This window comes from Jaculus jaculus, chromosome 4 (assembly GCF_020740685.1).
Source record: "Jaculus jaculus isolate mJacJac1 chromosome 4, mJacJac1.mat.Y.cur, whole genome shotgun sequence".
Classification (NCBI taxonomy): domain Eukaryota; kingdom Metazoa; phylum Chordata; class Mammalia; order Rodentia; family Dipodidae; genus Jaculus; species Jaculus jaculus.
The window spans coordinates 148,444,840-148,561,998 of NC_059105.1; the positions used below are offsets into that span (position 1 = coordinate 148,444,840).

General features: G+C 38.5%; 3 protein-coding genes and 1 non-coding gene across 6 annotated transcripts in view; 2 read left to right on the forward strand and 2 right to left on the reverse strand.

Annotated features, from left to right (window-relative positions):
- Pros1 (protein S) overlaps positions 1-29,969 on the reverse strand; it is an 81,746-nt gene extending 51,777 nt beyond the window's left edge. Inside the window, exons 1-3 of one of the 2 annotated variants that reach the window (XM_045148137.1) lie at positions 29,874-29,969; positions 13,477-13,634; positions 8,343-8,367 (exon numbers count right to left, since the gene is read on the reverse strand). In XM_045148137.1, the coding sequence (XP_045004072.1) occupies positions 8,343-8,367; positions 13,477-13,634; positions 29,874-29,949 (259 nt within the window). In that variant the 5' untranslated portion in view covers positions 29,950-29,969. Of the gene's footprint in view, positions 1-8,342; positions 8,368-13,476; positions 13,635-29,208; positions 29,304-29,873 lie in introns of those variants that run through there. The other variant, XM_045148138.1, reaches the window with a different exon arrangement.
- Positions 29,970-40,334: 10,365 nt separating this feature from the next.
- On the forward strand, positions 40,335-110,839 carry Arl13b (ADP ribosylation factor like GTPase 13B). Of its 2 annotated transcripts, XM_004663306.3 has the most exons (10): positions 40,335-40,485; positions 56,267-56,337; positions 62,777-63,026; positions 86,850-86,955; positions 89,180-89,382; positions 95,813-95,927; positions 97,574-97,799; positions 101,448-101,561; positions 102,647-102,715; positions 110,013-110,839. In XM_004663306.3, the coding sequence occupies exons 1-10, from the start codon at positions 40,427-40,429 to the stop codon at positions 110,087-110,089; spliced, it is 1,290 nt and encodes a 429-aa protein (XP_004663363.2). In that variant the 5' UTR covers positions 40,335-40,426; the 3' UTR covers positions 110,090-110,839. The 2 variants fall into 2 exon arrangements, with proteins under 2 accessions (XP_004663363.2, XP_045003759.1); XM_045147824.1 differs by lacking the exon at positions 102,647-102,715.
- Stx19 (syntaxin 19) lies at positions 69,542-82,314 on the reverse strand. Its single transcript, XM_004663304.2, has 2 exons — positions 82,215-82,314; positions 69,542-70,439 (listed from the first exon to the last, which is right to left on the reverse strand). Exon 2 carries the CDS (start codon positions 70,424-70,426, stop codon positions 69,542-69,544), a length of 885 nt encoding a protein of 294 aa, XP_004663361.2. The 5' UTR covers positions 70,427-70,439; positions 82,215-82,314.
- LOC123460381 lies at positions 86,293-86,399 on the forward strand. The gene has a single exon (XR_006636946.1). It is a non-coding gene; the product is annotated as a U6 spliceosomal RNA (small nuclear RNA).
- Positions 110,840-117,159: the final 6,320 nt, after the last annotated feature.

Genomic DNA, 117,159 nt, shown 5'->3' on the forward strand with positions numbered 1-117,159 from the left:
TTGTTTTCAGGCTCATCCTCAGCAGTAGCTCTTCCAACTAGCTTTTTATTTGGTGTGGTGGCCTATCTTTCTGAAAAGTAAAAACCTACAAGTAAGCCGGGCATGGTGGCACACACCTTTAATCCCAGAACTCAGGAGGCTGAAGTAGGAGAATCACTGTGAGTTCAAGGCCAGCCTGACACTACATAGTGAATTCCAGGACAGCCTGCAATAGAGTGAGATCCTACCTCAAAAAAATAAAAAATAAAAATCTACAACTAAGATTGCAATAAACAACAGAAACATGAAAATAAGCTTATATGGGCTGGAGAGATGGTTTAGTTCTTAAACACTTGCCTGTGAAGCCTAAGGACCCCGGTTTGAGGCTCGATTCCCCAAGACCCACGTTAGCCAGATGCACAAGGGGCGCACGCATCTGGAGTTCATTTGCAGTGGCTGGAGGCCCTGGCTTGTCCATTCTCTCTCTGTCTCTCTGCCTCTTGCTCTCTCTCTGTCGGTCTCAAATAAATAAAAATAAACAAAAAAATAAGCTTATAGCAGTTGCTTCTTTCTGGATAAGAATCTTGTTTTTTTCTTTATTTTTATTTTTTGAAGTAAGGTCTCACTCTAGCCCAAGCTGACCTGGAATTCACTACATAGTCTCAGGGTGGCCTTGAACTCATGGCAATCCTCCTACCTCTGCCTCCCAAGTGCTGGGATTAAAGGCATGTGTCACCATGCCGGGCCTGGCCAAGAAGTGAAACAGCTGGGGTTAGCAGGAAAATCTGCTGTCACATGTTTGTGTTCACATATATAATAGAGAAACCTCCAACCCTTCAAACCCAAGCCTGAGTGTGTATTGAATGTTGGAAAGTAGTGTTATTTCTGGTTGCTGTAGGCAACTTCCACTTCTTCTAAAGTTGCATAGAGACTAATACAACAATATTTGTATAAATCTTTAATGTCATAAAGATGGCTTATTTCACTCTTTTGTTTCTGACTACAACTCTGTGAAAGTAAATATAGTGACCTGCCAAATGTTGGGAGTCAACTAAGTAATAGCTGGTATAGCAGATAAAAACTACTAAAGACTTTGATGTCAATAGGGGACATTTAATGACCCATATTTCCCAACACATGCTGACATTATGTGTACTCCTTCATTGCTCAGATACTAACAATTTGCTAAAAAGGTGGTATTTTGGTTATCTTTTGCTGAATAACAAACCATCCCTATAATCAGTAGTTGAAATAATAACTGTGTTTGAGTCATGACTTGTGAATCCAATATGTGAGAAGGCATTGGCTCAGCTGAACTATAGGTCTGTGAGGCATACGGAGTCACCCAGAGTGTCTGGCTAGGGTGATAAGTCACCTCTAGTTGTCCTTTCACTCACATACAAGAACACTCATGCATTCTGGCACCTTGCCTCCCACATCATATGAACTACCATGCTTCCAGATCTCTTCAGGTGGCTTGGTTTCTATTTCTATGCTGCCTATGAAGGCATACCACATCCCTTCCACCATACTCCATTGATCAAAGCACTGCCAGGGTCCTCCAAAGGGCACAGAGGTGGGGACACAGAATCTACTTCCCAAGAAAGGGGTGACAAATAACATTTAAGAAGAGGTAGAACAGTAGGCATTTTAGACCATCTCTGAAAAACAATATCTATAACAAGTAGATCCAAAAGGCTCACTTTACATCAATGTGTTTTTAAGTTTTCCACTGCTGCTGTGACAAAGTGCCACAAAGGTAATACTCCAAACAACGCAAATTTTCTTACAATTATGGGAATTGGAAATGGCCATTCCTTCTGGAGAGTTCAAAGAAGAAACCATTTTCTTGCTTTTTTCAGCCTGTACAGGAAACCTATACTCCTTCATGCATGGCCTCATCCCAGAATCACTCTCAATTCTTGTTCCATAATCACATATCCTTTGTATTGACTACTTTCTTGCCTCCTTTTTGTTTCAATTCTTCATTGAAAACTTTCACAAGAACATACACTATACTATGATCATAATTCCCACCCACGTACCCATTGCCCCATCCCAAATAACCCCTTCCACTGAACCCCTTCTTTCCAATTAGACTCTTCTATTTTGATGCCATTGTTATGCATGTCTCATGTAGGTAGCATCAGCCACTGTGAGATCATGCATATTAAGGCCACTTTATGTCTAGAAGATATTATTGTAAGCACTCTTCCCCTTCCTTGGCTCTTACATTCTTTCATCTACCTCTTCCACAATGGCCCCTTAGCCTTAAAGGGTGTGATAGAGATGTCTCACTTAGTGCTAACCACTCCATTGTCACTTCCTCTCTCAGCATTATGGTGAGTTTTGAGTCACTCCAGAGGTCACTGACATCTGAAAAGAGAAGCTTCTTTAAACAAAAGTGAGACTAGTGTTAATATATGGAGATACACATAAGTATTTAGGGTTGCCCCCCATCTTATAAGGGCTCTTACGATTATGTGAGCTCTTCATATAAACCATGATAGTATTGTCACTTAATCACATCGGAAAATCCCTTTAGCCATGTGAAGGAACATTCACAGCTACTAATGATGAGGCCATAATTATCTTTGGGGGTTCATTATTCAACCTAATATGACAGGTTGGAATATGTTACGATAGAATGGTACCTACCCTATATTTAAGCGGTTTGCTGGAGCCCCTAGAAACCTAAGCAGATGACCTTGACTATTCCTACTTTGGGTTTATTTGTTCCGTTCTTTGAATCACTCGCTTCTAGATAGCTTCTTCTTCATCCACATCATGGTTTTTGAGAAAGCCTCATTTTGTGTCTGGACAAATATGACGGCAGACAATGCACAAAATTTCAAAGCCCCTCAAACTAGAGGTCTATATGAAATATAGTGATTAGAACCATAAACCAGACTACCCAGGAGGCTTAATCCATAAAGCACTTTGCAGACCTGTGCCAGCACATGTGGTCTCCTTATGGAAACTTTAAAATGGCAGTGTGTGAAGCACGCAGCACAGACCTCTCATCTGTCTACTTCGTCTGACAGAACCCAAGAGCAGGGGGTTGGGGAGAGTAACTGGATGACCTCATGTGGTCTGCATCTAAAGTCCCCATGAGAGATGAGATACGAAAAAGAAATTCAAGCCACCAGGAAGAAAGGATAAAAGGTTTTTTCTAACGTTCCTGTGGTCAAGACAGACATCTTAGCAATCTTGACTTTGGCTTATTTTGATCATTACATGTACTTTTTTTTTTTTTTTTTGGTAGGGTCACACTCTAGCCCAGTCTGACTTGGAATTTATTATGTAGTCTAGGCTGGCCTTGAACTCACAATGATCTTCCTATCTCTGCCTCCCAAGTGCTAGGATTAAATGTGTATGCCACCACACCTGGCTTTAGATGTACTTTGTAATTACATTTTCCCTAATGACCTTATTAGAGATGAAATTATTTTGTTCCCTTTTGTTACCAGGTTAAGGCACTACCATCCTAGCTATTTTAACTGGACAATTCTAAAAACTAATTCAAGCAACCACCCCTACCTAATGAAAAGTTGCATGGAGATTACGGTAGCTGGACTCAACCATTCTTTTTCTTTTCTCCAAGAAACTCTATAACAACATAAATAACTGCACAACATAAATAACCACATAGCCACATAAATTTCCAAGTGTTTGCTTGCTTTGATGACTGATAGCAAAGCTTAATCCATGCATACTTCTTTGTCAGTACACTATATTTGGCATTTGAAAAGCCTACACACACACACACACACACACGTGTGTGTGTGTGTGTGTGTGTGTGTGTGTGTGCATCTGTCCCTGTTACCACTCACATTCATGCCTTAGCAACAATTCTAATAGGTTAATTAATAGGTTAATGTGTACTTTGAATTTTATGTATGCTTAAAAGTACATATTTAGGGGCTAGAAGGGTGGCTTAGGGGTTACAGTGTTTGCCTACCAAGCCAACAAACCCAGGTTCGATTCCCCAGGCCCCACACTGGCCTGATGCACAAGGGGGCACACATGTCTGGAGTTTGTTTGCAGTGGTTGGAAGCCCTGGTGCTCCCATTCTCCCTCTTTGTCTCTCTCTCTCCCTCTTTCTCTGTCAAATAGATAAATAAATAAACATATTTTTAAAAATATATATTTGGGCTGGAGAGATGGTTTAACAGTTAAGGCACTTGCCTTGGAAGTCTAAGAACCCAAGTTTGATTCTCTAGTACCCATGTACACCAGATGTACAAGGTGGCACATGAATCTTGAATTCATTTGCAATGGCCAGAGGCCATGGCATGCCCATTCTCTCCCTCTCTCTCCCTCTCTCTCTCATAAATAAATTAAAATAAATAAATAAATAAATAAATGATGCACAGTTATAAATTTATATCCATGCTTTTTTCATTTCTATGAATTATTTGGTTACATATTCTACTTCCAGTATTTTTATTGTGCTTTCATGATCAATAATTCAAGGCATTTGCTGCTATTATGAATGGCATCATCTTTTTGCTGTTCATGTGCAAAAGAATGGCTGCACATTTTCCTGGGGTAGACTCAGAACTACCTAAATCTGTTCTGTGTTTGATTATTTTGCCTTTGTATTTTATTTTCTTCTGATCCTATTGTATCATGTCAATTACAAATGATAGTAGGTATATCTTTTGCATTATTATTTATATAGCCCTTTGTGGTAGTTTGAATGGATGTCTCCCAATAGATTCAGGAGTTTATTAAAGCTATACCTTAGATTTCCAGCTGCCTGGCTAGAAGGAGGTACCAATGTGGATAGATCCTAGGGTCCATCCCTGAGGTATGTTTGGGGGTGGATCTGGAATTCCAGTCTAAAGATATACAGAATGCTTGAGCTCTGCCTGGGGTTCCTGGTGTGTGCTTGCTTATGGTGATGGTGGTGGTATTTCTCTCTGTGTGGACCTGTGAAAGGGGCAAGCTTCTTCCACCATTATGGAACTTCCCCTTGATCTGTAAGCTTCAATAAATGCCAGTCCTCCCATAAACTGTGCCTGCTTTCGAGGTTCATTCTAAAACATGAAGCTGACTACAACACCCTTACTTACCCTTAGTGAACTGGCATGGCACTTCCCATGCTTGTTTTGACTCAACCACAGATGCTACCCAACATTTACCTATTGATTAAAACCACTTACCCTTAGCTAAGCTTATTATAGATTTGGTCTCTCTTGTTTTCTTCCTCTCATCCTCTCTTCCTACCTTTTCCCTCCCTTCCTGAATATCATTGCCAAGAAAATGCATACAAATATGCTAAAAACTATTACATTTAATTCTTTCCTCAAATATTTTATTTTATTTTATTTTCAAAGAAAGAAAGAAAAAGAGAATATGGGTGTATCAGGGCCTCTAGGCACTGCAAACAAGCTTCAGATGCATGTGTCACTTTGTATATCTGGTTTTACATGTACTGGGGAATAGAACCCAAGTCGTCAGCTTTGCAGGCAAGCACTTTAATTGCTGAGCAATCTCTCCAGCCCTTAATTCTTTCTCATTTGACATTTATCTAGGACAGTATTAATTCTAGAATGAAGTGTCAGTATTTAGAAGATAACTTGTATGCTATTCTATATTTAACTTTTATAAAGCGCAGAAACTCCTCTAATATTCTTATATGATAATGTTTTGTATCACAACTAACTTGAACTTTATGATCTGGTTTTCACAGTAATAAATGAAGCATCATGCTGTTTTAAATTTCATGGATAGATGTTCTGATATTAAATACCTCCTAACTTCTGGAAGGAACAATACATTATCTTGTTATAATATTTTTAACATAGTTTTGATTGGATTGGAGATTGTTTTAATTGAGAAATTACAAGAAATTTTTTCTTTATATATCTGGTGTTAGCATCAGGTTGGTGACAACCTCTTAGAATAAATTCACAGTACAGAATTTTCTTCCATCTTGTTGGATAATTTTGTAAGACAAAAATGAATAATTTCTTCAAATTTGGAAGAAATCACTCAGTCTAGATTTCCTTTTTTTCTTAATATTTTTATTTATTTGCAAGCAGAGGAAGATAGAAAGAAGAGAGACACACAAAGAGAATGGGTGTGCCCCAGCCTTTAGCCACTGCAAACAAACTCCAGATGCATGCGCCACTTTGTGCATCTGGCTTTACATGGGTACTGAGGAATCAAACCTGAGTCACGGACTTTGGATTTCTGACAGACAACAAGAAGAGAATTTTTAAGTTTTAACTTATTTAATACTTGTTCATATTAGCAAGTTTTCTGTTGTTTACCTCTAAGTGGTAGATTTTTTTAAATAGTTTATTTATTTATTTGAGAAAGAGAGAGAGAAAGACCATGGGTGTGCCAGGGGCCTCCAGCCACTGCAAACAAACACCAGATGCATGTGCCACCTTGTGCACTGGGCTTTACTTGGGTCCTGGGGACTCTAACCTGGGTCTTTTGACTTTGCAGGCAAGTACCTCAACCACTAAGCCACACACAACCCCAGCCCTAGATGTTTTGTATTTTAGGAACACATCAAGTTTATCTAAGTTTCCAAATCAATTTTGGATATGGCTGTTTGAAACATTTAATTGCTGTCAATCTACCTGAGTTGTGACTAATCCCCCCTTTCTATCCTGCCCTTCCTGTAGTCACATTTCTTCTTTCTTATATATATATGTTTGTCCTTGATTATTCTCACCAGAATGAAATTTTGCTTAATCTCTTTCCATTGCAATTATTCATATCCCTGTCTTCATAACTTGTTACGCAGGAGATGTATTCTCAGTTACACTTTTGCTTGTTTCCTTCATGAGAAAGTTTAGGCCCTTTTAAAACTTTCAAACCTGTCCTTAGCAGTCAGCACCCAGTTACTCAACCCTGCCGCACACCAGGTCAAGCCAGGCTTCAGTCGACTTCTTGTTGTTTCAAAATTTATTTTGTCATTATTACTAACTGGAATCTTCTTGTTTCTCTACAGATAATTTGAAAGGATGAAATCAGCAATGTGGAATAATTTGCCAGCTTGGCAGGACCTGGTAACTAGAAATGATTTCTAATGCTCATGTTTGGCTTGAAGTTTAGCATTCTTCCCAGAAAGTTTTCCTCCATGAGCAGAGTCATTTGCTCTGTCAGGGGTTATTTTCAAAGGCCTATATAGACAGTAAACTTGTTTATCCTATTTTCTCAGGGGAAAAAAAAAACACAATTTCAAACTTATGATTGAGATTCCATGGCATAGCTCAGTGGAACAGTACTTGCCTAGCATATATGAGGACTGGGTCTACTCTCCAGAACTGCAAAAAAGTAATGTTTACAAAGTTGATTTTATGTTTCTATATAAGCATGTTTTTATAAGGAAAGTACATTTTACAAATGTTTTAAGAATGTGATCTGCTTTTACTTCTTGCAGAAAACCAAGTAGGTAAATTATTTCTATTTATGTGACAGATGTGTCAGTGAATCCATGTTATTTCTATTCTACACGGCCTAGGTTTAGGCATCCAGAGGTATATGTGATACAATGAAGTGTTTCATAAGACTATGAAAGCTTAAGTCTAACCACTGTCTGAAAAGTATGTGCCTCAGCGGTCTAATCTCCCTGCCTCACTACCAGGACTTCTCAACTGTAGTCTAATCTCCTGGGTGACCTTATATCACTTACACTCCACTGTGACTATTAGAAAATGATGGCAACTCTCCAAAAATGATGCTTATATGAAACACTTCTAATTTGCCTTAAGAAAGCTGTAGCTTTTTAAAAATAATCAGGTCTATGTGAGTATGAGCTCCAAACAAAACAGAACATGGATGGAATATTAAGGAGAAAGATGACAAAGTATCACAAAGAGAGATGCCTATTGCAAAGATCCAGGCGATAATTGTGTATGTAATACTATACGGAGAGTTTATAGATTGTTGAATTGATAAAAACTCATGAAAACATATTATAGATAATATATGGGACTAACAATAATTAAGCATTAGCTCAAATATACCTTATGAGAACGACATGAAAATAATAAAAAAGATTAAATGTCAAAATGCTATATGGTCATTAAACAGAGCCATTTCAAATTTATCTATATATCTTTATAGAAAAATATAGTAAAGATCCATCCCAGGAATGATGAAATTATATTGGATGGGATATATGGAGACAGATTTTTTTTTTCAAGGTAGGGTCTCACTCTAACCCAGGCTGACCTGGAATTCACTCTGTATTCTCAGGGCTTCTCCTACCTCTGCCTCCCCAGTGCTGGAATTAAAGGCATGTGCTCACCACGCCCGGCTATTGGAGACAGATTTCAATGTATATAGGTTCTCTTCAATGTATAAGATTATATGCATGAGATACTTTTTAAACTTACCTAAGTATTTTGGATAAAAATAATCCTAGAAAGAAAATAAAAAGATATGTATTAGCAAACTTAATTTTACCATAAAGTTAAAACTTGATTCTCTAATTTGCTTCTATAGTAAATCTGGGAATAGGTTACATATAATATTTACATATTACAACTATTTTCTATGTAAAAATACATCAAGAGTAGATATATAAGCCAGGCATGGTGGTGCATACCTATAGTCCCAGTACTCGGGAGGCAGAGGTAGGAGAATCACTGTGAGTTCAAGACCACCCTGAGAATACATAGTGTATTCCAGATCAGCCTGACCTAGAATGAGACCTACCTCAAAATAGAAAAAAAAAAAAAAAAACAAGAATAGAGGGCTGGAGAGATGACTTAGCGATTAAGGCACTTGCCTGCAAAGTCAAAGGACCTCAGTTCAATGCCCCAGGACACATGTAAACCAGATGCACAAGGTGGTGCATGCATCTGGAATTCATGTGCAGTGGCTGAAAGCCCTGGCATGCCCATTCTCTCTCTCTGCCTCTTCCCTTTCCCTCTCTCAAATGAATTAAATATTGGCTGGGCATGGTGGCACACACCTTTAATCCCAGCACTTGGGAGGTAGAGGTAGGAGAATCACCGAGAGCTCAAAGCCACCCTGAGACTACAGAGTGGATTTCAGGTCAGCCTGGACCACAATGAGACCCTACCTCAAAAAAACAAAAATAAAAATAAAATATTGAGCCTGGCATGGTGGCACACACCTTTAATCCCAGCACTTGGGAGGCAGAGGCAAGAGAATCACTGAGAGTTTGAGGACACCCTGAGACTACATAGTGAATTCCAGCTCAGCCTGGGCTAGAGTGAAACCCTACCTTGAAAAAAGAAAGAAAGAAAGAAAGGAAGGAAGGAAGGAAGGAAGGAAGGAAGGAAGGAAGGAAGGAAGGAAGGAAGGAAGGAAGGAAGGAAGGGAAAAAGGAAATAAAATTAAAAAAAAAAGAGTAGATATATAGAATTAAAACAAAAAGTCCTAGGCCTAAAGTACTAGTAATTAATTAAATGACATCTGAAAAGCTACTAATCTGAAAACATGTTGTATTTAATATGATAAGCATAATTTTATTTGCACCTTTTGGTAAATCGTTTAATTTTTGATACATTTTTGTCATGATGTTCACCCATGCTGGATTCAAAGGTGACATAATTAGAAGTGAACTAAAGTGAGCACTTACCATGTAGTACTTAATGAGCATGTAATATCTTACTTATATTTTCATTATGTACTAAAATTTGTGTGAAGAGCAGTAATGTGGACTAAAGAACTCATTTTAGGTGGTAAGGATGACTCGCATCTATAATCCCAGCACTAGCGAGACTGAAATAGGAGGATCACTGTGAGTTCAAGGCCAACCTGAGGTTCAGAGTGAATTCTAAGTCAGCCTAGGCTGTGAAACCCTACCTCAAAAAAAGAATGCTTTTTTAAATTTAAAAAAAAAAAAATTGTTGTTGTTTTCAACGGAGGGCCTCATTCTAACCCAGGCTGACCTGGAATTTATTTTCTAGTCTCAGAGTAGCCTAAATTCATGACACTCTCTGCCTCCCAAGTGCTAGAATTAAAGGTGTGCCACCACGCCATGCTAAGAATGCATTTTATAAAAGAGGAGAAAGTTAAACATTTCTGACAGTAAACTGTCCAGGTTACTCCATGAAAGCATTCTTAAATCATAATACATCTAGCATGTAACTTTAACAGCACAAGAATATTTCATGCAAAACCAGAATTTCTACACATACATTCTCAAAGTTCCAGCGTAAGTGCAGAGCTACATTCCTCCAGCATAAAGTCCTCACTCTTTCTTACTGTCACATATGAACCTATTCAACACTATTTAACTACCAGTTTATAAGGAAGGTATCTGAAACTGAGCAATTCAGACAGCAGTGATTTCTGGGAAGAAAAGCCAAGATGAGAAGCAGCAGCAGCAGCAAATGGAGTTCAAAGAGAGGTGAAGTGATAAGAGATGGTGACAGGCACACAGTAGAGATGAGGAGGTAAGCAACAGGGTAAACACGGAGACTGTGGGCTAAGTGAATTAGCGAACTGCTAATGAAGCCAATGGTGGTGAAGGTGAAGAAATGCATAAATGAAATACATGTTTCCCTCTCTCCCTTTTGGTCTTCTACTTTGCTTTCCTAACACTATTTAAAAGCTGTGCTCTGGAGCTGGAGAGATGGCTTAGCAGTTAAAACACTTGCCTGCAAAGCCAAAGGACCCAGGTTCAATTCCTCAGGATACTGCATAAGCCAGATGCACAATGTGGCACGTGCAACTGGAGTTTGCATCAGGGGCCGGCCCTGGTGTGCCCATTCTCTCTCTCTCTCTCTCTCTCTCTCTCTCTCTCTCTCTCCTCTCTCTCATAAATAAAAATTTAAAACTTAGGAAGAAAGGTTGTATTCTACGAACATATCTACACTGCTTGAAATAAGCACTAAGGTATTTATTGGTTATCTAATATAAGAGTTTATAGCATACCAGCAAACCGTTTGAGTGGATGGAAGAACAGACAAATTAGCAATGCAAGGTGCTGACAGCTGTTGAAGGGAAAATGGGTATGTATGTTTACTGTCAGAAATGTTTAACTTTCTTCTATTTTCAAATTTTCATAAATATGCATTTATGTATACCATATTCCTCTTTATTATGGAAGTTTAAAATACACACATATTTCTTTTAATTATAACCACATAAAATGTGATATTACAGTAAAATCCTACATAATAAAAGTTGTCAACTATATTTTCTGAAATTCAATTTTTGTGTTTTTAATGTCTTATCTATAAAAGCAACATAAATGAGAAACATTTTAGCTCAATCCTAGAGAGATGATAAATGAATATTTGGATGTTTTGGGAAACTGTCCCTCTGAACCCATGGGAGCACACCGAGGTAAAAGTGATAGGAGAGGAGCCTCAGAGAACACAAGTCACTATAGTTGGGACAAATCCTAACTACACAAAGGGTTGCAGCTTGTTATCACCCATCTTTTCTCACGGGGCTGAAATTGTGAAGGAGGTGCAGGAGGAGCTTTGTATATGACTTCTTCTTTTATTCTAGTTGGGCTCAGAAAAAAAAAAATATATATATGACAGTTATCAGGTTTGGACGTTCCAGGCCACCTTCACCTACTTCATAGAGGAACTTTATTTTATTTTATTTTATTTTATTTGTTTTTTTGAGGTAGGGTCTCACTCTGGTCCAGGCTGACCTGGAATTAACTCTGTAGTCTCAGGGTGGCCTTGAACTCATGGCGATCCTCCCAAGTGCTGGGATTAAAGGCCTGCACCATCACACCCGGCTTCATAGAGGAACTTTTTATTTTCCTGCTATTCACAGGACATGCTAGGGAACACATTCTTTAAAAAATGAGGTCACTATGATATGGAGTATAAGTCCTATATTTCTCTCTTTCTCTCTCTCTCTCTCTTTTATTTTTATTTTTGTTTTTTTTTTTGATTTTTCAAGGTAGGGTCTCGCTACTCACTATGAAGCCTCTCATGGTGGGCTCGAACTCAGGGCAATCCTCCAACCTAGGCCTCCCAAGTGCTGGGATTAAAGGAGTGTGCCACCACACCCAGCCTGAAGTCCTGTATTTCTATGTGATACCCAGGGGTCTTGGTATTTTCCTGAACTAGTATAGAAAATTTGACACATGAAAGATTACTGCTGGTTAACAACACTAGAGCAATTTTCCAAGGTTGTGGAATGAAGCACACTTATCACTCACAGTTCTTTAGGAAGGACTCTGGATTAGGTGGACCGATTTGTAGAACCTGGTTAAAAATAACCGGCAAAACTGGTACAATAGTGGCATGTCTGTTATAGGGGAAACCATTCACTCTCTAATTGGACTAGAGGCCCACTCCATGGGACGGAATACATCCCTGATACTGAAAACCTATAACACGGGTAGTAATGAACCCTAGGGGTGTAATGTCTGCTGCTGTCTGGCTAAATGTATATACCATGCTCACCAAACTGCCCAGTAAGCACTTCTCTTAATGTTCATACCCATATATTAATGCTACTCTCACTTTTGGTTAGAGAAGCTTCTCTTTTCAGATGGCAGTGACCTTGGGATGACTCAGAAGACATCACATGCTGAGAAGTGACAGAGGAGTGCTCTGCACTGAAACATCTCTATTACACCTTCCAAGGCTCAGGGTCCATTGTGGAAGAGGTGGTGGAAAGAATGTAAGAGCCAAAGAAGGGTAGGACTCCTTACAATGTGCTCCTCCAGACACAGAATTACCTGGATATCCATGACCTCACAGTGCCTGACACTACCTATGTAAGTCCATCATAATTGGAGGGAAAAGCTCATGACATCAAAATAAAAGAGAGACTATTGAGATGGGGAGGGGATATTATGGAGAGTGGAGTTTCAGAGGGGAAAAGTGAGGGGAAGATTACCATGGGATATTGTTTATAATTATGGAAGTTGTCCATAAAAATAAATAAATTAATTAAATAACTGGCAAGTCTTAGCATGATAGTTCACACCTGCCTGTAATCCCAAAACTTGAGAAACTAAAATGGAAACAGGATAGTGAGTTCCAGGTTTGTCTAGGCTATGTATTAAGACAAGGTTTCAAAATCAAAGGAGACAGAAGGAAACAGAGAGTGAAATAGGAAGAGGAAGAGAGATAGAGAAAGGGAGAAGGGGAGTGGTGGAGAGATGAATGAGGCACCATGATGATTCGAATGCACATGTGTACTCATACATACTCATATTTGCAACTTTCTCATCTCTGGCTTCACAGGTACCATGTTTTGGTTAGAAGAAAATAGTGTAAACATCAAAAACCAATACTATTTGCTGATAATGAAATATAAGTGAATTATAGTTTTGTCAGAACACATCATTATTGGCAGTAGTGTCTTCCTAATGAATCTACGTTCCCTTAAAAGGTACTTCCTCTTGAAATGGAAGTGGTAACATGTATAAATTGATCTACAAAGTCATTATCTTTAAATCTTTTTACCACAGAGGAAACCAAGCTAGAAATGCTCAGCCTTTTTCATATCTAAAAAGAAAAAAAAAAAAAACTTATGTCTAACTGCGTGGACTTGATGGTTTTCACCAATACTTACCGTTTCAGGGTTATTTTCAAAGACCTCCCTGGCTTCTTCTTTATTGCACAGCTCTTCGATGCATTCTCTTTCAAGATTACCCTTTTTGGTTTCTTCAAGCAAAGAATTTGCACGACGTTTCCTAACCAGGAACTGTGAAGCACGTTGTTTTGACAAAACTAAAGGAAAAAAATAAGTTTATTTTTAGCATTTCATTTTTCCTTCCAAGACATATCATTGTATTAAATAAGAAAATCCCAAATAATTTTCTGTCTGTGGATTTTATGGCATTTAAAACTGATGTCATGGAACTAAAAAAAATATAGATATACACAAGAACTTTAGTTAAAAACTCAGAGTGCAAGAGTGGCACATGCCTTGAATCCCAGCACTCGGGAGGCAGAAGTAGGAGGATCACCGTGAGTTCAAGGCCACCCTGAGACTACAAAGTGAATCCAGGTCAGCCTGGGCCACAGTGAGACCTTACCTCAAAAAAAAAAGAAAAAAAAAAAACCTCAGAGTGCAGACTTGGGTGTGCTTATCTCTCAAAGCAGGTACTTTTACAAACATCTACACAAATTCCTCAGCTTAAACTTGAGGCCAAACACACTAGAGGATATTTACTGTTCACCTCAATTATGGCTATGATGGAAAAACACCAAGCTAAAATAGATGACACATGCCTTTAATCTCAGCACTCAGGAGGCAGAGGTAGAAGGGTAGCCATGAGTTCAAGGCCAGCCTAAGACTACATGGTGAAATCCAGGTCAACTTTGGCTAGAGCTAGACTATTGCTCAAAAAAATAAAACAAAGAAACAACAACAACAACAAAAAACCTTGATAAGCATATAAGCAAGAATATCCAGAAGTTTGTATGGAAAATTCACTTAAATAGTATCAACAATATATAAATAGTAATATAAAGATTGTTAAATACTCTGGTTTCTCCTCAGTGCATACAAATCTTTCACTGTTAAAGACTGCTTATAAGATGAAAAATTACAATGCAAATATTTATCAGGAGACGAATAGAGAAATATGCTATAGTGTCTGTATTAAGGAATGGTGTGCAACTACCAACTATCTAACAATGACTATCTAATATTGAATATCTCCAAGGTGCAAGTTAAAAATGCAAATGGGAAAATGCTACACCTCCAGTATCATAGGTATGGGTATCAGTCAAAATTGCATGTTGCAAAAATTATGTGGACAGTATATAGAAAATAGTTTGGAAAGACACTAAAACTCTTAATAACTATTATACTTGCAGAAAATCATGGACAACATGAATTTTTAACTATGATTATATTGTAGCATGTTAAAATAATATAATTTTAATTGAAAAAAATTAAAACTGGGCATGGTGATGTACACCTTTAACCCCAGCACTTGGGAGGCTGAGGTAGGAGGATGGCCATGAGTTCCAGGCTACCCTAAGACTACATAGTGAATTCCACATCATCCTGGGCTAGAGCAAGACACTACCTTGAAAAACTGAGAAAAAAAATTAAAGCATAGATATAATCTAGAAATAATTTTGGTTTAGATTCTATCCATAAATGATATTTTACTAAGAATATAAGAAAGTAAATGAGATCAAGTGTGATGACAAATGCCTTTCATACCAGAACTCAGGAGGTAGAGGTAGGAAGATTGATACAAGTTCAAGGTCAGCCTGTGACTACAGAATGAGTTCCAGGTCAGCCTGGGCTAGAGTGAGACCCTACTTCAAAAGAACCTAAAAAGGGCTGGAGAGATGGCTTAGCAGTTAAGCGCTTGCCTGTGCAGCCTAAGGGCCATGGTTCGAGGCTCTATTCCCCAGGACCCATGTTAGCCACAAGGGGGTGCACGTGTCTGAAGTTTGTTTGCAGTGGCTGGAGGCCCTGGCACACCCATATTCTCTCTCTCTCTCCCTCTCTCTCTCTCTCTCTCTCTCTCTCTCTCTCTCTCTCTCTCTGTCACTCTCAAATAAATAAATAAAAATGAACAAAAAAATATTTTAAAAAAAGCCAGGTGTGGTGGCGTATACCTTTAGTCCTAGCACATGGGAGGCAGAGGTAGGAGTATCGCTGTGAGTTCCAGGCCAGTCTGAAACCACATAGTGAATTCCAGGTCAGCTTAGGCTACCTCCAAACAAAAAGGAGGGTGGAGAGATGGCTTAGTGGTTAAGGTGCTTACCTTTGAAGCCTAAGGAACCAGGCTTGATTCCCCAGTACCCACATAAGCCAGATACACAGGCATCTTGAGTTCCTTTGCAGTGGCTGGAGGCCCTAGCATGCCTGTTCTATCTATCTCTCTCTTTCTCAAATGAATAAATAAAATATTTTTTAAAAAACAAAAAAAGAAATTAAGCAAACACGTTAGTTTGTTTCACATATATCTCATTGCCTATAAATAATAAACAACAGATATTCAAGAAGTTGACAAAAGAAGGATGAGGATTGACCAATATGTTATTTATTAGCAGAGTAACTGAAAGTCTTTCAAGATTAAAGTAAATAATACTACTTTATTTCTTGCCAAAACAAATTTTAAAGTGATAGCTACATCCATAGTTTGAGTTATAATTCTGTCTTTTACCATCCAATCATTGATCATTAATACAAGATTCACCCAAGGCTTTGTGTACATAAAAGGTGAAACTGAGCATGCTACCTGCCAAGACTATTATTGACTGACAGACAGGAGCACTGCCAGCCATTTAATTTTTTTAGCCATAATTCCTATTTTTTTTAAGTGAAGTGCTTTTAAGCATGTTTCTTTGTAACAAATAAAGTGAAAAACTTAAGCTTCTGAACTTCAAAATAATCATGAAATTCTTTCTGGGAACACAGCAATACTTTCACTGAACAATGAAAACATTGGTTCAATAACAAAAAATCAAGGTCACTATCGCTGAAGACATCACATGTTTCAGCCCCAGGACACTGAGAAATCATGCTGGCACTGAGCTGGAAGGCGCCTCCCTGTTGGCTAGCTGTAATGGTGCTAGAAAGAGCTATGCAAGCTGCTGGGGAGGAAAAGTCATCAAAAAGCTTAACTGTGGACCTTGCAAACTGTACAACTGGCCAGTGCAGCAAGATGTGCTCACTGGTCCAACAGTAGTAGCATGTCAATTATGGGGGTAACTAGATAATGATTTTGTAGGTCAATTACAACCAGATTATAAATCCAAATTTAACTGGACTTGAGTCCCACTCCATGGGAGGGAAATCCATGCTTGTTACTGATAACCAAGTCAATACCCTATGTCTTGGAAGGCCATAGGGGGTTAGCTACAACTGTTCTTCAGCTAAATAGTCATATTTTTCTCATAAATTTCCCTATAAATTATTATGTTTATGCACATAGATTAGGGAACTTTTCACTTTCTATTAGAAAAGCTTTGTTTTTGCACATGTCACTAAATACCAGAAGATACAAGATTCATGAAGGTGATAAGAACAAGAGGCAGTTGAGTGCCTAGGACTGGTGGAGCCATCTCTCCCATACCCACTGGGGCTCAGGACCATTGTGGACTATTGTGGAGGAAAGAATATCAGTGCTGCTCTCACTGCTTGCCAGAGAGGGAAGCTTCTCAGTGGAGATGACAGTACAGGGAGGAGACTCAAACCTCATCAAAGTGCTAAAAAATGGAAGCTATTGAGAACTCAGTGCTAAATGATACATTTCTACCATGTTCTCCAAGACTTGGGAAACATTGTGGAAGAGGGAATGGAAAGAATGTAAGATGCAAATGGTAAGGAAGGAGTATTTTAGGCCACTCTTCTCCAGACTGCACTGACTGGTGCATTCATGACCTCATAGTAGATGTCATTACTGCCACAAGACCTGCACAATATTGAGCCCATTATTGTTTTGGCATAGAGGACCAAGGATGACAAAGAGAATGAGATGTCAGAATAGAAAGACTACTGGAAAAGGGGGGAATTCAGTACAATGGGAGTTTGGTGGCGACAAAAGAGGGCGATGGGAGGGTAAGTTGATCAAATTACAGTATTTTCATGTATTCACATTTTCAATTAAGGACTGGAAAGATGCCTTATCAGTTAAGGTGCTTGCTTGTGAAGCACAAGAACCCAGGTTTGATTCTCCAGTACCCATGTAAGCTACTAGATGTACAAAGTCATGCATGCATCTAGAGTTCATTTGCAGTGGCTGGAGGCCCTTGTGCACCATTTTCTTTCTTTCTGTCTGCCTCTATCTCTCTGTCTCTTATAAATAAATAAATAATATATTTTAAATTCTCAATTAAAAAATCAAAGGCAAATATATTTGGGACAAAAACTATAAACATTCATTTCTTGGCACATCTTCCATCAAGAAACCAAGCTCTGTAATGACTAGTTTAACATTAAAACTTATAGTGCTAAATGAGGCATCCTTTTATGCCCTGCAAGGCTCAGGGATCATTGCAGAAGAGGAGACAGAAAGAATGTAAGAATCTCAGGGTAGGAAGGAGTACTTTGGGGCACTACCTCTGATCATGAACTGACCAGTACATTCCCAGCTCACAGTAGTTTCCCCCGCAAGATCTGCACAATATTGAGTCCATCCATGGCTTGACTTAGAGGCCAGAGGACATCAAAACAGAAAGACTACTTGGAAAGATGAGGAGGCTCAGAGGGGAAAAGATGGAGGACGGAGAACAAAAGAGAGTGTTAGAAAGGGAATATGATCAATGTATAATATCTTCATGTATTAAAATCCTCAATAATAAAAGATGGTGGGCTGGGTTTGGTGGCACACACCTTTAATCCCAGCACTTGGGAAGCAGAGGGAGGAGGATCACTGTGATTCCAAAGCCAGTCTGAGACTACACGGTGAGTTCCAGATCAGCCTGGGCTAGAGCAAGACCCTACCTCTCTCTCTCTTTTTCTCTCCTCTCTTTAAGATTAAGCCCAGGGCCTTGCTTATATTAGGCAAGCACCCTACCACTAAGCTATATCTTCAACACTTTTGGTACTTTTTATTCTTAGACAGAATCTCACTAAGGTCCATGCTGGCCTTGAATTGGCAATCAACCTAGATCAGCCTCCTGAATAGCTGGGATTACTTGCCTGCACCATGTCCAGTTAGGAGTTATTTTTTGAAATTGTCTCTACAGTATTATTCTCTTAGTGTGAGAGTAAATCATTATTTTCTGAGTGTAAATTTGATTCACATAGCTCCCAAAAAGTCACATGTTGGCATTGGATTCATAAAAGCACAAGTAGAAGCATTAGTGAGGAGAGTACCGCCTCACAGGCAACCCCTCAGTGGTCAGTGTCAAGTCCATGTTTCCCAAAGGGAGCCCTCTCTCCTGTCCTGCATGTAGGTCTGCAAACGCTGCTCTGCTTACATAGTGCAGCTTCACAGATCTACAGACTACCAGATTTTTACATTAGTCAAATAGGATAAGGTAGCAGGTGGAAGAGGGCCCAAGTTTTGGGTGAACACATCTACTTATGTTCTGCCAACTTGCAGCCTTATCTTCGGCAAAGATAGCTCTATTCCTCCTTCAAAAGGCTCACACCTTATTTAGTTCTGCCCGCTGTCTCTGTTTGCCCAGGCCCTTCGGACTTGGCATCACAAGAATGAAAACTGCCCCAAAAGAATGCGTGTGAGGAGAGAGTCTTGGCTGGCTCTGGGGTTGGCAGTGTTTGTGTCTTTGTGTTACAGTGTCGCATGGCACCAGGGAGATGGTTGTCAGTGTACAAGCAGAACAGCCGCATGATCCTCTATAACATAATTGTGCCTCATGTCTCAGCAGCTGAAATGGCATGTTCTTCTTAAAGTCTAAGATAACAATTTGGTATTAACATAGAAAACTTTTTAGTTAATAATGATGGCTGAATATGAAATGGTATATTTAAATTAATCACATCCAAGTTATTATAAAATATTTGTTTTTCATAAAGGTTCCTAAGAGTCCTATTTGGCAGTTTGGGGAGTATTTTCAAAGTGCTTTGGAGGAATTAAGCAAAATCCACACTAGCATGTATACCCCTCATCCCCCAAACATATGTGTACCTACACACATAAATAGCACAAATACACATGTGCACACACATGCATGTTAAAAAATTAAAATCCTGGCTGGAGATATGGGTCAGTGGTTAAGGCACTTGCCTGCAAAGCCTAAAGACCCAGGTTTGATTCCCCAGTACCCAAGTAAAGCAGATGCACAAGGTGGCTCATTTGTCTGGAGTTCAGTTGCTATGGCTAGAGGCCTTGGTATGCCCATTCTCTCTATATATCTGTCTTTCTCTCTTACTTTCTATCTCATTTTAAGTAGACTTTCAAGTCTTCATCACCCTAATAGATTATTATCATTTAGTACTATTTCCAGAAAAGCTTGTCTTAACTTTCAGAATGAAATGCTACATGTACATGTATTTTAATTGTTTCAAAGCTAGATTTTTAAAAATTAAAGGAGGGCTATTACAGTTGCTTGCCTCTAAAGTGTAGATTTTGTTTCACGTTGAGGATTTTGCTGCTGAAAAAGTGTTTCTTCTCATATTTCCATGCAAAGGGTGAGGGGGGGGGTTAAATAACTATTCTGTAAATGTAAACTATAGATGTGTCCTTCAAAAGGACTGAGAAATAAGTTAGCTAATAAGAAATATCCTGAAAATGTCAAGGATCATAAGATAGTTTGGGTAAGGATGTCAGTCTAGAGGGGAAGGAAAGACAAACAGGAAATAATCGTCCCTGAATTACATGCCATATACAAAGGTGAGCTGCAAACGCCTGAACTAGAGGAGTGACCCTGGCATTTATTTAGAAGCAGAAAAGCTGTTGTTGGCCTTGAAAAAATATGACCATTGACCCCCATTCTGGAACATCTTAACAAATGAGTAGAAAAACAATAGCTGAACTGTTGGCCCACAACGGAAGTGAAACGGACATCTCCTTACTCCCAGATTTAATTATAACTTTAATTCCCAGCCACTAGTCTAGAGGGAAAGAAAGAATAATTTACTGTCCTTCTCTCTACAAGATTAGAGCCTTTGACTTAGTCCTAGATAGAGAAGCGGTACATGCTGTTCACCCCAAATCGACAACTATTTCACTCCACAAGCAGCATAGGCAGCTTGTTACCAGGGGAAAAAAATTACATTGTCCAGTACTTTAATTGAATTTGTTTGCTTTGGTGAAGAGATAAATGAACATACTTTATTTGAAAAGACTCAGGGCTCAGAACCTGGCAAGTTATGAAAAAGAAACTTTTTGTTCCGGGACTGCTAGACTACAGAGAGGTCAGGCTCCATGAGGTTAGAACAAGAGGCCTGTTTTCATGCCTGTAGCTAGATATTTACAGAGTCAGTTTCCCTGGTCTTTTAAATCCCCTACCCACTGGAACAACCAAAACACCATCGATTTTGACTTTTGTGCCAAGAGGTTAATGCTCGGGAAATGTTTTGTCTTTGTTCTATTTGACCTATTTTGCCAGGGTGGCATCAGCATTATTCACTGGCCTGTGTGTTTACTTATGTCTGGAAGAATAACAGGCAAACTTTGGGATATGAAGGACAAAGGTAACGATTTGGCCTCCCTATGCCATTCCTTCCACTCTTCCCCCATTATCTCTGGAATAAGCAAGCGTCATCTGTGCTTAGAAGACTGAAGGGAGGTGGAGACCAAGCAGCTCAGTGATAGAGAATCTGCTCAGCAGTGTGAAGCCCTCTGGGTCCCCGGCATGGCCAGTGAAAAGGATTCCAGATTTCAATAGCTCCAGGACTCTTTCATGTGCTTGATGCGGAAGGAGAGTTGGGGAATACTGGTATATTATCTACTAGATATGTACAATTCAATAGCCTCTCTGAACTCCCGGTTGAATGGTAAAATGTCTATGATATTATTTAAATAACAGTAAGATGAAATTATAACTCATTAGGGAAATAATTGGGATAAAGATTCAGGGAAAATGCCGGGTGTGGTGATATGCAGCTATCATAAGCATGTGGAAACAGAGGCAAGATCATAAGTGTGACACCAGACTGGACAACATGGTGAAGGCTGAAAAGATGGCTCAGAAGGTAAAAGTTCTTTCTTGATGGTAAGAGCCACAGGATGGGATATCATACCCAGAAGCATTGCCTCCCCCTCATAACTGACTGCTGCTCCCACAATGCATAACCCATCATTCCATGGGGAATACCAGCAACCCCACTAGGAAGACTCCCAGCAGAATGGGGGGAGGGAAGAGATGGTACCAACACCTGATGTATTCATACAAAGTATGTTCTTAGTGAAAAAATTAAAATAACAATAAAAAGGTTCTTTCTTGCAAAGCCTGATGGTCCAGGTTTGATTCTCAATACCTACTTTAATCCAAATGCACAAAGTGGAGTATGTATCTGCATCTGGAATTCACTTGAAGTTGTAGGAGACCCAGGAATGCACAAACACACACACACACTTTCTCTTTTTCTCTTTCTCTCAAGTAAATAAAATTATTTTTAAGTCAGACATGATGGCACATGCCTTTAATTCCAGCACTTAGGGGGCAGAGGTAGGAGAATCACTGTGAGTTTAATGCCAGCCTGGGAGTTTCAGGTCACCCTGGGCTAGAGTGAGACACTACCTCAAAAGAATTTACATATATATTATATATATATATATATATATATATATATATATATATATATATATAAATTTTAAAGAGAATTAGCATTACAATAAGCATAGTGACATATGCCTCCCAGCTACTTGGGAGGTTGATGCTGGGAAATTATGTGTTTGAGGCCAGCCTGGGTAACAGTGAACTATCTTCTGCCCCCTCCAAAAGAAACAATAAACAGACTAGGTACATTACTCCATTCAAAATGACAAAGAGGATGGGAGTCTCCCTCTCTTCATCTTTCAGGCAAGTGCTTGGTAAGTGCTCTGACACAGTGATAAATCCTCAGCCCTGTGTTATATATATTTTAACACAATGAAACAAATATCATATAGGAAAAATCAAACTGTTACATGGATGGGAATCGTTATAATGAACTCCAGGGGTACACGGAAAATTCACTGGTGCTGAGCCAAGTATGGAAAAATATATAGGCAGAAGATCTGTTTGTTGCTTATGTGTGTGGTGTGCATGCAAGTGTGTATGGATGTTTTGGCCCTAGCTCTCCAGCCCTCATTTTATATTTTACAAAGGGTCTCACTATGTAGGAGACCCTGGTATACATATATGTTCAAGTTCCTATGAATGTGTGTGTGTGTGTGTGTGTGTGTGTGTGTGTGTGCACATGCATGCAAGTGTGTATGCATGTCCCTGCCTTTAGAGGCCAGAAGTTGACAATGGATGTCTTCCTCTGTCACCATAAATAGGTGGGAAATAACACACACAAGCATATTTCTGATGCCTGTTACAGGCATTAGTTTGAACTTTTCATAATCTTTTACTAATGAGGATAAGGTAAGTTATGGGGGAATAACACATTCATTTTAAAATCTCCAAATTCATCCTCAATATCCAATTATCAATATCAAAAAAGTTAATTTCTTAATTCTCCAACGTCCATGAAAAAAAGCAGCCACAAAGTTAAAGATAGAGTAAATATAAGGACTGCATCCGATGGGCTTTTGCACAGTAAGGTTTTCACTTACAGAAATGAAAACACCAATGTTGCCAGCAGAACTGGTATTTTCTGAGCTATTGAAAACTGCACATATTTCAAAGTCCCTCAAAAGTGAATAGATGGGGCTGGAGAGATGGCTTAGCGGTTAAGCGCTTGCCTGTGAAGCCTAAGGACCCCGGTTTGAGGCTCGGTTCCCCAGGTCCCACGTTAGCCAGATGCACAAGGGGGCGCACGCGTCTGGAGTTCGTTTGCAGTGGCTGGAGGCCCTGGCGCACCCATTCTCTCTCTCTCCCTCTATCTGTCTTTCTCTCTGTGTCTGTCGCTCTCAAATAAATAAATAAAAAGTGAACAAAAAATAAAAAAAGTGAATAGATGGCTAATTATTATAGAGGATCAGTGATTTAGGCTCAGAGACCTATATTTAGTATTTGCATTTATTTTTTTCTGTCGGCATCAGTAATAATATAGATTTATTAAGTACACTCTACTAACCCACTTGACATTATCACTAGCTAAGAAATGGCAACTAATTAAAGAAATAAATCAGTAGGGTGATTTTCATGGTTTTCACTGGTCTTATGTGATGCCCTAATATTTAGGAGTTAGTTTTATAGAGTGATGGATTGATCAATTACTGAGGGCTCAGTAACTGTCTTTTGGAGCATGTTATCTTCTAAAATGTGGTTAAAAATGGTACACTCTCTGTAGGAATAATCATTAATATATAGTGGTATATGTAAGGACAAAATAGTTGTGTTGTCAGCACATACAAGTCAGGGCTGAAAAGAATAACCCTCTCCCACGATCACTACGGTATACACAGTAAAAGCAGTGATGGAGGCATTCTCCAAGACAGGCAGGTACAGGCAAAAATTATGCCTGTATTAATGTGTGGTTGATCTCACTGAGAAGAAGCGCATGTGAGGAGTTTTTGGATGCAAGAGTGATGGGCAATGCATAATGGTGGTGTCATTACTCCCATTATTGGCTCTAACTGGTCAAAGAGTAACAAAAATCTAAAATAAACAAGGAATGGAAGCAGGCTAAGGTTCCTAAGGGAAGAAGAAAGGTTTTAGTAGGAGAGGAAGGAGAAAGAGATTAATTGAAGTGAGTGGAATAAAAATGCATTGTGTATATACATAAGAATGTACATTATATACATTGTATATGTATGAAAGTGTCAAAAACAAAATTTTTTTTTAATTTTTATTTATTTATTTATTTGAGAGCGACAGACACAGAGAGAAAGACAGATAGAGGGAGAGAGAGAGAATGGACGCGCCAGGGCTTCCAGCCTCTGCAAACGAACCCCAGACGCATGCGCCCCCTTGTGCATCTGGCTAACGTGGGACCTGGGGAACCGAGCCTCGAACCGGGGTCCTTAGGCTTCACAGGCAAGCACTTAACCGCTAAGCCATCTCTCCAGCCCCAAAATAAAAATTTTTAAAAGAGAGAGACAAGAAAGTCATAAAGTCCTGTATTGCATTACTCTCATGGAGGGCAGGGGACAGCTTGTAGGATGTGTTAGTATAGAATAGCATATTTCATTATCATGAAGTATAGCATATATTGATTAGAATCAGGGCTATCAAATTAGAAATGTTGGTTTCAAACCTTTCTGTTGATGTGTTAACTGAGATCTATTGAGAAGGTACTTCTTTCTGCTACACAGTAGTTATTTGCATTAAACTTGACAAATGTTTTCAGTCATGTATGGAAGGAGGGCATGTGTACATGTCATAACTAAAAGGTATAGGTGGATCAGGCACTCTTAGGAGTTTGAACCATGGGACAAGAAGGCAGGTAGAGTCACCTGTGGCAACTCCAAAAGTACTGTCATATGAGTTCACCCCATATATTTCACTGGCATGTTCATGTCTCTGGCTTCCTTAGGGCCTGGCCAACAAGTATGTCACTCAGTAGCCTTTCAGTAAACCCACAAAGCTTTTCTTACCTTCTCTCCTTTCTTTCCTGCTACGGGTTAGCCCTCAAATAAATTCTTGTGTTGAAGGCTTATTCCCCAAAGCAGCAGTGGTGGAGTCATTGGAGTGTGATGAGCTAATGATGGCTCTGGTCTCCTCAGTGGGTCAGTTCACTGAAGTAAACAGCTTAATGGACTGGGAGATGTGTTTTGTTGTGAAAACAAACTCTGCTTTTGTCTTTGTCACTGCAATGAGTTAAACCATTTTTCTCCATTATAAGACTTTGCCATGGTGTAATGTTTGACCACACACTCAGAGCCAACAAAGCCAAGTGATAATAAACTAAAACCTATAAAGCCATAGCCTGATGTAAACCTGTCCTTCTAGTTGATTTTCTTAGGTATTTTGTCACAGTAATGAGAGCTGGAGGGGAAGCTGAACTGAGAGGGAGGCAATGGATATGATGACAACCGTGTCACTCAGATGACTTTGGATTTGGAAAAGCAGAGGGTAGAAAAGTTTATAATATTGTAGGTAGAAGTTAATGGGTAGCTCTGGGGGAAGCTCAGAAAATAACGATATACGTAGGCAGGAAGGCAGTAAAGATTATACTGGTGAGATTTCAGGTGAAAATGAATTTGACTAGAAGACATTTTTGTATACTCTGACAAAGAAAAAACATGCAAAAACTTGTTTACATGTTATCTATGCCCTGAGATTTTGTGTTGAGAAACTCAAAAGTGATAGACCAATTAAAATGTTAGAGAAAACATTAAGGGGGCAGGGCACGATGTTCAAGATGAGGCTTGCATATTGTTGTCTGCTTTTAGCCAGATTTACAGTGAGACTCAGGAAGTAGTAGTAAGATTTAAGAAATGAGAAATGTGGGGCTGAAGAGATAGCTTAGTGATTAAGACACTTGCCTAAAAATCCAAAGGACCTAGCTTCTATTCCCCAGTACCCACATAAGCCAGATGCATAAGGTGATAAATGCATCTGAAATTCATTTGCAGTGGCTAGAGGCCCTGGTGTGCCAATTCTCTCTCTCTCTCTCTCTCTCTCTCTCTCTCTCTCTCTCTCTCTCTCTCTCTCTCCCTCTGTCTTTCAAATAAATAAGTGAATAAATAATTTTTTTAAGTAAATACTTAAGAAATGTGCAGTTTAACCAGCGAGGCAGCACTTACAATTGAGGCCAATGTGCATGTGGCTGTTAAAGAGGTATTAGCACCATTTAAAACAAAACAAGCTCATCAAGTGCTTTGCAACTGCGTACAGGAAAAGGAGATTCCTTGAGGGTATCTCATGAATCAGAAAGCTCCTGCCTGTCCCAAAGGTGTACGAAAGGAACTCTTTCATTTCAGAAGAGTCCCACAGACCAGCTAAGAAGTTGCTTCCTCAAGATATGATTTTTTTTTTAACCTATTTAGCCATGATATCACTCAAGAGGACACTGTAAGCCATGGCCCAAAGGGTATTGGCCACTGATGCTGTTGGTAGCAGATCTGGATGTGATCAAATGGATTTGAAGACGTGCAGAACAACAAAGGATGGGTGGAGTCTCTGAAAGCAACCGTGAAAGAAAAATTAACTGTGGGCATGCCAGGAAGTTCGACATGCCAGCAGGCAGGAGCAGCAGAGCCAGCAAGGCTGTGGTGTTGACATTTAGAGCTCTTATCGTGGTGCCATTGTCTCTGATGGCAGACATGGACGTGTAGGATTCAGTGTTTATGCTCTGGATTTTTTGTTCTTGCTTTGGTTAGATTTCACCTAACTGTTTTTTACAATCCATCCCTTTTGGAATGGGAGTGATTATCATATAGGCTTGGAAGTTCATAACTTGTTCTTTTGATTTGTAGAGGAATTCACAGCTAAAGAACTGTCTTACTTTAAGAAGATGTTGGAATTTTGAGTACTGGTGTAACTGGTAAGGCCACAAGGACTCTTAGAGACAGACTGAATTCACTTTGCATTGTGAGATGGGCATGAGAATGAGAGGCCCAGGGCTAACATGGTATGTTTTAGGTGGGAAATGTCCTCCAAAGTTACATGTTGAAGGTTTTGTCCCTAGCACAACAGCATTCAGAAGTGAGCCATTGGCAGAAGACTGGGTCAAGACGTGCTTACTTAATCCTTGGATGATTCATGGGTTTGGGGGTGGTGTTTGGCACAAAAATGAGATCTTTCTTTTTGCTTCCTTGAAGACATGGCCATCAGTAAGATGTTCTGCCTCCCTCAGCTATCTGACTATGAATGAAAACACCTGAATCCATGAAGCAAAATCACCTTTTTCTCCTTTTAGTTGATTATCTCAGGCATTTTGTAAGCCAGGTGCACAAAGTGGCAAATGCCTCTGCAGTTCGTCGGCAGTGGCTAGAGGCCCTGGCACATTCATTCTCTCTCTCTCTCTCTCTGAAATAAATAAATAAAATATTTGTTTAAAAACATAAAAAGGATACTAAAGTTGATAGAAAGTGTCTATTATGAAAAGCACCACTGTGCTCCCAAGCATAGAATTAATGGTAAAATAATAAAGCATGAATCTTATATTATTGTCACAGCCACGTCAGAGACATCTATGTCTTCCAGCACAAACACCAACTGTACCCTCACTGAGAAAATAACTCCAATTGAGTAGCATTTTGAACTTTTGAAGAAACTTTAAGCAAAGACAAGGATAAGCCCATAGTTAAACAGACAGAAAAGGACAGAAGAGAGTACCAGAAGATATGGAAAATATGGGTCAGTGATGTTCAGACCAAAAGGGAAGTCTGGAGATGGCCACAGTCCCCTCCGAAAATAGATATCCTCTTTCTCCCATCTCCCTTTTCACCACAAGCCCTCAGTTAGTGGTGATCCAAATAACAACTGCTTTATGCTAAAATGAAAAAGCTGAAAGCCAGTGGTGGTGCACATGCAACTAATTCTAACACTCAGGAGGCTGAAGCAAGAGGATTACCATTGCTCCAATGCCAGGTTGGGTTACATAGCAAGACCTTGTCTCAAAAAAAAAAAAAAAAAAAAGGCATAAAAAGAACAAAAATAGTTGAACTGCATTAGTTATAACAATTCACTCAAAAATAACTATGTGAATTTTTTTGTCAAGTTTTTTTTTTTAAATAGCAACTCTATTTCTATGAACCACACAATGAATTGTTTAGAATTTTAGTTACAGTGCAAATTTAAAATCTTTTAGAGCTGTTAAACTATAAATGTACTTCAGTGGTAGAGCACTTACCTAGAATGCACAAAGCCCTAAATTCAGTTCCTAGGACCACAATGAAACCCCAAAACAAAGTCTTAGGGATCAGAAATAACTGTCTGCATCTAAGTGTCCTCATCAGTAAACCAAGGACAGTTTATCCAATGAAGCAACCAAAAATCATATGACGAGCTGCAGAGAAGGCTCAGCAGTTAAGGCACTTGCCTGCAAAGCCTAACGACCAGGGTTCAATTCCCCAGTATGCACATAAAGCCAGATATGCAAAGTAGCTCATGCATCTGGAATTTGTTTGCAACAGCTAGCTACAGCCCCTGGAAGAACACTCTCTGTCTCTCTCTCTTCACTCTCCTCTCTCTCTCTGCTTGCAAATATACAAATTTACAAAATAATAATTGTATGACCATTATGGGTTCAAGAATTCTGTACATGATATACTTGTAGAATTAACTTATCTATGTTGTGTGTGTACATATAACAGGTGAGATTCTCCATATATTACATATGAACATGTATACACAAAAAATTTACTTTTGTCTTTCTATACACTGTTATGTGATGTGTACAAAAAGAAAGACTCCAGTAAATTCTTGCAATGACAGGTGTGGCAAGTGCCTTTAGTCTCTTTCTCTTCAACAAAACACCTTTCATCAGAAAATATTTGATTGTTTTAATGAACTATATAGATGACGTTAGTGCCTGTAGTCACTTATAGGCTAAACTGTTGGGGCTTGATTGTTTAAATTCTGTAGTGGTAGCTCTTTTTAAAAATCAAGAAGCCTTTTAGTTAGAGTTTTAAAAATACACATTCCTTGTGATCATTAAGTGTCGTTATTTTAATAATCTCCTACTTAATTACCATCTTTGGAAAGTTTATTTTAGAATTCTCTACAGCCTGTGTGTTATTATTTTTATTCAGGATTAATGCAGCACAGCCCAAGAAAACATTAATTATGAACATATTTAAATTTTTGAAACAAATTAACTGTCAACTAAAATGTGTTAAAAGCTTAGGAATTCTATACTTATTTTTAGGAGAAAACTCACTGTCTGCCTTGAATGTGGATATGGGAGCCAAAGAACTGATAATCCAAAGATGAGGTCCAAGACTTCCCATTGCCACCTCGGATGGGCAACAGTGTGAAAAATCCTCAGTTTAAAATGATTCTCAGAACAAAATAATATCCACCAGTGCTTTTTTAACTTCAAGTTCAAAAATGTCATCCGTGTACCGCTGTGCCAAACCTCGGTCGTCCTCAAACAGATCAATGATCAATGTGAGACAAGCCAATCGAGTTCAAAGTACAGAAACTGCCAAAGGAAAAAGCAGTTGCAGGAGAGGGTGCATGTTGGAGCAGGCTCGTGTGAAAGGGAGGGCACCAAGGGGTGGCTTTGCTTCCCTACCGTGGGACAGGACTGTGCCCATCTTTGTCCTGAAATTGGGAACTCAGGCTAGGTGGAGGTGGGGTGGCAGGGAGACAGAGGAGGGCAGTTCTAATTCTGTCTCTGATACCTGTACTTTCCCCAGGCTCTCGCATCCATCCTGCCCACAGCTCATGATCCTGAAAGCAGGGTAAATACTGACCTTGCCCCACCATAGCACTGTGCCTGCTACCCCCGGGGCTGCTTGCTGGAAAGTTTACCGGAGCAGCAGCGTGAGAGAAGGAAAGCGCGGGGGCAGCGAGCAGAGAAGGGGCCCCGGGGTTACTCACAGTTGGCCTCGCCCACGGGCAGCACCAGAGCCAGGCAGGCCAGCAGCGCCCCGCAGCGCGCACGCAGGACCCTCATCGCGGAGCGGGCCAGGCAGGGGCGGGACGCGGGCTGGGCGCGGCGGGGACCCGGCGCGGGCGCGGGCGCGGGGCGGAGGTGGAGCTGCGAGCCCGGGCACCGCTCTCCGAGCTCTGCGCCGCCGCCCGGGGCGCACGGGACCGCCCGCTCCCAGGCTCCCAGGCTCCCAGGCTCCCAGCCCCCAGCCCTGGAGGGGAAGTGATAACGAGGACATTTCCAGGAAGCTTTGCGGAGCTGGGGGAGGGCCCGGGGGAGACCCGCGGAGGCCTAGAGAGGCTTGGGGAGGGCTTTTCTTCTCGACTGGCCCCAAAGTCCACCGTTTGCTTCCTTTCTCATCAAAGTTTCCAAGCTTCACTTCCCAAAGGAGATGGGATCACAGAAATAATAATTAATTAATTAATTAATTAATTTAAAAAAAAAAACCTCCAGTGAGTTGAGCTGGAAGGCTGAGTGGCCAATAGAACTGTCACATCTCCGATCTCAGGATCTGTCTACAGGCTTAGCAACAGAAATCCTGAGACTAAGCTGGCCTGGATGTTAACTTGGAAGCGAATGAGGACGTCAGAATGAGGACGTCAGAGCCGGGCGTGGTGGCTCACGCCTTTAATCCCAGCACTTGGGAGGCAGAGGTAGGAGGATTGCCTTGCCGTGAGTTCAAGGCCACCCTGAGACTACAGAGTGAACTCCACGTCAGCCTGAGCTAGAGTGAGACCCCATCTCGAAAAACTAAAAAGAAAAAAGGAAAAAGAAAGAATGAACACGTCAGGATGGCTGCAAGTTCAAAACTACTAGGGGAAAAAAAAACATGGGTGATCATACACTTGTAGTGTATGTATGCTACAGAAATAACAAGGGGGAAAAATAAAGCTATTTTGGGCGGCTGCAGAGATAGCTTAGCGGTTAAAAGGCACTTGCCTGAAAAGCCCAAGGACCTAGGTTTGATTCCCCAGAGCCCAAATAAGCCAAATGCATGCATCTTGAGTTCATTTGCAGTGGCTAGAGGCCCTGGCACACACATTCTCTCTCTCTCTCTCTCTCTCCATCTAATAAGTAAGTGTTTTGGTAAAACCGTAGAGAATGTATGAAATTCCATCATTTTCAACTAGCTTACATTGTTCTTAGCATATTCCCTTTTTATTTTTTATTGACAGCCTTCAAACATGTATTTACATCATAATCCCCTTCTGCTGCTTTCTGCTGTCTTCCCACACTATCTTCCCTCCACTAAAGCCCTTCCTCTAGTACCTCTTCTGATTTTTTTTTTCTTCAGCTGTAACGTTGATGGGCCCATTACCGTGCAGGTGCAGGTAGCAACAACTGCTTAGGGGGTCATGAATGCAAAGTCCACTTCACACCTTGAAAACTGTGCGTTTCCAAAGGACTCCTCCTCTTCTTTCTGCCCCTTCTTCCAATATGTTTCCTGAGTGTGGAGGGCATTTTTGTCCTTAGTTATGCACATGTGAAACAGCTTCATGGATGCCTCTGAAGCTGAACTGCTTGTGTTTACACCACAAACCATATATATATATATATATATATATATATATATATATATATATATATATATATATATATATATATATATATATACATATATATATATATGGTTTTGTTTTTTCGAGGTAGGGTCTTACTCTAGCCCAGGCTGACCTGGAATTCACTATGGAGTCTCAGGGTGGCCTCGAACTCATGGCAATCCTCCTACCTCTGCCTCCCAAGTGCTGGGATTAAAGGCGTGCACCACCATGCCCAGCTTCACAAACCATATTTTTGCCACTGAGCAAACTGTAAGTAAGCAACTTAATTTACAGATAAAAGTAGATTATCAGGGCTGGAGGGATGACTTAGTGGTTAAGGAGTTTGCCTGCAAAGCCAAAGGATCCAGGTTCGATTCCCCAGGACCCACATTAGACAGAAGCACAGGGGGTGAATGCGTCTGGAGTTTTTTGCAGTGGCTGTAGGCCCTGGCACACCCATTCTCACTCTCTAGCTTTCTCTAACTCTCTCTCTTTCAAATACATAAATAAATAAATACTAAAATATTTTTTAAAAAGTAGATTGTCACCAGGCCTTTTTTTTAAGCCCAGCCCTTGGGACACAGAGGTAGGAAGATTGCCATGAGTTCAAGGCCAGTCTGAGACAACATAGTGAAGTCCAGGTCAGCCTGGGCTACAGTGGAGCCTATCTTGAACCCCCCCCCAAAAAAAAAACACCACATAGATTTTCACAGTGTTGGTATTTTGTATTTAGTGTATGATACATAAAGCAATTAGACTATGTGAAATAGCAGTGCCAGTGACCCTTTACTATTATAGCTTTTCTGCCCAAAGGAAGTATTAGTTGATTTCCCTATATGCTCCTATATGAGGGAGACACAGTGGAATGAATCACACTAAAGCTATAGCTTTTTCTAAGTCTCTGATACAGTCAGATGACAGACAATTATTAGTTACTTTTTTTCTGATAAGAAATTGGGCTGAGAAAACCCATTCACTCAGTAGGGGAGAAGAAACGTTCTTTGTACTACATCTCTCTGTGTTCTGTGCCTTGTCTAAGATTTAAATTGACATAAGATAGACTCACAGGACAAAACAATAATTATTGTCATGAGAATGAAAGGAAGCTTCTCTGGAGTAACAGAAGAGGTGGTGGATGATTGAGGCATTTTAACCACTCTGAGCTATGGAAAAGGAGTTTGAAACTTCCAGAGAGAAAAAGAGGTAAATCAAAGGAAGTGTAGAAATTGATAGTTAAAAGGAGTTGTCTTCTAATGCATGTGAGAGGTGTATAAAAGTGTGTCTCACAGGGCGTTGTGGTGCATGGCTTTAATCCTAGAACTTTGGAAGATTGACTTGAGTTTGAGGTCAGCCTGGGTATACAGAGTGGCTCCAGGTGTCTATAGAGTGGCTCCAGGTCAGCCTGGGCTACAGTGAGATCCTACCTCAGGAAAAAAAAAGAAAAAAGAAAAAGAAAAAGAAAAAAGTGTTTCTCCAAGGCAATGAAACTTGTGTCTAGGAGTACCACTCTTTCTGGTATAGTAGATATTTCACTAATGGAAAGTTCCTTCAAGAATGTGAGTTTTAGCCGGGCATGGTGGTGCACGCCTTTAATCCCAGCACTTGGGAGGCAAAGGTAGGAGGATTGACGTGAGTTTGAGGCCATCCTGAGACTCCATAGTGAATTCCAGGTGAGCCTGGGCTGGAGTGAGACCCTACCTTGAAAAACCAAAAAAAAAAAAAAAAAAAAAAGTGAATTTCTATTTACTTGTCTCACAAAGGCTTGTGTATTAAAGGCTTGATCAGCAGACTATGGTACTGTTCATGACAGGACCTTTCAGAAGTGGACCTAGCAGAAAGTCATTTGGGGGTATACTCTTTTCTTTGTATTAGTTATGTACACAGTGTATACAGTCATGATGGTACCATCATTAGCCTCCTCCTTGCCCTTCTCCCTTTGCAGGGAATATTAACATTCTTCTTCCTCTTTCTGTTTCTCATTGTTTATCTATCCCCAACCCCCATCCTTAGGGGACACAAGGTGGAGGTAAGCAGCTTTCTTTCCAGCATTTAATCACATCACCATGATCTGTACCACATTTTACTGTACCACCACAAGTCAAGGGCCATATTCTCACCCTGTAAAGCTATGAGCCAAATCTCATGTCAATTTTCTCCAGTGCTTATTTCTTAGAGACAGAAAGCTAGCAAAATTCCCTTTACAAAATAAGATGGCTCAGCTGTTGAGATGCTTGGCTGCAGGACATGGGGACCTGAGTTACATTCTCCAGCGCCCATGTAAAGTCAGATGCCCAAGGTTGGGGGGGACACAGCATCTGGAGTTTGTTTGCAGTGGCTAGGGGTCCTAGCATGCCCAACCCATTTTCTGTGTCTCCCCGCGCCCCCCCCCCGTGTGTGTGTGTGTGTGTGTGTGTGTGTGTGTGTGTGTGTGTGTGTATGCCTGCTTCTCACTCTCTCTCAAATAAATAAAACATTTTAAAAACATAAAAAATTAATAGTTTACTTCAGGTAATGGGGGAGTAAAGAGCTTTCTTTATCTGCTGTCATTTGATTACCTTGAATTCAAAATAAATATATGCCAAAGTGGCATGCTTTGGTGTGGCATGATCAGAATCCCTTCAACTCATTAAAAAAAATTATTATTTGAGAGAGTTCCCTAGCGGCTTGTGTGGGGCAGAATCTGTTCTATCTTATAGGTGGTGGAGAATACTGGAGAGAACCAGTATACATCCACACATCAAGAAGAGGGAGCTGACTGTCTACTAAGAAATGGGTCACCTCCATCTCATCTTCCCAGGCCCAGAGATCATTACAGAGGAAGCAGTGACATGAACATTGCTCTTATGGCTTGACTGTAAACTAGTTTCAGGAAAATGATGACAGACACTATGATCACTCAAACTTCATCAAAACAGAGATCTAGAGGCTACAGAAAACTCAACACTAAATCAGAACTCTATCTGGCCCCCAAGGTTCAGGAAACATTGTGGAAGAGGGGGTAGGAAGATTGTAAGGGCCTCAGGGTGGTTGGGAATAGCCTGAGGCAGTGTTTCCCCCTCCCTGCAGAGACTGACTGAAGCCTCTTGGTCTCCACAATGAATACCAATAACCACACCAAAGAAGACCCTAAGCAAGATTGGGTTTAGGGACAGGAGGAGTTCACCTTTTAATAATAAATAAATAAATAAATAAAAAATTTCAAAAGAGTCATTCAATACATTGTTGACTCTCTTTCAAATTGCTCTTCTTCCTATCTTGTGAGAATAACTAGAGAAAATTAACTTTATATATCAAAGAAGGAAAACCTCCAAAATTGTGAAGCAATAACATTTATAACAAATCATCTCTAATACAGACATAAAAATATAGAATGCATGAAGAAAAGAATGCTAAAAAAAACATAAAATATCTCAAGGAAAGGGAAAAATGAATGAAGTCTTGCCTCTCCAAAGACTGCACTTGAAAACGATCAGCTTTCAGAAGCAAAAAGCAAGCATCATAGTACCTACCAACTTTGGTGAGAAAAAATGTGAAAAAAAAACATATCTGAAATGTTTAATAATAAAATTTAAGAATATATTGCTGAATAAAGTTTTTCAAACTTTTGGTTTATCTCATTCATTCTGGGACAATGCTATGTGGTGTTAGTACACTATTTATTAATACTGTGGTCAATCTCATTCAGACAAAATTTGTTTTGGTTATACTTTTGCACATGAAAGGAAAACATTTCAAAATTAGAACCTTAACCTAATTGTATTCCTATACCAAACTTTAGATTGTTTCTATATTATCTATTATTTAAAAAGAGTCTAGGGCTGGAGAGATGGCTTAGCGGTTAAGCGCTTGCCTGTGAAGCCTAAGGACCCCGGTTCGAGGCTCGGTTCCCCAGGTCCCACGTTAGCCAGATGCACAAGGGGGCGCACACGTCTGGAGTTCGTTTGCAGAGGCTGGAAGCCCTGGCGCACCCATTCTCTCTCTCTCTCCCTCTATCTGTCTTTCTCTCTGTGTCTGTTGCTCTCAAATAAATAAAATAAAAATAAAAATAAAATTTATAAAAAGAGTCTAATAAAAATATCTACTAATCATGCTTTCTAGGCAACCCACAATCTCTTCACACCAATACTGACTAATAAGGAGGGCTGGAGAGATGGCTTGGTGGTTAAAGGTGCTTGTTTGTAATGCCTGACGTCCTGGGTTTGATTCCCCAGTATCCACATAAAGCCAGATAAACAAAATGCTGCATGGATGTGGAGTTTGTTTACAGAGGCAGGAGGTTTTGGAGTGCCCATACTCTATCTGCTTTATTCTCAATCTATCTCAAGTAAATAAGTAAAAACATTTTTTAAAAATGATTAGGGGCTGGAGAGATGGCATAGCACTTAACAAGCCTGCCTGCAAAGCCTAAGGAACCAGGTTTGACTCCCCAGAACCCACGTAAGCCAGATGCACATGGTGGTGCCTGGAGTTTATTTCAGTGGTTAAAAGGTCCTGCCCATGCCTGTTCTTTCCCTACTCTCTCTTTGATGAATAAATAAATATTAAAAGATCAAGGAGGACATGAAATATTGTATGCTCTGCATACAACTTTATTTCTAGTGTTTAAACAGTATTGGTATATAAATACTTAATTTAACAATTAAGCAATCTAATCCTGGGAATATTTATGTCAAAATATAAATGAACATGAGTCTTACTTTTTAAAAATATTTTACTTGTTTGTATGTTTGCCGTGCTGGGGTTGAACTCAATGCCTATATGCTACCTAAGTGTGATACCACTTCCTGACCCTGAGCTACAGTCTCAGAACAAAAATTTCAGAATGATAGCAAGCAACACTATTTTCATCATTCACTATAATAAAATAGCCATATATCTACTTTGGTTGATTTTCTCACTCTTGGAAAATCTAAATCTGTATGACTTTCCAGACACTTTTCTTCCATATGTTGGCTCAGGCATAGACCACCACACCTGGCCTGTACTCACCTTCTTGTGGCTGGCACAAAACACCCAACCAAAAGCAGCTGATGAAAGGAAAAGGTTTATTTTGGTTTACAAATCAAAGTGAAGGTCCATTATGGCAGGGAAAAAGCATGACATGAACAGAGGCTGGACATCACCTCCGCCACAGCAGGTGGACAACAGCAGGAGGAGAGTGAGCCAAACTAACACCGGCCAAGTAGGGGCTAATAAACCCCACGGTCCACCTTCAGCAACAAGAGCAAGGCCCCACCTCCCAAATCGCCCCAACTCGGGACCAACCATTCAATACACATATAATAGTCAGGGTTCACTATAGGATTATAACTGATAGAATGAGTTTTAAAAAGACAAATTAGGGCTGGAGAGATGGCTTAGTGGTTAAGGCACTTGCCTGCAAAGCCAAAGGACCCAGGTTCAATTCTCCAGGACCCACATAAGCCAGATGCACAAGGAGGTGCACACATCTGGAATTTAACACACACACACACACACTCTCTCTCTCTCTCTATTTCTATCTCTACCTGCCTGTTTCTGAATCTCTCTCTCAAATAAGTAAATAAAAATAAAATATTTTTAAAAGACTGTTGGATTGATTTACAGCAATCCAACTGCTGTTTGCAGGATTGAGGTAAGGAACCTGGTAGCTGCTCAGTCTATGTGGCTGGATGCCTCAGCAGTCCCAATCCAGCACTGAAGGCCTGAATGCTTCCTGGAGAGACACTGGTCTTCAGACCACATTGAAAGGCTGAGGAAACTTGGTTCTAGCCTAACAGGATAGATGTGAAGTAAGTAGTACAGGCAACCAGGCAGGGAAAAAAAGCTCACTGTATGTGCCAAGCTATTTTGTTAGAGGTAGCCTTTGGGCAATGTGAGACAGGGTTGTTGAATCCCTGTGTAGTCTGATGGAGCCATGGAATAGACTAACTGATTTCTGTGTAGACCAGAGGATGTTTTGGAGATGCCAAGACTGTGGGAAAGCTGCCAGATCAAAATGGAGCTTTTTTTTTTCCCAGATTGCCAGCACCCCACCTGGAGGGGCAGAATTAGAATTCCAGAGACTTTGTCACTTACTTATTATTTTGATGCTGGACTTGGAGCTACAAGATTTGATGTTTGTGGGTTTGTTTTAGAACTTGTATTGGCTCATCATTTCCTTGGTATACCAAATGCCATTTTTTGCATTGTGAATGTGTACTCTGTGCTATTATTATTATTTTGGTTTTATAGCTCACAGTTAAGAGAACTTGGACTATGGGTATACTTGAGCAATAGTGGGAAAGAAAAAATGAAGGGGACTTTTAAAGTTGAACTAAATGCAATACCTTTTGCATCATGAATGGTCATCAGTTTTTGGGGGACAGGGGTGAAATGTGGTAGTTTCAATTAGGTGTCCCCCATAAACTTGGGTTTTGAATGATAGGTTCTCAGCTGGTGGCTGTTTGGGAGGTGGAGTCTTGCTCAAGGAGGTGTGTTGTTAGAGAGGACCCTGAGGTTTATTAGACCCTATCTAGTTTGCTGGTGTTAGTCAGCCCACTCTCTTTCCACTTGCCATGACAGAGATGATTCATCTGCTTATGCCATGATTTCCCCTACCATCATGAACTTGCTCCTTCAAGTCTGTAAGCCCAAATAAACCTCTTCCTTTCATTAGCTGTTTTTGGTCAGGTGTTTTATACCAGCAATGAGAAGGTAACTAGCTACACTGATCTTCTTTATCAATAAAAACAGGGCTGGAGAGATTGCTCAGGGTCAAAGGTGTTTGCTTGTGAGATAGTTTGAATAGATGGCCTCCAATATAGTCACTGCCTTACTAGTTTGTAGTTTGTAGCCACCTGGATAGAGGTAGTGTCACGGGGCAGATCTTAAGGTGTGGTGGTGGATTTGATATTTTAATCTAAAATTATGCAAAGTGTCCCTAGGTGGAGTTCCTGAAGAGTGCTGTGTTGTGTAACTTTTGGTTTTTAGGTTTGTGCTTCTTTCTCTGTTTGGCCCTGTGACGGCAATCCAGCTTCTGCCATTGTAGAACTTCCCCTGGATCTGTAACTTTCAATAAATTCCTTCCTCCATAACTGCCTGGTCTGGAAGTGCATCTCAGTGAACCTGAAGCTGTCTGATACAGCTTGCAAAGATAAAGGCCCAGGTTTGATTCCCCATTCCCAAATAAAGCCAGATGCACCAAGTGGCACATTTGCCTGGAGTTCACTTGCAAAGGCAGACAGCCTTAGTGTGCTCATTTTCTCCTCTCAAATAATTACTTTAAAAGTAACAACACTTAAGGTACTGTATAATAAAGAGCTAGAAATTTATCACTATAATAACTGGGGGGAAGGCTGAAGAGATGGCTTAGTGGTTAAGACACTTGTCTGCAAAGCCCAAGGGCCCAGGTTCAACTACCCAGGACCCACATAAGCAAGATGCACATGGTGCCATATGCATCTGGAGTTCATTTGTAGTGACTGGAGGCCCTGGCATGCCCATTCTCTCTTTCTCTCTCTAATAGATAAATAAAAATAAAATATTAAAGAAGTAAATACAAACAGAATCAGGGAAGCTATGAGTTGGAGATATTGTTCAATATATTTCTGATAAAAGTGGTTTGCATATGTAGCATTTATGGTATAGTGTGGTATGTGTATACGTGTGTGTGTGTGTGGGGGGGGGGTCCATGCATCTGCATGCACGCAGAAGCCACAGTGTCTTTCCTCTATCACTAACCGTCATAGTTTCCTAAGACAGATGTCAGTGGCTGCAGCTGGCTGGGTCCAGGGTAGTTGAACTTAGGCTTTCATGTTTGCACAAGCACTATTATTACCTGTTGAAACATCCTCCCACTCATAGAATTTATTTATTTAGTTTTATTTTTGAGGTAGGGTTTTGCTCTAGCCAAGGTTGACCTAGAACTCACTATGTAGTCTCAGGCTGGCCTTGAACTGATGGCCATCCTCCTAACTCCGCGTCCCAAGTGCTGGGATTAAAGACGTGCGTCACTATGTCAGGCCACTTTTCATATTTTTTACAATGACCATGTATTTCTTTTGTAATCATACCCTTCCTACGCGAAAAATAATTACATTTTACACAACACAGTGATAAATATTACAGAGATTAAAACATCATTCTCATTTGGACTATGGAGACAACTTGGCAAATGAGTTTTCTGTTTGTCGTTATTCTATAATTGCCTTAGTGTATTGCTCCTGGATTCTGCAGCCAGCCTTGTCCTAAATCTCAAGAGGATCACCATCCCTACCGCACAAACAGCACAGCAAAACAAAGACAAACACAACAAAACAAACAAAACAAAGCCAAACACAACAAAAGCCCGCACAGAAAGACTTCAGAGCGCTGGATGTTAGAGCTCTTGGAGACGGAGAGGAGCTACACCCAGCAGCACCCTTGGCAGCAACACACCGTGGTTGGGTACAAAGATAGCGCAGTGCGAGATTTCTCCCGGAGCCCTTGGCTGATCTCCGGACGCTGGGGTTGCCTAGTTACGGTAGCCCTCTTCCCCGAGCTCCGCCTCCGGCACCTAGACCACGCCCACTTCCTCTTTCCACTCCTCTAGAGGGGGGCGGGCAGCCAGGCTCCTCCAGCCACTCAGAAGCCTCGAACACAGTTTCTCAGAAGATGATTGGACAATATCGCTGTGGGCGGGTCTTGAGGGGCGGGTCTTCCGAGCCACGGAGGAACGTCAGCACGTCGACGCGGGGGTTTTCGTCGTTCCAGTCCGCTGTGGTCGCGGCGAGTCTGCGCCTGCGGTGGGCCCGTCCCGGGCGGGGGGGCGGCGCGCGGGCCGACGCGGGCAGCAGGGCCTCGGCCCTCGCATCGGTGGCCTTCGCCCGCCTGCCAGCCGGTGCTCCTGGCTTGCCCCCTCGGGGTCGCGTGGCGGAGGCGGGCGCCCGCTATCACTCCGGGGAGAGCGGCGCATCCCCGCTGCGGGCTCCGATGGGCGGTGGCGGGCCGAGCGACCTGGCATGTTGACTCTCATGGCCAACTGCTGCAACTTGTTCAGGCGGTGGCGCGAGCCGGTCAGGTGCGTGAGGCGGCCGTCCCGCGCGGGGTCGAGGGTGGGCGTCGCCGGCATGGGCATCGCCGAGCCGCGGTCCCAGGGGAGGCCGCCCTGCCCGGCGTCTGGACGGGCCCTGGAGGAAGAGGGTAGAGGGGGAGCCGTTGGTGTCTCCTTGACTTTTCTGGTCAGCGGTGCTTATCGATAAATTGGTTTGAATTTCTTAAAAAGTTCTGGATGTGTACGGGGTGGGGGTGTTAATAATGCCTTGTGTTTTTCTTCAAAAACTTGTAATGGGAGAAGTTTTAGAGATAAGAGTCGTGAAATAGTTTTCTTAACATGCACACATTCCATTTCAGCTCATTCATTCTGTCACTTTCTTTCTTACACACACACATACACAGTCTTCTTAAAAAATATTTTATTTATTAGAGAGGAAGAGAGAGAGAGAAAGAGAAAGAAAGAGGGAGAATGGGCACGCCAGGGCCTCCAGCCCCTGCAAATGAACTCCAGACAAGTGCTTCACTGGCTCACGTGGGTTCTGGGGAATTGAACCAAGGTCCTTTGGCTTTGCAGGCAAACGTCTTAACCGCTAAGCCATCTTTCCAGCCCTACACACTGTTTTGCTTTAGTAATTGAGCTTGAAATCTGGCTTCACTACGTACTAATTATATGAGTCAACAATTTTGGCTTGTCTTCCTAATGTATTAAATGTCTTGGATAATATCTGTGCCTAACAGGCGTTGTAGGCAATGTTTTTCCTAGTTACATTTTTTGCATGAATTCTAGCAGAACCTTCTAATTGAAAATTCTGCTTCATATTTCATTTTGTCATGTTAGATGTGTTAATATTTAGGGCATTTGACTTCAGTGCATGTTGTCTTCTCAGTGAATGTCAACAAAATAACATGAACCCAGCTCTGTTAGCAAGGACTCAGTGAACATGATGCTTCTAAAACAGAAAGGCCCAAACTCTTGAGTTTGTTAGCCTTTGGTAAGGTTGACTTTTACAGTTTCACTTTTGGAATTAGGCCAAGTGTGAAAAACAGCAAAACTTAAAAAATATATATTTATTTATTTATCTGGGTGGGGGAAAGAATGGGCTTGCTAGGGTCTCCAGTCCCTGCAAATGAACTCCAGATGCATGCACCTCCTTGTGCATCTGGCTTATGTGGGTCCTGGAGAGTCGAACTGAGATCCTTTGGCTTTGCAGGCAAATGCCTTAACTGCTAAACCATCTCTCCAGCCCGTAAATTATTTATTTATTTATTTATTTATTTATTTATTTATTTATTTATTAGAGAGAGTGAAGAGAGAGAGAGAATGGGCACACCAGGGCCTCCAGCTACTGTAGACAAACCCCAAATGCATGCACCACCTTGTGCATCTGACTTAGTAGGTCATGGGGAGTTGAACCTGTGTGTTGTGGCTTTACAGGCAAGTGCCTTAATTTACACTCAGCCATCTCTCCAGCCCAACTTTCCTTTTTAAAAATGTATTTTATTTTTGAACTCTTTTTTTAAGTGTGTGTGTGTGTGTGTGTGTGTGTGTGTGTTTGTGTGTGTGTATGATGTGTGAATGTTAGTTGTGCGCGTTCCTGTTCATATGTGTGACTGGGTGTGCCTGCCATGGCCCACATTTGGAGATCAGAAGACAACTTGTAGATGTTGGTCCTTGCCTTCTACTTCATTTGAGGCATGGTTTGTTGTCTCCAGGTTAGCTGACCCAGGAGCTTCCAGCAGATAGTCCTGTCTCCACCTCCCTTCTCACAGCAGGTGTGCTGGGATTACAAGTGTCCCCTATAGGCCCCAGCCTTTTATGTGGGAGCTAGGAACTCGGGTTCTCATGCTTGCACACCATGCGCTTTACTGAGCCATCTCCCCTACCCATATATTTAATTTTTATGAAGGCATTATAGCATATGCCCTTTTCAATTAAAAACACTCAAGCAGCTTACAATCTGAAGTCGTTTTTAATTTCATTCATTATTCTTAGTTTTCTTTTAGTATCTGTTATGGTTTTGTTTACAGAAAAGAGAGAATTCAAAGAAGGATGTACTATTTTCAGGAAGAAGAGATAACTGAATGTTATTAGTAAAGCAGAGTTAAAATATAGCTGCTCTTCAGTAAGCAGTGTTTTGATCTGTGTTGCCCACAGTTGGATAGAATATCCAACTGAGATAGTTGGATAGAAACTAGCTATAAGCCGCTGTTGAGTCTTATAACGTAGTTATTCAAACTGAGATGCTATGAGTATATATGATCCATAGTAAATTTTGAAAAATTTTTCACAAAAGGTACCATCAGTATTTTGTTTGTTTGTTTGCTTTGAGGTAGGATTTCATTCTAGCCCAGGCTGACCTGAAATTCATTATGTAGTCTTAGGTTGGCCTTGAACTCATGGCAATCCACTTTAATCTGCCTTTAATCCCATCAGTCTTTTAAAACTCGGTTACATGTTGAAATAACTTAATTTTTTTAAAAGATACTTATTTGAGAGAGAGAGAGAGCACATGAATGCGCTCACCAAGGCCTCCAAACACTGCAAATGAACTCTAGACACGTGCCACCTTGTGCATCTGGCTTACCGTGGTTAATGGGTAATTGAACCTGGGGCCTTAGGCTTAGCAAGCAAGCACCTTAACCACTAAACCATCTTTCCAGCCCTGAAATAACTTTTGCATATACTGAGTTAACTAACATTTTAAAATAATTTTATCCTTTTCATAATTTTCACTTTTTGTGTTTGTGTATATGTGTGTGGTGTGCATGCATGTGCATGTTCACTTGTGTGCACACATGTGTGTGTGTATGTTCACCTATGTGTGGAGGCTAGAGGTTGTTGTCAGTGTCTTTCTCAATCACTCTCTACTTTATTGACTGAGGCAAGGTTTCTCTCTGAGCCCACAGCTCACTGACTCAGTTAGTATAGGTAGCCAGCTTACCTGTACAAGATTCCCTGTCGTTAGATGCTGAGTCCTTGCTGGGATTCTAGGTAGTCTACCCAGCGTTTACATGGGTGCTGAGAATCTGTACTCTCTTGCGCATCCTTTCATGGCAAGTCTGTTATCCCCTAAGCCATCTCCCCATCTCATTTTCACATTTTTTAAAAAATCAAGGTCACTAGAAAACTTACATTAGTATGAGGCTTGTATTATCTTTCTGTTGCATCTTGCTAGAGTATCTCTTAATATAAAGGACTTAGTAAACATTTTTCAGTGTTGAGTAGCATGAACTGTAAACATATTGAAACTAAGTTGGATTATACCAAGCATTTAAGTCTAATGCCTAGTTCATAATGGAGGCTGAATATGTATTTACTTAGTATTATATATAGTATGATCACCCTTCAATGGTGACCATCCTATGCACATAATATTAGTAAGAGGTTCTGTCCATTTGACTGGAATAAATGAGAGGCAAGTTAACTAATTTTAAAAATATAAAATTTTGTCAGGCATGGTGGCTCACTCATACTTTTAATTCAAGTACTCAGGAGGCTGAGATAGGAGGATCCCTGTGAGTTAACGTTAGCCTGGACTGCAGAGCGAGTTCCAGTTCAGCCTGGTCTAGAGTGAGACTCTGCTTCAGAAAAGAAAAAAATAAAATAAAATGTGCTTTTGTGATTTGTACTTTTTTATTTTTATTTTTTTCTCAATTTTTATTAACATTTTCCATGATTATAAAGAATATCCCATGGTAATACCCCCCCACTTTCCCCTTTGAAATTCCATTCTCCATCATATCCCCTCCCCATCTCAATCACTGTACTTACATATATACAATACCAACTAACCAATTAAGTACCCTCCTCCCTTCCTTTCTCTTCCCTTTATATCTCCTTTTTAACTTACTGGCCTATGCTACTGAATTTTTTCCTTCTCACGCAGAAGCCCAATCATCTGTAGGTAGGATCCACATATGAGGGAGAACATGTGGTGCTTGGCTTTCTGGGCCTGGGTTACCTCACTTAGTATAATTCTTTCCAGATCCATCAATTTTTCTGCAAATTTCATAACTTCATTTTTCTTTACTGCTGAGTAGAACTCCATTGTATAAATGTGCCATATCTTCATTGTCCACTCTTCAGTTGAGGAACATCTAGGCTGGTTCCATTTCCCAGCTATTATGAACTAAGCGGCAATAAACATGGTTGAGCACGTACTTCTAAGGAAATGAGATGAGTCCTTAGGATATATGCCTAGGAGTGCTATAGCTGGGTCATATGGTAGATCAATCTTTAGCTGTTTTAGGAACCTCCACACTGATTTCCACAATGGCTGGACCAAATTGCATTCCCACCAATAGTGTAGAAGGGTTCCTCTTTTTCCATATCCTCACCAACATTTATGATCATTTGTTTTCATGATGGTAGCCAATCTGACAGGAGTGAGGTGGAATCTCAATGGAGTTTTAATCTGCATTTCTCTGATGACTAGTGATGTAGAACATTTTTTTAGATGCTTATATGCCATTCGTATTTCTTCCTTTGAGAACTCTATATTTAGCTTCATAGCCCGATTTGTACTTTTTTAAGACAAATTTTCTTATTTGTTGCTGTTTGAAGCAGAGTCTCACTGTAAGCCCAGGCTGACCTGGAACTTACTCTGTAGCCCAGAATGGCCACAAACTCATGGCAGTCTTCTGACCTCAGCCTTCCAAATGAGTTCTGGGATTAAAGGTGTGTGCCAGTATACCCACCTGTGTATTTTCATGTTTAAATTTTAGTTAACCACTGCACATTAAGATTCTCTTCATATATTTTCTGAAAATGTAAGCCAAAGAGGTGAGGATTTTTAATATACAAAATTTGTTCAGACATTTCTTAGTTGTTCATATTCACTCACCCCTTTTCACTTAGATGGTCACTGTTTGAGTTATTTATTTATTTTTTTCTATATGTGGTGTTGGGGATGGAACTCATGGCCAGGCAAGTACTCAGCCCTGAGCTGTACTCCAGCTTCATTAAGTGTATTATTTGAGAGACTGGACTCAGGGATTCCATCTGGCTGATTGGGAAAAGGCAGGAGTCAGAGGTTAAATGTTAAGTCACCAGCGTGGGACAGGATATGGGTAATTCAGGACCCAGCCAATTTTAAACTGTACTTGCTCTTGTTGCCTACAAGTCAGAACCTGAACCTAGGCTTTCAAGTTATGTTAATTATCTTGAATTGACACAGTACTGGACTCACAGATAGTGACTTGCTCCATATATAATAATAGTTTTTATTTTGAGACATTGTACAGTTATTAGCACTAAAATACTAACTTTAATATGATACTGTAAACTGCTGTATTCTGAGTCCAGGGATTTTTTTGACTAATTGTCTCCATCCCCACCCTTTCTTAGTGGAGAGGTCCAGAATCAAATGTAGGATCCCAACTACCTTTACTATTTCTTTTTTAGTTATATATTTTTATTGTTTATTTAATTTGAGAAAGAGAAAAAGAGGCAGATAGAAAGATAGAGAATGGGCATGCCAGGGTCTCCAGCCACTGCAAACGATCTTCAGATGCAGGCACCACCTGTGCATCTGGCTTATGTGGGCACTGGGGAATCAAACCTGGGTCCTTAGGCTTTGCAGGTAAGTACCTTAACAGTTAAGCCATCACTCCAGCCCAACATTTACTATTTCTATCATATCCTTTCATCTCTCTAGCCCATGGTGTCTTTCTTAATAAGAACTTAAAGGCTGCTCTTACTCAAGTGTACTGACCTTTTATTTGGGCCTAAAGATGCTCAGTGTGTAGCTAACAATAAGATAAACCATGGCATCTGTGCCTTTATTTATTGATTTATTTATTTATTTATTTATTTTTTTTTTGAGCCCGGGTCTCACTCTAGTTCAGGCTGACCTGGTACTCATTCTGTAATCTCAGGCTAGCCTCAGTCTCACAGCAATCCTCCTGTCTCTGCTTCCCACGTGCTGGGATTAAAGGCATGTGCCTCCACACTCAGCACTTCGCCTTCATTTTGTATGTGTCAAACTCTTTCTTACCTTAATTGGGGTCAGATTTTTTTAGTTACCAGGACAGGAAAGAGAAAGCAGAGTTTAGAAGATCATTGTATCTGTCTGAAGAAATATTGTTTCCCATGAGCATGATTTCAGGAACGGATCATTAAAAATAAATAAATAAATAGAATTTAAGCCAGGCGTAAAGCACTCTGGGATGTGGTGTATGATTTCTGTTATGATGTTTTTCACAGCGTGAGGCTAGCCTCCTATTACCGCTTTGTTTGGTCTACAAGTATGTAACTAAATGTAGACCATTTCTAGAAGTTGCTGGGTTATTAATATCCTGATTAAGGTATACATACAGATTAGTAAGGATTATCAAATTGCTGTATGCTGAACTGGACTGGCTTACATTCTCTTACTTCTTTAGTGTTTGTATGCTTAGGAAACATGTTAGAATTATAGATAAAATTCTAGAACTGGAGATATTCTTCTTACCCTCTTCTATACAGAGATGTATATGCGTTTAAATTTATATTGTAATTCTGAGAATGGCGCCTCATGCCTTCCATATGCTAAATTCATATAGCACTATCCATAGCCCTACTCTTGTTTAAAACTTCTAAGAATTTGACTTGATTGGCTTCAAAGTCAGGATATAACCTCTGTTTTTGTCCGGCTACAAATTGTTAGTGTTTAGTTAATTTAGATACTGATTTGATATAGTATTAGGCTAGGCCCTGAAATTAGAATTAAAATGTTAGGAAATAGTATACTTACATAGTATTTCACTTTGATTTTAATGTTTCTAATAAAATGTTTTATTTTGCTGTGCATGATATTCTTAAAGCTAGAAACAATTTTTATTTATCATTCTAAGTTGATAGTTGAGGAAGCTTAGACTTCTGTATGTTCAAAATATTGAAATAAGCTGGATGTGGTGGTGCATGCCTTTAATCCCAGCACTTGGGAGGCAGAGGTAGGAGGATAGCTGTGAGTTCAAGGCCACCCTGAAACTACATGGTGAATTCCAGGTCAGCCTGGGCTAGAGTGAAACCCTACTTCAAAAAACAACATCAAAAATTGAAATAATGGCATTCTAAAGATACAAAATTTAATTATTTTCTAAATTTGGTACTCTCCAGTATTATGGCACTTATATTTCTGATGTATTAATTGTATATTTATGAGCTGGTTCCTGAGATAAAGGTCTCATGTACTCTATTTTGCGGTCTGTTAGCTATTACATTGATTGGAGTAACATCAAGGGTTAGTGCCTAGACATAAAAAGTCTTCACTTGGTGAGGCAAATAGCTAAAATCTCATAAAACAGACCTTTGGTCTCTTAATCCCTACCTTTCACTTTCTTCCTAAGAATTATTTTAATTTTAACATCTTTCTGCTAATAATTAAATTGAATCCATGAGCATATAATCTTTTTCAGAAAATTTCAGCCAACTTGATATATAAAGATAATAATGAACTATTTTTTTAAGATTTATAGGAATTAAGTTCATTACAGTACTGTCTTGACTTAAAATTATATGCTGTAAATTTACTTAGGTTTTTCCTCAATAAGAAGGCACCAAAAAGTATTCTTTTTGGTTTAGTGAAGATGCCTACCCTGTGCCAGCACATCTGACAGTGGTTCTACAGAGTTAAGACAAGTTCTCATAGAGGAGACTTGTGAAAGCTGCACAGCGCAGGCAGGAGATCTCTAGAATGTTCATGTGCTGGGGAATGGCTGAAAGGAAGTTGCCAAGTTTAAACTTTATTGTATACTTTAAAGTTGAAAATACCACGGTCAAACTTAATGTACCAGTTGGTAGGCAATCATCCTTCTAGATGCAAGACCTAAGGTGTGACTGTGATGGGTTGTGGTGGTTTGAAAGCAAATGCCCCTCAGAGCTCATACTTAATCCCCAGCTGGTGGATCCTCTGGGTGGTGGAAACTTGCTAGAGGAGTATAGCAGACAGCTTCAGGTTCACTGAGATGAACTTTCAGACCAGGCACAGTTATGGCGGAAGGGATTTATTGAAGCTTACAGATCCAGGGGAAGTTCCATAATGGCAGAAGAAGCTGGCCTGCCTTCACAGGCCCAAGCACAGAGAGAGGAGCACCAGCCAAAAGGCAAAAGCCACACAGCATACTTCAGGAACTGTAGCTAGGCACACTGCATATTTAGATTGAAATCGGAAACCCACCACCACAACTTGAGATCCACCCAATGACCTTGCCTCCAGCCTTGCAGCCAGCAGATGCACACTACAAACAAACAACTGAATATATTGGGGGCCATCTATTCTATTCAAACCACCACAAGGAGGTATGTTGAAGGTTTTTATGGTCTAGCCCAGTTTGCCAGTGCTAGCAAGATTACTTTTTCTCCTTCCTCCCTGCTGATGAGGAGGTGGGTTACCCAGCTGTTTGCTCCTGCTGTGCATTCCCTACCATGAAGAAGCTTCCCTCAAAACTGTATGATCAAATAAACCTCTTCCTTCCATAATTGCTTCTGATCTGGTGTTTTGTCCCAGCAATAAGAGGTAACTACCAATATTGGTCTAGGTATAGAGAAAAATTTCAAATTATCTTTGTTGAAAAGCAGCTTCTCTCCCAGATTCTTAATTTAGTATATGCATGTAAATGTGAATGAATCTTAAGATGAACAGAATGATCCAAGGTACTCTATAAAATAATAGTATCTATTGTTACTGTACTAAGCTTCTCTTGGAAACTAATGTAGACTAACTTCCTACTAATAGTTAGTCTTGAGTACCTTGAGGACAGCAATGAAATACCTTTCAACTATCAAGGGATGCTATTTAAATTCAAGGCATTAGTTATTTCAGGATGGAGATGAGCTGAGATAATCTGATTCTGAGGTACTTGAGTAATTAGTAACAAGATACTTTCTTTTCATTTCCTCTTTCTGTCTTCTTCCTCCTTTCTTCTTTCCCTCTCTCCTTCCTTTTCTCCCTTCTTTCCTTCTATGGTTAGGTCTCACTGTGGAGCCCAGCCTGCCTAAGTATAAACTTCCTGCCTGGGTCTCTCCAGTGCTGGCACTACAGGCATGTATTACTTCTCCCGGTGACCCAGTTCAATCTTTGTACAAAATTTCATAGTATTTGATATTATTCATCTATCACCCTCTGGAAATTGTTTCTGGCAATACTGTTTCTTTCCATTAAATATTTTATATATTGTTTATTTGAGAGAGATAATAGGCCCACCAGTGCCTCTAGCCACTGCACATGAGCTCCAGACACATGCATCACTTTATGCATATGGCTTTACATGAGTACTGGGGAATCAAACCTGGGTCTTTAGTCTTCACAGGGAAGTACCTTAACTGCTAAGCCACCTCTCCAGCCCTCCATTTCTTTTTTTAATCTCCCTTTTTTTCTGATCACAAGTTGAAGTTTTCTTTTTTTTTTTTTAATTTTTATTAGCATTTTCCATGATTATAAAAAAATATCCCATGGTAATTCCCTCCCTCCCCCTAAAGTTTGCTTTAAATGGATTTGGAATTCTCTTCTCTTGTCTCACTGTTCTTCCTTCTGTGCATTTCCTGGCTGTTTCATGTGTTATGATGGTATTAACTTACTTCCACAATTCATATGTCTGTCCAAATCTCTCCAGTAGCTTCAGACTTAAATAGTGAAAACATGTCCAAAGCTGAACTTCTTGATCATCTCCTGGAGTCTTGTCCTAGCATACCTCTCTATCCTCTTCTTGTAGAGTCCCTGTCAGTACTTTGTATTGTAATAAGCTAGCTGCTAGTTGGAACACTACCCTATGTGTCACAGACATTCTCTATATTACTTCCATTGTCTCATTTTTCACCTTAACCATTTGGAGTGAGTATTGCTATTATTGCATTTAACTGATGAAATTTTGAGAAGTTATACATCTTGGAATTTGTAAATTTAAGACTTGAACCCAGGTCTCTGTAACAAGTGTGTGGCTATATGTGAGCATGCTTTGCAACCCCTATTATGTTTCTTAGAACAAACATATTGTAAATCTTACTAAGCTCTTTCCTTATTTCCTTTTTATTTAGGTGTGCAATTAGACTTAGGGATTGTCATAATAAGAGAGATGTTACCACATTCAACTCCTAGAAGTTCACATTATTACGTACTTGATAATACACATTCCCTTTGCCTCAGGATATCTTTGGGTTGAGTTGTGATTTGGTTCTTCTTTTAAAGTTGTTAAATAAAGTTGTACTTAAAAAATTTTTTTTTATTCTTATTTATTTATTTGAGAGTGACAGAGAGAGAAAGAGGGAAATGAGAGTGAGAATGGGTGTGTCAGGGCCTCCAGCCACTGCAAACAAACTCTAGACATGTGCACCCCCTTGTGCATCTGGCTAACGTGGGTCCTGGGGAGTCGAGCCTTGAACCGGGGTCCTTAGGCTTCACAGGCAAGTGCTTAACTGCTAAGCCATCTCTCCAGCCTGTACTCTTTTTTTTTTAAATAATCTTTTTTTAATTTATTTTTTTAATTTGAGACGGAGAGAGAGAGAGAAGGGGGGGGAGAGAATGGGCATACCAGGACCTCTAGCCACTGCAAATGAGCTCCAGATGCATATGCCACCTTGTGCATCTGGCTTACATGGGACCTGGATAATTGAACCTGGGTTCTTAGGCTTCACAGGCAAGCACATAAATGGCTAAGCCATTTCCCAGGCAAAGATGTATTCTAAGGGGTTATTAACTATAAGACAGTAGCATGTCACAAAGTGTTACCCACCTGAAATTCCTTTCTCTTCCTCCTGTTTTTACCCTTTTCTTTTTTGGCAGATTACTGACCTCAAAAATTTAGCTTAGCCAGTGGAGCACACCTTTAATCCCAGCAGAGGTAGGAGGACTGTTGAGAGTTTGAGGCCAACCTGACACTACATAGTAAGTTCCAGAACAGCCTAGGCTAGAGCGAGACTGCCTCAAATAGCAACAACAACAAACTTAGCTCAGACATAGCCTTATTTAAGAACTTTCCATGTGTATGGGCTAAATGATGTCTGGATGTCTGTCTGCCCTCCCTGCTCTCCCTTTTCTTTTTACTATTCCTTTCTTTTACCCTTACCTTTTTTCTGTTCTTTCAAAGTAGGCATTTGATTTCCTTATTCATTTCTCTCCTTTATTTAGGTTACAGAGATGAGTACAGAAAACTCAAATGAATTGATGAAAAAGTAAAATATCTAAGGTTTAAATTAGATAACTCAGGTTATATTAAAAGCACAGCTTGTATTAGTACTTGGAGAATTACAAAAGAAGTAGGTGGATATTTTTGAGCTGTCATAGTGCATGTTGTATTAATATTTATGCTTTAATCATTCTCATTGGCACATGAGCACTTTGGGATGGAAATCATGTCTGAGGCATTTCTGTCTCCATAATGCTTAATGTGCCTTTATTGAATTACTGAGTGAACAGGTGACAAAATGATTGATCATATTGCTAGTATCAGTTTTTCTAGAATCTATAAACATAGCAGTTCTTTATGCTATCTGAAGGGCTGTTTATTGGATCAGTAATCATAAGGGTAAAAACAACCTTTCATCACTCTGTTGCCATGTTAGGACCATGGCCAGACTGTCCTCAGTGATTTTTTTTTACCATGTTTTTAAACACTATAATGACATGCAAATTTTAATATGTGTTAAGTAGGTTATGTATCTGGATTTAAAAAGTTACATAGAATACGTATTCAGAAAGTATAAATTATCAGGCATCAGAGTTAATTCTGCTGTGACTTATTTGATGCTGTAGCAGACAGCTTCAGGTTCACTGAGATGAACTTCCAGACCAGGTACAGTTATGAAGGCACAGTTATGACGGAAGGGATTTATTGAAGGTTACAGATACAGGGGAAGTTCCCTAATGGCAGAAGAAGCTGGCCCTGCTTTCATAGGTCCAAGCAGAGAGAGAGAGCCACAAGTCCAAAAGCCAAAAGCCACACAGCACACTTCAGGAAGAACTAAGGACTTTGCATATCTTTACATTGGAATTTCAAACCCAACACCACACTTAAGATTTGTTCAGTGACACCTCTTCCAGCCAGGTGGCTACAGATACAAACTACAAACTAATAAAAAACACTGAATTTATTGGGGGGCATCTATTCAAACTACCACAGATGCTAACAGTATTTTTCACCATGACTTTAATTACCTCAACTATTTTAAAGCCTCTGTTCAAACATATGTTATATCTTAAAGTTTAATTCATTGCATGTAGAAATTGACAGCTACAGAGATGATTCAGTGATTCTAGACCCTTGGTTACAAAGCCTGACAGCCCAGGTTCAGTTCCCTAGTACCCACTTAAGGCTGGATGCACAAAGTGGCATATGTGTCGGGAATTTGTTTGCCATAGTAGCTGGTTCCTGTGTGCCCATACTCACTGTGTGTGTGTCTCTGTGTTTTTCTCAAATAAATAAAGGTAGAAATTTGAAGAAACCTCCTTTGTGCTAATCTTAGCATTAAAATTTGCTAAATATTTTTCTTCTGTGATGGACATTTTGGCTTGTTTTGAACTGAATATCCATCCCCCTCCCCACCTGAGGTAGGGTATTGCTGTAGCCCAGGCTGCCTGGAATTCACTATATAGTCTGAGGGTGGCTTCGAACTCAAGGTAATCCTCCCTCTGACTCCCAAGTGCTGGGATTAAAAAAGGTGTATGTGCAGGGCGTGGTGGTGCATACCTTTAATCCCAGCACTTGGAAGGCAGAGGGAGGAGGATCGCCTTGTGTTTGAAGCCATCCCGAGACTATATTATTACAGCAATATCCTATCTCGAAAAACCATTAAAAAAAAACCACACCTGGCTGGCTGGCCCCCCTTCCCTCCCTCCCTCCCTCCCCCTCCCTACCTGTCTCCCTTTCTCCCTTCCTCCCTCTCTCCCTCTTTACCTCCCTTCCTCTCTCTCCCTCCCTCCCTGTCTTCCTTTCTCCTTCCTTCCCTCTCTCCCTCTTTACCTCCCTCCCCCCCCCCACCTCTCTCTCTCTGTCTTTCTTTCTTAGGCAAGTTGTTAAGGTAAAAGATATAATCTTTGGCTAGACATGGTGGCACACATCTCAATCCTGTCACTTGGAAGGCAGAGGGAGGACGATATTCATGAGTTTGAGGACCGTCTGGAGCTACAGAGTAAGTTCCAGGTCAGCCTGGACTAGAGCAAAACCCTGCCTCAACCTCCCTTCCCCAAATAAAAAAGAAAGATGAAATCTTGGGTAGCTTTAAAAAAGTAGTGTTCAGGGGTAAGGTTGTAGCTCAGTGTTAGAGTGCTTGATCAGCATGGATAGAGTGTGAGCTTGATCCACCGCACTGCAGAATTGAAATAGTAGCCATGTTGAAAATGCAGAAGAGTGAGGAGGTGGCTCAGTGGGTAAAGTGCTCACTGCACAAGCAGAAGGACCGAGTTAAGATCCTCAGCTCCTATATAAAATGACAGGTGTGATGGCATATGCCTTTAATCCCTATGCTGGGGAGGCAGACAGGCATAAGGAAAAAGAAAAGGATCATCTTCTACTGCCTCTTAAGTCTTGTGTTTAACCCTCCTTGAGGTGAATACCAGTGAGAAATCAGCATACCTAGCAGTGCGGATCAGTAAAGGCTGGGGCCCTTTGGTATATTCAGTTAGAATTCATGAGTAGGTGGTTCTAGTGCTGGGAGACCTGGCCCGTGAGTGCCCAGTGCATATGGACTGGTAGACGCAGGGGCTTCTAGTGTCACATCCTGACATCTAGGGGCTTATGGGCCCAGGATCTAGAAGTCAGACACCTAAGGTTCTAGGTTCTCAAATTGAAGGGCTGTTGCCCTGAGGGTTGATTGCCAGGAGCTTGTCACCAGGTACTAGTGTCAATTTCAGCTCTTAGCAGCTGGCAACAGTAGTTGCAGGAATTTCTGAGTTCGATCCAACCTTGGGTCTGAGTATCCATAGCCCCCAACAGCAGTTACCGTGACCCCAGGCAGAGGGCCTTTGGCTCTTACAGAGAGTGCTGTCACCTCAAGTTCACTGAGCCTGTGTGGCCTGGAATGCTACCTAGGTGCAGGCGTCCTGCAGCAGCTGTGACGCAGCAGGACCTCCGGAAGCAGGTTGGAGCTACGGTGTTCTCAGAGACTGGGCAGACAGACTGTCAGGAAGGCAGGCTGTCAGTTGCCAGAGAAGGGCCTGCTTCCTTGACATTTCCTGCTCTGGGTTGCCAGGAAAAATGGGGAGTTTATCTATTTAAAGTTTATCCATTTGGCCTGCTCTTGGCAGGTTCACTCTTGAGAGACTCACAATAGAGACTTAAAACTCAATAAAAAGCTAACGTTTTCAGCAGCACTTAGAAATATTTGATAGCATTTAACAAGGTTCCTTAGTGCTTAGCCCCTGTTCTGGGGCCATAGGGAGAGTTGGTCCCTCTGATATGCCTTCCTTATCCTGTCCTGTCCTGTGGTCTTAACATGGCAGCTGTGTATACCCCCAGTGGTTTTCCTTCTCAAATCCATGATAGAAGACTATTTTCACCTTCTGTTTTGTGTAAAGCTTAGTCCGGAGCAGGTGGGTCTAAATAGGACATGTATTTACCATTCTCAGGTTTAAGAACGTCCTAGAACTTAAAGTCTGCTTCTGACTTGGTGAGTGAGTCATTGTGTGACCTTGGCCAAATTGTTTAACTATCTGGGTTTACATTTCTTGATGTAAAACTGGAATAGAATTTTCTTTTTTACTCTGTGCAGTTTTGCTATTTCAACAGAAAAATTTCAAGCTTCATAATTTTAGGAAGACTCTTTCAAAATATTAACAGTTAAGTCAATAGTCATGTTATTATATTGCATTTAAAATTTATATTTGGTAAAGTGTTGCATTTCTAAAGGCAGAGCCGAGCTTAGCATCAAGCAAGAATTCCTTTTTGGGCTGGAAAGATGCCTTAGCAGTTAAAGGTGCTGACAAGCCTGCATGAAGCCAGATGCAAAGTGGTGCAGGTGTCTGTGACCTCAACACATGTAAGTCAGTGGGAGACAGAGCCAAGGGAATCTGGAATCTTGTGGGACAGCAAGATTGGCACACACAAAGCAAAGCAACAGAAACAGAGAAAATAGCAACAAAGGAGAGACATCGTCTCAAGCTAGGAGGATGAGAACCCCCTCTCCAGGGTGTCATCGCTCCTCCAAACCTGCAGTGTGGCACGCACATGCCCATACGCACTCAACACATCATACACGTACATACAGATATACATAACTTTTAAAAAATTTTAATTTATTTATTTGAGAGAGAGAGACAGAGACAGGGACACTGTGTATGAGCATGCTCCAGGGCCTTCTGTTGTTTTGAATAAATTCCAGATGCATGCACCACTTGGTGCATTTTGAGTAATCAAACTCCTGCCTTTGGGCTTTGCAAGCAAGCGTCTTTAACCATTTTGTCATCTGCCCAGTCAAAGACTCACACGTATGTTTTTTAAAAAAGAATTCTTTCTTTATATCTTTCCGTAAGACAAATTTATTATAATACTTGATTTATTTAACTAGAAAATTTTGTCTTTAGTAATGACTAGTCTCTCAAGGTTAGGTACCATCTTTCTAATTCCCTTTTATCTCTTTCCTGTATTCCTTCTTAATCATTTAGAGTATGTATTATACAATTTTAGTTTGCTTCCAAAACAAAAAGATGTCAATTTAAAGGTAGTTTGAAGAATTTTGATTTTGAACCTTTATTTCATTCATCATTGTACCGCCCAGCATCTAGTGGATTGTCTTGTATATAGAAGATGCTTCTTAAATCCTGCTTGAATGAATACATTTAGTTTTATTTCTCCCAATACTAAATTAACAAAGTGACTTTAATTCTTATTTCCAGAAAGGTGACACTTGTGATGGTAGGACTTGATAATGCTGGTAAAACAGCCACAGCAAAGGGAATCCAAGGAGGTAAGTGAAAAATATATGCGTGCTTTATGAAGACTTAACTTATTCTCAGTTGTTCACTTATGTCTAATTGCTTTGTTTATTGGGTACATTCTTATTATACTTGTGCACAATATGCACAGGCTCCAGCTTGGTGACAAAGGCTTGTTGCCGTCTTTCAGCTTTGTTCAGAGTCAGAGGTACTTAGGGATTTATCTGTGTCCTAGACAGTAGGAAGGAAAACAGTAAAAAAGGAAAGAAAGCATGTCATGGCCACATTCAGCCTCAGTGGGAAGTGGGCTTTCCTGCAGTGAGTTGTTCAAGTTGAAAAGGCTCTGAGTATTAAGAGAGACAAACATGAGAATCTAGCCTGAGCTCTTCTAGCAGTGTTTAATGGTGACCAGGCATGCCATCTCTTTGAGGACTGTTTCTAAGACTGAGGACCCAGCTAGGTAGATGGTCATTTCCTCCAGCCAGCTGCTCTCAAGCGCATCTTTCTTTTCTTTCTTTCTTTCTTTTTTTGGGGCCTCTGAAACTTTTTGTAAAACTTGTCTATGTGGTAGCACAGATTTAAATGCCAAAAACATGACATATTGGTATAACACTGTGAGGTGTAAGTTATTTACTGGAAGACAGCTTTAGAATGGAATGGGTGTTCTTGGTGGAGACAAGTACTGTTTTTGTTTAAGGTAGCCACTTCTTCACAGATACACCGACCTGTTTCTCTAGGCCTTAGAAAGTTACGTTGAAGATCTTACTCCTGCCATTAAGGGGCCTTGTATTATATGCATTATTAGTGCTTGTATTTTGTTGTTTCATGCTAATCTAAATGTAGTAGTGCAGGTGGCAGTGAGTGTTTCTGCATGGAAATATATCACCAACCAGGCATCTTTAAGAGTATGACTTGGGAGAAAAGCCCAAAATGTGTGTGTTCCTGAGAACTGATGATTGAGACAAGAGAGCTCACAGTACTCGTCGGAGGGCTTTTATTTAGTAATATCTTTCAAAACTTTCTGCTGAATGAAAACATTTAGTCACCACACATTCTACTATGAAACATTAGATGTAAATTATGTCCATGTATTCTAAAGTCATCACTACTTTCTAGGCTTTAGAACTCTTACTTATTTTTTAAAAATTTTTTTTATTAATTAGTTTTGTATTCAGTAAATACAGTCAGTTTGGTACCATTATTAGGCTCATCCGTGACCTACCTCCTCCCCTCGGCCCCTCCTTGTTGAGGTATATAGGTTGTTTATTGTGGAGTTAGCCCACAGTTATTGGTAAGATAAATGTCTCCGCATATCATGACCCAACATGTGGCTCTGACATTCTTTCTGCCCCCTCTTCCGCAAAATTTCCCTGAGCCATGTTGGGTTCATTTTTGGTCTGCTTCAGTGATGAGGTATTGGAGGCTAGAACTCTTACTTCTTAAGACTTAGGTCTTTCCCCACTACACAGCTCTGACACTACTGTATGAAAGTAGCCAAGCCAATCTGTAAACAAATGAGCTATATTCCAAAGACACGGAGATTTGAATTTCATGTAATTTTCTCATGTTGTACAATACTGTTTTACATTACCAGGAATTTAAAAATATAGAACACAAAGCTGGGCATGGTGGCACACGTCTTCAATCCCAGCATTCCAGAGGCAGAGGTAGGAGGATCGCCATGAGTTTGAGGCCAGCCTGAGATGACATAGTGAATTCCAGGTCATCCTGAGTTCGAGTGAAACTCTACCTTGATAAACAAAACCAAAAACAAAAACAAAAACAACAAATATGTATAAATATATCACATTCTCAGCTTGTAGGCCCTACAAAAATAGGGGGCAAGGTAGATTTGACTTTTCAGCTTTGACTCCTGATCTCAATTTCTTCCCTTATATTCTGTGAAAGCCTTAGAATCTGACCATCTAATTTGTTGTGTGGATGTAGAGCATCCTCTTTCTGTTAGGCCTTTACACTTCTATGCTAAACTCCAAATATCCAGTAGACTCTAGAAAATACCCAGGGTATCACGTAATAAACTAAAAGGTGCTGGCAAGTATGCCAGCCCAAGTTCAACTCTCCAGACCCTATATGGAGCTGGATGCAAGGTACAAGCACCAGCTGAGATACCTGAACAAAAGTGCTATCCAGTTGAGTTCTCCTTTGCTGTTCAAACTTTTTCACTCTTTATCACCTATTTATTCTTCGGATTTTAAGATTCCACTTATACATAGAACTGCCTGAGGTGCCCCAAGTGAATCCTTCTCATTTCTTTGCATGCTTGAGACAGGTTCTTGCCAAGTGGCTCTAGCTTTGATGAGATTGAAGTTTGTTTCTTTGTAGTACTAGCCCAGGCAAAAGTAGTTAGCACAGTGTGACATGCCAGGATGTTAGGAGTTTAGCTCTTTATCCTATCGGTTGCCATTCCTTGTGTTCCCATACTTATATGGCCTCAGATAGCTCTCTACAACAGTATTTTAGTTGGAAGGAAGAGGTAAAGTGGAAGGGGAGGCTTGAAGCTGTCACTTTAGCTTTCATGCTGGTGACAAAAGCAGTGCTATTGTGGCCCTCACTTTGCTTCTGTGTGCTGGCTCTTGTCAGGAGCAAGAGCCTAGTTTGTAGGTTTATCTGTGTTCAGGAATCTCAGTAGTACCTAGTATTAACTTGGGATAAGCCACAATGGGAGTATTTACACTAATGGAAGTTAGCCGTACGTATTAGGGTTTGCCCACTTACTTCCACGGCATTTGTTAAGGATTTTAGCAGGTAAAGATTTAATAGATTAAGTAGAATCTCCTCTCTTGGATACTAACTGACATTCAAGCTGCGAATTGTAGTCTTTCCTAAACAGTCATAAAAACATAAACAAACAAACAAATCCAGGAATCTGAGTATCTCTTGGTGTTTCCTAATAGAAAGCTATTGGGGTGCAAAGTTTTTACTTTCTGTGGACTAATCTCTAACTTTGTTGAATATTAGCACTTTATTCACTATATTTGTTGTTTCAGATTATAAATCCAATAGACTAAGAGCTCTGTAGACCAAAAGATAGGACATATTAATCTTTGTATTTCTTGAGTTTTGAAGAGGTGTAGCATGCAATAGATACCTAGTATATATTTATTGATTATGCATTTCCATTTTATCTCATGTCATAAGAGACATTTCTCAGTATCCATGACACATTTACAATAGGTACTGAATCAATATATGGTAAAGATAGACGGACATATGGAAGGACAGAAAGAAAGTTGGGTGTATTAGCAGTAGTTTCTGCTGTCTTTAGTAGTTGTGTTGTAGTTATTGAACCACTTGTGCTGTGTGTTATGGATACAAAGGTACAGTTCCACTTCATGCAAAAGCATAGGCTGTTAAGAAAATCATCTAGAAAATGAGATATTATGATGGAGAGTGAAACTGGTGCTGGAAGTAGGAAGGAATCATCAGAAAAAGTTTTATGGGGGGAAATTATGCTTGAACATTTAGTGTTACCTTGAAACATAAATGTGGAATATGAGTCAGAAGGAAGAGAGTTCAGGTCCTGAAGATCTGATTTCAGTAATAGAGGTTTTGAAGTCAAGGGGACTTGGATTGCTTCCTGTCTCTATCATATAACCTGGAAATCAATTAGTTTTTCTTTGACATAGTGTTGCACTGTGCAGCCAGGTGAGCCTGAAAATCATCAGCCTTTTCTCTCATCCTCCTAGTGCTAGGATTGCAGGTTTGTGGTACCGTGAGTTTCTTTTTCTTCCTCCTTTTCTTCTTTTATTGGGAATGTTGTGGATTGAATTTACAGCCTCTCACATGCTATATATATATAAGTGGTCTTATCTCTAAGCTATGTCTTGCAGACCGTCCTTAAAAACATTTCTTAATATGAATTAATTTACTGGGAGTATTGCTACCATTCTATCTCTGCTTACATTGTTCCCTTGCTTCAAATGTTGTTCTACCTTCACTGTTTATTTATTTATTTATTTATTTTAAATTTATTTATTTGAGAGCGACAGACACAGAGAGAAAGACAGATAGAGGGAGAGAGAGAATGGGCACGCCAGGGCTTCCAGCCTCTGCAACCGAACTCCAGACGCGTGCGCCCCCTTGTGCATCTGGCTAACGTGGGACCTGGGGAACCGAGCCTCGAACCGGGGTCCTTAGGCTTCACAGGCAAGCGCTTAACCGCTAAGCCATCTCTCCAGCCCGACCTTCACTGTTTAATACAGCTTTCACACTCCAGTTTTGTGAAGCCTTTCTGGACTGTCTCGCTGCCCCTTCATTTTTATCATCTTCCTCATGACATCCCTCTCATTATCCTCTCGGCTTTTTATAACACAGGCAAATTCTGTGTTATTCCCATTAGTATTTTGCCTCTTGGTTTTGCAGTGTATTTTCTTTGAGAATGGCAGTCATATTTTATCTTTATACCCTAATGACTAGCAAAATTCTTTTGTTTATTTTAGACATTTGGTGCATGTTAGTTCCATGTAGTATGTACCAGCCTAGTAGGTTTGTTTTCATTGATTTTCTGGGAACTTTTCTCAGTTCATTTTTAAAGAAAACTGCCTATTTTCTGGCCATGATTACTTCCACATTTTCAAATACCCTTGTGGCCCTATTTCTGAAAAATTCTGTTGCTTCCATTAGGTCTAATCTTGCCTTTGTCTTTCTGGATAATGAAGGGATTAACAAAACTTTGACTTGTAATAGCAGTTAACTTTCTCTGGCTTTGTATAAATTGCCCCAAAGTGCTTGCTAAAAGGGAAGTGGTATCTTGTGAATCTGTTTCTCACTTACAGCTAAGTCTAGTAAATGCCTTTCAGATTTAATTTATCTTTGGCATCCTATGTTTTATGAAATGTGTGAGTCAGACTCTATAAACCATTTTTGTTTCATAGAATTTTCTGTAGTGATAAGAATGACCTACACTGGCCCTGTCTGGTAGAATGGGCCACTAACCACATTTGACTTTTGAAAACTTGAAATATAGCTGGTATAGCTAAAGAAATGAATCTTGTTTTAATTATTTTAACATAATTTAAAATCTTAAAAGCCTCCTATGGCGTTTGGCTACTATTGTAACCATAAGGCTCTTAAGCAAAGTCCCATGGACTGAGATTGATAGTAGATTCTATTGATGGAGTGGAAGAGACAGACATGAAATTTGAGCTTTTCTCTGTAACAGTGAATCAGTCAGCAGGTCCATATGCTCTTATAGCTATAGGTTGAATTAACAGGTTCTATTAATCTGTTATGAGTTCTCTCTTTTCCTTTGTTTTCACTTTCATATCTTTTGGAGAAATGGCCTCTCACTCATTCTCTGTCAATAGAGCACTCCTGTGGTCACCTAAGTTGTATCATTGACTGTCACATACCCTCAGTGGCTCCCATTCTCTGTATTCAGAACCCTTTCAGTCTGGGTTCAGCTTGTATTCACTTAATTTGCCAGGCGTGATAACACATGCCTGTAATTCCAGCACTCAGAAAGCTGAGGCAGAGGATCACAAGCCTGAGGCCCACCTCAGCTGCATGGAAGATCTTGTCTCAAAAAGAAAACAAGTGTTAAGAATTTGATCCATGGTATTGTATATATGTAAGTACAATGATTGAGATGGTGAGGTAATATGATGAAGAATGGAATTTCAAAGGGGAAAGTGCGGGGGGGGGGAGAGGTATTACCATGGGATATTTTTTATAATTATGGAAAATGTTAATAAAAATTGTGAAAATAAAAAATAAAAAAAAAGAATATGATCCAGGGATGGTGAGATGGCTTAGTGGTTAAGGCACTTATCTTTGTTGATTTTTGGAGGTCTTTTTTAAAAGCCTGTTAGAATCATTGTCACTCCTTGGCAGTAATATTCCTATACATCCTGAACCTTCTTTGTGTTGTCCCTCTCAAATTTATTGGGACATCCTTAAGATTTCCCTCTAGAAGTAGTAGAGTTCAATTATGTTTTAAGGGTACCTTCAAAAGTCTCTTTATTCTAACTGTAGCTTTAATTTATCTGGTGAAAAGGAATTGTCTTACTCTTGGTAGTTTCTTTCATTTTTAATTCTTCTAAATTCTTTTGTTATTTCAGTATTTCTGTCTTTACTTATCACTCTATAGATGTTGTAATAGACTTCTGGGATGGTGTGTTGTTGAAATTTGCAGGCTGGATAGTAAATAGCCTTACAGGCAAGAGTTGACTCAGTTTTTCAACATATAATTATTAAGTACTATTACATGTTAGTTACTAATATGATAGCAGATTAGAAAACAATAATTTTTTATCTGCTTTGATAGAACTAGTTGTATATTTTATAGTGTACAGCTGTCCTCGAGCCTGGATGCTTGGGTATATTATGTATTGCACATGATACTTCTTTTGTCTTATCATATGATGAATAACTCTTATGCCATTTAAGTTGTAGAGTTTCACTAATGTTATTAAGGTCTAAAGATTGTTTCTTTTGTGTCATTTGAAACAGAGCAACCTGAAGATGTAGCTCCTACTGTTGGATTTTCTAAAATTGACCTTAGACAAGGAAAGTTTGACGTTACCATCTTTGACTTGGGAGGTGGAAAACGAATCCGGGGAATTTGGAAGAATTACTATGCTGAGTCCTATGGGGTAATATTTGTTGTGGATTCCAGTGATGAAGAAAGGATGGAAGAGACAAAAGAGACAATGTCTGAAGTGCTAAGACATCCTAGGATATCAGGAAAGCCTATATTGGTGTAAGTAATATTAGTGTTATCACAAGCACAGTAGCATTAACCAATCAATAAATGGGCCTGTTACAAGATATTGAATAAACTAACATTGACATTTACTATTATAACAAAATATATGCAGTTCCCTGTGAGTTGCTAATGTTTTGAGTCCTTGCATACTGTTCTTGCGGGTGAGTTGAGGTTATGTTATGAGAAAGCCTTATAATTAGATTTCTTGGGTATTCATATATAAAGTTTTTGTTTATTTGATGACCAACATTGTATTGTATTTCTAATATATTCCAATTTTCCCTCTTGCTGTTTTTTCTTTTCTTTTTCACTTCCCTTGCCTTCCCTTATTTCTCTCTCTTCCTTCCTTCCCTTCCTCCCTGCCTTTTGTTGTTTTTGAGGATTAAATCCAGTGCTATAAACATGGTAGATAAATGCTCCAACACTGAGCTATACCTCCAGCCCTTAGATTTTGAGACTATGTCTTGTTATGTAGCCTGGCCTGGCCTTGAACTCTTGGTCAATTTACCTTACCTTCCTGACTGTAGGATTATAGGTATGTGCTGCTAGGTCCAGATTCTTGTTTTAATAGCTTACATTTTGCCATTGTCCTTTTTCTTGGAGTATAGTCTAGTTTGACAGTTAAGTAAATGGTAAATTTTTTTGAAGACACATTGGTTCCTTCAGCCTTCCACATTGCGTGTGTATTCACAGCATTTATGCAAGGCAAACACCAGGTGGTGCTGTAACTATGAGACTCCACAAAGTGAGTTTATTTGCTTTTATTTATTTAAATTGCTCTTTAACTTGAAATTAACTATTTGCCTTTATCAGTTTTTGTCACTTTCCCCTTATTCTAACAATTCTTTATTAAAGATGTAGAAAAAAAATCAACCTATCTTAGATGAAAAAAACATTGAGTAGAGTTTCTCAGTGGTCCTTAGTAGTAAATGGAGGTTTTTAAAATGAAACAATTTGGAAGAATTGATTATAAAAGTTAAAACTTTTAGGAGGGTCATTTGTTGTTAAAGCTTACACTGTTAAATGTTTAAACATTTACTTATGGATGCTACTTGGTCTATATAATCAAGTCGTTTATTGGGTTTGAAGTAAGACATTAGTAGAGATATATATGAAAGGTGAACTTGAAATCTATAGGCTAAAGTGGTATCTATACATGTCTAAACAAAATCAGAATACTCTACAGTGATGAAAATTAATGAGTGTTGATCATTTATGTACTTGCATTTTAACCAGATATTTTCTTACTTATTTTTTCAAGTTATGTGTATAGTGTGTATACAGCCATGATGGTGTCATCATTAGCCTTTTATTTATTCTTTTGTATTAATCACAAACACTTATTAAGCATCTACTATTTTGCTACTTGCATTACATTGAAGTAAGCTGAACTGGGAGATATATTGAATATCTTAATCTACTGAAATTTTCATCTGTCCTAGTTTACATCCATGCTGTAAGGCAGATGCTCTTTCTAGACTTCTGTTTCTTTTGGGTTTTCGAGTTAGGGTTTCCATCTAGTCCAGGCTGACTTGGAACTCACTATGTAGTCTCATGGCAGCCCTCCTACCTCTGCCTCCTGAGTGCTAGGATTAAAGGTGTATGCCACCACACCTGGCATAGACTCCTGTCTCTCAATAAGTTTTGAAAGTTTTTCTCGGAGAGAGAAAGAATTCTTCCCCTATCCTTTTTAGAGAAGGGTTGAATCTTTTCATACTTTTATCCACTGTAACTCTGGAGCCACAGGCTAAAATGCCTTTTTAGTATAATAACAATTAGTCACATTAGCCCAATTGTATTATTGGAATAATGACACTTTCTTATTACATACTTCTTTTCAAACGAGTTCTGATGTAATTTAATTTTTGGTTAGCTGTCACAAATTGGATACTTATAAGTATAAATATAGAGGCTTCTCTCTGGGGAGAAAACAGAATTTCTGATTTGATCTTAATAGGTTTTATGAGCACTTTAGTATAAAAGAGTTTCTTATGGCTACTTGACCATGGGATCTGCTACACCCTAGGGTCTTCTGGACTCACAAGTACCATTTTTAGTGCCTGTGCATTTTTCTGAGTGGCTGATCCTTATTCCAGAAGGAATTTATGATGGTGACAGTGAGTTTCCACATGAGGAACAATAACCAGGCTTTTTTTCTTGTTATTCTTATTTTTCAAGGTAGTGTTTCACTAGCCCAGGCTGATTTGGAACTCACTCTGTAGCCCAGGCTAGCCTTGAACTCACAGTGATCTATCTACCTCAGCCTCCTCAGTGCTGGGGTTAAAAGCCTTTCCACCATGCCCACCTAATAACCATGTTTTTATTAAGACTTTGTCAGTATGGAAATTTTGTTCCCAATCTTTATGTGTTCACTTGATTCACCTTCTGACAGTGTCATAATGATATAGCAATTTCTTTGAGCAATATATTCTTTATTACAAGTGTCCAGGAGAAGTTAAGAGGTCTGTGGATTATCCTACTACAATTATTCGAAATTGAGTTGAATGTGCTTTTTCCAAGTTAGGGCTTTATATAATAACTAGGAGAATTTGATTTGGGTATTTTTTTTTTTTTAAAGTATACTGGAGCCCCATAAGTATTTGCCCACGTAACCAGTCAGTGCACTCAATAGAGACTTTAGTCCCCTGAGGTGTTAACATCATCCTCTGAGACTTGTACTCCCTGGCTTTCCAAGACCCTTTGGCCTAAGCTTCTTTTCCTTTCCATACAATCTACTGTGCTGTTACTATTATCATTAGTGTCATTAACTTATGCTGTTGACTTACCTTTAGACTGTTCTCATCCTTCATGCCTCACCCTTCCTCTTCCCATCTCATTCCTTTTAAAAACTGACAAAGAAAAACTGCTTGGAAGTGGTAGTAGGTAGCAAGATGCAGCTATGGGCCACCTGCATCAGCATTAGCTCAGATCTCTTAAAATTTTTAAGGGTGAAGCCAGAAATGCTGTGAAATTTTCCCCATATAGATTTTCCAAATCATTCAGATACACAGAAGAAATTGAGGATTTCTGAAGTTTGAAAAGGTCAAGCTGAAAAGCCAGAAAGGCCATAAAAAGGGTATTTACTCTTTTTTATTTTTATGTTTTGAGACAGGGTCTCACATATTATACCCAGGAGGAAGTCCTCAACCCTTCAACCATCCTCCTGTCTCAGCCTCCCATATACAGGGATTACAGGTGTGCACCACCACATCTGGAGGAAGGCAACTTATTCTGAGCTTCTACCTCTCTGCTTGTAAAGAATTTAAATAACTATGATGTGTATAAATTCCAAACAAAGCCTTTAAAGCACCCAGTGCAGTGTTTTTCTAGTGTGAGGTTGGATTTGAATATCATAGCTATTGATGGTATATTGGTTTCAAAGTGTCACGTGGATTAAACTGCATACAGATTATTAAACAAAATGGGATAATTTCGTGGTCAGGGGTATGCACTGGAGTTCTTATCATAGTTGTTACTACTTTTATTTTTTCATGTTTTCAGAACTAGCGATTCCATTTGTTATCCTTTCAAATCTTTCCAGAATTATTATTTTTACTCAGGTTGTTATATTAAGAAAAGTTTACAAATGCCACATGTTCTCTCTTATATGTGGATCCTAGCTACAGATGACTGGGCTTATGCGTGAGAATGAAAATACTTACTAGCAGAGGCCAGTAAGTTAAAAAGGAGACATAAAGGGAAGAGAAAGGAAGGGAGGAGGGTACTTAATAGGTTGATATTGTATATATGTAAGTACAATGATTGTGATGGGGAGGTAATATGATGGAGAATGGAATTTCAAAGGAGAAAGTGTGGTGGGGAGGGAGGGAATTAACACAGGATTTTTTTATAATCATGGAAAATGCTAATAAAAATTAAAAAAAGAGAAAAGTTTACCACTTATATTTTCCATAAAGCATGGAAATAAATGCACAAAACGTTTAACAACTAATAGTAAAATATCTTTTTCTTTTTTGCTTAGTTTAGGTTAGTACTAATTGATTTGAAAATATAGTAATGAGGTACCATTTATAATAGCCAAGCTATGAAGTCAGACTAGGTACCAACCAAGAGAGAAATAAGTAAAGAATATATGGTAATTTTACAAAGTGGAATATTGTTCAGTCATATAGAACTGTAAAATAAGGTTATATGCAGTACAGTGGATGTAAATTGAGGTCATCATATTAAGTGAAATTAGCCAGGCACAGAAGAGCAAGTACTATGTTTTCTCTTGCATGTGGAATATAGCATTAAAAATAAGTAATCAAGACACCCTGAAAGTAACAGTGCAGTTACAAAGGTAGGGGAAAGGAGACACAAAAGGAGAGAAGGGCAGTTGCATGTTGTGTGCTTATAAGGAGATATCATAGTGGGATCTATTAATTCATGCGATAAATGTGTATTAATAATAACCACAGAATATAGCAATGGAATTGAATATGATAAAAAATGTTTTGTGATAAATCTTTCTGTGCTTAAGTCTTGTAAAAAAAAAAGATGTACAGATGTATAGATATTAATAGAAAAAAACTTTTTTAGTAATCCATCTGGAAGAAATTATAGTAATGCATATTAAGTAGTACTTAATATCTTCAGTTTTCATGATAAATAATTTTGGAACAGTTAGGCTCAAGTATCACTAAAGCTTTAAACAACAATTTTGAATTAACAGAAAAGATAATCACTACCATAACTGCTAGCTGTGGAGTTTATCAAGTGTTATAAGTGAGTCTTTCTTCTAATGTTCCTTCAATACTTTAAGGTGACATGTAGGAAATACTTTTTGTCCACAGTGATGGTTGATAATTAACATAACAGAAAATTCTTCAATTTCTTTATTTTTTCAGAATAAAAGTATTTTATAGTATCTATGATATATTTGTAATGTGCAGATTCAGTTCTTTCAAGTTTCCTTCCATTGTGCATGCTTGGAAAGAGTATTCTTCTTCGTCATCAGACCTGATATCTTCCTCCAGCACTTAAGTGGCTAAACATTGATAGGTTAACACACACAGCTCCACTGAATGAGCTCACACTGAGATTATGACCATAAATTTAAATGTAATTTTTAGACTATCACAAGGTCTTCAAGTTTTAAAAATATTTTTATTTATTTGCCACTGTGTGTGTATGCAGAGGCTGGAAGTGGATTTCTGTTGTCTTCCTTAAGTCTTGCTTACCTTTTTGATTGATCCACAGCTCACCAGGTAGCTTGTCTCCAGGATCCACTTGTCTCTGCTTTCAAAGCTCTAGGATTACAGGCATACCATCAAGCCCAGCATTTATATGGGGGTGCTGGGTACGTGGACTCAGGTCCTCATGCTTGCATGGCAAGCACTTTACTAACTGAGTCATCTCCCCAGCCATTTCTCTTTCTTCTTCAATAGGGTGTGTCTACCTTCATAAATAGCCCAGGTAAGCCTTAAACTCACTTTGTGGCAATATACGTTGACCTCATATTTATGGCAAGTTTTCCAAAATGCTGAGATTACACAGATGCACACCACCAAGTTATGACTTTTCTTTGCCTCATCTTTTACCTTGCTGTTTTTTCCATTGTGCTCCACTGTACTGTCATTTTTCCTTACTATAAAAGTTATACTCTTTCTAGACTCATATGTTTCTTATACCTGATATAAGTCCTCATCATCCATTGTCCTCATCATTCACATATTTACTCATATATTTTTACTTTTGAGGAAGACCTTCGCTGTCTACTATCCTAGCAAAGCCTCTCTTACCTCATCACCCTTGTGTCTACCTGAAATTTGGCATCTTCTAATTGTATTTGTGTACTGTGTGCTTTCTGTATCTGACTGTGAGTTCTCTATGTGAGTCCAGTTGATATCCTTGCCTCATAAAATTGTGCTGGACTTCATTGTGAAGTGATGTTCAAGGACACAATTACCTGTCTGCCAAGCCTCCTGTTCTATATGTAACTTATTCCAAGCTACTATGTCCTCACTCACCTTTTAGGCCTAACACTTGATTTAGATACCGGTTACAAGTTAGATTCTTTATCAGGTACGTAAGTGAGTGTTCCCAGGCCCTGGTGATCACTTAATGTACTCACCAACCTGAGGACAAAGGATTTAATACTCATTGGAATTTTATTTTGATTTGTTGTGGCATCCTTTGACATGTTTTATACAATTCTTAGCTACCAAAATATTCTCAAATGGGCCAAATTGATTTATATAGTTATTGTGTAATGAAACATCTGTCTTCTTAAGCATTATGGAAATGCATAAGATAACCTAATATCTGTCTTAAAAATCAAGGTTTGCCATCTCATTTTTAAGTTTATGAACATTGTTTAATTAGGTAAAGGCTTATCTAAAATACCAGTTTTAGAAGTTTCTATAGTTCTAATGAGTAAAGGAAAAATCACCACTTAAAATTGACAAAATGCATATGCCTGGACCATAAAGTGAAGAAAGACAATATAATGCTGAAATGTGGGACGTTCTTCACCTTCAAGCCGGAAACTTCCTGAAGGAACTTTTTTATTTGGAGCTACAGTATGGACAACAGCAGCAGCACAGGGCTCTGCAGGGATTTCTTCTTTTGTATTTAACAGCTAGTCCGAATTTTTCTCTTGTGTTGCTAACAAAATCTTTTGTACTGTTCACCATCATTTCAATATTGTTGATGCTCTCTCCTTGTTCCTCTACTAACAGGGATATCTGCATGAAAAGATCCCTTAAATCCTTTATTTGGTTTTCCAAGTTAACAAGTTCTTTGTGTCTCTGTTCAATCTCAGAGAGTTGAGCTTTAGTTATGTTGGTTTCTGTAAGTAAGCTTTCATTAAACACTTCCCACCTTCCTTGATGAAGCATGTCGTTTACTTCCTCTTCTGGCACTTCTTTCCCAGCAACTTCAAGCTGCCGGAAGATAAATGTCTTGCACTTCTCTTGCTTTGCTGCTATTGCATCATTGTATACAAACATGATTTGCTGAAAGTGGTGGAACATAGCAGCATACTGAGACTTAAGTATCCTTGTGACCACTGATGATGAGCCATTTTCAGCCTCTGACCTTTGAACTTCTTTACCTAAATCACCCAAGCCTCTGTTAATGTGTTCTGCCTGGACTTTTATCTCCCTTGCGATACTGGAGTCTTTCTTAAGCAGACTAAACCTTCTCATTGAAGCCACCAGACTTTTCTGCTGTTGTCCAAATCTTTGAACATCATCTGCCAAATTGTTAATGTTCTCTTGTAGTTTTTGGATCTCATGTAGATGTCTTTCAGCTACAGGTTCTCTTTCATAAATAACAGCCTGCTGCACAAACACTCCTTGGCCCTCTGCTTCTGTAGTCAACCCCTGACTGTCTCTGGAGAGCTCCATTTCCTTTGTTTTCTGTCTCAGTTCTTGCAGTCGATCTCTCATCTTGGCTTTTCTCCTGTGAGGCAAAAATGATTGAGTTAAACAAAGAGACCGGTAGCAGTGGGCTTGAGATAGATAGCTTACTTTCCCAACAACCATTTCTAGTCTTATAGAAGGAAGTTTAAAAATTGGGAAAATAGCTAGGAGTGGTGGTGCATGCCTATAATCCCAGAAGAGAGGCTAAGGCAGGAAAATCACAAATTCCACACTATCTTAGGCTACATAGGGAGTTTGAAAAGAAAATCCAAATGAATTTCCTTTTGGTGACTATTGAAATATGGAAAATAATTTATAAATTACCTTGAATAATTGGGGCTCCTGTGTGTGAGTCTCATTTATTTGAGTGCAGTAACTGAGAAAGAAGTAATGAGGATATGACTATGCTAAAATAAGTTATGTGATGTTGTTTTGCTATACTAACATGATTTTTCTTAATAAAAGGCACTTTATCCATACTTTTAAAAATTATTTTTATTTATTTATTTGAGAGTGATAGAGAAATAGGCGGGGGTGGGGGGGGATGGAGAGAATGGGCACGTCAGGGCCTCCAGCCACTGCAAACGAACTCCAGACGCATGTGCCCCCTTATGCATCTGGCTAATGTGGGTCGTGGGGAATGGAACCTTGAACCGGGGTCCTTAGGCTTCACAGGCAAGTGCTTAACCACTAAGCCATCTCTCCAGCCCAATACTTTTAATTTTTAAAAATTAAGTATTAGCCTCTGCAGGTACCTGTATTATTAGATATATAATTCATAGTTAATTTGGTCTACATCATGTTAAAAATACATTCATTTTGCTAAAAAAGATACAGTTCACTTAAAATTAGTAAGTAGCATAATAAACCCTATGTGAATTTAAGCAATATATAAAAATGTTGAACTTAATTTTTCTGAGGTCTTTAAATTGTTAATGTTATTTTACAGTTCTGTGTTTCCTTATCCATTGCATATATATCACTATTCTTGGTTTGAATATGCTGAATTGTCTTTGTTATCATTCCTTTCTTACCTTATTAACAAATATAATAAAATTAAGTGTAATGAAATATATAAATACATATAAAATATTGAAATAAATGTATGTTAAAATATTAGTTATCTTAAAAGACAATATAATTTGTTTTGATATATCTTTAAATACTTAGAAATATAATTAAATATACTCTTATTCAATACTCATAATATTAACCTCTGTCACATCCTGTGTTCTGAGTTCTCCATAGGAATCAAATTGATGAACATAATTTACAATAGATAATATGGTATGCACATATAAAATTAAATAAAAGGCATTCTTTGTTAATAAGCCATTATATTTTGAGTGTTTTTGATTTAGATAGGCACTTAGAGGGTTTTATGGCATTTGCAAAGAAACTGTATAGGAATATAATAAGTAGCTCATTGGACTACCCATACCATTACTATTGGTCAAAGGAAAAGGATTCTCATAGAATGGTATTATCCTGTGGGACCTAGTGTTTGACACATTTTACTAATGATTTCAATGTGGTCCTATAGTACATATCAAATATGAGTATCACATAAAATTTGGAAGGATTTTTAGTATGCTGGGAGTGGAGTTGAAATTCAAACAAATTAACACTGAACACTGTACTAAATATAAAAATAATAAACATATTTGGCAGGAAGGTAGGTATGTGAAATATTTCACTGCTTTTAGAAAACATTTTCACCTCTACAAAATGAAAGACCCCTTTGTTCGCAGTAATACCATGAAAAGCATCAGAGTTTGCTATAGACATTTGATCAGAGCTATCAGAATAATGAATACTAGTAGATATATAGATAGAATAGAAAGGCATTCCACTGAATTCGTGCTATTCACAGTACATGGGGGTTGGGGGTATGTTAAATTTTGAACATGATGTTTTGTGATAGAGGTTCACAAATTAAGAATGTCAAATTAACATAAAATAGTGAAATTAGAAAAACTTACAAAACAATAAATCATTGAAAGAAATTTAAATTTTTGCCTCATGTAAGATAAGATGTAATCTGTTGTTATTTTCTAAAACGTGAGAAAGTCTATTCAAGAGGATTAGGCTTATTTAACATGACTGCAAAGATTATTGGGTGGAAATTGCATGGAGTGTCTTAATTCATATAAAAAGGTTTTGAAGCAAGTAGAGCTATGCCAAGATGAGGTACTTTAAGGGGTGATAATCTTGCCCTTAGTAGTGATGTTCAAGTTCTTGAGAAATGACTGAATTAAAGATCTTATTTAAATTATGTCTACACTGGGCAAACAGTTAAACCAGTATATTGATAATGTTACTATGGCTTTAAAGGTCTAGTATATGCAAGAATAAATGCTGATTATGTATGTATTCAACTGTCCTACTCCTGAGATGAGCAATATTTAGAATTAAACAGATATATAAGATAATTTTAGATCTTGATTGAACAATTAGTCAAAGCCTTTATAAGAAAATAATTGAGCTTTGTAACCTAAATACTGAGTGTTTAGTCAGATGAGAAGGAAGAAGGGATACATAGAAATCAATAGGACACCTTTTTTTTGGGGGGGGGGGCAGAAGCAATAAGATTTGATGATTTTTTTTTAACTTGTCAGTAGCACTGTACAGAATCCCTTTTGAAACACTGTCAAAAAGTGTTTCTCCTGATTTTCCCTCTTATTCTTCCTTCTTTCCTCACCAGTTATCAGCCCCAGGTTCTCATCTCCTCCACCTGTGCATATTGGAATGTTTAAAAGGTGAAACTCCTAGTGTCCACCATCTCCTTCAGACTTAATGTGTTTAAATAGTGTCCATCAACTAATTACTCAAATTTGTATCTTCAGTACATATCCCTTTTAAACACCTATCTTCCTGACAAGTTCCCTTAAATGTCAAGTTCTAGCATGGGCCTGTGATCATTTTCTGAATACCTAGACCGCCCCAGCTCAGGAAATGGCAGACTAAAAACTTTGAGTTATTCTTTGTGAGAACTGGCATTACAGATGTTAGTGCTATAGACTTGGCTTTTTAGATAGCTTCTGGGGATCTTCTGTGGTAGGCAGTTTATCCACTGAGCTATCTCCCCATCTTTCAAGATTATTTATCTTAGCTAATAGTACCTATGGTAGTTTAAATGGATGGCCCCCAATATAGTCAAGATTTTAGTAAAGTTTGTAATTTAGATCTACAACCACCTGGCTAGAGGAGGTGTCAGTGGGTGGATCTCAAGGTGTGGTGGTGGATTTGGAATTCCAGTCTAAAGATATACAAAGTGCTTGAGTTGTATCTGGAGTTTACTGTAGCATGCTCGCTTGTTGTTTGGTTTTGGCTTGTGGCTCTTTTCTCTCTCTCTCTGTCTCTTCTTGGAACTTTGAAAGTGGGCCAGCTTCTCCTACCATTATGGAACATCCTCTGGATTGGTAAGTTTCACTAACTATCCCTCCCTCCATAACTGTGCCTGGTTTGCAAGTTCATCTCAGCAGCCTAGAGTTGTGTGCTACAAAATTGGTACCAAGAATGGGATGAGAGAAATCTGACTCTGTATATTTTGGTCTTTTGGAACTGTTGTTTGGGGGCATGGACTTGGTGCTTACAACTAAAGATGCCTTCTGGAGCGGTCAGCCAAGTATTATGGACTATTCTGATGAGAGTTTTAAAATGCTAAGTGCAGGGCTGGAGAGATAGCTTTGCGGTTAAGTCACTTGCCTGCAAAGCCAAAGGACCCAGGTTTGATTCCCCAGAACCCATGTAGGCCAGACACTCACGGGGGCACATGCGTCTGGAGTTCATTTGCAGTAGCTGAAGGCCCTGGTGCTCCCATTCTCTCTCTCTCTCTTTCTCTGTGCCTGTTTTTCTCTCTCAAATAAATAAAATATTAAAAAAAGAAAGGATTGCATTTATTTAAAAAAATGCTAAGTGCAGAATGAATTATGTTTGGAGGCTTGGCTTATGAACTTTCTAAGGGGAAAGAATGTGAAAACCTTTAAAATTAAACTAAATATAGTTTAAAATGTGAGATGGTTATAAATTTACTGGAGGCCAGGGGTTGAATGTGGTGCTTTAAGTGGATGGCCCCCAATATGTTCAAGATTTTGTTTAAGTTTGTAATTTAGATTTATAGCCTCTTGACTAGAGAAGGTGTCATTGGGCAGATCTTAGTGTTTAACTCTAAGGTGTGGTAGTAGATTTGGTATTCCAGTCTAAAGGTATTCATAGCCTGGAGTTTCTTGAAGTGTGTTTACTTGTTCTTTGGGTTTTGGCTTGTGACTCTTCTCTGTTTCTCAGCTTGGACCTGTGAAAGTGGGCCAGCTTCTTCTGCCATTATGGAACTTCCCTGGATCTGTAAGCTTCAATATACCTTCCTCCATAACTCTGCCTTGTTTGGAAGTTCATCTCAGCTGAATAAAAGCTGTCTGCTACAGTATCATATTTCTAAACAAGGAACAAACTTGTCAGGGTTTCTCCCAGCATCTTGATGAGTCTCATATTTATTGAGTTCTCAATGAACTCCTGACATATTTCGTTTCCTTTTTAGAGAGAGAGAGACAGAGAGAGAATATTGTGGCACCAGGGCCTCAGCCACTGCAATCATACTCCAGACACTTGCAACACCTAGTGGGCATGTGTGACCTTGTGCTTGTGTCACCTTTGTGTATCTGGCTTACGTAGGATCTGGAGAGTCGAACATGTGTCCTTAGGCTTTGCAGGCACGCACCTTAACTGCTAAGCCATCTCTTCAGCCCTCTTGACATATTTTGAAAGTTCTTCATACATTCCAGGTACAATTCTACAGTGGTTGTATGTTCTTTTATAAGAATTTTAGATTGTTCTGATCTCTTTTATAGATAAATTAAGATCTCAATTTAAGTGCTTTCAGGATTCAGATGTAATGGGGTTGCTGTTCAAATCCTGGCATTCTGGTTTCAAAGATTTCACTGTTTGCTGTGCTATAAAACTTGGTTAAGTGATGTCAAATGTTGTGGAGAGATTGTCTGGGGTAAGCTGGGAAAAGAGAATTAGGTTGCTTAAGCATCTAGGAAAGAAGCATGGTATTCTTATTCTTTTAACTATTTTTATTTATTGGCAGAGGGGGGGAGGGGGGGAGAGGGAGAGAATGGGCCCACAAGGGCCTCCAGCCACTGCAAATGGACTCCAGGCGTGTGCGCCCCCTTGTACAGCTGGCTAATGTGGGTCCTGGGCAATCGAACCTGGGTCCTTTGGCTTTGCAGGCAAGCACCTTAACAGATAAGCCTTCCCTCTTGCTCTATTCTTATTATTTTAAACTCCTTCATTTATGTTGGTTCCATTGGGTTGGATCTCTGTTTTGATTTTCTTAGTGTCTGAGAGGTAAAGAAAAGGAAGTAGAGAAGATAATGTTCTTAAAATATTAGACTTCAAAATCTTTTAATACATTCATTTCCACTTCTAAAAGGCCAACTAAATGCTTAGCAAGTAAATGCAAGCAGACTCTCTCAAAGGTCACATTACTTTAGAATTTTATAACACCAGGAATTAGAGAACAAGACCAAAAATTTCTTGAAAGGTAGTATATAAACAGATATTATAGAAATATGATGAATCAGCAGATATTTTAAGGCCAACAAAGGAAGTTAGGAGACAAAATAGCCAAATTTTAAGGGATTTTTTTGAACTTAAGTATATCTCCAAAACTATACTATCAAGGTATAAGAAAAGAATGAAAACATTTTCAGAAATACAAGCTCGCACATATGTGTTTTGCTGATAAGCACCTAATCAAGGAGATAAACTAGTTCTCACAGTTTAGATAAAAGAAAAAAAAATTTCTTGCTCTGTGTGTTAGTTACATGGAGGTGTTCACTGTGAAATCATTATAGTATTCATTTGTGCTTTGATCACTTCATATGTGTAAACTAAAGAAAAGCTTTCAGGCAAGGGATGCAACCATGGTAAAATGGTTGTTTTGCATGCACAAGGCCTCCCAAGGGCATACATTTTATTTCCATTGAAAAGTCCAAAAACAAAAGAGAGGGCTGGAGAGATGGCTTAGTGGTTAAGGCGTTTGCCTGCAAAGCCAAAGGACCTTGTTTGATTCCCCAGGACCCACGTAAGCCAGATGCACAAGGGGGCGCATGCATCTGGAGTTCATTTGCAGTGGCTGGAAGCCCTGGTGCACCCATTCTCTCTCTCTCCCTCTCTGCCTCTTTTAATATCTCTCAAATAAATAAAAATAAAGCTAAAAAAATTTTAAAATATAAGAGGAGAAAAGAATGGAATCATAACTATAATACGTTATGTGGTCAAGGTATAAATAATTTTGAATTGTCATTATTATGTGAACATACCCTTTTAGTTAATCACAAATTGTGATTCAACTAAGGAGAAAATGAGGAAAAATATGAGTATAAGAGAAAGTTTAATCCTTATCTTTTATAGACAAAATAGAATTAATGTAATGTAACATCTAAAATTCAAAAAAGAATAGACTAGCCAGATATCTTTTAATGCCAATACTCAGGAAGCAGAGGTAGGAGGATCACTGTGATTTTAAGGCCAGTCTGGGACTACAGAGTGAGTTCCAGGTCAGTTTGGTCTATGGTAAAACCTTAAAAAAAAAAAGAATAAACACTTACATAATAAGCAAATTACCTAAGAATAACATATTTAAAAATGACATTTAGCGAAGTAGTTAAAATGACTGCCTTTGAGAGAAGGAAGCTAAAAATGGGGTATGGTAAGAAAATTAGGAGTCACATATAAATAAATCTTTTTAAGGATGATTTGATGTCTTTTTTTTAAATTATTTATTTATTTATTTGAGAGCGACAGACACAGAGAGAAAGACAGATAGAGGGAGAGAGAGAGAATGGGCACGCCAGGGCTTCCAGCCTCTGCAAACGAACTCCAGACACATGCGCCCCCTTGAGCATCTGGCTAACGTGGGACCTGGGGAACTGAGCCTCGAACCAGGGTCCTTAGGCTTCACAGGCAAGCGCTTAACCGCTAAGCCATCTCTCCAGCCCTGATTTGATGTCTTAAACTGTGTCTCAATTTGAGAATATAAATATCACACTTCAGCAAAGTTAGCATAACATGACACATTAAAACACTTGACAAAGAGTTTATTTTTAATATCACTAAATAAGGAAGTAGTAACAGTCGGGCATGGTGGTGCACACCTTTTATCCCAGCACTCGAGAGGCAGAGATAGGAGGATCGCTGGGAGTTCGAGGCCACCCTAAGACTCCATAGTGAATTCCAGGTCAGCCTGGGCTAGAGTGAAACCCTACCTCGAAAAACCAAAAAAAAAAAAAAAAAAAAAAAGGAAGTAATAACAGTCAAAAAGAGGATATAGCAAGAATAGCTCTTTAAGATAAATCAGTAAGTTAGCTGGCTATAAGTCAAATTTCTTCACAGTGAAAAAAGTATAATCTTATTAGAAATACATAATAAATCGTTGAAAGGAGTTTTGTTTTTTACAAAACTGCCATGTGAGAAAAAGTTTCTACACTTATCACTCAATATTTTTAGGTGTTCTTAAATATATGTACCAGCACAATTATAGAATACTTGCTAAAATACTAACTACAGGAAGCATGTGTATGTTCCCAGCTTTATAGAACACATTCATTCTAGGAAAATTATATGTTCAACTTATAATGTTTGGGGATGGAACTCCTTGGTAGAGTGCTCGCCATGGAAGCTAGACTGGCTAGACAGTAACTCTAGGCATCTGTTGTTGCTGCCTTCCCAGTGCTGCAATTACAAGCATGCACCACTACTCCTGGCATTTTATGTGGTCACTGGAGATTATTGGGTTCAAGTCTTCATACTTGCAGGGCAAGCACCTTCCTCACTCAGCTATCTCCTTAGGCACCTATTGTTTTATATTTGAGCAAAAAGTACTTGAAGGAACTATTTAAAATACACAAGTATGTATTTTATATTCATTAACCTTAATGGATTTGTTATATAAACCATATATTAGAATTTCTTTTTCCCTTTAGATCTTTATTTTATTGGTAGTAAGTAAAATGAAAACAGAATTAGATTTCCTTTTGCTGCTGTATATCAGGACTTGTATGTGATGTCAGGATTGTTTGTATGTTCAGGTATAATGTGCAAACTATGACCATCTTTGTTGATGAAAACCATGTCTTCATTTCTTTCTTTTCTTTTTTTTTTTTTTGATTTTCTAAGAAAGCGTTTTCTTTTACTAAGATGCCTTTTGAGTTAAACCTCATACCCACACAAACTGTGTGTGACTGGACAGTACATTTCACTTCTAGTTACTAGAAGACATTTCTTTAAGAGACTGGGATAAAAAAGGGAAGAGGAAACTACAGTCTGCTTCTATATCCATCCAACACCCTGCTTTCAAGACAACTGATGAATTTAAGTCAAACTACAGATTTTTTGAACCAAAATAAAGGACATAGGATAGTGAAGAGAAACACTATTTAAATTTTTTTTTTGTCCTTTAAAAAATATTAGTCCCCTTTTAAGAGTTTACATACCTTAATGAGGACACAGAGCACAAGAGGGAGAAGACACAGCACCATAGTTTCAAACATACAAAACAGTACAAACTAGAGTAAGACCAAGTTTCCCAACACACCAAGAAAATATAATTGCCTATTTTAACAAAACAAAACAACAACAACAAAAAAATGGAAGGTATGTTCAGGCGAGGATGGAGAAGGGAGTGCTAACACCTTGTACTACAAGGCAGGAACTGGATTTCCTTACCAAAAAACAGAAAAGAAAAACCAAGCTCCCAAATGGATTTTTTTGTTTTTTGAGGTAGGGTCTCGCCCTATCCCAGGCTGACCTGGAATTCACTATGAAGTCTCAAGGTGGCTTCTAACACACAGCGATCCTCTTATCTCTGCCTCCTAAGGGCTGGGATTAAAGGCATGAGCTACCATGCCCGGCTGTACTCCAAATGGATTTTTGATGCTGAAACTGTCATATGCTGCTGGTAACAGTAAATATATCATATTTGTATATTAAAAAAGGAAAAATAATGTATTAAACAGTCAGTAGTCAGAGACATTTTTAGAAAAAAGTAAAAACAAGTCTTTTTTTCTTCCTTTCTTTTTAAAAATGGGTTTACCAAAACAGAGACACCTTCAACCCAGCATCCTCCAGTAAACTATGGTGCTGTTTAGTAACATCTGCTGGGGTCTTCATTTATTTCTTTCGAGCATTTTGAAGTATATTAAAGTTAAAGAATCTTTCCATTATTAGGTTTCTCAGGAATAAATTGTTTTTTAAGTTACCATTGATCTTTAACTACTCTCTTGTAGGTGGACAAGTATACTTACTGAACTTTGCCATAGTTTATCTTGTTTAGGGAGTCATATTACATAGGAATGCCAGCAGTGTCCTGCTGAATTCTGGATTCATTCTAAGTCTAATTTGGTGTGAACACTAGAGTCCATGGAATTTGTTGATTGTAATCCATGTTGTGTAAAATAGACTAGAGGTTGAGTGGTAAAAAGCTTGCCTTTATATGCATATGCTCTGGCTTCTATTTCCAGTCTGTGTCCCACACACCCCACATACACACTCACATGTGCACATGTATATATCCATAATTAGATTATATTAGATTAGATAAGATTAGATTTAGATAGATGGATGGATGCCACATTTTCTTTTCTAGTGACTTTTAAACTGTAAATGGGAATCTCATTCCTGTTGTCACCCTGGGTAGGCTAAAATGTTTATTTCTGTGTCTATATATATAGAATATGTTGTACTTTCCCCAGTTCATCTAGAAGTAAAGATTTATTTAGGGTTTACCTAAACCCCAGCCACTGAGATCAGGTATTTTCACCAGTAGTCCAGTGTAGAGATATTGAATTCCTACTCTTCACTGTGGCTGTGTGTGTGTGTGTGCTCATTCATTTATAGCACATGCAAGTTTTCCTTTCTTATTTCAAAAATTAGTGATATAGTTACAGAGTTTGTATTTTTTAAATTAAGGTTATATCAGATATCTCCATATGTCTTGAATAGGAGGGAATCTTTTCTTGATGAAAGTTATGCAGAGTTAACATAATTCAGGCTATTCCCCCACTTCTTGCTCATCTGTGTATAAATTGATTTAATATAAGTACTCAGGTGCATTCCCATGTTGCATATAAATTGCATTTTCTAGTAGTTGCATTTTCATAACTGTGTGCATAACTATTTCCAATTTAATTCATTTTATATCTTCATAAATTAGGATCTAAGCATATTAGAATTTGAAAGTTGAAACAGAGTTCAACCAAACCTAAAATATGAAGCTCATAGTTGTGAATTTATTTAGTTGCTTAGGATAGATAAAACTCAGGAGATCATTGTTTTCTGTGACACAAAGTGTAATTTACATATCTTTGATCTTACACATGGTATTTTTAAAGAAGAAAAACTAGATCAATAATTGACATGTGTCATAATCACCCATAATAATTTCTTCTGAGAAAGAATAAATCTGAGTGACTCAAATAAAACTTTTTCCACCTTACTCCAGAGTCCAAATTCCCAGAGAAGAATATGAATACACATTCCGTAATACCATAAGAAATATGCACTGAGGTAGATGTTTACAGATATTTTTAAAAACAAACAGTTCTTTCTGAAGTTACTGTGTTGATGAGTAAAATATTTCAAGAACTGTAACACAAAGTATTTTCTTACTCTTGTGTGTGTGGATAACTTGCAGCATTTCAGCAGATCAGGGTAAAAGTTGTATACCTTACTAGAATGTTAACCTCAGCAGCTAATTAATAAACAAGGGAAAAATGGTGGTTTCTAAGAATGAACTAAAAATTAAGGTAAATGTTTTCTAAAAATGAACTAAAAAATAATGCAAATTGTGTACATTTTCTTAGCTTGAAATAGCTGACAGTTTTTGTAATGCATTATTTCAATACTTTTTATTCAGTGTAAATGAGCTCTAACTTGCATTGCTAAATTTGTCTGGCAAGGTCATTTTTTATTAAGAGTTGTGTAATTTTTTAATTAAATATATATAAAATGGTCTACTAAATTATTAAATGTATAACTTTGAAGATAAAAAGTCCTAGGTTTTACATGGCCAACTTTCAAACACTTATTTAAAAATATTTGTAAAAGCTATTATTAAAGTGATTGAAATGGTATATTTGTTAAATTCAAATATGTTAGTAAGTATAATTTAGAAAAGTATCTTACCTGTGCATATGTGTTGCACTTAAATGTTGCTGACTTAAAAATTACATTAATTCAATACTTTGAAAATATTATATCAAGTTTTATCATTTAAGCACTTTGAACATACTAGCTGACACATTAAAAAGTTGGCTAAATACTTTGACATTTTATAGCAGTTCTTTCCCAACAAATTAGTTGTAGTAGATGGTGGGAAAACAGTGAAGAAATTAATTAAATATGTATGGAAATTATCTTGGTTTTAAAGTTTGTATAATTATCTTAAATTTGGGCATGTGATTATTTTTAATATTGAATATGAAAGTTTTGTAAAGCAAACTCAGTATGATTAATTTATAGTCTACAAATGAAAGAATTTAAATTTCTTTTTATAGGACCTGATTTTCTGTTTTCAGAGTTTTATAGAATTAAAATGAATTATTTCCACTAAAGTTTATTAATTAAGATCTTTATACTTAACCTTGTTCACATCATCAGTAGGCATATGAACAGATCAGCTTTGTTCAAATCTAAGCAAAAGAAGTAATTTTAATTACCTGTTAAGCTGTTTTTCTTCCTGTCACAATATAGCTAAACTTCAGTCTGTGGATATCTCACTTCACAAAGCACCAAAAAAGAACCATTTTCTTACCTTCCTGTCTTGTTCCTCTTGTTTTTCCACCTTCCGTGTTGGAGTCCTTTCTTGAAGAGAAAATCTGAGAGCCATCGAATGTAACACTTGAGGAAATTGTTTAAATCTCTACTTACAGATCACAATGCTAATTTCTCTTTGGCTCTCATATAGTTAATTGAAAGCCAAATAGTGAAGTTAAATAAGGTGGTGATAAAATTGTACTTTTGCTGTAAATATCCAATGAGAAGCACAGATTGCTTCTTTCCTGGAGAATCAGGTTCTGCCTGTTACACGCCTGTTCTTTAGATTAAAGGAAGATCATTTTCACTGGAGGCAGTTGGTAACAGGAAGTCCTTGTTAAACTACCTGCACACAGTGTTTAGCTTCTCTTAGATCTAGACCTCCATGACCTATAAAGTACTTTACTTCCAAAAATAGTTTTGTAATACATAAAAATTTCTTTTTCTTTAAATTCAAAACCCACTAATATACATAATCAAGTAGCATAAATAGGTATGGAAATGAGTTTAGTGTACAGGATTTTACATTTCATTGAGTATGTAGAATTTAGGAAATCCCCTAAGGTATAGCTCATAAATCATAGAATTTCAGAACCAGAATAGCCAGAAAAGAACTCATCTTTAAATTTTCCACTTTACTCTTTTTTTCTTCAGTGTAGGGTCTCACCCCTTCCAGGCTGACCTGGCACTCACTCTGTAGGCCCAGGTTGGCCTTGAACTCATGGTGATCCGCTTGCCTGAGTGCTCCTGAGTGCTAGGATTAAAACGTGCATAATCATGCCTGGCCCTTTCTTATACTGTTCTCTTGATGCTTATATATACAAGAACTAAAGTTATACAGAGTCTTAAGGTGTTTATTATGTTAGTATAGCAATTCAGTGTTAAATTCTACCAGGATGAAATATTTATAGAAAAAAATTAGAAATGAAAATTTTCTTTCATAGCACCAAATTTATGCCCTCCCCACCTTCTCACTAGTGTCATCCATTTAGATTTCCTGCCTCCATCTCCCAAGTACTGAGATTATAGACAATTCTTGGCACTAAACCTGGCTTTTTATGTGCATCTTAACTCACCATTGAGCCATTTCCTCAGCTCAGAAAATGTTTTTTCTTCTCTCAGGAAAGTTTCTGTTGAGTGAAAAAGAAAGCATAGGTATATACAGTGTGCTAGCGTTAGGAAGACAGGAAATGTGTATATAAATAATCAGAATTACATACATACATACATACACATCAGTATACCAGCGAGCATCTATAATGTTCAAGTTGTGGTATAAAATATCATTTTGCCATTCACTCATTATATTTTCAAAAGGAAACAATGTAAAGGTGAATTAAATATTAGTGAGAGTGATTATGGGTAGAATAAGGGAGGGCAGAGAGGTAGATAGTAGGGTTTGGTGATTATCCTTTGTTTTTAGTTGTGAAGTTGGAATTGTATACAGTTTTAAAGAATTAAATCTTAAAAATTCTTTCTAACACAAAATCTTGAAATAAATGAACCTAGATGGCGCCACAACCACAGAGAGAATGGTTAAGGCAATTTTAAAATATATCTTATTTATTTATTTATTTCAAAGAAAGAGGGGAAGAGAGAGAGAGGGAAAGAGAATGGGCATGCCAGGGCCTTCACTGTAAATGAGCTCCAGACTCATGTACCCCCTTGTGCATTTGGCTTATGTGGATTCTGGAGAGTCAAACTGGGATCCTTTGGCTTTGCAGGCAAATGCCTTAACAGCTAAGCCATCTCTCCAGGGTTAAGGCAGTTTTAAAAGTGAGTTTTTGGTACATCTCAAGTGTGGGTTATGTCTTAAATAGTGAAAGAATCCCAAGATATTAAGCTGTACTTACCGAGTTTTTCGTTTTAGTTTGTTGGGATAGGATCTTGCTCTCTCTAGCCCATGCTGACCTGGAATTCACTATGTAGTCTCAGAATGGCCTCAAAGTCACTGTGACCCACCTACTTCTGTCTCCTAAGTGCTGGTATTAGAGGTGTGTGCCACCACGCCTAACCTGAAGTTTTAGTTATTTTACCATGTGTGTGGGGGGAGGTGATATGTGGTGTATGCACATATGTGTGTACATCATCCCGATGTGTGCAGAGGCCAGAGGAGAACCTCAGGTACCCTTCTCTTAATGCTCATCCTTTTCTTTCCTTGAGATCATCTCTCCCTTAACCCAGAGCTTCTGTCTATCAGAAAAAAACTAAAGTGATTCTTAACATTTCTAGCCCCACCTCAAACACATGGCAGGCTCTGGCCTGAAAGGTCTTCATGCTTAAGAGGTAAGCACTTTTAACTGCTGAGCTGTTTCCCCACCCAAGTTTTATTTTTATCAATAATATTATGAAGTTGAAACTCAGGTATTAAGATAAAGCAAATAGTTAATGCCAATATCATTGGACCCTATAGTTTCCAACACACAAAGAGACAAAGGGTTAGAGAGATGGCTTAGCATTTTGCCAGCAAAAACCAAGGACCAAAGTTCAATTTCCCAGTACCCACGTAAAGCCATTTATGTACAAGGTGATGCATGCATCTGGAGTTCCTCTGCAGTGGCTAAAGGACCTGAGTGCCCATTCTATCTGCCTTTTTTTCTCTCAAATAAATAAATAAAAATATTAATAAAAAGATAAAGATCTAAGATGCTAAGTGAAAGACATAATAATAATTCAATTAAAAACAAATGTCTGTGAAATCATAATTTAGTTATATTTTTCTTAAAAATTAATCCTAGCTTTGTATATTGAAAGAAAAGCAGTGTCAGATCTATAGTGTGTAAGTGATGTCTTGTAGAAGATCTTAGTTAAATCCAAACATGAGGAAATCTAAAGAGAAATGATTATTTTATTTTACAAATAAACTTCATGAAAGGAAAACAGATGGTAGTAATGGTTTGGGGGCTGAAAGAAGGCAGATAATACAGAATTCAAAAGATTTAAGTGATAAATTATAATAAATACCTTTTTTAAATCTGATTTTGAACATATCTTAAAATTGTAATGGAAAACATTGAGTATATTTTATATTAAAGAGTTGGTATTACCTCTGCTATGTCAGCTATTGATATTATGATATTTTTATAATTCCTAAATTTTGGTATGAAGTATATAACTTAGGAAAAGTGAATCATAAAAGAGACAATACTGATATTTTTAAAGATAGATGATAGAGGTTTATTCAATTTATTATTTTTTGCATTGATTTAAATATTTTTACCCAATAAAATTATTTATTTATTTAAGAGGGACAGAGAGAGAAAGAGGCAGATAGATAGAGAATGGGTGTGCCAGGGCCTCTAGCCACTGCTAACGAACTCCAGATACATGTGCCACCTTGTGCATCTGACTTATGTGGGTCCTGGGAATTGAGCCTCAAACTGGGGTCCTTAGGCTTCACAGGCAAGCACTTAACTGCTAAGCCATCTCTTCAGACCAGATAATCTCTTAGTATCAGATAGGATTGGCTGTAAGATCACCTTCAAATGCCAAAATCCTGAAATGCTCCATTCCCTTATCAACTTCATATAACCTGTGCATATATCCTCCCTACCTTAACCCACTTTTAGATTACTCACAGTGCTTAATGCAGTATAGATGCTCTGTAAATAGTGGTTACACAGTATTACTTAGAGGACCAGGACAAGAAAAAACTCTGCATACATTCAGTACAATTTGTTTTCCAATGTTTTTGATCTGAGATTTGTTGAATTCATAGTTGTGGAACCCATGGATCCAGAAGGCCAGTAGTAGTTTATTAAACTTCCTGGCCTTTGCCATCTGACAGACTGATAATGGTATTTTGTAGTAATAAGTAAAATTTCTTAACTTTCCTTGGAATATACTAAAGTTTTTCATTTAGTTCCCCAAGTGTTTGTAAGCAAACTATACACGTTTACACAGACAGTCATACATTGAAATTTTGGATTGGAAAGAAGTTTTGGCATTTAAAGCATGGTTTGTGTACAAAGACAGTAGGAACATGAAAGTAGTGTAGGTTGGTGGTGTTGATTTGCTTTTAGTAACAATATAAAGACCTAGTGTTTGACTTGTGGCTATGAAAAATACCCTACTTTGTGCTTGCGTTGGCAGCACATATACAAAAATTGGAACAATACAGAGAAGATTAGCATGGCTCCTGTGCAAGGATGACATGTAAATTCGTGAAGCATTCCATATATTTTTTTAAACAGTATCCTACTGATTTTTCTGTTTGTAGGTTTTAACTAGTCGATTGATTTACTGTTTGCACTTTGTTTACCTAGTTTTGCTTTTTTTATTTTTATTTTTTGTGGGTTTTCATGGAAAGGGTCTTGCTCTACCCCTGGCTGACCTGAAATTCACTGGTGTAGTCTCAGGCTGACATCATACTCATAGCAATCCTCCTACCTCTGCTTTCCAAGTTCTGTGATTAAAGGTATATATCACATGCTATGCTTGGTTTTGCTTTTATTGGCCAAACATAATTTTAGCAATAGTAGATAAATGATTTAGTCTGTTATGCAGTATTTTTAAAAACATGTTTGTTATATAATCAGTAGATGTAAAATTATAGAAAAAGATTATGGTCAGAATAAATTTTAAGAGGCCATGTGAATGTAGATTTGCTGTAAAACCATTCATGTCTTTCTAGGCTGGCAAATAAGCAAGACAAAGAAGGAGCTTTGGGAGAAGCTGATGTGATTGAATGTCTGTCTCTTGAAAAGTTGGTCAATGAACACAAGTGCCTATGTCAGATAGTAAGTTGTTTTTAAATATATTAGAAACTTGGGTAAAAAAATATCGAATTGTTGAACAATCTTAAAAGGTACTTTTAAAATTTTTATTTACTTAATTTTACTAACATTTTCCATGGTTATAAAAAAAATATCCCGGGCTGGAGAGATGGCTTAGCGGTTAAGCGCTTGCCTGCGAAGCCTTAGGACCCCGGTTCGAGGCTCGATTCTCCAGCACCCACGTTAGCCAGATGCACAAGGGGGCGCACGCATCTGGAGTTCGGTTTGCAGTGGCTGGAGGCCCTGGCACGCCCATTCTCTCTCTATCTGCCTCTTTCTCTGTCGCTCTCAAATAATTAAAAAAAAAAACCAAAAAAATTAAAAAAAAAATCCCATGGTAATACCCTCCCCCCCATACTTTCCCCTTTGAAATTCCATTCTCCATCATATTCCTCCCTATCTCAATCACTTTTAGTCTGTTGTTATTAGTTAATGCTATATTTGTTTTCTGTTTAGTTATTGCTGACTTCCACAGACTTTCTTTTATGATTTTAAAGAGCTTCTTGCATTAGGTAATGTTGATAGGACCAATAGATTTTCATGCTGAAAATTTTGGGAATTGGAACAAAGAATATAGATGTAAAATTTCAGTGTGAAAAACTGAATATTTGAACAGGAGAGTTGTCATATACTCTTAAGGAAGATGCACAAAGGAGTTATTATTCTCAGTTTATAATATGATTGTAAGGTTATTTTGTGATTGTATGGATGTTTATTGATATAAATTCCTTGGTATAAGAAATTAAAACTTCATGGTATTCTTTTTTTTTTTTAACATTATTTATTTGAGAGAGAGAAGAGGAGAGGAGAGAGAGAATGGGTGTACCAAAGGCCTCGAGCCACTGCACACGAACTCCAGATACTTTTGCCACCTCATGTATCTGGCTTTATGTGTGTATTGGGGAATCAAACCCAGGTTGGTTAGGCTTTGCAGGCAAGTGCTTTAACTGCTGAGCCATCTCTCCATAACCTTCATGGTATTCTTAATCAATGGTATATTTCTTATGGCAGTTCAGTTTTGTTACCAGTAAACTTGTTTATCATTATATCTGATCTAGCCAACTTCTTTTTTTTTAACTTTTTATTGACAGCTTCCATATATATAGACAATATACTATGATCATAATCCCCTCTCACAACCTTTCTGTTTCCTCTCCTAAATCCCCCTACAGTGAATCTTTCTTTTTTCAAACTGGTCTGTCTGTCTTCTTCTTCCTTCTTCTTCCTCCTCCTCTTCTTCCTCTTTTTTTTTTTTTTGGTATGCTTTTCAAGGTAGGGTCTAACTCTAGCCCAGGCTGAGCTGAAATTCACTATGCAGTTTCTGGCTGCCTTTGAACATGATCTTCCAACCTCAGTCTTCTGAGTGCTGGGATTAAAATAATACACTACCTTGCTTGGGGTGGGGGAGCAGTGAGGAATGGGTGTACCAGTGCCTCTTGGCACTGCAAATGAACTCCAGATGCACCTTGTGCATCTGCCCTTACATGGGTACTGAAGAATCAAACTCAGGTCATTAGGCTTTGCAGGCAAGTACCTTAACTAAGCCATCTTTCCAGACCCTCTGTCTTCTATTTTGATGTCATCATTCTTTTCCTCTTGTTATTCATGTCTTATGTAGGTAGCTTCAGCTGCTGTGATGTCTTGAATACCAAGGCCACTTTGTATATGACAGCCTGTCAACTTCTTAAATCATAGTATGTCTTTTAACTTACAGATAATGTTTATAGGTATTTTTTTTAACTTGGTAATGCTAAAGTTATTGCAAAGTTTTGTTTTGGTGGGCTGGAGAGATGGCTTAGCGGTTAAGCGCTTGCCTGTGAAGCCTAAGGACCCTGGTTCGAGGCTCGGTTCCCCAGGTCCCACGTTAGCCAGATGCACAAGGGGGCGCACGCGTCTGGAGTTCGTTTGCAGAGGCTGCAAGCCCTGGCGCGCCCATTCTTTCTCTCTCCCTCTATCTGTCTTTCTCTGTGTGTCTGTCGCTCTCAAATAAATAAATAAATAAATAAATAAATAAATAAATAAATAAAAACAGAAAATAAAAGGTTTGTTTTGGAAGTTAAATAATTAGGTATCATATTAACTTAAATGGATTAGTATTGGCTTACCCATAATTATATTTAATGGTTTATGGATATTTGTGTGGAGAACTTTTAATTTAATCCTTGAGTCAAGTAAATTTTTGTCTCAGGAACCTTGTTCAGCAGTCTTGGGATATGGAAAGAAAATTGACAAATCCATCAAAAAAGGCCTTTTTTGGCTACTACATATCATTGCAAAAGACTTTGATGCCTTGAGTGAACGCATCCAAAAAGATACTACAGAACAACGCGCTCTTGAGGAGCAGGAGAAACGAGAAAGGGCAGAGCGAGTGCGAAAAATAAGGGAAGAAAGGTAAGTGGATTACATTTACAGCAGCTCACCTGAGAAGGAAACAAAGGTACTTTTATAGGTTTGCCTGTCCAGTCTGTCTCTTCAGTTTCATCTCTATGCCATGATATTAGTTATCACTCAGGAGGCTTTGAGAGGGGTTCCCTGACATTGTGGAGGCAGGCAGACTTCTGATGATGTTTTACATTACAAGATGGGATTTAAAGAAGACAATATTTTTAAAAGTACCCCCTATAATTTGAATCATATGATCACGCCAATTTTCTACATCTATCCTCTCCTGATATATAAAACAAGATGAGTAGTATTGGTGACTGCTGATGGGAAGTTCTAGTTACTGTGGGAATATCTGAGTTTTTTTTAATCATGATGTATATTTTAATGATATAAAGCTTAATAAACCAATAATTTATGTGTAGTACTTTTCATGTATATATAAAAATAAATTTATGGCCACAGTTTTCTGAAAATTCCCCTCTTCCATTTAAAACATAGAAGCATAGAGTACAAGCAGTAAAAATACAATGTTAGCTCATTGGTAGAATATAGTGGTAATCTGTTTTAATCCACAGATTGAATCCCTAGAACCAAAGGGGGGTGAAGAAAGAAAGAAGGAAAGGAGGGAGGGAGGGAAGAAAGAAAGGGAGAAAGGAAAAGATAGGGGGGTGAGGGGAAAAAAGAGGGAGGAAGGAGAAAGAAAGAATTCAGAAAGAAAGAGAGAGGAAGGGGCCTGGAGAAATGGCTTACTGGTTAACACACTTGCCTGTAAAGCCAAAGGATCCAGGTTCAATTCTCCAGGACCCACGTAAGCCAGATGCACAAGGTGGCACATGCATCTGGAGTTTGTCTGCAGTGCCTGAAGGCTCTGGTGTGCCCATTCCTCCTCTCTGTTTCTCTTTCTGCCTCTTTCTCTCAAATAAATAAAAATATATGTTTTTTAAAAATACAGAGGAAGGAAGGAACTGAGGGGAGAGAGAGATGGAAGAGGAGAGAAAGAAAGATGGAGGTGACAAAGGAAGAAGGGAAGGAGGAAGGTGACAAGCAATAAAAATCAAGTTGGACACAGAAAATGTAATTTTAGTCACTTTTAAAAGTTTTTACCTTTCCATATATTATTCTAGATCAAGATTTGGAGAGCATTTCCAGTACTCAGTCTTTCCTGATTTTCCCCAGTCTTGCCCTTATGTGGTAGGAGAATGACCTTGTCAGGTTATAACTCCAAAACTAAAAATAACTTGGCATTTAAAGAGAGAGACTGAAAAGCAATCTAATTAGTGTCGTTAAACCCAGTATCATTGGTTGTGATAGTCATTTTTATTAAGTAGAAAATGTGCTATTTAAATATAAAAAGACCATGTTAATATGTACCTGAAAGTGTTACTAATAAATAAGTAACATTAATAACAATGATCACTCTACAGGTATGTTCAAGTTGTCTTAGATATATTACATTTATTTGGTCTTTGAAATAACCGTCTGAGATTACCCTTATTAGAAAAACTGAGGCTCAGATAACAGTCATAGAAATGATTATTCCCAATGCTGTAGTGCAAATGTTATACTAAAAGACTGAGCAGGGAGCCATTTCTTTTTAAATTTTCAATTATTAGTACATAGTGTACAAATTAATGGGTTCATTTTGACATTCCCTTACACATATGCAACATTCTTTGATTACATTCACCCTCTCTGGTAACACCTTTAGCCACTTGTCCCCCATTTCTTTCCTATTACCTTATAGTTCCTTTTGAGTTGTAGAGCTTTAGTTTCCACATATGAGATAAAAGATTCAGTCCTTAAATTTTCTGTATGTGGCTTATTTTTCTAAACATGAGTCCATTAGTTCCATCTGTGTTTGTGCACATGGTGTAATTTCACCCTTTGATGGGTGAATACTATGCCATTGTGTATGTGTATTTTTTTCCTTATCTGTTGATGAGCACCTAGGCTACATCCGTAACTTGGTTAATGTGAACAGTCTGCAGTGGTCTGGAGTACGCAGGTATCTCTTCCTTAGGGTACACAGGAGTGGGGCAGCTGAGTCATGTGGGATTCTCCTTTTAGTATCTTGTGAAACCCTCACCACGTTTTCCATTGTTGCTGTGTTAATACATATTTCTACAAAGCAGGAAGACTTCTTTTACCACCAAACTCTTGCCAGCTAGTGTTTTTGTTCTGTTTCACTTTGTTTTATTGATGTCAGCCATTCTGACTGGGGTAGGATTTTTTTTTTTTTTAATTTTTTTATTTATTTATTTGAGAGCGACAGACACAGAGAGAAAGACAGATAGAGGGAGAGAGAGAGAGAGGATGGGCGCGCCAGGGCCTCCAGCCTCTGCAAACGAACTCCAGACGCGTGCGCCCCCTTGTGCATCTGGCCAACGTGGGACCTGGGGAACCGAGCCTTGAACCGGGGTCCTTAGTCTTCACAGGCAAGCGCTTAACCGCTAAGCCATCTCTCCAGCCCAGGATTTTTATTTATTAGTTTTTTCGAGGTAGGGTCTTGCTCTAGTCCAGGCTGATCTGGAATACCTCAGGATGGCCTTGACCTCACAGCGATCCTCTTACCTCTGCCTCTTGAGTGCTGGGATTAAAGGTGTGCACCACCATGCCTGGCTCAGGGTAGTTTTGAGTTGTATTTACAATGACAGAAGATGATGAACACCATTTCTTATATTTATTTTACCAGTTGTACTTCTTTGATAAGTGACTCTTTTTTTTGTTTTTTTCTGTATTTCGAGGAAGGGTCTCACTCTAGTCCAGGCTGACCTGGAATTCACTCTGTAGTCTCAGGATGGCCTTGAACTCATGGCGATCCTCCTACCTCTGCCTCCCAAGTGCTGGGATTAAAGGCATGCGCCACCACGCCCAGCAGATAAGTGACTCTTTAGATAATTTCCCCATGTTTTGATTAAATTTCTTTTGTCATTAGCTTTTTGGAGCTCCTTATTCTAAATGTTATTTATTTATTTTTAATTTTTGGTTTTTCAAGGTGACATTACATTGGCCCAGGGTAACCTGAAATTCACTATATAGTCTCAGGGTGGCTTTGGACTCATGGCTATCCTCTTACCTCTACTTCCCAAGTGTTGCATGTACCACCCTGCCCAGTTTATTCCAAATATTAAAAAACATATTTATTACTTTTGCAAGTGGGGGGAGAGAGAATGAGCATGCGAAGGCTTCTTGTCACTGCAAATGAACTCCAGATGCATGTGCCAGTTTGTGCACTTGCCTTTATGTGGGTACTGGGGCATCAAACTTGGGTCATCAGGCTCTACAAGCCAGTTCCTTTATCACTGAGCCATCAGCCCTTTTTTTGAAAAATTTTTTTTATTTATTTTATTTACTTATTTGAGAGTGGCAGAGAAAGAGGCAGAGAGAAAGAGAGAGAATGGGTGCGCCAGCGCCTCCAGTCACTGCAAACGAACTCCAGTTGTGTGCGCCCCCTTGTGCATCAGGCTAATGTGGGTCCTGGGGAATCGAGCCTTGAGCTGGGGTCCTTAGTCTTCACAGGCAAGCACTTAACCGCTAAGCCATCTCTCCAGCCCCATCAGCCCTTTCTTCTAAAAAATGCAGTCACATAAAAAGCTGGCAAGAATTTTCTTATACTCTGTAGATTTTCTTTTCATTCTGTTGCTTATTTCGTTTCCTGTACAGAGCTTTAAAAATCTGATGTAATACCATTTGTAAATTCATGTTTTTATTTCAGAGCTGTTGGGAGTCCTATTCAGAAAACCATTACCTGTCCAAAAGCTTGAGGTGCTTCCTCTATTTTTTTCCCTCAGTTAGTTTTCAAAGTTTCAGTTTTTCCATTAAGGAGTTTTAAATTGTCATTTATTATTACCTTTGTATTCATGGATTAGAAGTTAGGAACGTAGCTGCAGTCTTCTATATATGGGTATCCAGTTATCCTAGCACCATTCATTACACTGACAGTCTTGTCTCCAGTGTATACTTTGAGAATTTTTTTAGATGCTTGGACTTAATTTTTGAGTGTTCTACACTATGCTGTTTTGTCCATATGTTTGCATACAACACTGTGGGGTTATTGTTTTACTGTGGCTTTTTAATATATTTTAAAATCAGCTATTGTGATTCCTCCACCACTTTTGTTTTTTTACTAGATTTCTTAGGCTATTTGGGGATGTACTTCCATATATAACTTTGTTATTATTTTTCTTGTTCTGTGCAGAACATCATTGGTATTTTGGTATACTGATGGAGAGTGCATTGAAACTGCAGATTCCTTTTAGTGTTAGGGATATTTTCACAGTGGTCTGCCTATCTTTGAACATGCAAGTTCCTTCTCCATTCTAGTGCCTTTTCATTTCTTCCTTCAGTGTTTTATAACTCATTGTATTGGTTTTGCCTCCTTAGCTTATTCTTGAGTATTTAACTTTACTGGTTTTAGAGGGAATTATCTCATCTTTCCCTATTTAATGTGATAATGGCTATGGTTTTGTGACATCTAGCCTTTATCTGCCATACTCACCTCATTAAGGCCTTTTATCTCTAAGGTATATTGAATTTCTCCAAAGTCATTTAAAACTATTTTTATTTATTTTAAAGAGAGAGAGAGAGAAAGAGGCAGATAGAGGAGAATGGGTTCACCAGGGCCTCCAGCCACTGCAAATGACTCCAAACGTTTGTGCCACCTTGTGTATCTGGGCTTATGTGGGTCCTGGGGAATTGAACCTTGGTCCTTTGGCTTTGCAAGTAAGTACCTTAACTGATAAGCCATCTCTCCAGCCCTCTAAGGCATTTTTTTTTGTCATATATGGAGGTGATTATATAATTCCTGCCCTTGATTCTATCTGCATGCTCTGTTGTATTTTGATTTGTGCCCAGAGTACAATCCTTGCATCTCTGGAATGAAACCAACTTGATCATGGTTGATAATCTTTTCAGTGTTGTCTTGAATTTATTGTGCAAATATTTTCTTGAGGATTTTTGCATCTGTGTTCATCAAGGATATGGATCTTTTATTTACTTGTTGAACCATTATTAGATTTTGAATAAGAGTAATCATACTGACTTCATAGAATGAGGTTGGAAAGTTCCTTTCCTTTCTATTTTAGGGAGTACTCATATTAATTCTCCTTTAAATGCTAAGCATAATTTAATAGTGAATCTGTCTGTCTGCTCTTATGTTTTTTGTTTTTTGTTTTTTTTTTTGGTTGGGAGAGTCTTACCTCTTCCTATTGTTTGTTATTGATTCATTTAGGATTTTTATCATTTTGCTTCAGTTGTTGTATGCCTTTTATATTTCTCAAAATTTTTTCCTAGCCAAGGTAGTAGGATTGTTTACAATCCAACCTTTGTGGGTCTTCTAATATTGGAATCCTGCACTGTTGAAGGACTAGTGGGTCATAGTGGAAGCCTGTTGAGATTATGCTCAGCTCCCTCTTTACAGTTGAGGTCAGTGTGCAGCCTGCTCCCTGGCTGAGTTTGGCCTTACGTGGGTTTGGTTAATGATGCCCCTGGGACATCTGTACTGACTCTGGAGGCTTTTTACATGACAGGCTTGGCAAGTAATGCAAGGTATTCTCAGGGGCCCAGAATTGTGTTCGTTCTGTGATACACATTACACTTAGTCCCCAAGAATAGACCCTTCCTCAAAATGGCTGCTAGTGAGATCTGTCTCAGTGTTTGCTGAGTGATGGAAAAGATTTCCAGGTTGTTAACAGGAAGAGCCACTCTAAGACCTAATCCTTGGTTACAGAGCTGTGGGATCTAGTTTTCTCTGGTCAGGAGCCCCTGTTGGCTATGGTGGTGGGTTTCGCTAGTGTTCTCAGTCTTGCATTATGCTTGCAGCTTGCAGCATGGTCTACTGTCCTAGGAGGGGAGCCTAGTGGAATGTTGTTTTGGGCTTTGCTCTGAGTTGCCTTTCCCCTCATATTGTGAGGTTTTCTCTTCACTTCCCTATTGGTTCCCAGTAGCCTTCTTCACCTTCTTTCTATGAAACATACATTCCTTTTTTTTTTGGTTTTTCGAGGTAGGGTCTCACTCTACCTCAGGCTGACCTAGAATTCACTATGTAATCTCAGGGTGGCCTCGAACTCATGGCAACTCTCCCACTTCTGCTTCCCAAATGCTGGGATTAAAGGCGTGCACTACCATGCCCAGAAGAAACATACTTTTCTGGTTTGTTGCATTGATTTTACCCACTCCGTTTTTGACAGGGGACTGTGTTCTGTTTTCTTCCTCTTTCCAGAATATCTTTCTTTTAAAATATAAATGATTAATTTTTATGAGGATAGAGTCTCCATACCAGCATAAGGCTTTCTGAACTGTTCTCAGTAATTGAAAGTCACGGCTAGGCATTTAAATTACCAAGTTTAAATTGCCTCAAGCCCACTGCAAATGGGTCTTATGAAAATAGTTCAGCCCTTTTTCAAAAGGAATTTTAATTTTTCCCCCTCAAACATAGAGAACAAAGACAGCAAGAACAGACTGAATGTGATGGAACCAGCGATCAGGCTGAGTTGGACCCAGGAACAGTTATTGCTAATCCTTTCCAGCCAATAGCAGCTGTAATCATTGAGGTATGAATTGTGGCAAGTGTAGCTTTTATATCTGAAATAATAAAGTTAGAAATTGAGAAAGGAAGTGAGGAATTCAGAAATGAGGCAAGGAGATGGAAGAATTTGTTCAGTGATTATTTGTAACAAATCCAAGGAGAGAGAGATGAAATGAAAATTTTCTTTTTCCTCTCTTCCAATTTATTACAGGGGCTAAGGGTGTAGTTCATTGCTAGAATACTTACCTAAAATGCACGCTTTTAAAAAAAAAAAAAACAACTCTTTTATAGTGGGTAAAAAGTGAAGAAATGACTTGAAAACATACGGGAATAAAAATAAAAATTAGGTTAATATAGCAAGTATTACAGTTACTGATTTGATACATCTATTTTTTTATAGCACTAACATATTTATTCTCTAAACCAGTGTTGATAATTTCCTCACTTCCAAACACAACTCTCACATCAAAAGAAATAAGAGATAGCTTATTCTGGATCCTAGTATGAGTGACCATGGCCCAAGGATATGGATTCAGTTTATCCAAAATACCATGTTCCAGTGCCACTGAAGCTGGAGTACCAAATTCAGTGCCTGGACCCCATGTAAAAAGCTCTGGGCGTCTGTAGTCCCAGCCAACAGGAAGATGGGAGGCAGAGAGAAGAGAACTTCCCAGAAGCTCTTGGTGAATGCAGCAAAGAACAGCATAAGTGAGAAACTATGTCTCAAGTGAGGTGGACAGGCAAGGACAAACAGAAAGTTGTCCTCTGACCTCCACACACACATCATAACATGTGCACACCTGTGTTTTGTCACATACACAAAAACATGTACATACACACAAACAAGGCAGTTTACTTCTTATAATAGTAAAACTTTACACATAACTTCTTTGTCCTTTTAAAGGTAATTGGAGCTGGGCATGGTGGTACACGCCTTTAATCCCAGCACTCAGGAGGCAGAGGTAGGAGGATTGCTGTGAGTTCGAGGCCACCCTGAGAATACATTGTGAATTCTAGGTTAGCCTGGACTACAGCAAGACTCTACCTCAAAAAAAAAAAAAAAAAAAGAAAAGAAAAGAAAAGAAAAAAGTAATTGGTAAAATAAATTATAAACCATTCAAAACATTAGTGTAATTACTGGAAATTCAGCACCATATACAGCACGCATGAGCGTACACACACACGGCATGATTACAAGCATTTCATTTACTCATTGACATGGAAATAAACACATGTTCATGTTCATAAATTTCACTTCATGACTGGAAGACAGTGTTCCACAGGGCTCCTTCCCATCCTCTGGCTCTTATATTCTTTCTGGCCCCTCTTCCATAATGTTTTCTGCCTTTTGGAGAGGGTAACATAGATGTCTTATTTAGCACTGACACACAATAGTCACTTATTGTCAGTACTTTGAGAGAAAGAAGCTTTTCTGACCAAAGGTGAGAGCAGCACTAATCTACTTCGCAGGCAGTTTTGTAGGTACATCATATCCACCCAGTCAGTAGTAGCTTTCCTCCTTGGCTTAGCATGTTTTAATAATATATTCAGCAAACAATTTATATTATTATCACAGTTCTATGGAAGTTACAGGAAGTTCTTAATTTCTTCCTTAAAATGCTGTTAAAAGTGACTGTTATGATAAAAATAATGTCTTTCAATTTTTGCTAGAATGAAAAAAAACGTGAAAGAGAAAAACAGAAACAAACTGTGGAAAACGATAGTGATAACTGTCTCCTGAGACATGAAGTGGAGCCTGGGCAAGTAGAAACACCGGAACAGGCTGGTGACAGTAACCTCAAAAATGATGAACTTGACATTGTAGACAATTACAAAGAGGTATTAACACAGCAGTTGGAGAATGAAGATGAGACAGATCAGCGATCATCAGAATCAGGTGATAAATATCACTAGTTTATAATTTTCATATGTGTGTGTATATATATTCATTTATAATATTTATTGTCATTAAAAAGTCCTATTATATAATGTTTGTTTCCAAATGAAGTCGTTAAGATCTTCTATAAGTTTTTAGTTACTTGTTTGCTAATTTTCTTCTAAGTTTTTTTCTCTGTTCACTTACGATATGGTTCTTTATAACTTTAAAAAATTTCAGTTGTAAAGTCAATTTCAGTTTTATTTTCTTCAATTTGGAGTACAGAATAAATCTCATGAATCCTTGGAAGTTCCTGAACACCTTTAAGGTCTTCTCTTGTTTGTTTGCTTTTTAAAGACATAATGCTACAATTAGTATCTTTTTCATTTTGCATTGGCCATTTATATAGATGCAAAATAATTGAGAACTCAAAAAAAGGAAAAAAGTTGCCAGTGGTAGAACTTGCACTTAGCATATGCAAGAACCTGAATTTAGTGTCCAGCAGAAAGAAAAAGAGTGAGCAGAAGGGAAAATGACAATTGACTTGTCAACTAGACATTTTCCATTTGCCTCTATTTAGTGTCATATACAGTCTTCAATTTATAATGATTTTCTTTTTGTAAATGCTTATGTGATTTAACAGAATCAGACAATCTGAGATAAAATACTGACTCTCATTGATTAGATCTAGGTAAGTTATATAACATGTAAGCTATGTTCTTCAGACTTAGCTTCTTAAACTGTAAAATGGGGATAAGCATTATCTATCTTTACTCTCAGGGTTTTTATACTTAAAAACCTGCACTGTTCCTAACCACACTGCCTATCAAATGGGGAATGATCAATAATTATTCTTCTGGCTCATCTGTATGTAAGACTTTATAAAAACATAGTAAAAGAAAATCTATGAACTGCATATTAGCCAACATGGATATTTTACTATACGAGTTGTAAATTTGAAGCTGTATTTTTTATTTATTTATTTAAGAGCGACACAGAGAGAAAGACAGATTGAGAGAGAGAATGGGCACGCCAGGGCTTCCAGCCTCTGCAAACGAACTCCAGACGCGTGCGCCCCTTGTGCATCTGGCTAACGTGGGACCTGGGGAACCGAGCCTCGAACCGGGGTCCTTAGGCTTCATAGGCAAGCGCTTAACCGCTAAGCCATCTCTCCAGCCCTGAAGCTGTATTTTTGAAAGTTGGGAAATTAGGGCATGTATGCCCATATGTGCCTAACTCCATTAACAGAACTATAAAGAAGGCAAATCTTATTACAGTACTGTCCCCGCTATTTAAAAGTATCTAGTACTAATTATTAAAAAGTAATTAGGCAAATGATCTGACAATATAATAGCATAGGGGGAGCTAAGTCAGTAAATAAATGTCCATCATAATGACTTGTTTTATTCTGTAAATCCTGCTTTCACATTCATTACATTATCAACAGAGTACTATCATGTAGCTATCATGGGGTATTTCACCACCATGGAAACCAGGGACTTGAGGTGGTGTAACATGAGATTAGTTGTCTCCCTTGTACCTGTGCTGAGCCTCAGTATAGCTCTCATGTTGAGCATTCTAAGTTCTTCCACCCCTTCCTCCCCCGTTACTACCCATCCTAAATAACCTTATGGTACTTGACTAAAACCTGCTCCTCCATTCTTCCAGCTAGAAAGCCTGAAGCTTTAATTTCAAAATAATTACTTTGATTCTAATGCCTCAAATGATACTCATTAGAAAAAATAATTTATTTCTAAATGTGCTTGTAGGTTTTGCAGATTTTTTGTTTAATCTTTAAATTTAATTGTTATTTATTTGAGAGACAGAGAGAGAGAATATGAGTGTGCCAGGACCTCTAGTCACTTTATACAAACTCCATATTCATGCATCACCTTGTGTATCTGGCTTACATTTGTCCTGGGGTCCTCTGGCTTTGCAAGCAAGTGCCTTAACCACTAAGCCATGTCTCCAGTCTGATAATGTTTTTAGAAAATGCTTTTTCTGCATGTTACATATCCATTTAATACTGTTTAAAATTAATCTTAGGAGATATCCATAACTCTGATTTTTTGAATTTGATCAGTTAAAAAATATTTTGGGGCTGGAGAGAGGGGTAAGTGGTTAAAGACATTTGCTTATAAGGCCTGCTGGCATGGTTTCAACTCCCCAGCACTATGTAAAGCCAGACATATAAAATGATGCATTTGTCTGGAGTTTACTTGTAATGATAAGAGGTACTTGAGTGCTTATTCCCTCTCTTTCTTTCAAGTAAATCAAAAATATCCTGGTTTTACATTGTTAAAATTTACGTATTAATATAGGTATTCTTATAATGTTCATATGTGTTTATGTGAGAATATATAGTGCTTTGTTTTTATTTTTGAGAAATAAAATTATGCTAGGCTCACTAATTGTCATTTTGGTTACATGTGCTTACATTAGGTATATCTTATTTAGGGATTATTTTAATGAATTATGTGTTTAGTTTTATTGGAATCTTTCCTGTCGATTTCAAAGGACTTTTTGTAGTGTTTAAACCTAGACTCATTCTACATGTTTTACTAAGGAATGTCTTCTCTTTTCCATTTTTGTAGGGCTTCCTGAGTTTTAGGCAAACTCCTATGGTTATACAGTATAGTTGTTTAATATGACATTTGGAAAAAATACTAGATACTTTTGGAAGTTAAAGCCTCTATGCACATAAAATTAGCTTCTAGCGATTTGTGTTATATTCTTCAAACATGTGTTTATCTACTCAGCCAGACAAGCTTTTTACTCTCTCTCTCTCTCTCTCTCTCTCTCTCTCTCTCTCTCTCTCTCTCTCTTTAGGTAGGGTCTCACTGTAGCCCAGGCTGGCCTCAAACTCACAGTAATCGTCCCATCTCAATCTTGAGTGCTAGAATTGAAAGTGTGTACCACCACATCTGGCTTTTAATGTTTTTAAAATTTATTTGAAAGTTGAGAGAGCAAAGGAGAGAGAAGGGGAATGGGTGTGCCAGGTCCTCTAGCTGCTGAAAGTGAACTTCAGATGCATGCATCACTTTGTGCATCTGCCTTTATGTGGGTAATGGGGAAATGAACCCCACATCATTAGGCTGTGTAGGCAAGTGCCTTAACCACTGAGCAATCTCTCCAGCCCCATCAATTTTTAAAATTGAATTTAATTATTTATTTGAGCATCCTGAAACTGCCATCAAACTCCAGACACATATACCACTTTAAGTATCTGGCTTTATGTAGGTATTGGGAAATTGTACTTGGGCAGCCATTAGGCTTTGCAAGCAAATGCTTTTAATCACTGAGCCATCTCTTCAGTCCAGACATCTAAAATTTATTCTTAGTAAATGCAAGTTCACATTTGATTATTGATAACAATTGTTAAAATTGCATAGGTTTCTTTAGTAATAACAACATTAGTAATCTCATTTTATTCTTTTTGTTTTATTTTGTTGTTTTCTCAAGGTAGGGTCTTGCTGTAGCCTCGGCTGACCTGGAATTCACTATGTTGTCAGGGTGGTCTCGCACTTATGGTGATCCTTGATCCTCCTATCTCTGCCTCCCGAGTGCTGGATTAGAGGCATGTGCTACCATGCCCAGCTCATTTTATTCTTTTTTATTATAGAAGTTCACTTTTTCATGATGCAAAATTCCTTCTCTATATTCTTATAGATAACTTTAAAAAGAAAACTAAGAAACTGAGAATGAAAAGGAGTCATCGGGTGGAACCAGTTAATGCAGATGAGTCTGTTCCGAAGAGTCCAACTCCACCCCCTCCCCCTCCTGGTGAGCAAGTTGATACTAATGCTGCAGGTAGAAATACTGCTTTCAACCGTGTAGGAACAAATGATAGAATTTATGTAATTTTCATTAAGCATTTTCAGTACTTTGTGAATTTGTAAGAAATTCTGATCTACTTTATACAGAATTTGCCAACTTAAGTATTAGTTTTAAGAAAAAAAAGGGTACAAACCTATTAAGCAAACTTTCCCCAGAGTAATTTTTAGAACGTATTAAACTATTTGAATCTCTCTCTCTCTCTCATATTGCTAAAAGGAATTCCAGTTGAATAGATTTATAGCTGATAGAAATTTTTTAAATGTTTGAATTTTCATCTTAAAAGTTACCTAAATTACTGATTTCTCAATATAAATCCATTGTACCCGCTTAGCTCCTAAAGTGTTGTAGAGATTAGCTGGTTAAACTTGGCTCCATGATATCTGTAAGCAACCTTTCAGTATTAAGCATAGTACTTCATCTCCTATAGGTGCTCAATAGATACCTGATAACTAAATAAATGCTTGTTGTGTCCTTGTCCTGCTACAGAGATTGAGCTAGCAAGATCTTCCTTTAAGAATTTTTAAAGCACTCATTTCGGATTTTTCATTTCATAAGAAAACAATTCTTGCAGCTTCTGCTAAGAGTTAGAATGGTAGCCAAAAGCCAGGCATGGTGGTGCACACCTTTAATCCCAGTATTTGAGAGGCAGAGGTAGGAGAATAACCTTATGTTCCAGGCAAGCCTGAGACTACATAGTGAATTCCAGGTCTGCCTGGGCTAGACCCTTCGTCAAAAAACAAAAATAGACAAACAAAAAAAGAATGGTAATGTAAAGTTGACAGTGATGAAAGGGTATTTGTTTCTAATGAAAGGTGAGTTAAAGATTTAAAGCAGATAGTAATAACCTACAGTCACATTTTGAACTAGAAGCCACTTGAAATGGGTTTGTGGCTACTCAGTGTTATGTCATTCCGTCTACTGAATTGACATGGAATATCATGTACACACTGTCCTGTCAAAGGAGGTATCCTCTGGAACGACCTTAAGAAACATTAATTTAACAGTGCCTCTAATCTTTTTCTTTCCTTTAGTTGGCTGGGGAACTCCCAAAGTCACTAGACTTCCAAAACTTGAGCCTCTGGGTGAAACACGACGTAATGGTAATGCAAAGGATCAGTTCTCAGTCTGCCTGTGCCTGCTGCGTCTACTTCTCTTTATCTTGCAACTTCAAAAACTGAGCATTTTATTTTTGGGAGTCTTTCAGATCCATTTTCATCTTTTTTCATTGCATCTGGCTCTTTGTTTTTCATTTTGTTTTTTATTTTTATTTTGAAGTGTACTATACATGTCTGTAACTTGATATCTGCTTTTCTTAGAATTCAGAGATAAAAATGGATCACTCTTATGTTTTTCCATGATAGACTTATGAAAATAGTTATGAAAAGAAATATTTTAAAATAATTGGGTATGAGATACTGCTTATAGCTGTCATGTCTCATATCTGCTCAGCATATCTTGTGGTAATGACACAGTGTTTCTCTTACTTCTGACACTGACACAATAAGATTTCCAGCTGCTGAATTTTTAATTGAAGTTGTTAAAACTTAATCCCATCTATAAAATCACAGATGACTCCATTAAGCCAAATAAAGTTCAGCTACATGGAAAGTTTTTTAAGGTCCTGTTCAATCAAGAGAACACTTTTCCTGAAAGAAATGAATGTAGCTCCGGTCTAGACAATCTATTCCATTAGAACTGCAGGACACAAAAGTAAGGAAAGGCTAGGAGCTATGGGCAGAAGTGATGGTCATGACTCCCCATTAGTAGCAATTTACATTAGGACTGACTAGTATGTAAAACAGTAATTGTGTAATTATAGCTCCATAATTTTTTTCATGAAGGACATGCAATTCATTTTAAAAAAATTATTTGAGGCAGAGAGAAAGAGGCAGAGTGAGTGAGTGAGTGTGGGTGCACCAGGGCCTCCTGCCACTGCAGATTGGCAACAGGTGCATGTGCAATATTGGGCATCTAGCTTTGTATAGGTACTGGCCAACAGTGTCCAACAGGCTTTGTAAGCAAGCACCTTTAATCAATTACTGAGCCATTTCTCCAGCTTTTCACTTTTTGATGCATTTCACTTTTTGATGGTTCTGTATCAACTTATTTATTCAAAAACTTTGTTTCGAAGGGAGATAGCTTACTAGAAAAAAGTTAGAAATTTCATCTGTAGAAAAGCATTAGTATATAATTTGATGTTATATTTGTCTACTTACTGATTTTTTTAACATTATAATGGTTTTATTGGCAATAGGTTAGTTCATGTTTTATTATGTAATTATCAATTTATAGTATACTACATTATCAATTTAACTATTCAATGTTGGGAAGCAGTATTAGTGTATGTCTATTTTATATATATACAGATATATAAAAAACAATTTCTTAATAAGACATGTTTTTTCTTGTCACTGAATTCAAGCTTCAACAAGCTCCTATATTACCATTCACATTACTATAGCAGAATACAAGACAGTACAACGTGTAATGGAGGAAAGATTTCTTTTGCTTCATCATTTTAGAGGGCTTTCATTCCATCACAGTGAGGAAGGCATGGCAGAATGATTTGTTCAAAGGAAAGCAGGAAGAGAGCTCAGACCAAAACTAGAAGGAAGTATAGGCTGCCTCCAGTGACTTAGTTCCATCATTCAGTCTTAACTTCCTAAAGGTACCAAAGCAGTGCTCACCTTTTGGGTGCCAACTGTACAAACAAATGAGCACTTTCTTTGTTTCAAATGCATTCCTTTCCTTTTTAAGCCAAGCTACTTTTTGTTCAAATCTTTCTGCTCCACTTTTTGCTTTCCAGTCTCACTATAAGCCTAGCAAAACAGGCTGAATGTTTGGCTGTCTTGAAATTTCCCATAAGCTAGTCCATTACTTCTTAATTTGGCCCCTCTCAAGTTTTTAGGGTGGGCAGGATATAGACAGTTTTTTGCCTATTGGAACATGAATGGCATCTAGCTCAGTTCCCAGTAGAGGTCTTACTCTCATCTAACACTTCAAGAGCATAGCCTCCACTGTCTGTACTGCTGTTGACATTCTAGCTTTCCAAACTTCTAGGAGTTGCCAGTTAACTTTTGTTTACAATATTCTTGAGTTTTTCTGGCCAGCAACTCCTAACCTGTTACATTCAGCATCAAAACCAGTTACAAAAGCCAAAGACTACATGAACATGTTCCTCATAACAAGGACTCCATTTTTCTGAAAATTCAACCACCTCCAACAATATCACCACAAATGAACTTGTGGTAACCATTTTAGACTCACACCAAAAGAGCACATATTTTATATTCGATACCAGCTAAGGATTTACAATATGCAGATGAATCAGGCATACATTCTACCCTTCTGAAGATCGTTTATTTAAAAAAAAATATTTATTTGAGAGTGACCGGGGGGGGGGGGGGGAGGGAAGGGGAGAGACAGAGAGAACGAACAAGAACGGAGAACCAGGGCATTTAGCCACTACAAATGAACTCCAGATGCGTGCGCCACCTTGTGCATCTGGCTTACATGGGAAATGGGGGATCAAACCTTGAATTGGGTCCTTAGGCCTCACAGGCAAGTGTTGAATTGCTAAAACATCTCTCCAGCCGTGAATATCTGTAATATATGTATATAATAATATATGTATATAAGACAGAAGACAGTCTTTATACTTACTTACATGTGGTGGTTTGAAAATAAAATGCCCCCCCCCCCAATCACCTCATGTGTTTGGTATTAAGCCTCTAGCTGATTGGAGCCTTTGGGAGGTAAAGTCTTGCTGGAGGTGGTGTGGCTGGTGGCAGACCATAAGGTGTCCCTAGCCAAACTATTCGCTGCTCACTCACTCTGTGTCCTCCTTGCTAATGTAAGGATGTGATGCCCAGCTGTCTGCTTCTGCCATGTTTTACCCATTGTGATGAAACCTGTCAAAACTGTAAGCAGGAAATAAACCTCTTCCTTCCCTATGATACTTCATTCCAGTAATTACTATACTATACTATGCATGATATTAAGATCTTTGGTATGGAGTACTGAGCTACCAAGTAAAGTGGCATGTCAGAAGAAATGAGTATTCAAAGGTAGGCATGCCTATAATCCCCAAACTACAAAATCTGAAGTAAAAGTATCATAACTCCAGGCCATCCTGTGTTTCTTAGTGAGACCTTGTAGAGATAGAGAGAGAGCAGAGAGCAGAGAGGAAGAGAGGAACATAGTTTATTTGTCAAGAAAGCATGAAGACATGTGACTAGAGCTTAGGTTCATGTGCATAGTATGTGTAAAGACAATTTTAAATTATAGAAAATGTTATAAATCAAATTCTGACTTTGTGCTAGCTGCCAATTATTTCATATATATTAAAATGTTGATGGCTTTATAAGCGATAATGACCATTTCATTCATAGAAATGTTATTAGATTTGATGCTCAAGAAAATAATTTTTATCACATTGCATAGACTTCATGGCAGTGAACATCTCAGTTAATTCCAGTTAGGGGCTAGGCTTAGCAGTTAAGGCACTTGCTTGCAAAACCAGATGTTAGGTTCAATTCCCCAGCATCCGCATAAAGCCAGAAGCACAGTGCGGCACGTGCATCTGGAGTTCATTTGCAGTGGCTGGAGGCCCTGGTGTGTCTATACTTTTATTTTTATTTCTCTCTCAAATAAATCTTTCTTAAAAAATGAATTTCAGTTAGGAATTTATTGTAGTAAAATGAATGGAAAGTGAAATGGAGAATTAAGAAATATATGCAGAGGAGGACTGGAGAGATGTCTTAGCAGTTGAGGCATTTGCCTGCAAAGCCTAAGGATCCCGGTTCGATTCTCCAGGACCAGGTGCACAAAGAGGGCACTTGGATCTGGAGTTCATTTGCAGTGGCTAGAGGCCCTGGTGCACCCATTCATTTTCTCTCTCCCTCTTTCTCTCAAATAAATAAATAAAATATATTAAAATATATATGCAAAAGCTGTTTTAGCAATTACAGTAAGTAATGTTGGCTAAATGGAGTTTTGGGTTGAAGGCAAGAGGCAGAGAGTATAATTTAGCTCAGGAGGCTAGTACATTCATGCAGTCCAAGATTTAAAATTTAAAAAGAAACCTGTTTTGGAAGCATGCAGATATATTTGTGGTTTATCTGTTTGAAATAAATGTCTGAAGGACAGTTCAAGCAGCATTATGCTCAAGAGAAAGAACTCAGATGGGTAATTATATATATACAAACATATAGATGATAGATCCCACATATACCCTGTGGTCCTCACATGATATAGTACTTGGTTCATAGTAAATGCTCTGTGGTTTTTCTGAATGAATACAGTGAAGGATGTGATGGTTTGCTGTTTTTGAAGAAAGAGTGTCCATAGAGATGGAGTTAATTTTGATTTTTGGGAAAATAATACAATAAGAGCAGCTAGGATACAGGCCTTGCCACTCAATTTTCATTGGATTTTTTTTTTTTGGGGGGGTAGGGAGGAAGTGTGTAATGTGGTATATGTGATGTATGCAAGTGTATGTGCCCTATGTGTTTGTCTGCTTTGACCAAAATGAAACATCACTTGTCCAACTCCAACTCCATCACTGTTTTTCCTGCTATTTTTTGAGCCAATCTTTTATTGACTCTAGAGCTTGCCTTTGCTTTTACTTTTTTTTTTGGTTTTTCAAGGAAGGGTTTCACTCTAGCCCTGGCTGATGTGGAATTCACTATGTAGTTTCAGGGTGGCCTTGAACTCATGGTGATCCTCCTACCTCTGCCTCCCTTGTGCTAAGATTAAATGTGTGTGCCACCACACAGATTTTTTTTTAAAGGTCCAGAGATTCTCAGGTTCCTTATTTACCATGGGATCAATATTACAGATGTGTGTAGCTATGCTCAATTTTTATGTTGTGTGGGTTATGAAGATTGAACTGAAGCATGAACTGAAGCAGTCTCTGAAACTTCCGCAGACCTTTAGGCTTACACAGGTAGTGCTCTTAAACTGCTGAGCCATCACTGTAGCCCAGTGTTTGTGTTAAAATTAGAATTCATGGGAAATAGTTGTTATAGGTTAAGGTTAAGGCCACTACACTCTTGTATTTTTGTTTTTTAGCATTTAACAAATTTTAGCCTTCAAGAACAAATATTATATACCTCTACAAAGTGTTATTATTTAATTATATTATCCTCAAAATATTTCCTCAAAGAGTAACTAATATAGGTTTTAAAAAATATATAGTCAACTTTCCTATTATGGAATAGGGATAGAAACAACCACAATAAGTATTCAGTTTCAATTAAAAAAACATTCATTAAACTGTTTGGTTTTATCAAGTTGTTTATCTGCAATCCTTATTAAATGATACAGCCATATAATTCTGTCCTCTTCTGTTACTAAATTGGACACATTTCTTTGCTTTATGTCTTTATGTATACTGATAAAAGGTTGATGGCAAATATGCAATAGATACATGATGAGCTAGCATGGATAATTAACAAATTTTAAAATCAACTGTGATTAGTCAATTAAAATTTACTGAGTTGCAAAACAATTTTGCTATAGTCAGATTGGGTATTTTTAAAGGAAGAGTCTTGCATTTAGGTTGTTAACAATTTCATACATGTATAAACTATATTTTGAGCAAACATACAACCAATTTCCATTTAGCATGGAGCCTTTTCATTTTCCCAGCACAAGTGCCTATTCCATTGAAGAGAATGGCTCCCCCTCCCACAGCAACCCTTAACTGACATTAGCTCCTTAGTGAGGGGTGTGGCCTCATAAGCTCCTCCCCTATCCCTTAGGGAAGCTCAAAGGGTTCATCTTTTGCTGACTCTGCTTTGTAACTCTTTATTTATTGCCTACAAAGTTTGCTCAGTATGTATAACAGGCAGACAGATGCATTCAGACAAGGGTCTTAAGAGAATATTTACTTTTCAACAGTCTCAATGTTTACCTCATCAGTGTGTTATATATTACACATATTATGAGAAGTAAATAAAAGATTCTTCTGATAGTCAAAACTATCAGCTGCACAAGCTAAAGAGTATTATTATTAAAACTTAAAATTATGAAGAAAGATGAGTTTTTTATATGTTGGTTATCAAAGCATTTAATTGCTCTTCAATTTTTGTGTTATAGGAAGTTTAAAGCCCTTTATAAAAATGCATATTGACAATTATGTTTTCATTTTGGTCAGTCATGAAAACCAGTATACATCATCTGTGATTAAGGCAATAAAACACCTTTCTGTATAGAATGATTAGCTATTAGTCATACAAAATCAACTACAGAAATAGACTAATTTCCAAGGAGAACTAAAAAAAGACCTACTGTGAACATGCATTTTATATTTTTTACAGAAAAATTTCCTACCATTGTGCTTAGCAATTTGGATTGTTCCAGATAACCTTATGACTTGAGCAGCACTACCATCTTTTACTTCAAAAACAATGTGTACCCCAAGGTCTCATATCTACTACGTGGCAGATTCAAAAATTACACTTAGATCTGTATAGATTTTAAACACATACCTTCAATATGTTATGTTGTTAAGATTTGTCCTTTTTATATGTAGTTGTTTTAAAAAATAATTTTCCAAGTATATTCTTTGCATGTGTTCGTGTATTATGTGTGTGTATATGCATGTGGGTTCACACTTGTGGGTGCAGTGTGTACATATGCAAGTGCTGGGGCCAACGATTGACAGTAGGTGTCTTCCTGTACTGGTTACTGAGGCCGGGTCTCTCACATGAGCCCAGAGCTCCTCAGTTCAGCTAGTCTACTTAGCCAGTTGGCCCTGGGTATGGCCCTTCTGCACTGGGATTATGAGAAGCCACCACACCCATGTGACATTTACATGGGAGCTGGGGATCCTAACCCTGGTGGTCCTTATGCTTATGTGCATTGTCCAATGACTAATCTCCCCACCACCCCAGGGAAGTATGTTTTGAATGTATTTTAAGTGATCCTGAGTACTGAACTGTAGCGAAGCATTACTGGAAAAGAGTCCAATTTGCTTCTAACAAAATATCTAGAAATAACCACCACTGAATACAAATAGGGTGTGTACAAATACCGACTTAAGCACCTTTCAGGTTGTGTGGATTTCAAATAAGTTACAGTTGTTTTATAATATAAATAATATAATATAAATATAATATAAGTTGTTTTCTAATAAAAATAACAAATGTATCCACTTGGTAATACATTTACTAAAATTAAGTCAAATTTATATTGGCTGTTATATTTTGAACTTACTCATAATTTCTTGGATTCTAGTTAGTTTTGATTTTTACCTGTCTTCCCCATGCATCCCCTCAATTGACAAATCCCTAAATCTAACTTTTTAAAAGATGTTGATTGGAAAACAATGAACTGTGTAACAAACCTATCACCAAAAATGTTTCATGGTTTTGGTTTCCCTTTTTTACGCAGAATTCGGTGGGAAGCCACTGCCTCCCCTGGCTGTGCGACAGAGACCTAATGGAGATGCTCAAGATGTGATCTCATAACGTTTTGACTGTCAGCAAGGTGACCTGAGACCTTCTTTCCCAAAACAGAAAAACCCTGAACAGTGATGATGAGGGCAGGATAATCAGTGATTTTAGGGAGGAGATAATAGCTAAGAACCTGGGCTCATAATTGACTTCTCCATGGTTAAAACAGGGAACAAAATGATTGGTAGGCGGGAAGAACATTTGGGTCACGTTAACAGAGGCAGTGTTAATTCTTTGGTTTACACATCCCCACTCATGGGCATATTCCTCAACAAAACCCTCCAACAAAATAGAGCCAATGGACTCTGTGTACTTTACTAGTTAAGTCTGTTTTTCTCTCTTTATAAAACTTTTTTTTATAAGATACATATACATAGGAGGGAAACTCCTGAGAATTTTTAACCTAAAATTGTAACTATTTTTATATTCTTCCAGAACTTTTAAGTTTACTGTTTTATTGATTGTGCACTTTTCTACAGATGCTTTATTTAAACTGTCTGGAATATAGAGTTGATTTACTTGACAAACATGAATTGTACAAGCAGGATGTGTTAAATGGCTTGAGGTATGTTTTGTGATAGCATTATTTTTAAAGTATACATCCTATTTTGACCTTATTTTAAAATAATAGCACCTATCTAAAATAGCAAGTTGTCAGATCATTATTGTACATGTTCTGTTCATTGACAGCAGTATGTGAGAGTGGTTGAATTTTGTCATTATAGTTTACTTTGGTGGTGATTTCAATAAATGAAAGAGACCTGACACAATTTTGTTTTCTCAATACATTTAAAACAGTAACAGTGTGTTCTTTGAGGCATCATTAAAAGTTCTAATTAGCCCATATTCTAAAGATTGGACACTTTTAGAGGTCATGGTGCTTTGTCACTCCTTTGTTCTGTTAGCCACAGTGACTGCTGGGTTACTTTAGTTCCTTCTTGCTTTGAAGTTTAAAGCAGAAAGACTAAAAGGGCTATTACAGGTCCAGAGATTTCAATTTTAAAAGTAGCTTGGGTACGAAGGCAGTAAGAACAAAATTAGCATAAATATTTTCATACACAATTCCACAATGATTTATTAAATTATAGACTTGTTTTGCACCTGAGTGACTTCCATAAAATTCTGTTTATCTGTCAGTTAGAAGAACTTTTAGACTGGAGAGGTGGTCAGCAGTCAAAGGCACTTGCTAGTGACAAACTCAGAGTTTTGGAGTAATGGATTCATAATACTACACTCAGTTGAAAGTATACCTTTAAATCAGGTGAAGACAAACAAACAGAACAATTTCCCTGTTATTCTGCTAAGATTGGCACATTTCATTCCTTCCATTGACAAATGACACATATTGGTTTCTGAAAATAAGAACATCTGTGGCAGGTAAATTAGTTTACATAATTTAAAAGTTTAGAGCAACATATTTTGTTCTCATTTTTTAAAACTCCTTGGACTTATATGAAGTCACATTTTATGCTCCCGTGACAGTTTCTTTGAGTGGTATCTGGGACTTACCTAAGCACATTGAGTTAGTAGCATTCTACCCTGTACTTAAAGACCATAGCCACAATTTAGTAGTAGGTGATTTAAATGTGAGGAAAGAATCACAAGATAGGATGCAAGTTTTGAACTGGATCCTAGAGAAAAAAAATGCTCATTTTTTTATGGTTTTCTTTTATAACATGTTTATCCATTTTTAAAATTTAAAACTAAACTCATATTTTTGCTACCTTTTAACATTCATCTGGTGTGAGAGTAAGGTGCTTTTGAAATTGTTATTTCCTGCCAATGTTTACTGTAATTACCAGTTCTAATAAGATGGTTTTGAAACTAAATTTATTATAAAATGATGTTTTATATATATAATTAATTTGTTTTCTTAATGCATTCTGAAAGTCCTTTAAAAGTAAATGGATTTTAAAAATACTTATTTTGTTATATTCTGTGTTTTCATTCTTAATCATTGCGAATTATAACATTTTCACACAATAAAAATAATTTATACCAGTGTCCTGTTTTTCTTCTTTTTTTGGCTTTTAAATGATATTTTTAGATATAAGATTGAAATTGGCAGATTAGGATAATGGACTTATTTTACATGAAACTGTTTTTACCTATTATGATACAGAGTTTATTTTCTGTTTTTACGTGTGCTGCAAGATTGAACACAAGCTTCATGAGTGCTACCAAAGTGCTCTACAACTGATGCACATTCACCACCAGTGTGTGTCTTTAATGAAAAGTCCATTTAACACATTCAGTAGAGCACACAATTGATGTCAGGTATCAAACTGCATAAAAGGTGTCCTGCGAGGAAATATTTCAAAATACTCATAAGGTTTTGAAAGAATGCAGTTGTATGCTTTCCTCAAATTTTTCAACTGTTATTGTAGTTTTTATAGTGTGAGAAGCAAATTTTAATTTAGTATGAGTTATTTATGTGCTGATTTTTTCAAGCTTACAATCAGATGCTGTTTTAACCAAGTGGAAGACCAGCATTTACTCACTTATAGTCCTCTGAACAGTGTGGCACAGTTCTGTTGAAAATATGATTTACTTATTGTTTAAAAGTTCTCTTACTCTAAAAACATTTTGATACTCAGTTTGATGTGCTCTTATGGTAAGAGTATTCATTTTTCCCCATTCTAATTAAAGAAATCCATGCTTCCAGACAGACAGTTTTCTAAAGTTGAAAGTACTTTTGTAAATACAGCTGTAGCTCATTTATCTTGCTTTTTTTTTTTTTTTTCCTCAAGAGAGGGTCTCACTCTAGCCCAGGTTGACCTGAAATTCACTGTGGAGTCTCAGGGTGGCCTCGAACTCATAGCAATCCTCCTACCTCTGCTCCCAAGTGCTGAGATTAAAGGCATGCACTACCATGCCTGGCTTTATTTGGCTTTTAATGCTTAACCTTTTTCTCTGAATAGATTATACTTTATAATTGAGGTTCTGCTGATATATTTACCAAGAAACATATTTTAGGGACTAGGGAGACGGGTAGACTGGCGAGCTCTGTTGCCCCAAACATGAGTGCCTACAAGGCTGGAGAATGATTCTCCAGCACCTACATAAATAGCTGGGTGTGGCCACACATACCTGTAACCCCAGTCGTGTGGGCAGCTGGGACAGAATAGCTGAGGCTTATGCACATTGTTGGTATGTCTTAGAGGCCTATTTCAAAAGCTGCCAGTGCCTTGTTATTAATTACCTCTCAAAGGCCTCAGAGACAAGTATTGTTCTATCCCAAGATACTGAGGATTGAAGCCATAACATGTAAATATTCAAAGAACAGATCCTGACAGTTAAACATTTTATGTACTACATACATATTAAATGTACACTCCCCAAAGAAGGATTCTTTAAAAGAATGAGTAAAACTCTAAAAAACAAAAGTCTGTATTTCCTCCTTCCAACAGTGGATTTTCTGCTGGGGTTTGTACACACCCTAAAGTGAAAGTCCAGAACTGCTGGGAATTCTGCTCTGGGCCCTACATCAGCTCCAGGTTTTTCTGTCATACATTTTAAGAACTAAGTTCCTTCATGATGTCAGGGTGGTTCATCACTCAGGTTGATGTCACCTTGGCAATATAAACATGAAATGCGTGGAGATGTGTAAATATGAAAGTTTATGAAACAGCTGAAATAGTAAATGAAAAGTGTACTTGTCCAAAAATACTCCTTGGGTCAACTATTTATGGATAAAAACATGTTTAAATTAAAAAATCATCCTACCTATTATTAATTCTTATTAATAATGCCAGTTAGGTCTCTACATTGTAATTTAATAGAAAAACTAATATAAATACTAGTATTTATGTTATGTTCATTTCTTATCTCATGTTTTTGCTTAAAATAAATGTTTGCAGGGGTTTCTTTTCCTAAAACTCAAATGTGGAGTTTTACTCTTAGAAAAAAAAAAAAAAGTTTTGAAGTAAATGCATTAACCCTCTCATAGCACAAATTCTGGTTCAAGATAAAGAAGAGGGAAGGCTGGGAGATGGCTCAGTGGATAAAGTGCTTGGCCTCAAGCATGACTTCCTGAGTCAGATCCCAAGGTCCCACTTAAAAGCTGGAAGCCGGGCTGAAGAGATGGCTTAGCGGTTAAGCGCTTGCCTGTGAAGCCTAAGGACCCCGGTTCAAGGCTCGGTTCTCCAGGTCCCACGTTAGCCAGATGCACAAGGGGGCGCACGCGTCTGGAGTTCGTTTGCAGAGGCTGGAATCCCTGGCGCGCCCATTCTCTCTCTCTCCCTCTATCTGTCTTTCTGTGTCTGTCACTCTCAAAAAAAAAAAAAAAAAAAAAAAAGCTGGAAGCCATAGTGGGTTTCTGTAATCCCAGTGGAGGAACAGGAGAAAGAGATTTTTATAGGTAATCAGGCAGGGTCAGAAGTCCAGGGAGAGCATGGATGTCACCATGCTTGCCTTGGCAGGACTAGAACCTGTGTCTCATTCAGTCATACCAAAATGGTTGTAAGCAACACTTAACAGGAGCAGCTTCCCGTCTCTGAGTTTTCAGGGGCTTAGTGCCTATGAGCTGGCTCCTCCTGAAAGGGTCTCTCCCTTATACAACTTACTTAGATGACAAGGCGAATTGGATGTTTGATCCATAAGTGGGCATGACACCTGAGTAAATTCTGTTGGCTCTCTTCACTCTCCTGGCCTTTGCTTCCTGGTTGCTGGTAAGTTTTCCCCATCCCAGTCAGGCTTTCTTCTTGCCAGGGCACTTTCCTACTATTTGGCTGCTTTCTCACTTTGCTACATGATAATCTCATTAAACTGTGAGCCCTTCATTACCTCTCATGAGGCCTTCTTTTGGCATGAGCTCTCCTGCTTTGCCTTTCACACAAGTGTGTGTCTTCTTCCAGCCGCTTCTTCCCAGATTTCTCTATGGAAAGGAGATTTTCTGCATCTTCTGTTTCCCCTTTCCAGCCAGATGGGGAGGATATCCTTTTGGCTTGGTATATTTTCGTTAGCCATATCCCCGGATCATAACTCTCTTTAAAATAAACTTTGTAATTCATAATGTACTCTTCTCAGAGCCTGTGTTTTCTCCAATTCAAGTAATCTAAAAGTTGGGGTTCAGCAGTCCTGGAATCTCTTGCATCTTTAAGGAATTTAATCACTATGTTTCGGGGTTTCAGGAAAAGTTCTTAAAACCAAACCCTGAAGTTGTGTCTGTTTTTAACAACAAATTGGAATAAAACAGGTCTGAGAAGGATAATTTATAAACTATTACATTTTTATTCAGAAGTGGTGGGTGGGGTAGGAGGAGAGAGTCCTTGGACCAAAATGGGGAATGGTCTGGAGAGAGCTCATGTGGGAGTAGAGCATGGGGATGGGGGGCCCGGGACATGTGAAAATGGATTTTTCTAAAATGTTTTTTTTCACAATTTTTGTTTGTTTATTTATTTGTTTGAGAGTCACAGAGAGAAGGAGAGAGGGGGAGAGCAAGAGAGCAGGGCAGAGCCAGAGAGCAAGAGAGGGAGAGAGAAAGAATGGGCGCCCCAGAGCTTCCAGCCTCTGTAAACGGACTCCAGATGCGTGCGCCCCCTTGTGCATCTGACTACCATGGGTCCTGGGGAATTGAGCCTCGAACCGGGGTCCTTAGGCTTCACAGGCAAGCGCTTAACCGCTAAGCCATCTCTCCAGCTCCCCCCCCTTTTTTTTTTTTTACAATTTTAAATATTTGACAGAAAGAGGAAGGGGGAGGGGGAGGGAGAGGGAGGGAGAGAGAGAACAAGCACCAGGGCCTCCAGCCACTGAAAACAAACTCCAAAGATGTGCGCCCCCTTGTGCATCTGGCTAGCATGTATCCTGGGGAATCAAACCTGGGTCCTTTGGCCTTGCAGGCAAACACCTTAACTGCTAAGCCATCCCTCCAGCCCATGTTTTCCCTTAAAAAAAGAAAAAAAAAAAATCAAAAGGTCATAAAAACAAAACCAAATACTTTCCTAGTCTAGCAGCAGCTGCCAGAGTGCAATGGCATGAGCTTAGTGTTGGGACTCTAGGGGCTCACAAGGGGAAGATCCAAGGAGTTGGACAAGAAGTCCCTTCTGTGTGTATTTATTGAGGTTCAGAGGGCTATCTCTGGAAGGGATTGGCACACCTAGGTAATTCATGAGAGCCGACTGGCCTGGTCTCAGGAACTGGTCCACACACCTGGGCAAGGTGAGAGAGAAAAAGCTAATTGGATGAGTCTGGGACACGAACTGAATTCCAGTTCTGCTGCTGCCATAGGGCAACAGTGTGACGCTTGCAAAAGCAGCTGCTTGTGTTCTAAGAGGAAGGCAGGGAAGAATCATTTTAAGATTTCTCTTGTAAGCCTTTCTCCTAAACTGCCTAACAAGGCAATTTGAGTCCTTCTCACCTGCGCTTAAAATCCGACATCACCTGCAAGATGGGAGCTGGATGGAGACTAAAATATTTCCCCAAGTTATCAGGCCAGGTAGCCTGATGAACAAGAAATGGAGACTTCTTAGATGGAGTGTTAGCCATGGACTGACCTGCTTTAAGCCCCACATGTATCCTGTGGCACACCCACACTCAAACATGCACACAATGTAATATAGCATACATAGCCCATGAAAAGAGAAAGAACTGTGTTCCCTCGAGAGAAGAAAGGCATACCCAAATATGATGGGATCAAAATTCACCTTAAAAGTTAATTTTTTTTTCACATTTACACTTGGATAATTGTAAGAAAAACTAGGGAAGTATTACTTAAAATGAATTAAATTACAAATAGAAAACTAGTGTATTCAGTAGATGTGAGATTTTTTAATGAACACAAAAAATATGAAACTATAATAGCTGAAGAGACAAGAATGACTTCCCCAAACAGATGGCAAGTGTTTAAATCATTTTAATCCTGATCATCATTATTTTCTTTGCACCAAATCTAGGTGCTTTTTAAGTTGCTAAGAAACTTGCTTAAAAAAATGTGCTTGGGGGCTGGTGAGATGACAGTGGTTAAGGTGCGTGCCTACAAAGCCAGAGGACCTAAGTTTAATTCCCCAGTACACAAGTAAGCCAGAAGTACAAGGTGGCCTATGGAGTTCATTTGAACTTGGCTAGAGGCCTGGTGTGCCATTCTT

Bases quoted from the DNA above. Each gene is read 5' to 3' on its own strand.
- Arl13b (XM_004663306.3), top strand. From the start codon at position 40,427: ATGTTGACTCTCATGGCCAACTGCTGCAACTTGTTCAGGCGGTGGCGC. The intron at 63,027-86,849 runs GTAAGTAATATT...ATGTCTTTCTAG, and splicing joins TCAGGAAAGCCTATATTGGT to GCTGGCAAATAAGCAAGACA. The intron at 89,383-95,812 runs GTAAGTGGATTA...CCTCAAACATAG, and splicing joins CGAAAAATAAGGGAAGAAAG to AGAACAAAGACAGCAAGAAC.
- Stx19 (XM_004663304.2), bottom strand. From the start codon at position 70,426: ATGAGAGATCGACTGCAAGAACTGAGACAGAAAACAAAGGAAATGGAG.